General features: G+C 42.1%; 1 long non-coding RNA gene and 1 pseudogene across 2 annotated transcripts; both read right to left on the bottom strand.

Moving 5' to 3' along the window:
• Positions 1–592: 592 nt before the first annotated feature.
• Positions 593–89,325, bottom strand: LOC135568765 (uncharacterized). 2 transcript variants are annotated; one of them, XR_010462716.1, is made up of 3 exons: positions 89,051–89,325; positions 79,408–79,524; positions 593–786 (listed from the first exon to the last, which is right to left on the bottom strand). It is a non-coding gene; the product is annotated as an uncharacterized LOC135568765 (long non-coding RNA). The 2 variants fall into 2 exon arrangements; XR_010462717.1 differs by lacking the exon at positions 593–786 and adding an exon at positions 4,368–4,428.
• Positions 66,746–73,160, bottom strand: LOC135568766 (NLR family CARD domain-containing protein 3-like; annotated as a pseudogene).
• Positions 89,326–115,000: the final 25,675 nt, after the last annotated feature.

Genomic DNA, 115,000 nt, shown 5'->3' with positions numbered 1-115,000 from the left:
TTCACTATCTAATCATAGCATGGGGTTGTTCAATGACAGACAAGTATTTGATTAAAATATATCACTTCATGGTTTCATTTCAGAGAAACAATCACGTTTTTTTGCAAAATGCTATATATCTGCTTCACTCTCAGAGGAATCAGTAGTACTGCTGGTTTTATACAGTAATAATATATATCTGCCTCACTCTCAGAGAAATCAGTAGAACTGCTAGGTTTTACACAGTAATAATATATATCTGCATTACTCTCAGTGAAATCAGTAGTACTGCTAGGTTTTACACAGTAATAATATATATCTGCCTCACTCTCAGAGAAATCAGTAGTACTACTAGGTTTTACACAGTAATAATATATATCTGCCTCACTCTCAGAGAAATCAGTAGTACTACTAGGTTTTATACAGTAATAATATATATCTGCCTCACTCTCAGAGAAATCAGTAGTACTGCTAGGTTTTATACAGTAATAATATATATCTGTCTCACTCTCAGAGAAATCAGTAGTACTGCTAGGTTTTATACAGTAATAATATATATCTGCCTCACTCTCAGAGTGAGTAGCCTATTGATTATGAAAACAACAACAATAAATGGGAAAATGGGAGAGGAGAAATGACTAGAGACAGTGTTGTTTAACTCACTGACCAGGACCCATGAGTTCTTCTTACCTTTGTTCAGTAGAAAAGTCTCCCTCTCTAAAGTATAGAGGTTGACCCATAGACCCGTCACTCTTCATGGACACACAGCTGGGAACAGGGGAGGCTGGTCTCTCCTGCTTGATTGGTCTTCAACACAACAGAGACAAACATTACATCTCTCATCTACTCTGAGCTCAGATGGGGAAACATAAGAAGAGTTTCATTCCAAAACGCTATATATCACTTTTCAGAAACGTTCATAAATGATTGTTTAAAGAAATGATGAGAGTTTGGTGTTTTTTCACAAGCTAATCAGGCGATTGTTCAATGGCAGACATCTATTAGTTAAAAATCTATCAATTGATGTTTCATTTCAGAGAGACATATAATCATGTTTTTTTTGCTAAATATATATATAAATATACAAATATATATATATATATTTATTATTATTTATATATTTATTTATTTTTTCCACCTTTATTTAACCAGGTAGGCTAGTTGAGAACACCTTTATTTAACCAGGTAGGCCAGTTGAGAACACCTTTATTTAACCAGGTAGGCTAGTTGAGAACACCTTTATTTAACCAGGTAGGCTAGTTGGGAACAAGTTCTCATTTACAACTGCAACCTGGCCAAGATAAAGCAAAGCAGTGTGACACATACAACAACACAGAGTTACACATGGAATAAACAAGCGTACAGTAGAAAAAATAAAGTCTATTTACAGTAATGTATTGTATTGTAATGTATTGTATTGTATTGTATTGTAATGTATGTATTGTAATGCCAGAGTTGACGTGGACCATCGTTCAAACAAAGAGATGCCTCCCTGACCACCAGTGTGTTTGGATATAATGAATATCAATTCAGTGAAGAAGAACCTCTAGAGTTCTGACCAATATATATTCTATATATACTGTATACTCAGACACTTCCTAACCTCCTATAAAGGGTTCTATATATATTCTATATATACTGTATACTCAGACACTTCCTAACCTCGGCCCTGTTATGTTAGTGATAAGGTCCTTCCATGGAGGGCCTGTTATGTTAGTGATAAGGTCCTTCCATGGAGGGGCTCAGCCCTGTTATGTTAGTGATAAGGTCTTTCCATGGAGGGGCTCAGCCCTGTTATGTTAGTGATAAGGTCCTTCCATGGAGGGGCTCAGCCCTGTTATGTTAGTGATAGGGTCCTTCCATGGAGGGGCTCAGCCCTGTTATGTTAGTGATAAGGTCCTTCCATGGAGGGGCTCAGCCCTGTTATGTTAGTGATAAGGTCCTTCCATGGAGGGACTCAGCCCTGTTATGTTAGTGATAAGGTCCTTCCATGGAGGGGCTCAGCCCTGTTATGTTAGTGATAAGGTCCTTCCATGGAGGGGCTCAGCCCTGTTATGTTAGTGATAAGGTCCTTCCATGGAGGGGCTCAGCCCTGTTATGTGTGTGATAAGGTCCTTCCATGGAGGGGCTCAGCCCTGTTATGTGTGTGATAAGGTCCTTCCATGGAGGGGCTCAGCCCTGTTATGTTAGTGATAAGGTCCTTCCATGGAGGGGCTCAGCCCTGTTATGTTAGTGATAAGGTCCTTCCATGGAGGGGCTCAGCCCTGTTATGTTAGTGATAAGGTCCTTCCATGGAGGGGCTCAGCCCTGTTATGTTAGTGATAAGGTCCTTCCATGGAGGGGCTCAGCCCTGTTATGTTTGTGATAAGGTCATTCCATGGAGGGGCTCAGCCCTGTTATGTTAGTGATAAGGTCCTTCCATGGAGGGGCTCAGCCCTGTTATGTTAGTGATAAGGTCCTTCCATGGAGGGGCTCAGCCCTGTTATGTTAGTGATAAGGTTCTTCCATGGAGGGGCTCAGCCCTGTTATGTTAGTGATAAGGTCCTTCCATGGAGGGGCTCAGCCCTGTTATGTTAGTGATAAGGTCCTTCCATGGAAAGGCTCAGTTTTGCTACTTTGTATTAAATTGTATATTGAATTCACAAGTTATTTTAAGAGTGTTATATTTCTGAGTCGATTCTCCACGACAGTACACAGAAGATCTCAGATAAACATAGAATCACATGGTTTATCAGTCTCTCTGTGACCACAGATGAATTCAGAACAAAGTTGACAATGTCTTTGCAATTGACAGAAACAAGCAGCATAAAAGGATGCTTCACAACGGAAACTGCATTAAAATATAAACAGCTATAGTCCAATTTCAATCAAATTGAAAAACATTTTATGTTCAATATATTGACTTATATTTTGCTACTTGTAGACTACTGTCTATAATTTGTCTCAATATATTTCATGATGTGAAGCCTTCCATGAACACAATGATGTGCCAAATCTGGTGTGCATTTTTATTGGATAAACATTAGAATAGGCTGAGTAGATATTTGCAGCAATAGGTGATAGTGTTTCTCGAGGAGCTGATCCATCATCAGTATTGTGCAATAATGATAATGGTGAGGAAATATTTGAATTGAGAAACTGATCCGAGAGCAGTGTTCCCTTTCTTTCCATCATATCAGTATCGATACATGCTCAACCAGACGTGAAACCTTGTCGTGCTGCTGATCCCTTTCTACTGGTCTGCCTGAGGCAATGGAACCCTGACCTGTTCACCGGACATGCTATCTTGTCCCGAACATGCTGTTTTGTCTCTCTCTCTTTCTCTCTCTCTCTCTCTCACTCTCTCTTACACTCTCTCTCTCTCTCACTCTCTCTTACACTCTCTCTCTCTCTCTCTCTCTCTCTCACTCTCTCTCACTCACATTCACTCTCACTCTCTCTTACACTCTCTCTCTCTCTCTCACTCTCTCTTACACTCTCTCTCTCTCTCTCTCTCTCACTCACATTCACTCTCATTCTCTCTCACACTCTTGCACTCTCTCACTCTCTCTCTCACGCTCTCTCACTTTCTCTCTCTCACACTCTCTCACTCACACCTGCTGTCTCGACCTCTGAATTCTCGGCTATGAAAAGCAACCTGACATTTACTCCTGAGTTGCTGACCTGTTGACCCTCTATAACCACTGTGATTATAATTTGTCCCTGCTGGTCATCTATGAACATCTTGAAGAACGATCTGGCCTTAATGGCCATGTACTCTCATTATCTCCCCCCAGCACAGGCAGAAGAGGACTGGCCACCCCTCAGAGCCTGTTTCTTCTGGTCTACCCAGTACAGCCAGTAGAGGACTGGCCACCCCTCAGAGCCTGGTTCCTCTCTACTCAGTACAGCCAGAAGAGGACTGGCCACCCCTCAGAGCCTGGTTCCTCTCTACCCAGTACAGCTAGAAGAGGACTGGCCACCCCTCATAGCCTGGTTCCTCTCTACCCAGTACAGCCAGAAGAGGACTGGCCACCCCTCATAGCCTGGTTCCTCTCTACCCAGTACAGCCAGAAGAGGACTGGCCACCCCTAGCAGCCTGGTTCCTTTCAAGGTTTCTTCCTAGGTTCCTGCCTTTCTAGGGAGTTTTTCCTAGCCGTGCTTCAACATCTGAACACACAGTGAGGGAGGGAATGTTGTGTTTGTTTCATATTGTTTAAGGACTATGAAAATAGACAAAATGATTAGCCTATGGATTATGAAAACAACAACAATAAATGGGGAAAATGGGAGGAGAAATGACTAGAGACAGTGTTGTTTAACTCACTGACCAGGACCCATGAGTTCTTCTTACCTTTGTTCAGTAGAAAAGTCTCCCTTTCTAAAGTATAGAGGTTGACCCATAGACCCGTCACTCTTCATGGACACACAGCTGGGAACAGGGAGGCTGGTCTCTCCTGCTTGATTGGTCTTCAACACAACAGAGACAAACATTACATCTCTCATCTACTCTGAGCTCAGATGGGGAAACATAAGAAGAGTTTCATTCCAAAACGCTATATATCACTTTTCAGAAACGTTCATAAATGATTGTTTAAAGAAATGATGAGAGTTTGGTGTTTTTTCACAAGTTAATCAGGCGATTGTTCAATGGCAGACATCTATTAGTTAAAAATCTATCAATTGATGTTTCATTTCAGAGAGACATATAATCATGTTTTTTTTGCTAAATATATATATAAATATACAAATATATATATATATATTTATTATTATTTATATATTTATTTATTTTTTCCACCTTTATTTAACCAGGTAGGCTAGTTGAGAACACCTTTATTTAACCAGGTAGGCCAGTTGAGAACACCTTTATTTAACCAGGTAGGCTAGTTGAGAACACCTTTATTTAACCAGGTAGGCTAGTTGGGAACAAGTTCTCATTTACAACTGCAACCTGGCCAAGATAAAGCAAAGCAGTGTGACACATACAACAACACAGAGTTACACATGGAATAAACAAGCGTACAGTAGAAAAAATAAAGTCTATTTACAGTGCAAATGGCGTGAGGAGGCAATAAAGTAGCAAAGTAATTACAATTTAGCAGATAAACACTGGAGTGATAGATGATGATGAGCAGATGATGATGTGCAAGCAGAAATACTGATGTGCAAAAGAGCAGAAAAGTAAATAAAAACAATATGGGGATGAGGTAGGTAGATTGGGTGGGCTATTTACCGATGGACTATGTACAGTAAATACTACTTCAATAAGGAATTACACATTCACTACTGCAGTTGCTACATAATTCCAATAGATGGGAGCATAAGACCACAAATGACATTTCAGAAGATTGTGATGATATATGATGATATAATGATGATTCATGTTTATTATTACCTGGTTTTATGCTCATGTTTTGAAATGATACTTCATTTTACCTTTATTTAACTTGGCAAGTCAGTTAAGAACAAATTCTTATTTTCAATGACGGCCTAGGAATAGTGGGTTAACTGCCTGTTCAAGGAGAGAACCATAAATTGAAACAAGGATAGAGAGTGAAAAGGATCTGGCTACACTCATACTGTCCCTGACCGTAAAGAAAAAAGCAAATTGAACAGTAAACTTCGGTGTCTCAACACTGTAACAAACTCTGTCGTTATTCCCCAAGATCACCTCAGTCCACTCTGCGCGTAACCGGACAATATGCTTGAAAAACTCCTGTGTGCTTCTTCCTGTCCCTTTCCACACTGCTAACACAAGAGGAAGGACTGAAACAGCATTTAACAGATTACTGTGAAGTAATATAATGATGATTCATGTTTATTATAACCTGGTTTTATACTCATGTTTTGAAATTATATTTCACGAGGCAAGTCAGTTAAGAACAAATTCTTATTTTCAATGATGGCCTAGGAACAGTGGGTTAACTGCCTGTTCAGGAGCAGAATGGCAGATTTGTACCTTGTCAGCTCGGGGATTTGAACTTGCAACCTTCCAGTTACTAGTCCAACACTCTAACCACTAGGCTACCTGTCTCTAACCACTAGGCTATTAATAAGCCTGAACATTAATTCAGTCAATTCTGGTCCAGAAAAATGTATTTTCCCAGCACATTCATTGGTATTATGAAACTGGATGCAATGAACTTCGTCCAAAAAAAGCGTTGTTAAAAACGGAATGTTTACAGCCTCCTTGAGGGCCCCGAAAATAATATTCAAAAGTTCGGTCCTTGGACACAGAGGGTTTAAACACTAAAGTTACCGTCCATCTAGTGAAGAGAGGAGAACCGGACAGAGGTAGCCAGCATCCGTCAACTCCATCGGTCCACAGGAAATGCAGACAGGCGGTGATGATGTAGTGGTAGCTATGGTAACTAGGATGCTGCTGGTAGAGTAGCTAGCTAGCTTACCGAGCTGTACCGACTAGCTAGGATAACTAGGAGGCTGCTGGTAGAGTAGCTAGCTAGATTACCGAGCTGTACTGACTAGCTAGGATAACTAGGATGCTGCTGGTAGAGTAGCTAGCTAGCTTACCGAGCTGTACCGACTAGCTAGGATAACTAGGATGCTGCTGGTAGAGTAGCTAGCTAGCTTACCGAGCTGTACCGACTAGCTTGGCTAGCTAGCAGGTCGTTCGTCTGTCCCTCGTCTCGATGATGATGACGAATCCGGTGAAACACAAAATGAAACAAGGATAGAGAGTGAAAAGGATCTGGCTACACTCATCCTGTCCCTGACCGTAAAGAAAAAGCAAATTGAACAGTAAACTTCTGTGTTTCAACACTGTAACAAACTCCGTAGTTATGCTCCAAGATCACCTCAGTCCACTCTGCGCATAACCGGATAATCTCCTTGGCGCCACACCGAACGTGGACGAGGACAGTTCTGTACGGGGACGCGGACAGTTCTGTACGGGGACGCGGACGGTTCTGTACGGGGACGCGGACAGTCCTGTATGGGGACAGTCCTGTACTGGGACGTGGACAGTTCTGTACGGGGACGCGGACAGTTCTGTACGGGGACGTGGACAGTTCTGTACGGGGACGAGGACAGTTCTGTACGGGGACGTGGACAGTTCTGTATGGGGACAGTTCTGTACGGGGACGTGGACAGTTCTGTACGGGGACGCGGACAGTTCTGTATGGGGACAGTTCTGTCCTGGGACGCGGACAGTTCTGTACGGGGACGTGGACAGTTCTGTACGGGGACGTGGACAGTTCTGTACGGGGACGTGGACAGTTCTGTATGGGGACAGTTCTGTACTGGGACGTGGACAGTTCTGTATGGGGACAGTTCTGTACGGGGACGCGGACGGTTCTGTACGGGGTGAGGACAGTTCCAGAACGTGGACATGATCAGTGCAACACAATCAACTAAACCCAGTCTTTACAGTGGGTTACATTAGTAATATGAATTATTTATTATTATGTAAAACAAACATTCTATGTTTTTTTGTAACAATATGTTGAGATCTGGGACCATGTTCACACAGTGTCTCAGAGTAGAACATTAGTAGTATAAGTGCTGAGAATAAAGACATTTTACACTTATGGGTATAAGTGGGGGGGTAACTATGCATGAAGTCTCTAGTCCCACCTAGTCGGCAGATATTTAGGACACCTCGTGAGCTGTCTTAAGTAGTTAAGAGTTAACAGCAGGTGTCCTGAGTAGTTAAGAGTTAACAGCAGGTGTCCTAAGTAGTTAAGAGTTAACAGCAGGTGTCCTGAGTAGTTAAGAGTTAACAGCAGGTGTCCTGAGTAGTTAAGAGTTAACAGCAGGTGTCCTAAGTAGTTAAGAGTTAACAGCAGGTGTCCTGAGTAGTTAAGAGTTAACAGCAGGTGTCCTAAGTAGTTAAGAGTTAACAGCAGGTGTCCTGAGTAGTTAAGAGTTAACAGCAGGTGTCCTAAGTAGTTAAGAGTTAACAGCAGGTGTCCTAAGTAGTTAAGAGTTAACAGCAGATGTCCTAAGTAGTTAAGAGTTAACAGCAGGTGTCCTGAGTAGTTAAGAGTTAACAGCAGGTGTCCTGAGTAGTTAAGAGTTAACAGCAGGTGTCTTGATAATACTATAGAATAATGCAGTGAGTCAGTGGTTCCTGCTCCACATGTAATTGCATTGTAGTAGTTAAAAGAATGTTTTATATTTCTATATGATCAATCCATTAATAATATAGACCTACATGCAACAGTACGTCTTGTGCTTTTGGCAATGATTTATGCATAAAAATTATAATAAGTCATACCATTTATGTCTGCACAGCATTGTGTCTACATTTTGGCTTATTATCTCAGGTTTTCGCCCAGCGGCTAAGGAGTTGGTGCTTGTGGCCAAAAGGTGGCTGGTTCAAATCCCGGGCCGGGAAAAAACCCACCAGAAGTGATCTGATGACTGGAAGGCTGCTTGATTCACATCCTCTAAACATTAACCTTCCGTTGATCAGATCTCCAGAGGTTCTTCTTCACTGAACCAAACAATATAGATAATGTTTTAGTGGTTCCATATATTAAGGAAGTGATAGAAGCCTTTATGGTTCTATAAGGAACCTTCTGTTCTAAGAGTGTATAATAATAAACACGTTTTTCTTTTGATTATTTAATTATCTACATCATGTTATTTCAAGTTCTCCCTTTGGAGCACAACATCATGTTGTTATTTAATTATCTACATCATGTTATATCAAGTTCTCCCTTTGGAGCACAACATCATGTTGTTATTTAATTATCTACATCATGTTATTTCAAGTTCTCCCTTTGGAGCACAACATCATGTTGTTATTTAATTATCTACATCATGTTATTTCAAGTTCTCCCTTTGGAGCACAACATCATGTTGTTATTTAATTATCTACATCATGTTATATCAAGTTCTCCCTTTGGAGCACAACATCATGTTGTTATTTAATTATCTACATCATGTTATTTCAAGTTCTCCCTTTGGAGCACAACATCATGTTGTTAAATAATAATCCTAAACTGGACAGATGGATATAAATGGGGCAGTTGAAGGCATCTAGGGTGTAATATGTGTTTGATGAATATGAACATTGTATGCAACGTTGTAGGCAACATTATTGGCAAGGGACATGATACCTACTATGTCAAAGATATTTAGAGTTGTTAAACAGAAGTGTAGATATAACGGTTATATTGTCTAAAAGATGCATTCTATTATATTAGGCAATAATTCAGAATAGGCAAAGTGGTCGTGTCATGTGAAAATTCTATCAAATGTCTAACATTACAACGAGTACAGTCAGGGTGCCGCGAACCCCTGCAGTACCTCCACAAACCCCGGATTGAGAACCCCTGCAGTACCTCCCCAGACCCCGGATTGAGAACCCCTGCAGTACCTCCACAGACCCCGGATTGAGAACCCCTACAGAACCTCCACAGACCCCGGATTGAGAACCCCTGCAGTACCTCCACAGACCCCGGATTGAGAACCCCTGCAGTACCTCCACAGACCCCGGATTGAGAACCCCTGCAGTACCTCCACAGACCCCGAATTGAGAACCCTGCAGTACCTCCCCAGACCCCGGATTGAGAACCCCTGCAGTACCTCCACAGACCCCGGATTGAGAACCCTGCAGTACCTCCACAGACCCCGGATTGAGAACCCTGATTTAGCAGATGCTCTTATCCAGAGTAATTTACAGTAAGTGCATTCATCTTAATTAAGATAGCTACGTATATATATACATATATATATATATACCCATCTAAAATCTATTAGTAAAAAATCTGAGAACAGTAATATTGAAGGTACCCATAACAACCATTTCTGATTAAAACACAAATGTGAACATTTTGGGAAAAAAACTCATAATAATGATATCAAAAATTGTCATCTCACCTCTTAGCTTTGGTGTCATGTTCCCCAGAGAGACTCATTTTAGAGGCAGGGCCCCCCTCCTCTCTCTCCCCAGAGAGACTCATTTTAGAGGCAGGGCCCCCCTCCTTTCTCTCCCCAGAGAGACTCATTTTAGAGCACTGACCCCTAAACAGAGATCCAAAATGTTGGTTGTGGTTAACACAGTAATTATTTAATGTTAATTGTTATCATTTATTAATTTTCTCTTATAAAACATTTACTAACAGACACAGAAACAATTAGATGATGTAATGCATCACATGAAAACATAGTTGTGACATTTCATCTCCATGGTAACTGTCTGTAATAATAATAAGTCACTGTTTGTTAAGGTAGTTATAGACAGTACAGCAACAACAATAATAATAATAATAATAATAAGTCACTGTTTGTTAAGGTAGTTCTAGACAGTACAGCAACAACAATAATAATAATAATAAGTCACTGTTTGTTAAGGTAGTTATAGACAGTACAGCAACAATAATAATAATAATAAGTCACTGTTTGTTAAGGTAGTTATAGACAGTACAACAACAATAATAATAATAATAATAATAATAATAATAAGTCACTGTTTGTTAAGGTAGTTATAGACAGTACAGCAACAATAATAATAATAATAATAAGTCACTGTTTGTTCAGGTAGTTCTAGACAGTACAGCAACACAAGGCCATGTCTCACACTTATTTTTATTCATTAAAAGTGGCTTTTTATTGTCTTTCAATCTGTTATTTTCTAAACGTATCTGAGAATGTAGACAGAAGTACTAAAACGGGCATGATTGATCTGAGGGGGAAATTATTGATCCATTCAGAAAGTTTATTTGCAACAAGTTAGAGATTTTATATTATGTAAAGTAGACCTGGTTATAATGTATAGTAGTGGGTTGTTAGTGATATGTTATATTATGTAAAGTAGACTAGGTTATAATGTCTAGTAGTGGGTTGTTAGTGATATGTAGATGTTATATTATGTAAAGTAGACTAGGTTATAATGTATAGTAGTGGGTTGTTAGTGATATATAGATGTTATATTATGTAAAGTAGACTAGGTTATAATGTATAGTAGTGGGTTGTTATTGATATGTTATATTATGTAAAGTAGACTAGGTTATAATGTATAGTAGTGGGTTGTTAGTGATATGTTATATTATGTAAAGTAGACTAGGTTATAATGTATAGCAGTGGGTTGTTAGTGATATGTAGATGTTATATTATGTAAAGTAGACTAGGTTATAATGTATAGTAGCAGGTTGTTAGTGATATGCAGATCGAGGTCTATACCTCAGCTATAGCCTACATATCATAGATGACCAGTCTAAACCTGTTCCAATCAGTTCACATAATGTTATAGTCCTACCAGTAGCAGGACAGAGAATGTACTGTATATAACCTACATATCATAGATGACCAGTCTAAACCTGTTCAGATCAGTTCACATAATGTTATAGTCCTTCCAGTAGCAGGACAGAGAATGTACTGTATATAACCTACATATCATAGATGACCAGTCTAAACATGTTCAGATCAGTTTACATAATGTTATAGTCCTACCAGTAGCAGGACAGAGAATGTACTGTATATAACCTACATATCATAGATGACCAGCCTAAACCTGTTCAGATCAGTTCACATAATGTTATAGTCCTACCAGTAGCAGGACAGAGAATGTACTGTATATAACCTACATATCATAGATGACCAGTCTAAACCTGTTCAGATCAGTTCACAGAGACCATCAGGTTTGTCAGCATGATAAGTGATCATAGCTCCAACCTACTCTGAATATTGAATGTCTGACATCGACTAACCTTATAATAGTTTGTAGAAAGCCAAGACCAACGAGAGTTTGCCCATCTTTCCTACGTCTCAACACATTTATCCGACTTCTAATGTACTGAGAAATATGTGTCACAGTTTCAACAGCCATTTTTGTAACTGCGTAGGCTACAAACATACTTTTAATTTCATATGAGGAAATCACATAACTTACAGTCACTGGTGCAGACGCCTGTTTTCTTACAGATGAAGTAGCTTTCATAGACAACTCATTCAACCAGCCTAAACAACAGTAAATAAAAGATGTCAAATGGTCAAAGGAGAAGACATGAAAGAGGTAGAGATATATATATGGAGTCATACACATGAAAGACAGGTGTTTTGCTACAGATGTCGGATCTTAATTTGAGACAGTTTACTACAGCAGAAAAATTATGTGGATTATAATTAACATTTTAAAGCGGAAAGTGGAAATGACAAACTTCAGAAGCCTTTTAAAACATCAAATACACTGCAAGTTTTAGTTTTCCTGCAACAGGGTGATCAAATTCAGATCCTACATCTGTACAGAGATGATGTCTTTATCTGAAAAAGGAAGTTTGAGTTATTAGCAATGAAGTTGCAACTGTCAGCTGCTGTAAACCTCTGTGATTGGATGTTATAGACCCCAATCTGAACAGTTTCTTCCCCGTGGTTACAGCCTTTAGCTCTATGCTCACTCTACCTAGTTCAATGTATTGTTGTACGTGAACTTTGTGCAAACTCCACCGCCTGTATTCTGTCTCTTAATGTTTTCTTTCACTAGCAGCACCATGTCACCATGTTAAATAATGTGTTCAGATGTAGGATCTTTCCAACTCTGAGGACATGTCATTGTGATGTCATTTATTACATTTCAACCTGCTGATAAAGGCAACTAGAAGGCTGAACCCAGAAGACAACTCTAAATCAACACTTACTGATATTATCCTAACATCCTTTCACTCATATTATTGTGTCTCTTTGTTCAACGAATGTCGGGCAGCCTGTGATGTTAATATAGTTGAAAACAGCAGGCAGGGAGGTCAACACCCTACAGGCAGCCTGTGCTGTTAATATAGTTGAAAACAGCAGGCAGGGAGGTCAACACCCTACAGGCAGCCTGTGCTGTTAATATAGTTGAAAACAGCAGGCAGGGAGGTCAACACCCTACGGGCAGCATGTGCTGTTAATATAGTTGAAAACAGCAGGCAGGGAGGTCAACACCCTACAGGCAGCCTGTGCTGTTAATATAGTTGAAAACAGCAGGCAGGGAGGTCAACACCCTACGGGCAACATGTGCTGTTAATATAGTTGAAAACAGCAGGCAGGGAGGTCAACACCCTACAGGCAGCCTGTGCTGTTAATATAGTTGAAAACAGCAGGCAGGGAGGTCAACACCCTACAGGCAGCCTGTGCTGTTAATATAGTTGAAAACAGCAGGCAGGGAGGTCAACACCCTACAGGCAGCCTGTGCTGTTAATATAGTTGAAAACAGCAGGCAGGGAGGTCAACACCCTACAGGCAGCCTGTGCTGTTAATATAGTTGAAAACAGCTGGCAGGGAGGTCAACACCCTACGTATTGCACCAATAGGGTTAACCCACATGGTGGGAATTGTTACCTGGCTCACACAAAAGCATGTCTCAGACACCAATGTAGCAAACAGCAGGGCAGGGAAGCGAACCCAGGTTGCATGTGTGAAAGGTGAACAACCTACGCATCGCGCCATTGGCACCAATTGGGTAACTTGGTTGGAATTGTGACGTGGCTCACTACACTATAGAGGAACTATGATACAATTACATTATCATATGAAATGTAGAGGAACTATGATACAATTACATTATCATATGAAATGTAGAGGATTACTATACTATTGTGGAACTATGATACAATTACATTATCATATGAAATGTAGAGGAACTATGATAAAATTACATTATCATATGAAATGTTAAATGTAGAACTATAATATATGAATGTTGACATATTGAATTTGACTTGACCACGTCCAGTCAGCTCCATGTTGTATGATTAAACTGACACCAACCTGTCTCAGTAGAAGTAGACTGTTAGCAGTGTTTTACTGTCATTCACTATACTAACATTACACCATACATTTAATGTATCTACAGTTAGGAGTGTTTTACTTCACTATACTAACATTACACCATACATTTAATGTATCTACAGTTAGGAGTGTTTTACTGTCATTCACTATACTAACATTACACCAGACATTTAATTTATCTACTGTTAGGAGTGTTATACTTCACTATACTAACATTACACCATACATTTAATGTATCTACTGTTAGGAGTGTTTTACTGTCATTCACTATACTAACATTACACCAGACATTTAATTTATCTACTGTTAGGAGTGTTTTACTTCACTATACTAACATTACACCAGACATTTAATGTATCTACTGTTAGGAGTGTTTTACTTCACTATACTAACATTACACATTTACATTGTTAATGTTTTACTCTATACTAACATTACAATAATCCCTGGCAGGATTCTCACCTTGTAGCCTGAATTCACAACCAGAACATGTCAAGTCATTGAGATATTTTCTGTTGTGTTCTGTATATTCTGATGGATGAGGTCTGAGCTGGAATGTGAAGCTAACTGAACCTGGCTATTTTTAGAAAACCAGTATATCTGGCTAGTATCATAGTTTACCCCTCAGGCTATGTTCAGGTTTCAGCATCAGGCAGGTATCAACATGCCGAGTCGTAGGCTACAACCTGGGTTGTATTCATTAGTTTACTCCACAGCCAACGGTTTTAAAATGTTGCATAAACAGTTTACAGTTTCCAAACACTGTACAACGTGACAAAAAACGTTTTTCTACAGTTGGCACTATTGAATACACACAACCTGTTTTGATGAAGTGGAATTTGTTATTAGGCTTTCCACAATATGTATTTGTCTCTCTTTCACACAACTAAGTGAGAAGCATAAACATGAGATTGTTTGTTGCTTGTTGTGTTTTAAGCCTGTTTTGAGAAGACAAGTCTATAGACCTATGATACAGTAGGAGATCACCCTGGTCTATAGACCTATGATACAGTAGGAGATCACCCTGGTCTATAGACCTATGATACAGTAGGAGATCACCCTGGTCTATAGACCTATGATACAGTAGGAGATCACCCTGGTCTATAGACCTATGATACAATAGGAGATCACCCTGGTCTACAGACCTATGATACAGTAGGAGACCACCCTGGTCTATAGACCTATGATACAGTAGGAGATCACCCTGGTCTATAGACCTATGATATACAGTAGGAGATCACCCTGGTCTACAGACCTATGATACAGTAGGAGATCACCCTGGTCTATAGACCTATGATACAGTAGGGGAACACCCTGGTCTATAGACCTATGATACAGTAGGAGATCACCCTGGTCTATAGACCTATGATACAGTAGGAGATCACCCTGGTCTATAGACCTATTATACAGTAGGAGAGCACCCTAGTCTATAGAACTATGATACAGTAGGAGATCACCCTGGTCTATAGACCTATGATACAGTAGGAGACCACCCTGGTCTACAGACCTATGATACAGTAGGAGATCACCCTGGTCTACAGACCTAGGATACAGTAGGAGTATATATTTTACCTCTTGGGGATGTTATTCGAAAACATAATGTTAACTTTCACTGCTATGCGGATGACACACAGCTGTACATTTCAATGAAACATGGTGAAGCCCCAAAATTGCCCTCGCTAGAAGCATGTGTTTCAGACATAAGGAAGTGGATGGCTGCAAACTTTCTACTATTAAACTCGGACAAAACAGAGATGCTTGTTCTAGGTCCCAAGAAACAAAGAGATCTTCTGTTGAATCTGACAATTAATCTTAATGGTTGTACAGTCGTCTCAAATAAAACTGTGAAGGACCTCGGCGTTACTCTGGACCCTGATCTCTCTTTTGAAGAACATATCAAGACCATTTCGAGGACAGCTTTTTTCCATCTACGTAACATTGCAAAAATCAGAAACTTTCTGTCCAAAAATGATGCAGAAAAATTTATCCATGCTTTTGTCACTTCTAGGTTAGACTACTGCAATGCTCTACTTTCCGGCTACCCGGATAAAGCACTAAATAAACTTCAGTTAGTGCTAAATACGGCTGCTAGAATCCTGACTAGAACCAAAAATTTGATCATATTACTCCAGTGCTAGCCTCTCTACACTGGCTTCCTGTCAAAGCAAGGGCTGATTTCAAGGTTTTACTGCTAAGCTACAAAGCATTACATGGGCTTGCTCCTACCTATCTCTCTGATTTGGTCCTGCCGTACATACCTACACGTACGCTACGGTCACAAGACGCAGGCCTCCTAATTGTCCCTAGAATTTCTAAGCAAACAGCTGGAGGCAGGGCTTTCTCCTATAGAGCTCAATTTTTATGGAACGGTCTGCCTACCCATGTCAGAGACGCTAACTCTGTCTCAACCTTTAAGTCTTTACTGAAGACTCATCTCTTCAGTGGGTCATATGATTGAGTGTAGTCTGGCCCATGAGCGGGAAGGTGAACGGAAAGGCTCTGGAGCAACGAACCGCCCTTGCTGTCTCTGCCTGGCCGGTTCCCCTCTTTCCACTGGGACTCTCTGCCTCTAACCCTATTACAGGGGCTGGGTCACTGGCTTACTGGGGCTCTCTCATGCCGTCCCTGGAGGGGGTGCGTCACCTGAGTGGGTTGATTCACTGTTGTGGTCATCCTGTCTGGGTTGGCGCCCCCCTTGGGTTGTGCCGTGGCGGAGATCTTTGTGGGCTATACTCGGCCTTGTCTCAGGATGGTAAGTTGGTGGTTGAAGTTATCCCTCTAGTGGTGTGGGGGCTGAGCTTTGGCAAAGTGGGTGGGGTTATATCCTTCCTGTTTGGCCCTGTCCGGTGGTGTCCTCGGATGGGGCCACAGTGTCTCCTGACCCCTCCTGTCTCAGCCTCCAGTATTTATGCTGCAGTAGTTTATGTGTCGGGGGCTAGGGTCAGTTTGTTATATCTGGAGTACTTCTCCTGTCCTATTCGGTGTCCTGTGTGAATCTAAGTGTGCGTTCTCTAATTCTCTCCTTCTCTCTTTCTTTCTCTCTCTCGGAGGACCTGAGCCCTAGGACCATGCCCCAGGACTACCTGACATGATGACTCCTTGCTGTCCCCAGTCCACCTGGCCATGCTGCTGCTCCAGTTTCAACTGACCTGAGCCCTAGGACCATGTCCCAGGACTACCTGACATGATGACTCCTTGCTGTCCCCAGTCCACCAGGCAATGCTGCTGCTCCAGTTTCAACTGTTCTGCCATACTATTATTCGACCATGCTGGTCATTTATGAACATTTGAACATCTTGGCCATGTTCTGTTATAATCTCCACCCGGCACAGCCAGAAGAGGACTGGCCACCCCACATAGCCTGGTTCCTCTCTAGGTTTCTTCCTAGGTTTTGGCCTTTCTAGGGAGTTTTTCCTAGCCACCGTGCTTCTACAGCTGCATTTCTTGCTGTTTGGGGTTTTAGGCTGGGTTTCTGTACAGCACTTTGAGATATCAGCTGATGTACGAAGGGCTATATAAATACATTTGATTTGATTTGATTTGATTTAGGAGCTCACCCTGGTCTATAGACCTATGATACAGTAGGAGATCACCCTGGTCTATAGACCTATGATACAGTAGGAGATCACCCTGGTCTATAGACCTATGAAACAGTAGGAGATCACCCTGGTCTATAGACCTATGATACAGTAGGAGATCACCCTGGTCTATAGACCTATGATACAGTAGGAGATCACCCTGGTCTATAGACCTATGATACAGTAGGAGATCACCCTGGTCTATAGATCTATGATACAGTAGGAGATCACCCTGGTCTATAGACCTATGATACAGTAGGAGATCACCCTGGTCTATAGACCTATGATACAGTAGGAGATCACCCTGGTCTATAGACCTATGATACAGTAGGAGATCACCCTGGTCTATAGACCTATGATACAGTACACTCTTAGAATAAAGGGTTCTAAACGGATCCTCTGGCTGTTCCCACAGGAGAACGCTTTTGGGTTCGAGGTAGAATTCTCCTGGCTTCTATGTAGAACCCTCTGTGGAAAGGGTTCTTCATGGAACCCAAAAGGGTTCTACCTAGTACCAAAAAGGGTTCTACAAAGGGTTCTCCTATGAGGACAGCCAAAGAACCCTTTTAGATTCTAGATAGTGTAGGAGTGATCACCCTGGGGCACACAGATGGGCACAGAACCAATTCACCCCAAGCATCTAATTTATATCAAACATTTTAAGGAGAGTAGGACTATTATAACACTGTCCACCAGAAATATCATCAACTATATGAATACACATAACAATATCATCAACTATATGAATACACATAACAATATCATCAACTATATGAATACACATAACAATATCATCTACTATATGAATATAACAATATCATCAACTATATGAATACACATAACAATATCATCAACTATATGAATACACATAACAATATCATCAACTATATGAATACACACAACAATATCATCAACTATATGAATACACATAACAATATCATCAACTATATGAATACACATAACAATATCATCAACTATATGAATACACACAACAATATCATCAACTATATGAATACCCATAACAATATCATCAACTATATGAATACCCATAACAATATCATCAACTATATGAATACCCATAACAATATCATCAACTATATGAATACCCATAACAATATCATCAACTATATGAATACCCATAACAATATCATCAACTATATGAATACCCATAACAATATCATCAACTATATGAATACACATAACAATATCATCAACTATATGAATACACATAACAATCGTCGTCTTACCTTTTATCTCTCAATAGAAACAGAGTCTGAATGATCATCAGGTCGTCAAAAGTTACTTTCATTTGCTCTGCTCATTTACATATCAGGTTCTGCCTGTTCTCTCTCCCTCCCTCTCTCTTTATAGCTCTTACAATGTGTATTGGCATACATTCTACAACTGTCTGGAACTCTATTCTTCTGTCTCTCTCCATCACTTTCTCTGTGTCGTCTGTTGCTGTCTCCGTGTCTTGTCTGGTGTCTCTCTCCATCATATCATAGTCTGTTGCTGTCTCTGTGTCTTGTCTGGTGTCTCTCTCCATCACATCCTATTCCTCTGTTGCTGTCTCTGTGTCTTGTCTGGTGTCACTCTCCATCATATCATAGTCTGTTGCTGTCTCTGTGTCTTGTCTGGTGTCTCTCTCCATCATATCCTATTCCTCTGTTGCTGTCTCTGTGTCTTGTCTGGTGTCTCTCTCCATCACATCCTATTCCTCTGTTGCTGTCTCTGTGTCTTGTCTGGTGTCTCTCTCCATCATATCCTATTCTTCTGTTGCTGTCTCTGTGTCTTGTCTGGTGTCTCTCTCCATCACATCATATTCTTCTGTTGCTGTCTCTGTGTCTTGTCTGGTGTCTCTCTTCATCATATCCTATTCTTCTGTTGCTGTCTCTGTGTCTTGTCTGTGTCTCTCTCCATCACCAGAAATTGTTGTCATTTAGGCCTCCTACAATACAACATTCACAACATGACAACACAACTACATAACACCATTAAATACATTTGAGGGCTACTACAATACAACATGACAACACAACTACATAACACCATTAAATACAGTTGAGGGTTACTACAATACAACATGACAACACAACTACATAACACCATTAAATACAGTTGAGGGTTACTACAATACAACATGACAACACAACTACATAACACCATTAAATACAGTTGAGGGTTACTACAATACAACATGACAACACAACTACATAACACCATTAAATACAGTTGAGGGTTACTACAATACAACATGACAACACAACTACATAACACCATTAAATACAGTTGAGGGTTACTACAATACAACATGACAACACAACTACATAACACCATTAAATACAGTTGAGGGTTACTACAATACAACATGACAACACAACTACATAACACCATTAAATACAGTTGAGGGTTACTACAATACAACATGACAACATGACAACACAACTACATAACACCATTAAATACAGTTGAGGGTTACTACAATACAACATGACAACATGACAACACAACTACATAACACCATTAAATACAGTTGAGGGTTACTACAATACAACATGACAACACAACTACATAACACCATTAAATACAGTTGAGGGTTACTACAATACAACATGACAAAACAACTACATAACACCATTAAATACAGTTGAGGGTTACTACAATACAACATGACAACACAACTACATAACACCATTAAATACAGTTAAATACATGACAACACAACTACATAACACCATTAAATAGAGTTGAGGGTTACTACAATACAACATGACAACACAACTACATAACACCATTAAATACAGTTGAGGGTTACTACAATACAACATGACAACACAACTACATAACACCATTAAATACAGTTGAGGGTTACTACAATACAACATGACAACACAACTACATAACACCATTAAATACAGTTGAGGGTTACTACAATACAACATGACAACACAACTACATAACACCATTAAATACAGTTGAGGGTTACTACAATACAACATGACAACACAACTACATAACACCATTAAATACAGTTGAGGGTTACTACAATACAACATGACAACACAACTACATAACACCATTAAATACAGTTGAGGGTTACTACAATACAACATGACAACATGACAACACAACTACATAACACCATTAAATACAGTTGGAATGTAGTTAGATCTCAAACTGTTTCCATCAAACAGAAAAACAACAATAAATCTGGATCAACACATTTAGATTTCTAGATGCTGTACTTTGCTGTTTCATTACCCAGACAGCTGTTTAAGGTCAGACCAAGGCAGAGTGTAGTATCAGTACTTAGGGGTCATAGTTCAGATCAGTGGTCATGGTTAATATGCATGGACTAGAAAACAAACTTTAAAGCCATTTTTTCTCAGATTCCCTGTTTGTGTAGATGCTGTTTGTCTTTGTAGGACAGTAGTTCAGTTGGCTGTTTGTCTTTGTAGGACAGTAGTTCAGGTGGCTGTTTGTGTAGATGCTGTTTGTCTTTTTAGGACAGTAGTTCAAGTGGCTGTTTGTGTAGATGCTGTTTGTCTTTGTAGGACAGTAGTTCAGGTGGCTGTTTGTGTAGATGCTGTTTGTCTCTGTAGGACAGTAGTTCAGGTGGCTGTTTGTGTAGATGCTGTTTGTCTTTTTAGGACAGTAGTTCAAGTGGCTGTTTGTGTAGATGCTGTTTGTCTTTTTAGGACAGTAGTTCAGGTGGCTGTTTGTGTAGATGCTGTTTGTCTTTTAGGACAGTAGTTCAGGTGGCTGTTTGTGTAGATGCTGTTTGTCTCTGTAGGACAGTAGTTCAGGTGGCTGTTTGTGTAGATGCTGTTTGTCTTTGTAGGACATTAGTTCAGGTGGCTGTTTGTGTAGATGCTGTTTGTCTTTGTAGGACAGTAGTTCAGGTGGCTGTTTGTCTCTGTAGGACAGTAGTTCAGGTGGCTGTTTGTCTCTGTAGGACAGGTGTTCAGGTGGCTGTTTGTGTAGATGCTGTTTGTCTCTGTAGGACAGTAGTTCAGGTGGCTGTTTGTGTAGATGCTGTTTGTCTCTGTAGGACAGTAGTTCAGGTGGCTGTTTGTCTCTGTAGGACAGTAGTTCAGGTGGCTGTTTGTGTAGATGCTGTTTGTCTCTGTAGGACAGTAGTTCAGGTGGCTGTTTGTCTCTGTAGGACAATAGTTCAGGTGGCTGTTTGTGGAGATGCTGTTTGTCTTTGTAGGACAGTAGTTCAGGTGGCTGTTTGTCTCTGTAGGACAGTAGTTCAGGTGGCTGTTTGTGTAGATGCTGTTTGTCTTTGTAGGACAGTAGTTCAGGTGGCTGTTTGTGTAGATGCTGTTTGTCTTTGTAGGACAGTAGTTCCGGTGGCTGTTTGTGTAGATGCTGTTTGCCTCTGTAGGACAGTAGTTCAGGTGGCTGTTTGTGGAGATGCTGTTTGTCTTTGTAGGACAGTAGTTCAGGTGGCTGTTTGTCTTTGTAGGACAGTAGTTCAGGTAGCTGTTTGTGTAGATGCTGTTTGCCTCTGTAGGACAGTAGTTTAGGTGGCTGTTTGTGGAGATGCTGTTTGTCTTTGTAGGACAGTAGATCAGGTAGCTGTTTGTCTCTGTAGGACAGTAGTTCAGGTGGCTGTTTGTCTCTGTAGGACAGTAGTTCAGGTGGCTGTTTGAGTAGATGCTGTTTGTCTTTGTAGCACAGTAGTTCAGGTGGCTGTTTGTGTAGATGCTGTTTGTCTTTGTAGGACAGTAGTTCAGGTGTCTGTTTGTGTAGATGCTGTTTGTCTCTGTAGGACAGTAGTTCAGGTGGCTGTTTGTCTTTGTAGGACAGTAGTTCGGGTGGCTGTTTGTCTTTGTAGGACAGTAGCTCAGGTGGCTGTTTGTCTTTGTAGGACAGTAGTTCAGGTGGCTGTTTGTCTTTGTAGGACAGTAGTTCAGGTGGCTGTTTGTCTTTGTAGGACAGTAGTTCAGGTGGCTGTTTGTGTAGATTCTGTTTGTCTTTGTAGGACAGTAGTTCAGGTGGCTGTTTGTGTAGATGCTGTTTGTCTCTGTAGGACAGTAGTTCAGGTGGCTGTTTGTGTAGATGCTGTTTGTTTCTGTAGGACAGTAGTTCAGGTGGCTGTTTGTGTAGATGCTGTTTGTCTTTGTAGGACAGTAGTTCAGTTGGCTGTTTGTCTTTGTAGGACAGTAGTTCAGGTGGCTGTTTGTGTAGATGCTGTTTGTCTTTTTAGGACAGTAGTTCAAGTGGCTGTTTGTGTAGATGCTGTTTGTCTTTGTAGGACAGTAGTTCAGGTGGCTGTTTGTGTAGATGCTGTTTGTCTCTGTAGGACAGTAGTTCAGGTGGCTGTTTGTGTAGATGCTGTTTGTCTTTTTAGGACAGTAGTTCAAGTGGCTGTTTGTGTAGATGCTGTTTGTCTTTTTAGGACAGTAGTTCAGGTGGCTGTTTGTGTAGATGCTGTTTGTCTTTTTAGGACAGTAGTTCAGGTGGCTGTTTGTGTAGATGCTGTTTGTCTCTGTAGGACAGTAGTTCAGGTGGCTGTTTGTGTAGATGCTGTTTGTCTTTGTAGGACATTAGTTCAGGTGGCTGTTTGTGTAGATGCTGTTTGTCTTTGTAGGACAGTAGTTCAGGTGGCTGTTTGTCTCTGTAGGACAGTAGTTCAGGTGGCTGTTTGTGTAGATGCTGTTTGTCTCTGTAGGACAGTAGTTCAGGTGGCTGTTTGTCTCTGTAGGACAGTAGTTCAGGTGGCTGTTTGTGTAGATGCTGTTTGTCTCTGTAGGACAGTAGTTCAGGTGGCTGTTTGTCTCTGTAGGACAGTAGTTCAGGTGGCTGTTTGTGGAGATGCTGTTTGTCTTTGTAGGACAGTAGTTCAGGTGGCTGTTTGTCTCTGTAGGACAGTAGTTCAGGTGGCTGTTTGTGTAGATGCTGTTTGTCTTTGTAGGACAGTAGTTCAGGTGGCTGTTTGTGTAGATGCTGTTTGTCTTTGTAGGACAGTAGTTCCGGTGGCTGTTTGTGTAGATGCTGTTTGCCTCTGTAGGACAGTAGTTCAGGTGGCTGTTTGTGGAGATGCTGTTTGTCTTTGTAGGACAGTAGTTCAGGTGGCTGTTTGTCTTTGTAGGACAGTAGTTCAGGTAGCTGTTTGTGTAGATGCTGTTTGCCTCTGTAGGACAGTAGTTTAGGTGGCTGTTTGTGGAGATGCTGTTTGTCTCTGTAGGACAGTAGTTCAGGTGGCTGTTTGTGTAGATGCTGTTTGTCTCTGTAGGACAGTAGTTCAGGTGGCTGTTTGTCTCTGTAGGACAGTAGTTCAGGTGGCTGTTTGTGTAGATGCTGTTTGTCTCTGTAGGACAGTAGTTCAGGTGGCTGTTTGTCTCTGTAGGACAGTAGTTCAGGTGGCTGTTTGTGGAGATGCTGTTTGTCTTTGTAGGACAGTAGTTCAGGTGGCTGTTTGTCTCTGTAGGACAGTAGTTCAGGTGGCTGTTTGTGTAGATGCTGTTTGTCTTTGTAGGACAGTAGTTCAGGTGGCTGTTTGTGTAGATGCTGTTTGTCTTTGTAGGACAGTAGTTCCGGTGGCTGTTTGTGTAGATGCTGTTTGCCTCTGTAGGACAGTAGTTCAGGTGGCTGTTTGTGGAGATGCTGTTTGTCTTTGTAGGACAGTAGTTCAGGTGGCTGTTTGTCTTTGTAGGACAGTAGTTCAGGTAGCTGTTTGTGTAGATGCTGTTTGCCTCTGTAGGACAGTAGTTTAGGTGGCTGTTTGTGGAGATGCTGTTTGTCTTTGTAGGACAGTAGTTCAGGTAGCTGTTTGTCTCTGTAGGACAGTAGTTCAGGTGGCTGTTTGTCTCTGTAGGACAGTAGTTCAGGTGGCTGTTTGAGTAGATGCTGTTTGTCTTTGTAGCACAGTAGTTCAGGTGGCTGTTTGTGTAGATGCTGTTTGTCTTTGTAGGACAGTAGTTCAGGTGTCTGTTTGTGTAGATGCTGTTTGTCTCTGTAGGACAGTAGTTCAGGTGGCTGTTTGTCTTTGTAGGACAGTAGTTCGGGTGGCTGTTTGTCTTTGTAGGACAGTAGCTCAGGTGGCTGTTTGTCTTTGTAGGACAGTAGTTCAGGTGGCTGTTTGTCTTTGTAGGACAGTAGTTCAGGTGGCTGTTTGTCTTTGTAGGACAGTAGTTCAGGTGGCTGTTTGTGTAGATTCTGTTTGTCTTTGTAGGACAGTAGTTCAGGTGGCTGTTTGTGTAGATGCTGTTTGTCTCTGTAGGACAGTAGTTCAGGTGGCTGTTTGTGTAGATGCTGTTTGTTTCTGTAGGACAGTAGTTCAGGTGGCTGTTTGTGTAGATGATGTTTGTCTTTGTAGGACAGTAGTTCAGTTGGCTGTTTGTCTTTGTAGGACAGTAGTTCAGGTGGCTGTTTGTGTAGATGCTGTTTGTCTTTGTAGGACAGTAGTTCAGGTGGCTGTTTGTCTTTGTAGGACAGTAGATCAGGTGGCTGTTTGTGTAGATGCTGTTTGTCTTTGTAGGACATTAGTTCAGGTGGCTGTTTGTGTAGATGCTGTTTGTCTTTGTAGGACAGTAGTTCAGGTGGCTGTTTGTCTCTGTAGGACAGTAGTTCAGGTGGCTGTTTGTCTCTGTAGGACAGTAGTTCAGGTGGCTGTTTGTGTAGATGCTGTTTGTCTCTGTAGGACAGTAGTTTAGGTGGCTGTTTGTGTAGATGCTGTTTGTCTCTGTAGGACAGTAGTTCAGGTGGCTGTTTGTCTCTGTAGGACAGTTGTTCAGGTGGCTGTTTGTGGAGATGCTGTTTGTCTTTGTAGGACAGTAGTTCAGGTGGCTGTTTGTCTCTGTAGGACAGTAGTTCAGGTGTCTGTTTGTGTAGATGCTGTTTGTCTTTGTAGGACAGTAGTTCAGGTGGCTGTTTGTGTAGATGCTGTTTGTCTTTGTAGGACAGTAGTTCAGGTGGCTGTTTGTGTAGATGCTGTTTGTCTTTGTAGGACAGTAGTTCCGGTGGCTGTTTGTGTAGATGCTGTTTGCCTCTGTAGGACAGTAGTTCAGGTGGCTGTTTGTGGAGATGCTGTTTGTCTTTGTAGGACAGTAGTTCAGGTGGCTTTTTGTCTTTGTAGGACAGTAGTTCAGGTAGCTGTTTGTGTAGATGCTGTTTGCCTCTGTAGGACAGTAGTTTAGGTGGCTGTTTGTGGAGATGCTGTTTGTCTTTGTAGGACAGTAGTTCAGGTAGCTGTTTGTCTCTGTAGGACAGTAGTTCAGGTGGCTGTTTGTCTCTGTAGGACAGTAGTTCAGGTGGCTGTTTGTGGAGATGCTGTTTGTCTTTGTAGGACAGTAGTTCAGGTGGCTGTTTGTCTCTGTAGGACAGTAGTTCAGGTGGCTGTTTGTGTAGATGCTGTTTGTCTTTGTAGGACAGTAGTTCAGGTGGCTGTTTGTGTAGATGCTGTTTGTCTTTGTAGGACAGTAGTTCCGGTGGCTGTTTGTGTAGATGCTGTTTGCCTCTGTAGGACAGTAGTTCAGGTGGCTGTTTGTGGAGATGCTGTTTGTCTTTGTAGGACAGTAGTTCAGGTGGCTGTTTGTCTTTGTAGGACAGTAGTTCAGGTAGCTGTTTGTGTAGATGCTGTTTGCCTCTGTAGGACAGTAGTTTAGGTGGCTGTTTGTGGAGATGCTGTTTGTCTTTGTAGGACAGTAGTTCAGGTAGCTGTTTGTCTCTGTAGGACAGTAGTTCAGGTGGCTGTTTGTCTCTGTAGGACAGTAGTTCAGGTGGCTGTTTGAGTAGATGCTGTTTGTCTTTGTAGCACAGTAGTTCAGGTGGCTGTTTGTGTAGATGCTGTTTGTCTTTGTAGGACAGTAGTTCAGGTGTCTGTTTGTGTAGATGCTGTTTGTCTCTGTAGGACAGTAGTTCAGGTGGCTGTTTGTCTTTGTAGGACAGTAGTTCGGGTGGCTGTTTGTCTTTGTAGGACAGTAGCTCAGGTGGCTGTTTGTCTTTGTAGGACAGTAGTTCAGGTGGCTGTTTGTCTTTGTAGGACAGTAGTTCAGGTGGCTGTTTGTCTTTGTAGGACAGTAGTTCAGGTGGCTGTTTGTGTAGATTCTGTTTGTCTTTGTAGGACAGTAGTTCAGGTGGCTGTTTGTGTAGATGCTGTTTGTCTCTGTAGGACAGTAGTTCAGGTGGCTGATTGTGTAGATGCTGTTTGTCTCTGTAGGACAGTAGTTCAGGTGGCTGTTTGTGTAGATGCTGTTTGTCTCTGTAGGACAGTAGTTCAGGTGGCTGTTTGTGTAGATGCTGTTTGTCTCTGTAGGACAGTAGTTCAGGTGGCTGTTTGTGTAGATGCTGTTTGTCTTTGTAGGACAGTAGTTCAGTTGGCTGTTTGTCTTTGTAGGACAGTAGTTCAGGTGGCTGTTTGTGTAGATGCTGTTTGTCTTTGTAGGACAGTAGTTCAGGTGGCTGTTTGTCTTTGTAGGACAGTAGATCAGGTGGCTGTTTGTGTAGATGCTGTTTGTCTTTGTAGGACATTAGTTCAGGTGGCTGTTTGTGTAGATGCTGTTTGTCTTTGTAGGACAGTAGTTCAGGTGGCTGTTTGTCTCTGTAGGACAGTAGTTCAGGTGGCTGTTTGTCTCTGTAGGACAGTAGTTCAGGTGGCTGTTTGTGTAGATGCTGTTTGTCTCTGTAGGACAGTAGTTTAGGTGGCTGTTTGTGTAGATGCTGTTTGTCTCTGTAGGACAGTAGTTCAGGTGGCTGTTTGTCTCTGTAGGACAGTTGTTCAGGTGGCTGTTTGTGGAGATGCTGTTTGTCTTTGTAGGACAGTAGTTCAGGTGGCTGTTTGTCTCTGTAGGACAGTAGTTCAGGTGGCTGTTTGTGTAGATGCTGTTTGTCTTTGTAGGACAGTAGTTCAGGTGGCTGTTTGTGTAGATGCTGTTTGTCTTTGTAGGACAGTAGTTCCGGTGGCTGTTTGTGTAGATGCTGTTTGCCTCTGTAGGACAGTAGTTCAGGTGGCTGTTTGTGGAGATGCTGTTTGTCTTTGTAGGACAGTAGTTCAGGTGGCTTTTTGTCTTTGTAGGACAGTAGTTCAGGTAGCTGTTTGTGTAGATGCTGTTTGCCTCTGTAGGACAGTAGTTTAGGTGGCTGTTTGTGGAGATGCTGTTTGTCTTTGTAGGACAGTAGTTCAGGTAGCTGTTTGTCTCTGTAGGACAGTAGTTCAGGTGGCTGTTTGTCTCTGTAGGACAGTAGTTCAGGTGGCTGTTTGTGTAGATGCTGTTTGTCTTTGTAGCACAGTAGTTCAGGTGGCTGTTTGTGTAGATGCTGTTTGTCTTTGTAGGACAGTAGTTCAGGTGTCTGTTTGTGTAGATGCTGTTTGTCTCTGTAGGACAGTAGTTCAGGTGGCTGTTTGTCTTTGTAGGACAGTAGTTCGGGTGGCTGTTTGTCTTTGTAGGACAGTAGCTCAGGTGGCTGTTTGTCTTTGTAGGACAGTAGTTCAGGTGGCTGTTTGTCTTTGTAGGACAGTAGTTCAGGTGGCTGTTTGTCTTTGTAGGACAGTAGTTCAGGTGGCTGTTTGTGTAGATGCTGTTTGTCTTTGTAGGACAGTAGTTCAGGTGGCTGTTTGTGTAGATGCTGTTTGTCTCTGTAGGACAGTAGTTCAGGTGGCTGTTTGTGTAGATGCTGTTTGTCTCTGTAGGACAGTAGTTCAGGTGGCTGTTTGTGTAGATGCTGTTTGTCTCTGTAGGACAGTAGTTCAGGTGGCTGCCCTTGCACTTAGTCTGCCTCCTGTCCCTCCCATCATCATGGTTACACCTTCCTGAAAACAATGACTCCATACTTTGCTGAAACCTGTTCTTCCAGTTCATGTCCTTCAAGACTAGAATGTTCCAATGTGGTTCCCCAAAGAGATGACAAGATAGTTCACACATTCCTCCTCCAGGGTTACTGTCAAACAGATATGTGACATTTCTGGTTGGTCCATAACATGAGCATGTTTTTCTGCAGTGAGAATGTAATGCAAGTCAAGGTGTCATTGGATGAATGTCAACAAGGTTTATAACCAACATTGTTAAACTAAATGTTGTAATTGAGAAAGAATTGTAATTTGTTATTGTCACATGCAGTGAAAAGTGTTGTTTTACAGGGTCAACCATAGTAGTACGGTTCCACTAGAGCAAAATAGGGTTAAGTGCCTTGCTTAACGGCACATAGACAGATTTTCACCTTGACGGCTAGGGTATTCGAACCAGTGACCTTTCGGTTACTGGCCCAACCCTCTAATCGCAAGCAATCTGACCATACTATACCAGTTCATATTTGTCCCCAACAGTTTGATTATTAGAATGTGATAAAAAAGGAAGCAAATGGTGTGTTTTAGGACCATGTGGACACCTCCTAGTGGTGGGGTTGTTAGGAGTGTTTATCAGACCATGTGGACACCTCCTAGTGGTGGGGTTGTTAGGAGTGTTAATCAGACCATGTGGACACCTCCTAGTGGTCTGGTTGTTAGGAGTGTTTATCAGACCATGTGGATACCTCCTAGTGGTGGGGTTGTTAGGAGTGTTTATCAGACCATGTGGACATCTCCTAGTGGTCTGGTTGTTAGGAGTGTTTATCAGACCATGTGGACACCTCCTAGTGGTCTGGTTGTTAGGAGTGTTTTGTCGTGGAAATTTCCTCTATTTACCAAATCATGAGAGCAAACCACACACAGTCAGAGTTAGTTATCAAAGTCCATCTTTAATTATATGATCTCTATCACCACCCTGTGACTCTCAGATCAATTCAGTGTCTATCAATGAATTCTCTGAGAGCCCCTTCTGCATTGCAACTGAGATCCTTTAATAGCAAAGAACACACATAGTCAGACAGCATAGACATAATAAATCGTTCAGCTTTGTCTCCTTACTCAAACCCCAGAACCATAAACCAACCCTCCATATCAACAGGCATATATCAAATGATCATTTAGATACAACCAACTCTAAATACAACCAATCCTATCTTGACAAGATCAGAGACACTCTGACTGGCACACAGACATCGTGGAGCCAAGAGATATGTTTACACATGATGATACTTTGACCTCTCCCCTCTCTGCGGTCCAAGCAACTTAGTCTTGACATAGAACAGATACTGCAACCTCGCCACAGTATTATACAAAAATAACATTCTGATGTGATGAGAAGTCATTTACAGACATTTGTTGAATATAAAACATCTTACATATGTTACCAACAAATTCTGATTCTTCCACGACAACCTCTTCAATCAACCTGATACCACAAAAGTATAAACAATTTAATGGCACAGTTGACCAACCCCCACTCTCAGGCACTGCATCTTCTGGCGTCTCTTTCGTTTTTCTTCAGATAGCTTTACAGTTCAAAGTGGACGGCCCATGATAATGTCCCAATTTCAATGTCTCATCTTTACCACTCATGTCTTGTCCATTCGTCAACCAATATACCAGCATCATAAGAAAATGTTAGAACAGATCTTTCTCCATGATCAATCTAAGTGGACTCATCACAGTATGAGAGAACCATGAAAGAAAAGCAGTTGATAGCTTAGATCTGAAACTGTACACCAATTTCTGGCTTGGTTCTTTTCTCTCGGTAGAAGTGGTTAGGAAAGCCTCCTTCAATGCCTTTGTCTCTCTTCTTCAGCCAGTTAGAGGGGGTATTGAGGTACACACACCATTCAGTCCAATTATCTCTTCCATGCATTAAGATACCGTCTGATGTCACTTTTCATGATAACCTCGAAAGAACAGATCAGAACAATAGTTTAGTTCAGTTCATTAACTACATGATCAATTATTACTTTTACCAATTATTCTTAATACACATATCTAAACATATTTCACAGAGAATATCAAAACATTCTATTGAAACTATTCTTTCAAATTGGTTTATACTCCCCATCTCACTGTCAACTCCATCATAGAGCCAAGGATCAAAAAGTTAGACCTATACCCCTCGGGAATAGAACAAAACAAACACAACAATACAATACACTCAACAATACAATAAACTCATTCACATATCACTTAAGGTGTATAACTTCAATTCAAACCCTCAAAAAACTGAATCCTCCCCCATGTTTTACACACATCTCTCCGTATGAGAGTAATGTAAAACAAAACTGGAAAAAAATATGAAACAAAATTTCAACTAATCTAATCAAATTAAAATCACTAAACTGAAAAAAAACTCCACAAAGAAAAATGATTGAACCCCTATGGTCATAGGAAAATAGACTTAAAGTAGCATACCCTTAGTTAAAAGCAATGCCATCTCCTTCTTCACAGTGGTCCAAATTACAAATATGGCTAAGAACTATAAACTCAAACATATTTACCAATTACACAAATGATCATGAAAGCAGTATTACAAATTACCATAATTTCATTATCCAAATGGCTTTCCAATGCGGGTGATCAAGCCACGGAAAGTCATCAGAAGGTCATAGGTCATACAAAACCCTTCAAAGCAGTGTTTTTCACTATATGAAACAATTTGCAAACAATAATCAACTAGTTCCAAACATGTTCATATTTCCATGTTCCCAGAACATTCCTTTATCAAAAGAATTTGCGTGTGTAATGAAAAGTCAGAAAATAAAATAAAAGTGCCCCTATAATACCTTTGCACTACAACAAAAAGCTTCCTGGCCCCCTCCAATGTGGTAGTTTATGGCCTCCCTTCACTCACTCTCCCCAAGAGTAGCATCCCTGGACACATTCCAGAGAGAGACAGTGAAATACCCTCAAAGAAGTGTTTTTCACGATATTAGACAAATTGCAAACGATAGTCAAATAGATCCTACATGTTGTATCCCAGGTTCCCAGAACATTCCTTTATCAAAAGAATTAGTGTGTGTAATTAAAACTCAGAAAATTAAAATCCCATGTGTTGAGGGCCCCTTTAAGGTACCTTTGCACTAAAACAAAAACTTCCAGGCCCTTATCAATGTGGTAGTTTATGGCCTCAATCTCACTCACTCTCCCCAAGAGTATAGTCCCTAGAAACATTCCAAAGAGAGACAGTGAAATACCCATTTTCCAGATAAAACACAAAACACTTAGTTAGTATTCATTACACTACATCGATTCAGAAACTCAAACGTGAAACTATAAACCAAACCTAATGATAATTCCACTGTACCTCAAATCATTAATCAGAAGTTTTAATCAACATCAATGTGTATGTATGCTTAATTGAATATGTTACCCTTAGATACAATTATCCTTACTATCTAAATACTTTTTCCTCTGTCGCAAACGTAGTACATTTCTCAGCGTAAGAAATCAGTCATTTAATTCCAGGCATTAAATAAACGTGTAGACGTGTTCTCCCTTGTCTCCTTCAACTTACATATGTAGATCATTTCCATCCGTCCCGGAAGAAAGAATCCTACTCAAACACATCAGAATACAATGTTTAATTAAGTTAAATCAACTCCTAAAACAAACAATAAACAAAGAAACAAACCTCTTTAATCAGAAATCTAATAATTTCAACCTATTGATATAAAATTAGTAAAAACTATCCTGATTTTTAACAAATCTAAAATCTTTCAAAAGTTGTCGCTGTCTCATCAGCATAAAAATCAAAACAAACTTTTTTCCACTCATATCCACAAAGCTTTCATTCCCCAAAGGTCAATACTGTTCAGCACATCCATTAATGATCTTCCTTTAGTCTGTACAGGGTCTGAAGTTCCAATGTATGCAGATGATACAGTGATAAATTCATGCAAATAACAAACTACACAAGAACTCACTACTATAATGATTCAGATGACAAAATTGCTCAGAGACTCATGTTTACATCTCAATAAAATAAAACACAGTCTGCATGTTCCTCAAAAACCAACTACTACTAAAAAGCTCCTGGTGGTATCTGATTTTAAGTGCCAAGGCATCATACTTGATTCCAACCTCTCTTTTAAAAAGCAAATTATAAAGGGACTCAAATACAAAATTCAACCTAGCTAATTACCCAAACCATATGAAATTGTTTTGACTATTGCGGTAACAACACTATAATTCAAATATATGATACTCCCCCACGTTAACATACTAGTTTACTAGTTTGGCCCAAGTTTGCTTTTCAACATTCATACCCATTTAGTCTTCTGTCAACAGGTTGGCGTACTATTCAATCCAGCAATCATCTTTAATGACCTGACATTGTTCCACATAATGGAAACATGCTATAACGTTAGACTACATGAACTTTCCTGCTCAAATTAACTGGTGTTACTTAAACAATCAAACCAAGAATCAATAACCATCAGAATCTATCCTTACGATGTTTTATGATTCAGACATCCAGTCTCCCAATTCTCAGAACAATACAGTAAATATAAACGCCACAAATCTCTGATGCCCACCTAGCGAATCAGCTGCTAGAAATACAGAAAAAAAATGACCTGAACAACGGTCAAAACAATTAGAGTAAGGTTATTGTATATTCAAACTAATAACGCAAATTTACGTTATTCTACAACAATCTACCTGCCTCCAGCAACTTTCCCTGACAATTAGTAGCCAACATAGCAACTAACTCTCTTCCTCTTTTTCCCCCAGTTGGGTAAAAATATAACCCCTCTCATTTCAACGTTTTTCCTTACCTCTATCGTAAGATTAAAAACCCCAACTTTATAACTTCCTCTTCTCTTTGCTCTTCACACTTATGAGAATGTATCCTATTTCTTTAAAAATAACACGCAGCGCCAAAATTATAACATGCGTCAGTCAATCTATAAGAATGAAAAACACTTCGGGTAACCACTTTCCATTGCCATTCTCTCCCCGCTATTATTCAGAATTTCTTTAACTTAGGTAACTGTCTTCTCTATTGATACAGTAATTTAAATACGACCCAATTCTCAATACATTATTCCAGCAGATCATTTAGTGAACAGACATCGTCTCGCATCAGAATTCACTTCGTTATTATTTTAAGTTGAATTAGTCTATCAATTTAACCTAAACAATCTATTGAAAACATTAAATTTATCTCTTATACAAACACTACCGACCATAACTTTCCAGGCAAAACATACAAATAGATTATTTACAATCAAAAACTCTGAATTCAGCCAGCGCCATGACTGGGAATGGAACTCGGGCATCCCGCGTGGCAGGCGAGAATCCTACCACTGAACCACCAAAGCATGTAAATGACTAACATTCTCCAGAAATAAACACACTTTACAAGTAAAATCAAGACACGTCACTATCAGCAATTCCCAGAAAAATAATAGCCCAAATTGAATAGTACAAACGTTACTCCAGCTATGATTCTCAAATGCCAAATGAATAGATTAGCAATCAAAGAATAAAATCGACACTAATGACTAGGAAGCAGATATTGCGCCTTTTAATAAAAGTAGATTATGTTTACTTATGCAACGTATTTCAATTACTTTACTACATCACATTAATCACTCAATGATAATTAGTTTGATGGAAAACTTTAGGCTTTGTACAACATTATAAATTACATCGAGCATCCCTCGAATTCTCTTTAACTTTATGGAAAACAGGTTATTCAATAAATCCCGCAACTTCTCTCATACTGGGAAGAAAAATTATAACATGTTCAGACCTTATGGGCAGTTTAATTTAACATGTTTCACCCAGACGGAGATAATCCAATATGCGTTTTATAGTTACATCGTTAGGGTAAGATAACCAAAAGTGGACACACTCTAATCAGTTTCTAGAGCTCAATTTCCCAGATTTTGTAGATTATTTTAATAGTGCTTAAAAACTTCATCAATTATCCATTTAAGATATCAACTCAAAACCTACGTACGTCTACGAATGGGTGGTTTAAATTGTATCTAATCGTTCTCAGCATTACTTTCTCAACTCTCTAGTAATTGATTATACACACATACAATTTATCATCATTTTTAATAATTCACAGAATCCATATAAATCTTAAGAAATCTTAGGTACTCACACAGAACTTTAAGGATCATCCACACAGGATTGGTCAGATGTTCGCACAGAACTTTAAGGATCATCCACACAGGATTGGTCAGATGTTCGCACAGAACTTTAAGGATCATCCACACAGGATTGGTCAGATGTTCGCACAGAACTTTAAGGATCACCCACACAGGATTGGTCAGATGTTCGCACAGAACTTTAAGGATCATCCACACAGGATTGGTCAGATGTTCGCACAGAACTTTAAGGATCATCCACACAGGATTGGTCAGATGTTCACACAGAACTTTAAGGATCATCCACACAGGATTGGTCAGATGTTCACACAGAACTTTAAGGATCACCCACACAGGATTGGTCAGATGATCACACAGAACTTTAAGGATCACCCACACAGGATTGGTCAGATGATCACACAGAACTTTAAGGATCATCCACACAGGATTGGTCAGATGTTCACACAGAACTTTAAGGATCATCCACACAGGATTGGTCAGATGTTCACACAGAACTTTCAGGATCACCCACACAGGATTGGTCAGATGATCACATAGAACTGGTCAGACGTCCACACAGAACATCAGAAAAAAGGTTTGTAATCACTGCCAAAGGTGCTTCAAAGTACTGAAAAGTGCTAGAAAATGTGCTAGAAATGTTTATTCATGCACACAACAGTTTTATGTGGAGGCAAAAATAAACAACCTCTTTTCACTTGGTTTATCTGTGATTTCAGATCAAAAGTAGGTTTTGTGCATTGAGTCAACCCTACCCCGCTCACACAGAACGGTCCGACAACTATTACCTAGTGATCCCATAACAAAATACTCACACAGAGTAACCCAGGGCATACCTGGCTAGCACATTTAAAATAATTGGAATTCACCACATCTGAGGGTCACTTAGACAAATCACACAGACGCACAGAATGAGGTCCTTCTTCCAATAGGGCTTCACCAAATTTCGTGTTTCACCAAGAACACATAGTCCCCTTTGGCTCCTCACCCCAACAGACGACCTCACCAAATCCCCACTGTGATCAATTCAGTGTCAGGAGGGCTCTTGGTCACTGGCAACCGGACAGTGCAGAGTATCTTTGAGTCCACAAAACCCCCAGATTACTCTCCTCTGACTCGGCCCTGCTTACGCCACCAAGGTGCCTTCCTTACAAAGGAATTCACGCTCAGTGTATACGTAACAGGCATAATTAAAAACTCGACTTCAAATCTGTGTGTGGTTCGCTCACCTTTTTCTTTAAAAAAACTCAGTTCGAGATGTGGTATCCACTCGGCTCGCTTCCTCTTAGATCAAAGGTTGGTCCATCTGCTTCGTTCCCGAAGTGTGGTTCTCCCTGAGATCCCAAGTTTAGGGGATCCCTCGTGCACAATTTATTTACCTAGATCGTAGGAACGGTCACCGAGTGAAGATTCACATCCCCTCCTCGTCGCCAAATGTCGTAGGAAATGTCCTCTATTTACCAAATCATGAGCGCAAGCCACACACAAGTCAGAGTTAGTTATCAAAGTCCATCTTTAATTATATGAGCTCCATCACAACCCTGTGACTCTCAGGCAATTCAGTTTCTATCAATGAATTCTCTGAGAGCCCCCTTACACATTGCAACTGAGATCCTTTAATAGCAAAGAACACACATAGTCAGACAGCATAGACATAATAAATCGTTCAGCTTTGTCTCCTTACTCAAACCCAGAACCATAAACCAATCCTCCATATCAACAGGCATATATCAAATTATCATTTAGATACAACCAATTCTAAATACAACCAATCCTGGACAAGCTCACGGGGAGCATAGAATGATTCCAGACACTGCCATTCTCCTTTCCCTGATGGGAAAAGTAGGGAGTGACTGGCACACACACACAGTGGAGCAAAAGATATGTTTACACATGATGATCCCTTGACCTCTCCCCTCTCTGCGGTCCAAGCAACTTAGTCTTGACATAGAACAGATAACTGCAACCCCGCCACAGTATTATACAAAAATACCATTCTGATGAGAAGTAACTTACAAACATATGATGAATATAAAACATCTTACCTATGTTACCAACCAATTCTGATTATTCCCCAACAAATGATAATGAGGCAATCAGTAGAGTAAAAACCCACAACAGTAGTTATGATGAGACAATCAGTAGGTTAAACCCACAACAGTAGTTATGATGAGACAATCAGTAGGTTAAACCCACAACAGTAGTTATGATGAACAGACAATCAGTAGAGTAAAAACCCACAACAGTAGTTATGATGAACAGACAATCAGTAGGTTAAACCCACAACAGTAGTTATGATGAACAGGTTAAACCCACAACAGTAGTTATGATGAACAGACAATCAGTAGGTTAAACCCACAACAGTAGTTATGATGAACAGACAATCAGTAGGTTAAACCCACAACAGTAGTTATGATGAGACAATCAGTAGGTAAAACCCACAACAGTAGTTAAGAGCGTCTGCTAAATGACTTAAATGTAAATGTAAATGATGAGACAATCAGTAGGTTAAACCCACGACAGTAGTTATGATGAACAGACAATCAGTAGGTTAAACCCACAACAGTAGTTATGATGAACAGACAATCAGTAGGTTAAACCCACACCAGTAGTTATGATGAGACAATCAGTAGGTTAAACCCACAACAGTAGTTATGATGAACAGACAATCAGTAGGTTAAACCCACAACAGTAGTTATGATGAACAGACAATCAGTAGGTTAAACCCACAACAGTAGTTATGATGAACAGACAATCAGTAGGTTAAACCCACAACAGTAGTTATGATGAGACAATCAGTAGGTTAAACCCACAACAGTAGTTATGATGAGACAATCAGTAGGGTTAAACCCACAACAGTAGTTATGATGAGACAATCAGTAGGTTAAACCCACAACAGTAGTTATGATGAGACAATCAGTAGGTTAAACCCACAACAGTAGTTATGATGAGACAATCAGTAGGTTAAACCCACAACAGTAGTTATGATGAGACAATCAGTAGGTTAAACCCACAACAGTAGTTATGATGAGACAATCAGTAGGTTAAACCCACAACAGTAGTTATGATGAACAGACAATCAGTAGGTTAAACCCACAACAGTAGTTATGATGAACAGACAATCAGTAGGTTAAACCCACAACAGTAGTTATGATGAACAGACAATCAGTAGGTTAAACCCACAACAGTAGTTATGATGAACAGACAATCAGTAGGTTAAACCCACAACAGTAGTTATGATGAGACAATCAGTAGGTAAAACCCACAACAGTAATTATTTTATGGTTTCAGTTGCAGATAACCAGCTGTCAATTGTTGTTGTGCTGCAAATCAAATCCAATGTTATTTGTCGCCGAATACAACAGGTACCATGAAATACCTTACAGTGAAATGCTGACTACAACAGGTACCATGAAATACCTTACAGTGAAATGCTGAATACAACAGGTACCATGAAATACCTTACAGTGAAATGCTGAATACAACAGGTACCATGAAATACCTTACAGTGAAATGCTGACTACAACAGGTACCATGAAATACCTTACAGTGAAATGCTGAATACAACAGGTACCATGAAATACCTTACAGTGAAATGCTGAATACAACAGGTACCATGAAAAACCTTACAGTGAAATGCTGAATACAACAGGTACCATGAAATACCTTACAGTGAAATGCTGAATACAACAGGTACCATGAAATACCTTACAGTGAAATGCTGACTACAACAGGTACCATGAAATACCTTACAGTGAAATGCTGAATACAACAGGTACCAAATAATTAAATAATTATAATTAATAATCAAATAATTAAAGAGCAAATAATAAAATGTGATTAGAATAGAATAAAAGTAACAAATAATTAAAGAGCAAAGTAGAAAAACCTGCATATGCAGAAAGGAGCCCAAGGCACCTTGATTACATAGATCACACAGAGGAGAGGTTATGGTTTTCATTAAATGATGTTTTCTAGGTGGAAGGTGAACCGCGTTTATGAGATTATAATGTATCAGCTGGTGATTAGGATTGTTAGATGAACCCACTAAGTTCCTGATGAATTCCTCTTCAGCAGCTACTTCCATGGACACAGTGATTTCAATGTCCTTCACCAAGGTCAGATGACCCTCAGTCAACAGTCTCTTTGGTGCATCTTCACTCCGTAGTCACATTCTAGTCTGTCTCTTATGATGTCATTTAGAACACCATTCAACTCAGTGTTCTGATAGGTTCTTTACTGCAGCAGCAAACATTGGTCCTGATTCTCCCTCTTCCTGATGTGTCCTGTGGAACCTGAACCTTTCAGTATTAACTAGTGGTTCTGGTGAAACATGTCCTTTCAGTATTAACTAGTGGTTCTGGTGAAACAGGTCCTTTCAGTATTAACTAGTGGTTCTGGTGAAACAGGTCCTTTCATTATTAACTAGTGGTTCTGGTGAAACAGGTCATTTCAGCATTAACTAGTGGTTCTGGTGAAACAGGTCCTTTCAGTATTAACTAGTGGTTCTGGTGAAACAGGTCCTTTCAGTATTAACTAGTGGTTCTGGTGAAACAGGTCCTTTCAGCGTTAACTAGTGGTTCTGGTGAAACAGGTCCTTTCAGTATTAACTAGTGGTTCTGGTGAAACATGTCCTTTAAGTATTAACTAGTGGTTCTGGTGAAACATGTCCTTTCAGTATTAACTAGTGGTTCTGGTGAAACAGGTCCTTTCAGTATTAACTAGTGGTTCTGGTGAAACAGGTCCTTTCAGTATTAACTAGTGGTTCTGGTGAAACATGTCCTTTAAGTATTAACTAGTGGTTCTGGTGAAACATGTCCTTTCAGTATTAACTAGTGGTTCTGGTAAAACATGTCCTTTCAGTATTAACTAGTGGTTCTGGTGAAACAGGTCCTTTCAGTATTAACTAGTGGTTCTGGTGAAACAGGTCATTTCAGTATTAACTAGTGGTTCTGGTGAAACATGTCCTTTCAGTATTAACTAGTGGTTCTGGTGAAACAGGTCCTTTCAGTATTAACTAGTGGTTCTGGTGAAACAGGTCCTTTCAGTATTAACTAGTGGTTCTGGTGAAACATGTCCTTTCAGTATTAACTAGTGGTTCTGGTAAAACATGTCCTTTCAGTATTAACTAGTGGTTCTGGTGAAACAGGTCCTTTCAGCGTTAACTAGTGGTTCTGGTGAAACAGGTCCTTTCAGTATTAACTATTGGTTCTGGTGAAACATGTCCTTTCAGTATTAACTAGTGGTTCTGGTGAAACAGGTCCTTTCAGTATTAACTAGTGGTTCTGGTGAAACAGGTCATTTCAGTATTAACTAGTGGTTCTGGTGAAACATGTCCTTTCAGTATTAACTAGTGGTTCTGGTGAAACAGGTCCTTTCAGTATTAACTAGTGGTTCTGGTGAAACAGGTCCTTTCAGTATTAACTAGTGGTTCTGGTGAAACAGGTCCTTTCAGTATTAACTAGTGGTTCTGGTGAAACATGTCCTTTCAGTATTAACTAGTGGTTCTGGTGAAACAGGTCCTTTCAGTATTAACTAGTGGTTCTGGTGAAACAGGTCCTTTCAGTATTAACTAGTGGTTCTGGTGAAACAGGTCCTTTCAGTATTAACTAGTGGTTCTGGTGAAACAGGTCCTTTCAGTATTAACTAGTGGTTCTGGTGAAACAGGTCCTTTCAGTATTAACTAGTGGTTCTGGTGAAACATGTCCTTTCAGTATTAACTAGTGGTTCTGGTGAAACAGGTCCTTTCAGTATTAACTAGTGGTTCTGGTGAAACAGGTCCTTTCAGTATTAACTATTGGTTCTGGTGAAACATGTCCTTTCAGTATTAACTAGTGGTTCTGGTGAAACAGGTCCTTTCAGTATTAACTAGTGGTTCTGGTGAAACAGGTCCTTTCAGTATTAACTAGTGGTTCTGGTGAAACAGGTCCTTTCAGTATTAACTAGTGGTTCTGGTGAAACAGGTCCTTTCAGTATTAACTAGTGGTTCTGGTGAAACATGTCCTTTCAGTATTAACTAGTGGTTCTGGTGAAACATGTCCTTTCAGTATTAACTAGTGGTTCTGGTGAAACAGGTCCTTTCAGTATTAACTAGTGGTTCTGGTGAAACAGGTCCTTTCAGTATTAACTAGTGGTTCTGGTGAAACATGTCCTTTCAGTATTAACTAGTGGTTCTGGTGAAACATGTCCTTTCAGTATTAACTAGTGGTTCTGGTGAAACAGGTCCTTTCAGTATTAACTAGTGGTTCTGGTGAAACAGGTCCTTTCAGTATTAACTAGTGGTTCTGGTGAAACAGGTCCTTTCAGTATTAACTAGTGGTTCTGGTGAAACAGGTCCTTTCAGTATCTTCACAACATCCCCATACGTCTTATTACCTGTTCTGTCTGGATGTAACAGGCTGACTAGTAAATTACATGTCTTTGGCCCCATTACACTAAAAACTATAAGCACAATGATGTCCTCATCAATGTAATTTGCAAGAACAGAATATTCAAACCTTTCTGTATATGAGCTCGACTGTCCAATGGTACCAACAATTCCAGACATTTTTCATTATTCAATAGGCTCCTGATTGTCACTCACTTCAGTATTGTCCTCAACCACAGCAATAATTTCCTCAGTCACGTGATCTTTATTCACTTCGCTCATTTAGCAGTTTTAAATTCCAAAGTTATTTGGTTTAAGTGTAATTAATGTCCTTTCTTTTAATCACTGTATATTCCTCCCTTTTTAATCAAATTGTTTTCCCGCTCCGACATCCGTCTCGGGTCCTTTTCTGCCCTTCATGATGGGTGATTCCTTCCGGAGACACCTGAAACCCCACCTCTTTCAGGAATACCTAGGATAGGATAAAGTAATCCTTCTCACCCCCCCCCTTAAAAGATTTAGATGCACTATTGTAAAGTGGCTGTTCCACTGGATGTCTTAAGGTGAACGCACCAATTTGTAAGTCGCTCTGGATAACAGCGTCTGCTAAATGACTTAAATGTAAATGTAAAATGATAACTCTCTCTGTTAGCTCCACTTCCCTCCATGATGATGTTAACTCTCTCTGTTAGCTCCACTTCCCTCCATGATGATGTTAACTCTCTCTGTTAGCTCCACTTCCCTCCATGATGATGTTAACTCTCTCTGTTAGCTCCACTTCCCTCCATGATGATGTTAACTCTCTCTGTTAGCTCCACTTCCCTCCATGATGATGTTAACTCTCTCTGTTAGCTCCACTTCCCTCCATGATGATGTTAACTCTCTCTGTTAGCTCCACTTCCCTCCATGATGATGTTAACTCTCTCTGTTAGCTCCACTTCCCTTCATGATGATGTTAACTCTCTCTGTTTGCTCCACTTCCCTCCATGATGATGTTAACTCTCTCTGTTAGCTCCACTCCACTTCCCTCCATGATGATGTTAACTCTCTCTGTTAGCTCCACTTCCCTCCATGACGATGTTAACTCTCTCTGTTAGCTCCACTTCCCTCCATGATGATGTTAACTCTCTCTGTTAGCTCCACTTCCTTTCATGATGATGTTAACTCTCTCTGTTTGCTCCACTTCCCTCCATGATGATGTTAACTCTCTCTGTTAGCTCCACTTCCCTCCATGATGATGTTAACTCTCTCTGTTAGCTCCACTTCTTCCCTCCATGATGATGTTAACTCTCTCTGTTAGCTCCACTTCCTTTCATGATGATGTTAACTCTCTCTGTTAGCTCCACTTCCCTCCATGATGATGTTAACTCTCTCTGTTTGCTCCACTTCCCTTCATGATGATGTTAACTCTCTCTGTTAGCTCCACTTCCCTTCATGATGATGTTAACTCTCTCTGTTAGCTCCACTTCCCTCCATGACGATGTTAACTCTCTCTGTTAGCTCCACTTCCCTCCATGATGATGTTAACTCTCTCTGTTAGCTCCACTTCCTTTCATGATGATGTTAACTCTCTCTGTTTGCTCCACTTCCCTCCATGATGATGTTAACTCTCTCTGTTAGCTCCACTTCCCTCCATGATGATGTTAACTCTCTCTGTTAGCTCCACTCCACTTCCCTCCATGATGATGTTAACTCTCTCTGTTTGCTCCACTTCCCTTCATGATGATGTTAACTCTCTCTGTTAGCTCCACTTCCTTTCATGATGATGTTAACTCTCTCTGTTAGCTCCACTTCCCTTCATGATGATGTTAACTCTCTCTGTTAGCTCCACTTCCCTCCATGATGATGTTAAATCTCTCTGTTAGCTCCACTCCACTTCCCTCCATGATGATGTTAATTCTCTCTGTTAGCTCCACTTCCCTCCATGATGATGTTAACTCTCTCTGTTAGCTCCACTATGCACTTCCCTCCATGATGATGTTAACTCTCTCTGTTAGCTCCACTTCCCTCCATGATGATGTTACCTCTCTGTTAGCTCCACTTCCCTCCATGATGATGTTAACTCTCTCTGTTAGCTCCACTTCCCTTCATGATGATGTTAACTCTCTCTGTTAGCTCCACTTCCCTCCATGATGATTTTAACTCTCTCTGTTAGCTCCACTTCCCTCCATGATGATGTTAACTCTCTCTGTTAGCTCCACTTCCCTCCATGATGATGTTAACTCTCTCTGTTAGCTCCACTTCCCTCCATGACGATGTTAACTCTCTCTGTTAGCTCCACTTCCCTCCATGATGATGTTAACTCTCTCTGTTAGCTCCACTTCCCTCCATGATGATTTTAACTCTCTCTGTTAGCTCCACTTCCCTCCATGATGATGTTAACTCTCTCTGTTAGCTCCACTCCACTTCCCTCCATGATGATGTTAACTCTCTCTGTTAGCTCCACTTCCCTCCATGATGATGTTAACTCTCTGTTAGCTCCACTTCCTCCATGATGATGTTAACTCTCTCTGTTAGCTCCACTTCCCTTCATGATGATGTTAACTCTCTCTGTTAGCTCCACTTCCCTTCATGATGATGTTAACTCTCTCTGTTTGCTCCACTTCCCTCCATGATGATGTTAACTCTCTGTTAGCTCCACTATGCACTTCCCTCCATGATGATGTTAACTCTCTCTGTTAGCTCCACTTCCCTCCATGATGATGTTAACTCTCTGTTCGCTCCACTTCCCTCCATGATGATGTTAACTCTCTCTGTTAGCTCCACTTCCCTTCATGATGATGTTAACTCTCTCTGTTAGCTCCACTTCCCTCCATGATGATTTTAACTCTCTCTGTTAGCTCCACTTCCCTCCATGATGATGTTAACTCTCTCTGTTAGCTCCACTTCCCTCCATGATGATGTTAACTCTCTCTGTTAGCTCCACTTCCCTCCATGACGATGTTAACTCTCTCTGTTAGCTCCACTTCCCTCCATGATGATGTTAACTCTCTGTTAGCTCCACTTCCCTCCATGATGATTTTAACTCTCTCTGTTAGCTCCACTTCCCTCCATGATGATGTTAACTCTCTCTGTTAGCTCCACTCCACTTCCCTCCATGATGATGTTAACTCTCTCTGTTAGCTCCACTTCCCTTCATGATGATGTTAACTCTCTCTGTTAGCTCCACTTCCCTCCATGATGATGTTAAATCTCTCTGTTAGCTCCACTCCACTTCCCTCCATGATGATGTTAATTCTCTCTGTTAGCTCCACTTCCCTCCATGATGATGTTAACTCTCTCTGTTAGCTCCACTATGCACTTCCCTCCATGATGATGTTAACTCTCTCTGTTAGCTCCACTTCCTCCATGATGATGTTACCTCTCTGTTAGCTCCACTTCCTCCATGATGATGTTAACTCTCTCTGTTAGCTCCACTTCCCTTCATGATGATGTTAACTCTCTCTGTTAGCTCCACTTCCCTCCATGATGATTTTAACTCTCTCTGTTAGCTCCACTTCCCTCCATGATGATGTTAACTCTCTCTGTTAGCTCCACTTCCCTCCATGATGATGTTAACTCTCTGTTAGCTCCACTTCCTCCATGACGATGTTAACTCTCTCTGTTAGCTCCACTTCCCTCCATGATGATGTTAACTCTCTCTGTTAGCTCCACTTCCCTCCATGATGATTTTAACTCTCTCTGTTAGCTCCACTTCCCTCCATGATGATGTTAACTCTCTCTGTTAGCTCCACTCCACTTCCCTCCATGATGATGTTAACTCTCTCTGTTAGCTCCACTTCCCTCCATGATGATGTTAACTCTCTGTTAGCTCCACTTCCCTCCATGATGATGTTAACTCTCTCTGTTAGCTCCACTTCCCTTCATGATGATGTTAACTCTCTCTGTTAGCTCCACTTCCCTTCATGATGATGTTAACTCTCTCTGTTTGCTCCACTTCCCTCCATGATGATGTTAACTCTCTCTGTTAGCTCCACTATGCACTTCCCTCCATGATGATGTTAACTCTCTCTGTTAGCTCCACTTCCCTCCATGATGATGTTAACTCTCTGTTCGCTCCACTTCCCTCCATGATGATGTTAACTCTCTCTGTTAGCTCCACTTCCCTTCATGATGATGTTAACTCTCTCTGTTAGCTCCACTTCCCTCCATGATGATTTTAACTCTCTCTGTTAGCTCCACTTCCCTCCATGATGATGTTAACTCTCTCTGTTAGCTCCACTTCCCTCCATGATGATGTTAACTCTCTCTGTTAGCTCCACTTCCCTCCATGACGATGTTAACTCTCTCTGTTAGCTCCACTTCCCTCCATGATGATGTTAACTCTCTCTGTTAGCTCCACTTCCCTCCATGATGATTTTAACTCTCTGTTAGCTCCACTTCCCTCCATGATGATGTTAACTCTCTCTGTTAGCTCCACTCCACTTCCCTCCATGATGATGTTAACTCTCTCTGTTAGCTCCACTTCCCTCCATGACGATGTTAACTCTCTCTGTTAGCTCCACTTCCCTCCATGATGATGTTAACTCTCTCTGTTAGCTCCACTTCCTTTCATGATGATGTTAACTCTCTGTTTGCTCCACTTCCCTCCATGATGATGTTAACTCTCTGTTAGCTCCACTTCCCTCCATGATGATGTTAACTCTCTCTGTTAGCTCCACTCCACTTCCCTCCATGATGATGTTAACTCTCTCTGTTAGCTCCACTTCCTTTCATGATGATGTTAACTCTCTCTGTTAGCTCCACTTCCCTCCATGATGATGTTAACTCTCTCTGTTTGCTCCACTTCCCTTCATGATGATGTTAACTCTCTCTGTTAGCTCCACTTCCCTTCATGATGATGTTAACTCTCTCTGTTAGCTCCACTTCCCTCCATGATGATGTTAACTCTCTCTGTTAGCTCCACTTCCCTTCATGATGATGTTAACTCTCTCTGTTAGCTCCACTTCCCTCCATGATGATGTTAACTCTCTCTGTTAGCTCCACTATGCACTTCCCTCCATGATGATGTTAACTCTCTCTGTTAGCTCCACTTCCCTCCATGATGATGTTAACTCTCTCTGTTAGCTCCACTTCCCTCCATGATGATGTTAAATCTCTCTGTTAGCTCCACTCCACTTCCCTCCATGATGATGTTAATTCTCTCTGTTAGCTCCACTTCCCTTCATGATGATGTTAACTCTCTCTGTTAGCTCCACTTCCCTTCATGATGATGTTAACTCTCTCTGTTAGCTCCACTTCCCTCCATGATGATGTTAACTCTCTGTTAGCTCCACTTCCCTTCATGATGATGTTAACTCTCTCTGTTAGCTCCACTTCCTTTCATGATGATGTTAACTCTCTGTTTGCTCCACTTCCCTCCATGATGATGTTAACTCTCTCTGTTAGCTCCACTTCCCTCCATGATGATGTTAACTCTCTCTGTTAGCTCCACTCCACTTCCCTCCATGATGATGTTAACTCTCTCTGTTTGCTCCACTTCCCTTCATGATGATGTTAACTCTCTCTGTTAGCTCCACTTCCTTTCATGATGATGTTAACTCTCTCTGTTAGCTCCACTTCCCTTCATGATGATGTTAACTCTCTCTGTTAGCTCCACTTCCTCCATGATGATGTTAACTCTCTCTGTTAGCTCCACTATGCACTTCCCTCCATGATGATGTTAACTCTCTCTGTTAGCTCCACTTCCCTCCATGATGATGTTAACTCTCTCTGTTAGCTCCACTTCCCTCCATGATGATTTTAACTCTCTGTTTAGCTCCACTTCCCTCCATGATGATGTTAAATCTCTCTGTTAGCTCCACTCCACTTCCTCCATGATGATGTTAATTCTCTCTGTTAGCTCCACTTCCCTCCATGATGATGTTAACTCTCTCTGTTAGCTCCACTATGCACTTCCCTCCATGATGATGTTAACTCTCTCTGTTAGCTCCACTTCCCTCCATGATGATGTTACCTCTCTGTTAGCTCCACTTCCTCCATGATGATGTTAACTCTCTCTGTTAGCTCCACTTCCCTTCATGATGATGTTAACTCTCTCTGTTAGCTCCACTTCCCTCCATGATGATTTTAACTCTCTCTGTTAGCTCCACTTCCCTCCATGATGATGTTAACTCTCTCTGTTAGCTCCACTTCCCTCCATGATGATGTTAACTCTCTCTGTTAGCTCCACTTCCCTCCATGACGATGTTAACTCTCTCTGTTAGCTCCACTTCCCTCCATGATGATGTTAACTCTCTCTGTTAGCTCCACTTCCCTCCATGATGATTTTAACTCTCTCTGTTAGCTCCACTTCCCTCCATGATGATGTTAACTCTCTCTGTTAGCTCCACTCCACTTCCCTCCATGATGATGTTAACTCTCTCTGTTAGCTCCACTTCCCTCCATGATGATGTTAACTCTCTGTTAGCTCCACTTCCCTCCATGATGATGTTAACTCTCTCTGTTAGCTCCACTTCCCTTCATGATGATGTTAACTCTCTCTGTTAGCTCCACTTCCCTTCATGATGATGTTAACTCTCTCTGTTTGCTCCACTTCCCTCCATGATGATGTTAACTCTCTCTGTTAGCTCCACTATGCACTTCCCTCCATGATGATGTTAACTCTCTCTGTTAGCTCCACTTCCCTCCATGATGATGTTAACTCTCTCTGTTAGCTCCACTTCCTTTCATGATGATGTTAACTCTCTCTGTTTGCTCCACTTCCCTCCATGATGATGTTAACTCTCTCTGTTAGCTCCACTTCCCTCCATGATGATGTTAACTCTCTCTGTTAGCTCCACTCCACTTCCCTCCATGATGATGTTAACTCTCTCTGTTAGCTCCACTTCCTTTCATGATGATGTTAACTCTCTCTGTTAGCTCCACTTCCCTCCATGATGATGTTAACTCTCTCTGTTTGCTCCACTTCCCTTCATGATGATGTTAACTCTCTCTGTTAGCTCCACTTCCCTTCATGATGATGTTAACTCTCTCTGTTAGCTCCACTTCCCTCCATGATGATGTTAACTCTCTCTGTTAGCTCCACTTCCCTTCATGATGATGTTAACTCTCTCTGTTAGCTCCACTTCCCTCCATGATGATGTTAACTCTCTCTGTTAGCTCCACTATGCACTTCCCTCCATGATGATGTTAACTCTCTCTGTTAGCTCCACTTCCCTCCATGATGATGTTAACTCTCTCTGTTAGCTCCACTTCCCTCCATGATGATGTTAAATCTCTCTGTTAGCTCCACTCCACTTCCCTCCATGATGATGTTAATTCTCTCTGTTAGCTCCACTTCCCTTCATGATGATGTTAACTCTCTCTGTTAGCTCCACTTCCCTTCATGATGATGTTAACTCTCTCTGTTAGCTCCACTTCCCTCCATGATGATGTTAACTCTCTCTGTTAGCTCCACTTCCCTTCATGATGATGTTAACTCTCTCTGTTAGCTCCACTTCCTTTCATGATGATGTTAACTCTCTCTGTTTGCTCCACTTCCCTCCATGATGATGTTAACTCTCTCTGTTAGCTCCACTTCCCTCCATGATGATGTTAACTCTCTCTGTTAGCTCCACTCCACTTCCCTCCATGATGATGTTAACTCTCTCTGTTTGCTCCACTTCCCTTCATGATGATGTTAACTCTCTCTGTTAGCTCCACTTCCTTTCATGATGATGTTAACTCTCTCTGTTAGCTCCACTTCCCTTCATGATGATGTTAACTCTCTCTGTTAGCTCCACTTCCCTCCATGATGATGTTAACTCTCTCTGTTAGCTCCACTATGCACTTCCCTCCATGATGATGTTAACTCTCTCTGTTAGCTCCACTTCCCTCCATGATGATGTTAACTCTCTCTGTTAGCTCCACTTCCCTCCATGATGATTTTAACTCTCTCTGTTAGCTCCACTTCCCTCCATGATGATGTTAAATCTCTCTGTTAGCTCCACTCCACTTCCCTCCATGATGATGTTAATTCTCTCTGTTAGCTCCACTTCCTCCATGATGATGTTAACTCTCTGTTAGCTCCACTATGCACTTCCCTCCATGATGATGTTAACTCTCTGTTAGCTCCACTTCCCTCCATGATGATGTTACCTCTCTGTTAGCTCCACTTCCCTCCATGATGATGTTAACTCTCTGTTAGCTCCACTTCCCTTCATGATGATGTTAACTCTCTCTGTTAGCTCCACTTCCCTCCATGATGATTTTAACTCTCTCTGTTAGCTCCACTTCCCTCCATGATGATGTTAACTCTCTCTGTTAGCTCCACTTCCCTCCATGATGATGTTAACTCTCTCTGTTAGCTCCACTTCCCTCCATGACGATGTTAACTCTCTCTGTTAGCTCCACTTCCCTCCATGATGATGTTAACTCTCTCTGTTAGCTCCACTTCCCTCCATGATGATTTTAACTCTCTCTGTTAGCTCCACTTCCCTCCATGATGATGTTAACTCTCTCTGTTAGCTCCACTCCACTTCCCTCCATGATGATGTTAACTCTCTCTGTTAGCTCCACTTCCCTCCATGATGATGTTAACTCTCTGTTAGCTCCACTTCCTCCATGATGATGTTAACTCTCTCTGTTAGCTCCACTTCCTTCATGATGATGTTAACTCTCTCTGTTAGCTCCACTTCCCTTCATGATGATGTTAACTCTCTCTGTTTGCTCCACTTCCCTCCATGATGATGTTAACTCTCTCTGTTAGCTCCACTATGCACTTCCCTCCATGATGATGTTAACTCTCTCTGTTAGCTCCACTTCCCTCCATGATGATGTTAACTCTCTGTTAGCTCCACTTCCCTCCATGATGATGTTAACTCTCTCTGTTAGCTCCACTTCCCTTCATGATGATGTTAACTCTCTCTGTTAGCTCCACTTCCCTCCATGATGATGTTAACTCTCTCTGTTAGCTCCACTTCCCTCCATGACGATGTTAACTCTCTCTGTTAGCTCCACTTCCCTCCATGATGATGTTAACTCTCTCTGTTAGCTCCACTTCCCTCCATGATGATTTTAACTCTCTCTGTTAGCTCCACTTCCCTCCATGATGATGTTAACTCTCTCTGTTAGCTCCACTTCCCTCCATGATGATGTTAACTCTCTCTGTTAGCTCCACTTCCCTCCATGACGATGTTAACTCTCTCTGTTAGCTCCACTTCCCTCCATGATGATGTTAACTCTCTCTGTTAGCTCCACTTCCCTCCATGACGATGTTAACTCTCTCTGTTAGCTCCACTTCCTCCATGATGATGTTAACTCTCTCTGTTAGCTCCACTTCCTTTCATGATGATGTTAACTCTCTCTGTTTGCTCCACTTCCCTCCATGATGATGTTAACTCTCTCTGTTAGCTCCACTTCCCTCCATGATGATGTTAACTCTCTCTGTTAGCTCCACTCCACTTCCCTCCATGATGATGTTAACTCTCTCTGTTAGCTCCACTTCTTTTCATGATGATGTTAACTCTCTCTGTTAGCTCCACTTCCCTCCATGATGATGTTAACTCTCTCTGTTTGCTCCACTTCCCTTCATGATGATGTTAACTCTCTCTGTTAGCTCCACTTCCCTTCATGATGATGTTAACTCTCTCTGTTAGCTCCACTTCCCTCCATGATGATGTTAACTCTCTCTGTTAGCTCCACTTCCCTTCATGATGATGTTAACTCTCTCTGTTAGCTCCACTTCCCTCCATGATGATGTTAACTCTCTCTGTTAGCTCCACTATGCACTTCCCTCCATGATGATGTTAACTCTCTCTGTTAGCTCCACTTCCCTCCATGATGATGTTAACTCTCTCTGTTAGCTCCACTTCCTCCATGATGATGTTAAATCTCTGTTAGCTCCACTCCACTTCCCTCCATGATGATGTTAATTCTCTCTGTTAGCTCCACTTCCCTTCATGATGATGTTAACTCTCTCTGTTAGCTCCACTTCCCTTCATGATGATGTTAACTCTCTCTGTTTGCTCCACTTCCCTCCATGATGATGTTAACTCTCTCTGTTAGCTCCACTATGCACTTCCCTCCATGATGATGTTAACTCTCTCTGTTAGCTCCACTTCCTCCATGATGATGTTACCTCTCTGTTAGCTCCACTTCCTCCATGATGATGTTAACTCTCTCTGTTAGCTCCACTTCCCTTCATGATGATGTTAACTCTCTCTGTTAGCTCCACTTCCTCCATGATGATTTTAACTCTCTGTTAGCTCCACTTCCTCCATGATGATGTTAACTCTCTCTGTTAGCTCCACTCCACTTCCTCCATGATGATGTTAACTCTCTCTGTTAGCTCCACTTCCCTCCATGATGATGTTAACTCTCTGTTAGCTCCACTTCCCTCCATGATGATGTTAACTCTCTCTGTTAGCTCCACTTCCCTTCATGATGATGTTAACTCTCTGTTAGCTCCACTTCCCTTCATGATGATGTTAACTCTCTCTGTTTGCTCCACTTCCCTCCATGATGATGTTAACTCTCTCTGTTAGCTCCACTATGCACTTCCCTCCATGATGATGTTAACTCTCTCTGTTAGCTCCACTTCCCTCCATGATGATGTTAACTCTCTGTTAGCTCCACTTCCCTCCATGATGATGTTAACTCTCTCTGTTAGCTCCACTTCCCTTCATGATGATGTTAACTCTCTCTGTTAGCTCCACTTCCCTCCATGATGATGTTAACTCTCTCTGTTAGCTCCACTTCCCTCCATGACGATGTTAACTCTCTCTGTTAGCTCCACTTCCTCCATGATGATGTTAACTCTCTCTGTTAGCTCCACTTCCCTCCATGATGATTTTAACTCTCTCTGTTAGCTCCACTTCCCTCCATGATGATGTTAACTCTCTCTGTTAGCTCCACTTCCCTCCATGATGATGTTAACTCTCTCTGTTAGCTCCACTTCCCTCCATGACGATGTTAACTCTCTCTGTTAGCTCCACTTCCCTCCATGATGATGTTAACTCTCTGTTAGCTCCACTTCCCTCCATGACGATGTTAACTCTCTCTGTTAGCTCCACTTCCCTCCATGATGATGTTAACTCTCTCTGTTAGCTCCACTTCCTTTCATGATGATGTTAACTCTCTCTGTTTGCTCCACTTCCCTCCATGATGATGTTAACTCTCTCTGTTAGCTCCACTTCCCTCCATGATGATGTTAACTCTCTCTGTTAGCTCCACTCCACTTCCCTCCATGATGATGTTAACTCTCTCTGTTAGCTCCACTTCCTTTCATGATGATGTTAACTCTCTCTGTTAGCTCCACTTCCCTCCATGATGATGTTAACTCTCTCTGTTTGCTCCACTTCCTTCATGATGATGTTAACTCTCTCTGTTAGCTCCACTTCCCTTCATGATGATGTTAACTCTCTCTGTTAGCTCCACTTCCCTCCATGATGATGTTAACTCTCTCTGTTAGCTCCACTTCCCTTCATGATGATGTTAACTCTCTCTGTTAGCTCCACTTCCCTCCATGATGATGTTAACTCTCTCTGTTAGCTCCACTATGCACTTCCTCCATGATGATGTTAACTCTCTCTGTTAGCTCCACTTCCCTCCATGATGATGTTAACTCTCTCTGTTAGCTCCACTTCCCTCCATGATGATGTTAAATCTCTCTGTTAGCTCCACTCCACTTCCCTCCATGATGATGTTAATTCTCTCTGTTAGCTCCACTTCCCTTTATGATGATGTTAACTCTCTCTGTTAGCTCCACTTCCCTTCATGATGATGTTAACTCTCTCTGTTTGCTCCACTTCCCTCCATGATGATGTTAACTCTCTCTGTTAGCTCCACTATGCACTTCCCTCCATGATGATGTTAACTCTCTCTGTTAGCTCCACTTCCCTCCATGATGATGTTACCTCTCTGTTAGCTCCACTTCCCTCCATGATGATGTTAACTCTCTCTGTTAGCTCCACTTCCCTTCATGATGATGTTAACTCTCTCTGTTAGCTCCACTTCCCTCCATGATGATTTTAACTCTCTGTTAGCTCCACTTCCCTCCATGATGATGTTAACTCTCTCTGTTAGCTCCACTTCCCTCCATGATGATGTTAACTCTCTCTGTTAGCTCCACTTCCCTCCATGATGATGTTAACTCTCTCTGTTAGCTCCACTTCCTCCATGATGATGTTAACTCTCTCTGTTAGCTCCACTTCCCTCCATGATGATTTTAACTCTCTCTGTTAGCTCCACTTCCCTCCATGATGATGTTAACTCTCTCTGTTAGCTCCACTCCACTTCCCTCCATGATGATGTTAACTCTCTCTGTTAGCTCCACTTCCCTCCATGATGATGTTAACTCTCTCTGTTAGCTCCACTTCCTTTCATGATGATGTTAACTCTCTCTGTTAGCTCCACTTCCCTTCATGATGATGTTAACTCTCTCTGTTTGCTCCACTTCCCTCCATGATGATGTTAACTCTCTCTGTTAGCTCCACTATGCACTTCCCTCCATGATGATGTTAACTCTCTCTGTTAGCTCCACTTCCCTCCATGATGATGTTAACTCTCTGTTAGCTCCACTTCCCTCCATGATGATGTTAACTCTCTCTGTTAGCTCCACTTCCTTCATGATGATGTTAACTCTCTCTGTTAGCTCCACTTCCCTCCATGATGATGTTAACTCTCTCTGTTAGCTCCACTTCCCTCCATGACGATGTTAACTCTCTCTGTTAGCTCCACTTCCCTCCATGATGATGTTAACTCTCTCTGTTAGCTCCACTTCCCTCCATGATGATTTTAACTCTCTCTGTTAGCTCCACTTCCCTCCATGATGATGTTAACTCTCTCTGTTAGCTCCACTTCCCTCCATGATGATGTTAACTCTCTCTGTTAGCTCCACTTCCCTCCATGACGATGTTAACTCTCTCTGTTAGCTCCACTTCCCTCCATGATGATGTTAACTCTCTCTGTTAGCTCCACTTCCCTCCATGACGATGTTAACTCTCTCTGTTAGCTCCACTTCCCTCCATGATGATGTTAACTCTCTCTGTTAGCTCCACTTCCTTTCATGATGATGTTAACTCTCTCTGTTTGCTCCACTTCCCTCCATGATGATGTTAACTCTCTCTGTTAGCTCCACTTCCCTCCATGATGATGTTAACTCTCTCTGTTAGCTCCACTCCACTTCCCTCCATGATGATGTTAACTCTCTCTGTTAGCTCCACTTCCTTTCATGATGATGTTAACTCTCTCTGTTAGCTCCACTTCCCTCCATGATGATGTTAACTCTCTCTGTTTGCTCCACTTCCCTTCATGATGATGTTAACTCTCTCTGTTAGCTCCACTTCCCTTCATGATGATGTTAACTCTCTCTGTTAGCTCCACTTCCCTCCATGATGATGTTAACTCTCTCTGTTAGCTCCACTTCCCTTCATGATGATGTTAACTCTCTCTGTTAGCTCCACTTCCCTCCATGATGATGTTAACTCTCTCTGTTAGCTCCACTATGCACTTCCCTCCATGATGATGTTAACTCTCTCTGTTAGCTCCACTTCCCTCCATGATGATGTTAACTCTCTCTGTTAGCTCCACTTCCCTCCATGATGATGTTAAATCTCTCTGTTAGCTCCACTCCACTTCCCTCCATGATGATGTTAATTCTCTCTGTTAGCTCCACTTCCCTTTATGATGATGTTAACTCTCTCTGTTAGCTCCACTTCCCTTCATGATGATGTTAACTCTCTCTGTTTGCTCCACTTCCCTCCATGATGATGTTAACTCTCTCTGTTAGCTCCACTATGCACTTCCCTTCATGATGATGTTAACTCTCTCTGTTAGCTCCACTTCCCTCCATGATGATGTTAATTCTCTCTGTTAGCTCCACTTCCCTTCATGATGATGTTAACTCTCTCTGTTAGCTCCACTTCCCTTCATGATGATGTTAACTCTCTCTGTTTGCTCCACTTCCCTCCATGATGATGTTAACTCTCTCTGTTAGCTCCACTATGCACTTCCCTCCATGATGATGTTAACTCTCTCTGTTAGCTCCACTTCCCTCCATGATGATGTTACCTCTCTGTTAGCTCCACTTCCCTCCATGATGATGTTAACTCTCTCTGTTAGCTCCACTTCCCTTCATGATGATGTTAACTCTCTCTGTTAGCTCCACTTCCCTCCATGATGATTTTAACTCTCTCTGTTAGCTCCACTTCCCTCCATGATGATGTTAACTCTCTCTGTTAGCTCCACTCCACTTCCCTCCATGATGATGTTAACTCTCTCTGTTAGCTCCACTTCCCTCCATGATGATGTTAACTCTCTGTTAGCTCCACTTCCTCCATGATGATGTTAACTCTCTCTGTTAGCTCCACTTCCTTCATGATGATGTTAACTCTCTGTTAGCTCCACTTCCCTTCATGATGATGTTAACTCTCTCTGTTTGCTCCACTTCCCTCCATGATGATGTTAACTCTCTCTGTTAGCTCCACTATGCACTTCCCTCCATGATGATGTTAACTCTCTCTGTTAGCTCCACTTCCCTCCATGATGATGTTAACTCTCTGTTAGCTCCACTTCCCTCCATGATGATGTTAACTCTCTCTGTTAGCTCCACTTCCCTTCATGATGATGTTAACTCTCTCTGTTAGCTCCACTTCCCTCCATGATGATGTTAACTCTCTCTGTTAGCTCCACTTCCCTCCATGACGATGTTAACTCTCTCTGTTAGCTCCACTTCCCTCCATGATGATGTTAACTCTCTCTGTTAGCTCCATTCCCTCCATGATGATTTTAACTCTCTCTGTTAGCTCCACTTCCCTCCATGATGATGTTAACTCTCTGTTAGCTCCACTTCCCTCCATGATGATGTTAACTCTCTCTGTTAGCTCCACTTCCCTCCATGACGATGTTAACTCTCTCTGTTAGCTCCACTTCCCTCCATGATGATGTTAACTCTCTCTGTTAGCTCCACTTCCCTCCATGACGATGTTAACTCTCTCTGTTAGCTCCACTTCCTCCATGATGATGTTAACTCTCTCTGTTAGCTCCACTTCCTTTCATGATGATGTTAACTCTCTCTGTTTGCTCCACTTCCCTCCATGATGATGTTAACTCTCTCTGTTAGCTCCACTTCCCTCCATGATGATGTTAACTCTCTCTGTTAGCTCCACTCCACTTCCCTCCATGATGATGTTAACTCTCTCTGTTAGCTCCACTTCCTTTCATGATGATGTTAACTCTCTCTGTTAGCTCCACTTCCCTCCATGATGATGTTAACTCTCTCTGTTTGCTCCACTTCCTTCATGATGATGTTAACTCTCTCTGTTAGCTCCACTTCCCTCCATGATGATGTTAACTCTCTCTGTTAGCTCCACTATGCACTTCCTCCATGATGATGTTAACTCTCTCTGTTAGCTCCACTTCCCTCCATGATGATGTTAACTCTCTCTGTTAGCTCCACTTCCCTCCATGATGATGTTAAATCTCTCTGTTAGCTCCACTCACTTCCCTCCATGATGATGTTAATTCTCTCTGTTAGCTCCACTTCCCTTTATGATGATGTTAACTCTCTCTGTTAGCTCCACTTCCCTTCATGATGATGTTAACTCTCTCTGTTTGCTCCACTTCCCTCCATGATGATGTTAACTCTCTCTGTTAGCTCCACTATGCACTTCCCTCCATGATGATGTTAACTCTCTCTGTTAGCTCCACTTCCCTCCATGATGATGTTACCTCTCTGTTAGCTCCACTTCCTCCATGATGATGTTAACTCTCTCTGTTAGCTCCACTTCCCTTCATGATGATGTTAACTCTCTCTGTTAGCTCCACTTCCCTCCATGATGATTTTAACTCTCTCTGTTAGCTCCACTTCCCTCCATGATGATGTTAACTCTCTCTGTTAGCTCCACTTCCCTCCATGATGATGTTAACTCTCTCTGTTAGCTCCACTTCCCTCCATGACGATGTTAACTCTCTCTGTTAGCTCCACTTCCCTCCATGATGATGTTAACTCTCTCTGTTAGCTCCACTTCCCTCCATGATGATTTTAACTCTCTGTTAGCTCCACTTCCCTCCATGATGATGTTAACTCTCTCTGTTAGCTCCACTCCACTTCCCTCCATGATGATGTTAACTCTCTCTGTTAGCTCCACTTCCTCCATGATGATGTTAACTCTCTCTGTTAGCTCCACTTCCTTTCATGATGATGTTAACTCTCTCTGTTTGCTCCACTTCCCTCCATGATGATGTTAACTCTCTCTGTTAGCTCCACTTCCTCCATGATGATGTTAACTCTCTCTGTTAGCTCCACTCCACTTCCCTCCATGATGATGTTAACTCTCTCTGTTAGCTCCACTTCCTTTCATGATGATGTTAACTCTCTCTGTTAGCTCCACTTCCTCCATGATGATGTTAACTCTCTCTGTTTGCTCCACTTCCCTTCATGATGATGTTAACTCTCTCTGTTAGCTCCACTTCCCTTCATGATGATGTTAACTCTCTCTGTTAGCTCCACTTCCTCCATGATGATGTTAACTCTCTCTGTTAGCTCCACTTCCCTTCATGATGATGTTAACTCTCTCTGTTAGCTCCACTTCCCTCCATGATGATGTTAACTCTCTCTGTTAGCTCCACTATGCACTTCCCTCCATGATGATGTTAACTCTCTCTGTTAGCTCCACTTCCCTCCATGATGATGTTAACTCTCTCTGTTAGCTCCACTTCCCTCCATGATGATGTTAAATCTCTCTGTTAGCTCCACTCCACTTCCCTCCATGATGATGTTAATTCTCTCTGTTAGCTCCACTTCCCTTCATGATGATGTTAACTCTCTCTGTTAGCTCCACTATGCACTTCCATGATGATGTTAACTCTCTCTGTTAGCTCCACTTCCCTCCATGATGATGTTACTCTCTCTGTTAGCTCCACTTCCCTCCATGATGATGTTAACTCTCTCTGTTAGCTCCACTTCCCTTCATGATGATGTTAACTCTCTGTTAGCTCCACTTCCCTCCATGATGATTTTAACTCTCTCTGTTAGCTCCACTTCCCTCCATGATGATGTTAACTCTCTCTGTTAGCTCCACTTCCCTCCATGATGATGTTAACTCTCTCTGTTAGCTCCACTTCCCTCCATGACGATGTTAACTCTCTCTGTTAGCTCCACTTCCCTCCATGATGATGTTAACTCTCTCTGTTAGCTCCACTTCCCTCCATGATGATTTTAACTCTCTCTGTTAGCTCCACTTCCCTCCATGATGATGTTAACTCTCTCTGTTAGCTCCACTCCACTTCCTCCATGATGATGTTAACTCTCTCTGTTAGCTCCACTTCCCTCCATGACGATGTTAACTCTCTCTGTTAGCTCCACTTCCCTCCATGATGATGTTAACTCTCTCTGTTAGCTCCACTTCCCTTCATGATGATGTTAACTCTCTCTGTTTGCTCCACTTCCTCCATGATGATGTTAACTCTCTCTGTTAGCTCCACTTCCCTCCATGATGATGTTAACTCTCTCTGTTAGCTCCACTTCCCTCCATGATGATGTTAACTCTCTCTGTTAGCTCCACTTCCCTCCATGATGATGTTAACTCTCTCTGTTAGCTCCACTTCCCTCCATGATGATGTTAACTCTCTCTGTTAGCTCCACTTCCTTTCATGATGATGTTAACTCTCTCTGTTAGCTCCACTTCCCTCCATGATGATGTTAACTCTCTCTGTTTGCTCCACTTCCCTTCATGATGATGTTAACTCTCTGTTAGCTCCACTTCCTTCATGATGATGTTAACTCTCTCTGTTAGCTCCACTTCCCTCCATGATGATGTTAACTCTCTCTGTTAGCTCCACTTCCCTTCATGATGATGTTAACTCTCTCTGTTAGCTCCACTTCCCTCCATGATGATGTTAACTCTCTCTGTTAGCTCCACTATGCACTTCCCTCCATGATGATGTTAACTCTCTCTGTTAGCTCCACTTCCCTCCATGATGATGTTAACTCTCTCTGTTAGCTCCACTCCACTTCCCTCCATGATGATGTTAATTCTCTCTGTTAGCTCCACTTCCCTTCATGATGATGTTAACTCTCTCTGTTAGCTCCACTATGCACTTCCCTCCATGATGATGTTAACTCTCTCTGTTAGCTCCACTTCCCTCCATGATGATGTTACCTCTCTGTTAGCTCCACTTCCCTCCATGATGATGTTAACTCTCTCTGTTAGCTCCACTTCCCTTCATGATGATGTTAACTCTCTCTGTTAGCTCCACTTCCCTCCATGATGATTTTAACTCTCTCTGTTAGCTCCACTTCCTCCATGATGATGTTAACTCTCTCTGTTAGCTCCACTTCCCTCCATGATGATGTTAACTCTCTCTGTTAGCTCCACTTCCCTCCATGACGATGTTAACTCTCTCTGTTAGCTCCACTTCCCTCCATGATGATGTTAACTCTCTCTGTTAGCTCCACTTCCCTCCATGATGATTTTAACTCTCTCTGTTAGCTCCACTTCCCTCCATGATGATGTTAACTCTCTCTGTTAGCTCCACTCCACTTCCCTCCATGATGATGTTAACTCTCTCTGTTAGCTCCACTTCCCTCCATGACGATGTTAACTCTCTCTGTTAGCTCCACTTCCCTCCATGATGATGTTAACTCTCTCTGTTAGCTCCACTTCCTTTCATGATGATGTTAACTCTCTCTGTTTGCTCCACTTCCCTCCATGATGATGTTAACTCTCTCTGTTAGCTCCACTTCCCTCCATGATGATGTTAACTCTCTCTGTTAGCTCCACTTCCCTCCATGATGATGTTAACTCTCTCTGTTAGCTCCACTTCCCTCCATGATGATGTTAACTCTCTCTGTTTGCTCCACTTCCCTCCATGATGATGTTAACTCTCTCTGTTAGCTCCACTTCCTTTCATGATGATGTTAACTCTCTCTGTTAGCTCCACTTCCCTCCATGATGATGTTAACTCTCTCTGTTTGCTCCACTTCCCTTCATGATGATGTTAACTCTCTCTGTTAGCTCCACTTCCCTTCATGATGATGTTAACTCTCTCTGTTAGCTCCACTTCCCTCCATGATGATGTTAACTCTCTCTGTTAGCTCCACTTCCCTTCATGATGATGTTAACTCTCTCTGTTAGCTCCACTTCCCTCCATGATGATGTTAACTCTCTCTGTTAGCTCCACTATGCACTTCCCTCCATGATGATGTTAACTCTCTCTGTTAGCTCCACTTCCCTCCATGATGATGTTAACTCTCTCTGTTAGCTCCACTTCCCTCCATGATGATGTTAAATGTCTCTGTTAGCTCCACTCCACTTCCCTCCATGATGATGTTAATTCTCTCTGTTAGCTCCACTTCCCTCCATGACGATGTTAACTCTCTCTGTTAGCTCCACTTCCCTCCATGATGATGTTAACTCTCTCTGTTAGCTCCACTTCCTTTCATGATGATGTTAACTCTCTCTGTTTGCTCCACTTCCCTCCATGATGATGTTAACTCTCTCTGTTAGCTCCACTTCCTCCATGATGATGTTAACTCTCTCTGTTAGCTCCACTTCCTCCATGATGATGTTAACTCTCTGTTAGCTCCACTTCCCTCCATGATGATGTTAACTCTCTCTGTTTGCTCCACTTCCCTCCATGATGATGTTAACTCTCTCTGTTAGCTCCACTTCCTTTCATGATGATGTTAACTCTCTCTGTTAGCTCCACTTCCCTCCATGATGATGTTAACTCTCTCTGTTTGCTCCACTTCCCTTCATGATGATGTTAACTCTCTCTGTTAGCTCCACTTCCCTTCATGATGATGTTAACTCTCTCTGTTAGCTCCACTTCCCTCCATGATGATGTTAACTCTCTCTGTTAGCTCCACTTCCCTCCATGATGATGTTAACTCTCTCTGTTTGCTCCACTTCCCTCCATGATGATGTTAACTCTCTCTGTTAGCTCCACTTCCCTCCATGATGATGTTAACTCTCTGTTAGCTCCACTTCCCTCCATGATGATGTTAACTCTCTCTGTTAGCTCCACTTCCCTTCATGATGATGTTAACTCTCTCTGTTAGCTCCACTTCCCTCCATGATGATGTTAACTCTCTCTGTTAGCTCCACTTCACTTCATGATGATGTTAACTCTCTCTGTTAGCTCCACTTCCCTCCATGATGATGTTAACTCTCTCTGTTAGCTCCACTATGCACTTCCCTCCATGATGATGTTAACTCTCTCTGTTAGCTCCACTTCCCTCCATGATGATGTTAACTCTCTCTGTTAGCTCCACTTCCCTCCATGATGATGTTAACTCTCTCTGTTAGCTCCACTTCCCTTCATGATGATGTTAACTCTCTCTGTTAGCTCCACTTCCCTCCCTGATGATGTTAACTCTCTCTGTTAGCTCCACTTCCCTCCATGATGATGTTAACTCTCTCTGTTAGCTCCACTTCACTTCATGATGATGTTAACTCTCTCTGTTAGCTCCACTTCCTTTCATGATGATGTTAACTCTCTCTGTTAGCTCCACTTCCCTCCATGATGATGTTAACTCTCTCTGTTTCCTCCACTTCCCTCCATGATGATGTTAACTCTCTCTGTTAGCTCCACTATGCACTTCCCTCCATGATGATGTTAACTCTCTCTGTTAGCTCCACTTCCCTCCATGATGATGTTACCTCTCTCTGTTAGCTCCACTTCCCTTCATGATGATGTTAACTCTCTCTGTTAGCTCCACTTCCCTTCATGATGATGTTAACTCTCTCTGTTTGCTCCACTTCCCTCCATGATGATGTTAACTCTCTCTGTTAGCTCCACTATGCACTTCCCTCCATGATGATGTTAACTCTCTCTGTTAGCTCCACTTCCCTCCATGATGATGTTAACTCTCTCTGTTAGCTCCACTTCCCTCCATGATGAACTCTCTCTTTAGCTCCACTTCCTCCATGATGATGTTAACTCTCTCTGTTAGCTCCACTTCCCTCCATGACGATGTTAACTCTCTCTGTTAGCTCCACTTCCCTCCATGATGATGTTAACTCTCTCTGTTTGCTCCACTTCCCTTCATGATGATGTTAACTCTCTCTGTTAGCTCCACTTCCCTTCATGATGATGTTAACTCTCTCTGTTAGCTCCACTTCCCTCCATGACGATGTTAACTCTCTCTGTTAGCTCCACTTCCCTTCATGATGATGTTAACTCTCTCTGTTAGCTCCACTATGCGCTTGTCTCTGCTAGTAATACACTGTGCCTCTTAGAGATACCCCTCTATACTGCCCCCGTTGGAGAAAGTGCGTACCCATAGTAAACTGAAAATATTTTTTCCCAAAATTGCTAATATATGCATATACAAATTATTATTGAATAGAAAACACTCTAAAGTTTCTAAAACCGTTTAAATTATGTCTGTATGTAAAGCAGAACTCTCAGGGCAGCCTTTCTCCCAAACTCTCTCTTGTGAAGAGAAATGTTGGGTCAACTTTGACGTCATGGCCCCCACCCTTCCCAGGCAGCTACCGATCCAGGAATAGTTTCTATGTCTTCAGCGCGATGTCAGCTTTCAAATGGCACGTTCATTGTGAGAATCCCACGAGCCCTGCACGTTTGGCGGGCGAAATTGCTCGTGTCCCTCTGAAAAATCATGCACTCTATTGCGCGCGGCCGATTTGGAGTACGTCTTTTTCCATGATGCAGCATTTGAAGCCGGATTGTCTGTTAGCGTTGCTCTTTGTTCTACATGCTAAAAACATCATAAAGCTTGATTTTGCACATCGTTTGACCAGTTTAATCGACATATAATATGTAAATTGGAAGTTTTGATGCGCAAGAGTGATGGACCAGAAGTAATTTTTGACGCATTTCAACTGAAGCTGTTAGCATATGCTAATACAGGGACACACAACGTGAAACCAAACGATCTATTGGGTAAGTATGACTCCTTCTACGTCTTCTGATGGAAGAACATCAAAGGTAAGAGAATATTTATGTGGTTATTTGGGGTTTCTGTGGACTCCAAACGTAGAGGAGACATACTGCTAATATCTGAGCGCTGACTCATAGTATAGCCCAGTGAACGATGTCTGTAACGTTAAAAATAAATGTAATACAGCGGTTGCATTAACCTCTTAAGTCGACCCTCTACTTTTTTGAACATTCTGTTAAAAATCGCGCAACATTTCAGCACCCTGCTACTCATGCCAGGAATATAGTATATGCATTTGCTTAGTCTGTGTGGATAGAAAACACTCAGACGTTTATAAAACTGGTTAAATCACTGCTGTGGCTTTACCAGAACGGCATTTACATCGAAAAGCACAGGAAAAACTGATCACTGAAAATGGGAAAATATATCCATGCGCTACTTGAACCCATTGATAAAGGTGAACCACAATTAATTGACTGAGGTTGCAGTACCTACAGCTTCCACACGGTGTCTAGAGTCTTGTCATTTCCCTTCGAGTTTTTTCTTGGTCAAACACATGCAGGGCACCGTATCTCCTCAGGTCTAGGACCGGATATTTTCGTTGAGTTTCTAGCCGGACATTTTTCCAGACGGACAGCTAATGATCTTTACATCGCCTCCTGATGAATTTGATCGCTTATTAACGTTTACTAATACCTAAAGTTGCATTACAAACGTATTTCGAAGTGTTTTTTGTGAAAGTTTATCGTCGACTTTTGAATTTTAAAAATGACGTTACGTTTTGAAACAATGTTTTTTTCGTTTATCACACAGTCTACATATAACGATATCTAGGCTTTATATGGACCGATTTAATCGAAATAAAGACCCAAATAGTGTTTATGGGACATCTAGGAGTGCCAACAAAGAAGATGGTGAAAGGTAATGAATGTTTTCTATTTTATTGTGCGGTTTGTGTAACGCCGAAATGCTAATTATTTTGTTTACGTCCCCTGTGGGTCTTTTGGGGTGTTACATGCTATCAGATAATAGCTTCTCATGCTTTCGCCGAAAAGCATTTTAAAAATCTGACTTGTTGCCTGGATTCACAACGAGTGTAGCTTTAATTCGATACCCTGCATGTGTATTTTAATGAACTTTTGAGTTTTAACTAATACTATTAGCATTTAGCGTAGCGCATTTGCATTTCCAGAGCTCTAGTTGGGACGCAAGCGTCCCGAGTAGAAGCAAGAGGTTAAGAAGAAGTGTATCTTTGTAAATATATGTAGAACATGTATATTTAGTCATGTTTATTGTTTGTTTTCTGACGTTATCTGTCGGAGCTATCATCATTTCTCCGGACATTTGAGTAGCATTTTTTGAAATGTCGTCATTGTAAACAGAGATTTATGGATATAAATGGCATATTATTGAAAAAAACATAAATGTACTGTGTAACATGTCCTATTACTGTCATCTGATGAAGATTTTCAAAAGGTTAGTGAATTATTTATTTTTTAATCCTACTTTTAAATTTTATTTTTTCTGGGACAAAATGGCCGCCGCTTGCCTTTTGTTTCGGTGGTGATCTAATATAAATATGTGCTATGTTTTCGCCGTAAAACATTTAAGAAATCTGACTTGCTGGGTAGATAAACAAGGTGTTTATCTTTCATTTGAGCCATTGGACTTGTTAATGTGTGGAGGTTAAATATTTTTAGGAATATTTTTGCGTTCCATGCGCCACCTTCCAGCTGACCGTGGGGGGAGTTCCCAGATTGGAACCCTAGTCCCCTTCTGGTTAACATTAGACTAGACTGAACCACAGAAAATAACCGTTTTAAACAATTTTAAAAACCGTCTAGTTCCTGTAGATTCAGACTCATCACCAATCTGTTGTTATGTTTTGTGGGTTTCATAACCAGATCTGTATAACAACTCAATAATGATGAGACGGGAGACAGGAATCAGTTCAACCATTTATCTGGAACGTGATCATCTCAACACATACAAACCCCCATGATGCTCTGCGGCACAACCCCAATACACAGCAAATACATCAATAAGTAAGTGGAAACAAAACAAAACTTGTAGAGGAATTTAAATGTTCAGTTCTAGAAAGTAGGACCATGGGACAGGGTCAGAAAGGTCAGTATGTTTGGTACCTGGTTACAGAGGTGACATAACAAGCATAAGGTCCATTATAACACAGTGAAGTAGGGCCATGGGACAGGGTCAGAAAGGTCAGTATGTTTGGTACCTGGTTACAGAGGTGACATAACAAGCATAAGGTCCATTATAACACAGTGAAGTAGGACCATGGGACAGGGTCAGAAAGGTCAGTATGTTTGGTACCTGGTTACAGAGGTGACATAACAAGCATAAGGTCCATTATAACACAGTGAAGTAGGGCCATGGGACAGGGTCAGAAAGGTCAGTATGTTTGGTACCTGGTTACAGAGGTGACATAACAAGCATAAGGTCCATTATAACACAGTGAAGTAGGGCCATGGGACAGGGTCAGAAAGGTCAGTATGTTTGGTACCTGGTTACAGAGGTGACATAACAAGCATAAGGTCCATTATAACACAGTGAAGTAGGACCATGGGACAGGGTCAGAAAGGTCAGTATGTTTGGTACCTGGTTACAGAGGTGACATAACAAGCATAAGGTCCATTATAACACAGTGAAGTAGGGCCATGGGACAGGGTCAGAAAGGTCAGTATGTTTGGTACCTGGTTACAGAGGTGACATAACAAGCATAAGGTCCATTATAACACAGTGAAGTAGGGCCATGGGACAGGGTCAGAAAGGTCAGTATGTTTGATACCTGGTTACAGAGGTGACATAACAAGCATAAGGTCCATTATAACACAGTGAAGTAGGGCCATGGGACAGGGTCAGAAAGGTCAGTATGTTTGATACCTGGTTACAGAGGTGACATAACAAGCATAAGGTCCATTATAACACAGTGAAGTAGGACCATGGGACAGGGTCAGAAAGGTCAGTATGTTTGGTACCTGGTTACAGAGGTGACATAACAAGCATAAGGTCCATTATAACACAGTGAAGTAGGACCATGGGACAGGGTCAGAAAGGTCAGTATGTTTGGTACCTGGTTACAGAGGTGACATAACAAGCATAAGGTCCATTATAACACAGTGAAGTAGGGCCATGGGACAGGGTCAGAAAGGTCAGTATGTTTGATACCTGGTTACAGAGGTGACATAACAAGCATAAGGTCCATTATAACACAGTGAAGTAGGGCCATGGGACAGGGTCAGAAAGGTCAGTATGTTTGATACCTGGTTACAGAGGTGACATAACAAGCATAAGGTCCATTATAACACAGTGAAGTAGGACCATGGGACAGGGTCAGAAAGGTCAGTATGTTTGATACCTGGTTACAGAGGTGACATAACAAGCATAAGGTCCATTATAACACAGTGAAGTAGAGGTGGGAGCTAAAAGCAGACATGGACAGTGAGACGATGTGAGGAGGTCAGGGGTCAAACACTAGATCAGGACAGGTAGAAATGGCAGGGCTGGAAATAGACAGACACATTCTGATCATGGCTCAGACCTGAACTGAGACACCCAATCAGAAGATGTCATAACAAAGTCCTGATCTGAGACACACAATCAGAAGATGTCATAACAAAGTCCTGGCCAGTAGGCTTTATCGGATTTCCTTTCATCAAAATTCAGAACATTTAAATGAGGCATCTGTCAATAAAAAGTTACTTTAGAGCTTTAGTGAAAGGATGGAATGACTTAGTGTTACTACCATTTAGTGAAAGGATGGAATGACTTAGTGTTACTACCATTTAGTGAAAGGATGGAATGACTTAGTGTTACTACCATTTAGTGAAAGGATGGAACGACTTAGTGTTACTACCATTTAGTGAAAGGATGGAATGACTTAGTGTTACTACCATTTAGTGAAAGGATGGAACGACTTAGTGTTACTACCATTTAGTGAAAGGATGGAATGAAACATTTACAACTGCTCTTTTTAGTGAACAAAACAATAAACAAAACATGTAACAATTTCAAAGATTTTACTGAGTTACAGTTCATATAAGGCCACCAGTCAATTGAAATACTAAATTCATTAGGCCCTAATCTATGGATTACACATGACTGGGAACACAAATATATTTGTCAGATAACTTAATAAAACAGTAGGAGTGTGGATCAGAAAACCAGTCAGTAACTGGCGTGACCATTTGCCTCATGCAGCGCAACACATCTCCTTCACATAGAGTTGATCAGGCTGTTGATTGTGGCCTGTGGAATGTTGTCCCCTTCAATTCCTGTGTGAAGTTGCTGGATCTTGGCGGGAATTGGAACACGCTTTCGATCTGTGTCCTGTGTGTGTGTGTGTGTGTGTGTGTCCTGTGTGTGTGTGTGTGTGTGTCCAGCGTGTGTGCCAGGTTATTATTTGTGTTACCACGGTTATAATTTCAGGGACACTGAGGACTCTTCATGATAAACCCTAAACCCTGGATAGAGGGGCTCAGTGAATGTGGAGGTGAATGTGATCAGGTGGGTCAGTGTGTCAGAGGAGGCTCTATAGAAGGACAGAGTGCCGGCTGGCCAGTCCAGATACACTCCTACTCTGTGGGAGCTGGAGGAGGGGACGTCTATGGTAGACATTGTTATTGTGATAGGCAGTGTAACTGATGTCAGAGCAGAACAGACTCCAGGACTTGTCATTGAATCCAAAACAGCAGTCATCACCCCTTCCTCTCCTGCTGATTCCTTTATATGTCACTCCTATATCAGCCCTCCCTCTCCCACTCCACTCTACCTCCCAGTAACAGCGCCCAGAAAGAGCCTCTCTACACAGCACCTGTTCCCAGTCCTCAAATCTCTCTGGGTGATCAGGATATGGCTGCTCCTCTCTCCTCCATGTCACCTTTCTGTTCTCCTCAGACAGAGAGAGGTGTCTGTTTACTGTGTTTGGGTCCAGTGTGAGATCACAGACATCTGATGGATGAAACCAGACACAATATTAGAAATCATCATCATTCACATTAGAATGTTAACTCACTTTTCACTAATTCATTTAATGTAGATGTTTCTAGGTATCAAAAGGAGAAGTTAAGGTAAGTTAAGGACTTGAGACTTGTTGAATGATCATATGTTATACTGTCTGGTAATATAAAACACACTTTTCCATTAATTACACACACACAACACACACACACACACACACACACACACACACACACACACACACACACACACACACACTTTAACGTAACACAAACGCACCACACATACACACACATGCATGAACAAACACACATTTCAAAAACTGACACACACACGGACACACACATTGTCAAATCAACTCTTTGTAAACTTTGGTGTCCCTGATTTCTGCTTCTGTAGAACTACAGCTGATATTTAATATGACCAAGTCAGTAATGATGGTGGTCTTTGACTTTGACTTAACTTGAATTAAGACTTATTCTTAGTCATATTCTTCACAGCAGTCAACACTTACATTTTCTAAGCCCAGGTTTCATTCTGTTCTCTCCACCATGTTCCACACTGTAGCGGTAAGCAGAAGAACAGACAGTCATTGAGGGATACACAACAAACACACACACACACACACACACACACACAAGCACACACACAAGAATGTTTGTGTGTGTGTGACCATTGTGTGTGTGTGTGTGTGTGAGTCCAGTATGTGTGTGTGAGTCAATGTGTGTGAGTCTAGTGTGTGTCCAGTGTGTGTGTGTCCAGTGTGTGTGTGTCCAGTGTGTGTGAGTCCAGTGTGTGTGAGTCCAGTGTGTGTGTGTGTGTGTGTGTGTCCAGTGTGTGATTCCAGTGTGTGTGTGTCCAGTGTGTGAGTCATGTGTTGTCAGTGTGTGTGTGTGTGAAGTCTGTGTTGTCTGTGTGTCTGTGTCTGTGTGTGTGTGTGTGTGTGTGTGTGTTTGAGTCTGGGAATAATTGCCTGATAAGTAGAAATCATCATCATTCACATTAGAATGTTCAAACTCACTTTTCACTAATTAATTTAATGTAGATGTTTCCAAAAGTTAAGGTAACGTGTTGACTCTGTATGGTAATATAAAACACACTTAGTCTCATTAATTACACACACACACACACACACACACAGTCAGCAAATAACTTTGACCAGGTGGTGTTCAGAATGTTTGTCTTAACTAGCCTGACTAAGACAAACATGTCTGCAAAGAGAACATTGACATAAACCACTCAGCTACATACTTTTTCTCCAGTCTGCAGTGTGGATCCTCCAGTCCAGCAGACAGCAGTCTGACTCCTGACTCTCCTGGGTGATTGTAGCTCAAGTCCAGCTTATCAATGTGAGGGGTTTGACCTCAAGCTGAGACCAGAGAAGCACAGCCATTACCAACTAACAGACAGCCTGCAAAGAGTCAAATCATATTAAAATCACACATATTCTTTGGTAAAAAGTGCTACAATAAAACATGCTAACCTCTCAACATTTCAGATAACAGAGTCCTGAAACAAAATCTATTCATAAATGAATGAATCATTACCAATAACAGAGAAATTATCAAAACATGCTAGATTTAGAGATATATAATAACAGAGTATAGTCAAAAAGACAGTGACCTATCACCATTACCAATAACAGACACCATATCTAAACAGTGAGGTATCAGATTTAGATGGTATTGAGTATACAGTCCACACCATATCTATTTAACAGAGGCTATCAGAAAACATGCTAACAGTCCACACCATATACCATTTAGACAGTGAGGAAAACAAAGATTGTATTGCTAACAGTCCACACCATTACCAGACAGAGGTACAATGTAAAACATTGCTAACCTCTCACCATTACCTATTTAGACAGAGGCTATCAATTCAAAACATGCTAACCTCCACACCATTACTATTTAACAGAGGCTAAAACAAAACATGCTAACCTCTCACCATTACTAATAACAGAGAGGTACAACAAAACATGCTAACAGTCCACACCATTACTATTTAACAGTGAGGCTATCAATTTAAACATGCTAACCTCCACACCATTACCATTTACAGAGGCTAAAACAAAACATGCTAACCTATCACCATTACCAATAACAGAGGCTATACAACAAAACATACTAACCTCTCACCATTACCAATAACAGAGGCTACAACAAAACATGCTAACCTCTCACCATTACCAATAACAGAGGCTACAACAAAACATGCTAACCTCTCACCATTACCAATAACAGAGGCTACAACAAAACATGCTAACCTCTCACCATTACCAATAACAGAGTGGGTCTGATCTCTGTAACTTTCTCATTCATCATTATTCTCGATTCATTCCTGATTATTCATAATTCAAATGGGAGAACTACATACATAAAGTGCTTTCATATCTGGTAATACTGACCTCAGAGTCTCCAGTTTACAGTGGGGATTCTCCAGTCCAGCAGAGAGCAGCTTCACTCCTGAATCCTTCAGGTCATTGTTACTCAGGTCCAGCTCTCTCAGGTGTGAGGGGTTTGACTCCAGAGCTGAGACCAGAGAAGCACAGCCTTCCTCTGTGACTCCACAGCCTGACAGCCTGACAAAGAGATCATCATGACTTCACAAACACACTGTTCATTTAACACCAGTAGTGTAGAAGGACAATGGCAGATGCATTTGGTTTATTCTCTCAAACAACATATAGATTCATCTTCCGTTTCCTAGAATTGTATGGTCATAATGTTATAATCATGTGAAAATCAATGAATTTATTCAATATGTTTTACAATATAATATTATATACATATTATAATACATATTTTTCTCTGAACTGAATATTTCTTCCTGATGATTAGTTCTTAAATGTCATTTTATTTACTCACAGAACAGCTCTGGAGGCTTTGACCACTGGCAGCAGCCTCAGAAGACCTTCCTCTGATCTGGAGTATTTCTTCAGGTCAAACACATCCAGCTCCTTTTCTGAAGTCAGCAACACAAAGACCACAGCTGACCACTGTGCAGGTGACAGGTTGGGTTCTGAGAGACTTCCTGATCTCAGGTATCTTTGGATCTCCTCCACTAGAGAATGGTCATTCAGTTCATTCAGACAGTGGAACAGATTGATGCTCCTCTCTGGAGAGGGATTCTCCCTGATCTTCTCCTTGATGTACTTGACTGTTTTTTCATGGCTCTGTGAGCTGCTTCTTGTCTTTGTCAGTAGACCTTGTAAGTGCTTCTGATTGGACTCCAGTGAGAGGCCCAGAAGGAAGCGGAGGAAAAGGTCCAGGTTTCCTGTCTCACTTTGTAAGGCTTTATCCACAGCACTCTTGTAGAAAGTAACTTTAGCCTTTGTTTGATCCTCACAGAAAAGTTCCTGGAGGTTGTTTGCAGTTTGTCCATTAGATTCTCATTGTTGTTGATGAATGAGAGGAACACATATACAGCAGCCAGAAACTCCTGAATGCTCAGATGAACAAAGCAGTACACCTTGTCCTGGTACAGCCCACATTCCTCTTTAAAGAGCTGTGTGCACAATCCTGAGTACACTGAGGCTTCATTGACATCAATGCCAGCATCTTTCAGGTCTTCTTCATAGAAAATCAGATTGCCCTTCACAAGCTGTTGAAAAGCCAGTTTTCCCAGTGACAGAATGCTCTCTTTATTCCAGTGTGGACCTGTCTCTTCTTTCCCAAGATACTTTTCATTCTTCTGTTTGGTATGAAACACCACAAGGTGTGTGTACATCTCAGTCAGAGTCTTGGGCATCTCTTCTCTCTTATGTTTCAGCATGTGTTCAAGGACTGTTGCAGAAATCCAACAGAAGACTGGAATGTGGCACATGATGTGGAGGCTCCTTGATGTCTTTATGTGTGAGATGATTCTGCTGGCCAGGTCCTCATCACTGAATCTCTTCCTGAAGTACTCCTCCTTCTGTGGGTCATTGAACCCTCGTACCTCTGTCACCTGGTCAACACACCCTGAAGGGATCTTATTGGCTGCTGCAGGTCGGGTAGTTATCCAGAGGAGAGCAGAGGGAAGCAGATTTCCCTTGATGAGATTTGTCAGCAGAACATCCACTGAGGTTGACTCTGTGACGTCCCAACAGATCTTGTTCTTCTGGAAGTCTAGGGGCAGTCGACACTCATCCAGACCATCAAAGATGAACAGAACTTTGTACTTGTTGTAGATGGAGATTCCTGATTGTTTGGTTTCCATTGAGAAGTGACTAAGAAGTTCAATTAAAGTGTGTTTGTCCCCTTTCATCATATTCAGCTCCCTAAAAGGGAATGAAAATACGAATTGGACATCCTGATTTGCTTTTCCTTCAGCCCAGTCCAGAATGAACTTCTGCACAGAGACTGTTTTTCCAATGCCAGCGACTCCCTTTGTCAGCACAGTTCTGATAAGTTTGTCTTGTCCAGTTAAGGGTTTGAAGATGTCGTTACATTTGATTGCAGTCTCTGGTCTTGCTTGTTTCCTGGTTGTTGTCTCAATCTGTCTCAGCTCATGTTCATTATTGACCTCTCCTGTTCCACCCTCTGTGATGTAGAGCTCTGTGTAGATCTTATTGAGAAGTGTTGGGTTTCCTTGTTTAGCGATCCCCTCAAATACACATTGAAACTTCTTCTTTAGATTAGATTTGAGTTCACGTTGGCAAATCACAGCGAGCTCATCTGAATCTAGAAATAACACAGAGGATATGAATATTACGTCTGTTTTAATGTCTACAGTATTGTAGGACTGTTATAAAGTTATACATTATAATAATTTATTCTCTTAACTGACGGTATAAATGTGTAAATGTTTTCATAATGCATTACAGACTGGTGTGACTGATTATATTATTATTGGTATTATTGATGGTATTATTAATGTTCTCTCTCTCTAAATGAATCACCACAACACATCCCTGCTGCTACTTGATGAGGTCACTAGGTGTTGTGTTAAGGCTGCTACAATATCATTGAGTTACACAGCTACTTTAGCTGTACTTTAGCTACAGCTTTTAAATGTTAAAAAACATCATTCAACATGAGGCAGACAGATCTTACATTTCTCCAGTGTGTCAGCAAGCTCCTTCTGGTTCATTTTCCTCAGGATGTGCAGTGTGATCTTCAGAGCCCCCTCTCTGGCACTGCTCTCCTGCTTCTCATCTTCAGCATCCACCACTTCCTTATCCTGCTTCTGACTCTCAAAGCCTTCTGGGAGTTCTGGACTAAGAATCCTCTTGAACATCTTCAGCTCGTTCTTCACAAATGTCATAATTTTCTCTTCAAGCATCTGAAATTAATAAATTAAATAAGTTAAGCAAGAGAATAAATGCTTTCTCATTAACACATTAATGAATGATTGACAGATCAACTTTACTTGAGGTAAACAAAAACAAATGTACATAACAGGACCACATACACTGAATATGGAGGCCAGGTCTGTTTGATGACTCTGGGAAGACTGACCACTGAGAATCTCTGACTCTGATCTCCCCTGTTGGTTTCTGTGGACACAACATGCGATTACATCTCCTCATCCAGGGAGTACACGTACACACACACACACACACACACACACACACACACACACACAGGGAATGTTGTGTTTGTTTAACCTTTTTTAACTAGGACAAGTCAGAGAAATCAGAGTAAAAGGTTTTTACACAGTAATAATATATATCTGCCTCAATAAATGGGAAAATCAACAATAAATGGGAGAGAGAGAAATGACTAGAGACAGTGTTGTTTAACTCACTGACCAGGAAATCAGTAGTTCTTTTTACCTTTGTTCAGTAGAAAAGTCTCCCTCTCTTAAAAATCTAGTAACTAGGTTTTATACAGTAGACCAGTCACTCTTCATGGACACACAGCTGGGAACAGGGAGGCTGGTCTTCCTGCTTGATTGGTCTTCAACACAACAGAGACAAACATTTGACATCTCTCATCTACAAATGAGCTCAGATGGGAAACATAAATATTTCAAAACAAAAGCTAATATAATAATAGAAATGTTCGTAAATTAACTTTTATTGTTTAAAACTCTCTTTGTAACACCTGCCTCAGACCACTAGAACAGTTTTCAATTTCCACCTGAAGACCACTAAACAGCTGAGTAATCTACCACCTGCCTCAGACCACTAGAACAGTTGAGTAATCTAACACCTGCCTCAGACCACTAGAACAGTTGAGTAATCTAACACCTGCCTCAGACCACTAGAACAGCTGAGTAAATCTAACACCTTTAGACCACTAGAACAGCTGATAATCTAACACCTGTCTCAGAATTAGAACAGCTGAGTAATTTTACACCTGCCTCAGTAATAATATATATCTGCCTCACCTCTCAGACCACTGAAATCTGAGTAACCTAACACCTGTCTCAGACCACTAGAACAGTAATAATATATATCTGCCTCAGACCACTAGAACAGATGAGTAATCAGTAGTACCTGCTAGGCCACTAGAACAGTAATAATATAACATCTGCCTCACCACTCAGCTGAAATCAGTAACACCTGCTAGACCACTAGAACAGTAATAATATAACACCTGCCTCAGACCACTAGAACAGCTGAGTAATCTACCACCTGCTCAGACCACTAGAACAGTTGAGTAATATAACACCTGCCTCAGACCACTAGAACAGTTGAGTAATCTAACACCTGCCTCAGACCAGAGAACAGTTGAGTAATACTGCTAGGTTTTAGAACAGTAAGTAATCTATATCTGCCTCAGACCAGTGAAAGTTGAGTAATACTGCCTCAGACCACTAGAACAGTAAGTAATATATACCTGCCTCAGACCACTAGAACAGCTGAGTAATCTAACACCTTTTAGACCACTAGAACAGCTGAGTAATCTAACACCTGCCTCAGACCACTAGAACAGCTGAGTAATCTAACACCTGCCTCAGACCACTAGAACAGCTGAGTAATCTAACACCTGCCTCAGACCACTAGAACAGTTGAGTAATCTAACACCTGTCTCAGACCACTAGAACAGCTGAGTAATCTACCACCTGCCTCAGACCACTAGAACAGCTGAGTAATCTAACACCTGCCTCAGACCACTAGAACAGCTGAGTAATCTAACACCTGTCTCAGACCACTAGAACAGCTGAGTAATCTAACACCTGCCTCAGACCACTAGAACAGCTGAGTAATCTAACACCTGCCTCAGACCACTAGAACAGCTGAGTAATCTACCACCTGCCTCAGACCACTAGAACAGCTGAGTAATCTAACACCTGTCTCAGACCACTAGAACAGCTGAGTAATCTAACACCTGCCTCAGACCACTAGAACAGCTGAGTAATATAACACCTGCCTCAGACCACTAGAACAGCTGTGTGTCGTTAGATCTTTTTTTGACCTTCCTGTCTTTATACAGAAGATCTCTGCTAAACATAGAATCACATGGTTTATCAGTCTCTGTGACTGCAGATGACTTCAGAACAAAGTTGACAATGTCTTTGCACCTGATTCAAACAGACCACAAATTTGCTTCAAATGAAAACAGCTGACTGCATTAAACTACCAACTGGCTTTAGGCTATTTCAATCACATTGTTCAGTATATTGAGTTCTATTTTGCTACTTGTAGGCTACTCTGTAATTTGTCTCAGATATTTAATGATGTGTAACAGAACACAATGTCAAATCTGGGATTTACTGCATTTTAATTGGGTAAGCATTAGAATAAGTCTCAATCTTTGAAACTATAGGTGATAATAGAAGCTGATCTGTGGTCAGTATTGTGACATAATTATAATGTTAAGGAAATATTTGAATGGAGAAAGCTGATCTGAGAGCAGTGCTGCCTTTCTTTCCATCCTAACAGCTGAGTAATCTCCGGACACCTTGTTGTGCTGCTGACCAGTTTCTACTGGAACTGAGCTGAGTAACTCTGCCTGTTCACTAGAACAGTGCTGAGTAATCTTAAACCTGGAAATAGTAACACAAAATAAAAAATGAGAACAGCTGAGTAGACTATAAGGAGAACCAGTACTGAGTCAATGTGCAGGGTACCAGGTAGTTGAGGTAATAATGAGACTATAAGGAGTACCAGTACTGAGTCAATGTGCAGGGTACCAGGTAGTTGAGGTAATAATGAGACTATAAGGAGAGACCACTACTGAGTAATAACCTGCCAATCAGACCAGTTGAGAATAATGAGACTATAAGGAGTACCAGTACTGAGTCAATGTGCAGACCAGGTAGAGGTAATAATGAGACTATAAGGAGTACCAGTACTGAGTCAATGTGCAGGGTACCAGGTAGTTGAGGTAATAATGAGACTATAAGGAGAACCAGTACTGAGTCAATGTGCAGGGTACCAGGTAGTTGAGGTAATAATGAGACTATAAGGAGAACCAGTACTGAGTCAATGTGCAGGGTACCAGGTAGTTGAGGTAATAATGAGACTATAAGGAGTACCAGTACTGAGTCAATGTGCAGGGTACCAGGTAGTTGAGGTAATAATGAGACTATAAGGAGAACCAGTACTGAGTCAATGTGCAGGGTACCAGGTAGTTGAGGTAATAATGAGACTATAAGGAGTACCAGTACTGAGTCAATGTGCAGGGTACCAGGTAGTTGAGGTAATAATGAGACTATAACTGAATCACATGGTTTATCAGTCTATAAGGAGTACCAGTACTGAGTCAATGCAGGGAGGTAGTTGAGGTAATAATGAGACTATAAGGACAATGTCTGAGTCAATTGATGCAGGGACTACAAATTTGAGGTAATAATGAGAATAAGGAGATGTACTGAGTCAATTAAGGGTACCAGGTAGTTGAAATAATGGACTATAAGGAGAACCAGTATTGAGTCAATGTGCAGGGTACCAGGTGTTGAGTAATAATGAGACTATAAGGAGTACCAGTACTGAGTCAATTGCAGGGTACCAGGTAGTTGAGGTAATAATGAGACTATAAGGAGAACCAGTACTGAGTCAATGTGTACCAGGTAGTTGAGGTAATAATGAGACTATAAGGAGTACCAGTACTGAGTCAATGTGCAGGGTACCAGGTAGTTGAGGTAATAATGAGACTATAAGGAGTACCAGTACTGAGTCAATGTGCAGGGTACCAGGTAGTTGAGGTAATAATGAGACTATAAGGAGAACCAGTACTGAGTCAATGTGCATACCAGGTAGTTGAGGTAATAATGAGACTATAAGTACCAGTACTGAGTCAATGTTGGTACCAGGTAGTTGAGGTAATAATGAGACTATAAGGAGTACCAGTACTGAGTCAATGTGCAGGGTACCAGGTAGTTGAGGTAATAATGAGACTATAAGGAGAACCAGTACTGAGTCAATGTGCAGGGTACCAGGTAGTTGAGGTAATAATGAGACTATAAGGAGAACCAGTACTGAGTCAATATGCAGGGTACCAGGTAGTTGAGGTAATAATGAGACTATAAGGATACCAGTACTGAGTCAATTGCAGGGTACCAGGTAGTTGAGGTAATAATGAGACTATAAGGAGAACCAGTACTGAGTCAATGTGCTGGGTACCAGGTAGTTGAGGTAATAATGAGACTATAAGGAGTACCAGTACTGAGTAATATGCAGGGTACCAGGTAGTTGAGGTAATAATGAGACTATAAGGAGAACCAGTACTGAGTCAATATGCAGGGTACCAGGTAGTTGAGGTAATAATGAGACTATAAGGAGTACCAGTACTGAGTCAATGTGCAGGGTACCAGGTAGTTGAGGTAATAATGAGACTATAAGGAGAACCAGTACTGAGTCAATGTGCAGGGTACCAGGTAGTTGAGGTAATAATGAGACTATAAGGAGAACCAGTACTGAGTCAATGTGCAGGGTACCAGGTAGTTGAGGTAATAATGAGACTATAAGGAGAACCAGTACTGAGTCAATGTGCAGGGTACCAGGTAGTTGAGGTAATAATGAGACTATAAGGAGAACCAGTACTGAGTCAATGTGCAGGGTACCAGGTAGTTGAGGTAATAATGAGACTATAAGGAGAACCAGTACTGAGTCAATGTGCAGGGTACCAGGTAGTTGAGGTAATAATGAGACTATAAGGAGAACCAGTACTGAGTCAATGTGCAGGGTACCAGGTAGTTGAGGTAATAATGAGACTATAAGGAGAACCAGTACTGAGTCAATGTGCAGGGTACCAGGTAGTTGAGGTAATAATGAGACTATAAGGAGTACCAGTACTGAGTCAATGTGCAGGGTACCAGGTAGTTGAGGTAATAATGAGACTATAAGGAGAACCAGTACTGAGTCAATGTGCAGGGTACCAGGTAGTTGAGGTAATAATGAGACTATAAGGAGTACCAGTACTGAGTCAATGTGCAGGGTACCAGGTAGTTGAGGTAATAATGAGACTATAAGGAGAACCAGTACTGAGTCAATGTGCAGGGTACCAGGTAGTTGAGGTAATAATGAGACTATAAGGAGTACCAGTACTGAGTCAATGTGCAGGGTACCAGGTAGTTGAGGTAATAATGAGACTATAAGGAGAACCAGTACTGAGTCAATGTGCAGGGTACCAGGTAGTTGAGGTAATAATGAGACTATAAGGAGAACCAGTACTGAGTCAATGTGCAGGGTACCAGGTAGTTGAGGTAATAATGAGACTATAAGGAGAACCAGTACTGAGTCAATGTGCAGGGTACCAGGTAGTTGAGGTAATAATGAGACTATAAGGAGAACCAGTACTGAGTCAATGTGCAGGGTACCAGGTAGTTGAGGTAATAATGAGACTATAAGGAGTACCAGTACTGAGTCAATGTGCAGGGTACCAGGTAGTTGAGGTAATAATGAGACTATAAGGAGTACCAGTACTGAGTCAATGTGCAGGGTACCAGGTAGTTGAGGTAATAATGAGACTATAAGGAGTACCAGTACTGAGTCAATGTGCAGGGTACCAGGTAGTTGAGGTAATAATGAGACTATAAGGAGTACCAGTACTGAGTCAATGTGCAGGGTACCAGGTAGTTGAGGTAATAATGAGACTATAAGGAGTACCAGTACTGAGTCAATGTGCAGGGTACCAGGTAGTTGAGGTAATAATGAGGCTATAAGGAGTACCAGTACTGAGTCAATGTGCAGGGTACCAGGTAGTTGAGGTAATAATGAGACTATAAGGAGTACCAGTACTGAGTCAATGTGCAGGGTACCAGGTAGTTGAGGTAATAATGATTATATGAGGAGTACCAGTACTGAGTCAATGTGCAGGGGTACCAGGTAGTTGAGGTAATAATGAGACTATAAGGAGTACCAGTACTGAGTCAATGTGCAGGGTACCAGGTAGTTGAGGTAATAATGAGGCTATAAGGAGTACCAGTACTGAGTCAATTTGCAGGGTACCAGGTAGTTGAGGTAATAATGAGGCTATAAGGAGTACCAGTACTGAGTCAATGTGCAGGGTACCAGGTAGTTGAGGTAATAATGAGACTATAAGGAGTACCAGTACTGAGTCAATGTGCAGGGTACCAGGTAGTTGAGGTTATAATGAGGCTATAAGGAGTACCAGTACTGAGTCAATGTGCAGGGTACCAGGTAGTTGAGGTAATAATGAGACTATAAGGAGTACCAGTACTGAGTCAATGTGCAGGGTACCAGGTAGTTGAGGTAATAATGAGGCTATAAGGAGTACCAGTACTGAGTCAATGTGCAGGGTACCAGGTAGTTGAGGTAATAATGAGGCTATAAGGAGTACCAGTACTGAGTCAATGTGCAGGGTACCAGGTAGTTGAGGTAATTGAGGTAATATCCACATGTAGGTCGGGGTATAAGTGACTTGGCAATCAGGATAGAGATTACATCTCCTCATCCAGGGAGTTCAGACACACACACACACACACACACACACACACACACACACACACACACACACACACACACACACACAGGGAATGTTGTGTTTAATATTGTTTTAGCACTATGAAAATGGACAAAATGATTAGCCTATGGATTATGAAAACAACAACAATAAATGGGAAAATGGGAGAGGAGAAATGACTAGAGACAGTGTTGTTTAACTCATTGACCAGGACCCATGAGTTCTTCTTACCTTTGTTCAGTAGAAAAGTCTCCCTCTCTAAACTCTATAGGAGGATTCATAGACCGGTCACTCTTCATGGACACACAGCTGGGAACAGGGGAGGCTGGTCTCTCCTGCCTGATTGGACTTTAACACAACAGAGACAAACATTACATCTCATCTACTCTGAGCTCAGATGGGGAAACATAAGAAAAGTTTCATTCCAAAACGCTATATATCACTTTTCAGAAACGTTCATAAATTAGTGTATAAAGAAATGATGAGAGTTTGGTGTTTTTTCACAAGCTAATCAGGCGATTGTTCAATGGCAGACATCTATTAGTTAAAAATCTATCAATTGATGTTTCATTTCAGAGAGACATATAATCATGTTCTTTTGCTAAATATATATATATATATCTATTATTATTATTATTTATATATATATATAGATATATATATATTTTTTTTCACCTTTATTTAACCAGGTAGGCTAGTTGGGAACAAGTTCTCATTTACAACTGCGACCTGGCCAAGATAAAGCAAAGCAGTGTGACACGAACAACACAGAGTTACACATGGAGTAAACAAACGTACAGTAGAAAAAATAAAGTCTATATACAGTGCAAATGGCGTGAGGAGGTAAGGCAATAAATAGGCCATAGTAGCAAAGTAATTACAATTTAGCAGATAAACACTGGAGTGATAGATGATGATGAGCAGATGATGATGTGCAAGCAGAAATACTGATGTGCAAAAGAGCAGAAAAGTAAATAAAAACAATATGGGGATGAAGTAGGTAGATTGGGTGGGCTATTTACCGATGGACTATGTACAGTAAATACGACTTTAATAAGGAATTACACATTCACTACTGCAGTTGCTACATAATTCCAATAGATGGCAGCATAAGACCACAAATGACATTTCAGTAGATTAGTTTAGTTCTCCCTGGATACACCACCACTCCTCCTCACAGGAAAACTCCTGTGTGCTTCTTTCTGTCCCTTTCCACACTGCTAACACAAGAGGAAGGACTGAAAAAGCATTTAACAGATTACTGTGAAGTAATATAATTTATATTTACTATTACCTGGTTTTATGCTCATGTTTTGAAATTATATTTCATTTTACCTTTATGTAACTTGGCAAGTCAGTTAAGAACAAATTCTTACTTCAATGACGGCCTAGGAACAGTGTGTTAACTGCCTGTTCAGGGGCAGAACAACAGATTTGTACCTTGTCAGCTCAGAGATTTGAACTTACAATCTTCCAGTTACTAGTCCAACACTCTAACCACTAGACTATTAATAAGCCTGAACATTAATGCAGTCACTTCTGGTCGAGAAGAACGTATTTTCCCAGTCCTTGGTAAGGTAATATTATGAAACTGGGCTCCACAGCAGATGCAATGAACTAGTTTTCGTCCTAAAAAAAGCGTTGTTAAAAACGGAATGTGTCCAGCCTCCTTGAGGCGCCCCGAAAATAATATTCCAAAGTTCGGTCCTTGGACACAGAGGGTTTAAACACTAAACACTAAGTTACCGTCCATCTAGTAAAGAGAGGAGAACCGGACAGAGGTAGCCAGCATCCGTCAACGAGAGAGGGAGAAGCCTCACCGGGATTTAACAGGTGGAAGAAACAACCGGGGAGCTCCATCGGTCCACAAGAAATGCAGACAGCCGGTGATGATGTAGTGGTAGCTATGGTAACTAGGATGCTGCTGGTAGAGTAGCTAGCTACCTTACCGAGCTGTAACGACTAGCTAGGATAACTAGGATGCTGCTGGTAGAGTAGCTAGCTAGCTTACCGAGCTGTACCGACTAGCTAGGATAACTAGGATGCTGCTGGTAGAGTAGCTAGCTAACTTACCGAGCTGTACCGACTAGCTAGGATAACTAGGATGCTGCTGGTAGAGTAGCTAGCTAGATTACCGAGCTGTACCGACTAGCTAGAATAACTAGGATGCTGCTGGTAGAGTAGCTAGCTAGCTTACCGAGCTGTACCGACTAGCTAGGATAACTAGGATGCTGCTGGTAGAGTAGCTAGCTAGCTTACCGAGCTGTACCGACTAGCTAGAATAACTAGGATGCTGCTGGTAGAGTAGCTAGCTAGATTACCGAGCTGTACCGACTAGCTAGCAGGTCGTTCGTCTGTCCCTCGTCTCGATGATGAATCCGGTGAAACACAAATTGAAACAAGTATAGAGAGTGAAAATGATCTGACTACACTCATACTGTCTCTGACCGTAAAGAAAAAGCAAATTGAACAATAAACTTCGGCGTCTCAACACTGTAACAAACTCCTTCGTTATTCCCCAAGATCACCTCAGTCCACTCTGCGCGTAACCGGCTTGGCGCCACACCGAACGTGGACGTGGACAGTTCTGTACGGGGACGCGGACAGTTCTGTAGGGGGACGCGGACAGTTCTGTACGGGGACGCGGACAGTTCTGTACGGGGACGCGGACAGTTCCAGAACGCGGACATGAGCAGTGCAACACAATCAACTGAACCCAGTCTTTACAGTGGGTTACATTAGTAATATGAATTATTTATTATTATGTAAAACAAACATTCTATGTTTTTTTAACAATATTTTGAGATCTGGGTCCATATCCACAAAGTGTCTCAGAGGAGAAAATTGGTCGTATAAGTGCTGAGAATAAAGACATTTTACACTTATGGGTATAAATTAAAGCTATTTATGAAGTCTCTAGTCCCACCTAGTTGGCAATGTATGAAATGTATGACACAGGTGTCCTAAGTAGTTAAGAGTTAACAGCAGGTGTCCTAAGTAGTTAAGAGTTAACAGCAGCTGTCCTAAGTAGTTAAGAGTTAACAGCAGGTGTCCTAAGTAGTTAAGAGTTAACAGCAGGTGTCCTAAGTAGTTAAGAGTTAACAGCAGGTGTCCTAAGTAGTTATGAAGTTTAACAGCAGGTGTCCTAAGTAGTTAAGAGTTAACAGCAGGTGTCCTAAGTAGTTAAGAGTTAACAGCAGGTGTCCTAAGTAGTTAAGAGTTAAGTAGTTAAGAGTTAACAGCAGGTGTCCTAAGTAGTTAAGAGTTAACAGCAGGTGTCCTAAGTAGTTATGAGTTAACAGCAGCTGTCCTAAGTAGTTAAGAGTTAACAGCAGGTGTCCTAAGTAGTTAAGAGTTAACAGTGTCCTAAGTAGTTAAGAGTTAACAGCAGGTGTCCTAAGTAGTTAAGAGTTAACAGCAGGTGTCCTAAGTAGTTAAGAGTTAACAGCAGGTGTCCTAAGTAGTTAAGAGTTAACAGCAGGTGTCCTAAGTAGTTAAGAGTTAACAGCAGGTGTCCTAAGTAGTGTCCTAAGTAGTTAAGAGTTAACAGCAGGTGTCCTAAGTAGTTAAGAGTTAACAGAGGTGTCCTAAGTAGTTAGGCAGGTGTCCTAAGTAGTTAAGAGTTAACAGCAGGTGTCCTAAGTAGTTAAGAGTTAACAGCAGGTGTCCTAAGTAGTTATGAGTTAACAGCAGCTGTCCTAAGTAGTTAAGAGTTAACAGCAGGTATCCTGAGTAGTTAAGAGTTAACAGCAGGTGTCCTAAGTAGTTAAGAGTTAACAGCAGGTGTCCTAAGTAGTTAAGAGTTAACAGCAGGTGTCCTAAGTAGTTCAGAGTTAACAGCAGGTGTCCTAAGTAGTTAAGAGTTAACAGCAGGTGTCCTAAGTAGTTAAGAGTTAACAGCAGGTGTCCTAAGTAGTTCAGAGTTAACTAGTTGCTCCTACCCTCTACTTTTTTGAACATTTTGTTAAAAATCGCGCAACATTTCAGCGCCCTGCTACTCATGCCAGGAATATAGTAGGTTCATATGGTTAGAATGTGTGTATAGGAAACCCTCGGACGTTTTTAAAACTGGTTAAATCACGACTGTGGCTATTACATAACGTGCGTTACATCGGAAAGCGCAGGAAAACCTGATCACAGAAAATGGAAATAAATATCCTTGCGCCACTTCCAGCAATTGTTAACAGTGAGCCGAATTAGATAAGACCGAGCATTCAACTCCCACAGCATCCCCATGCAGTCGAGTATCTTGTGAATTTAATCCTCTTTGATTCTTGGTTGAACCGAAAGAGGGGCACGACGTACCTCCGGTCTCCGCCCAGATCATTCCGTCTCTCCTGAAATTTTTTCCAAGACGCAGCTAATGATATGTACATCGCCTACGGATGATTTTTATCGCTTATTAACGTTTACTAATACCTAAAGTAGCATTACAAACGTATTTCGAAGTGTTTTGTGAAAGTTTATCGTCTACTTTTTTAATTTAAAAAAATGACGTTACGTTGTGAAATCGCTGTTTTTTTTTTTATCACACAGTCTACATATAACGATATCTTGGCTTTATATGGCCCGATTTAATCGAAATAAAGACCCAATAGTGTTTATGGGACATCTAGGAGTGCCAACAAAGAAGATGGTGAAAGGTAATGACTGTTTTCTATTTTATTGTGCGGTTTGTGTAACGCCGAAATGCTAATTATTTTGTTTACGTCCCCTGCTGTGCTTTTCTGTTGTAGTGTATTGGTGCATGCTATCAGATAATAGCTTCTCATGCTGTCGCCGAAAAGCATTTTAAAAATCTGACTTGTTGCCTGGATTCACAACGAGTGTAGCTTTAATTTGATACCCTGCATGTGTATTTTAATGAACTTTTGAGTTTTAACTAATACTATTAGCATTTAGCGTAGCGCATTTGCATTTCCAGAACTCTAGTTGGGACGCAAGCGTCCCAGGTAGAGGTAAGAGGTTAACAGCAGGTGTCCTAAGTAGTTAACTCTTAACAGCAGGTGTCCTAAGTAGTTAAGAGTTAACAGCAGGTGTCCTAAGTAGTTCAGAGTTAACAGCAGGTGCCCTAAGTAGTTAAGAGTTAACAGCAGGTGTCTTGATAATTGTCACGGTTTTCTAATGGTGAATGAGAGTCGGACCAAACTGCAGCGTGTCGATTTCGATCCATGTTTATTAAACAAACGTAAAACACGACTAAACACGAACACTACAAAACAATAAACGAAACGAAAACCGAAAACAGACAATACATGTGTCAACTAACATCTAACAAGGACATCAAGACACTCAGGACAATCACCCACAATACAACCAAAGAATATGGCTGCCTAAACATGGTTCCCAATCAGAGACAACGATAAACACCTGCCTCTGATTGAGAACCACTTCAGACAGCCATAGACTCTCCTAGAACAAACAAACACAGAGACAGGAACAATCACCCACGAAACACTCAAAGAATATGGCGGCCTAAACATGGTTCCCAATCAGAGACAACGATAAACACCTGCCTCTGATTGAGAACCACTTCAGACAGCCATAGACTCTCCTAGAACACCCCACTAAGCTACACACCACATACAAAACCCCATGTCACACCCTGGCCTGACCAAAACATGAAGAAAAACACAAAATACTTCGACCAGGGCGTGACAGAACCCCCCCCCTAAGGTGCGGACTCCCGAACGCACCTCAAATCAATAGGGAGGGTCCGGGTGGGCGTCTGTCCATGGTGGCGGCTCCGGCGCGGGACGTGGACCCCACTCAGTTAATGTCTTAGTCCCCTCTCCTTGCGTCCCTGGATAGTCCAACCTCGCCGCCAACCATGGCCTAGTAGTCCTCACCCAGAACCCCACTAGACTGAGGAGCAGATCGGGACTGAGGTGAAGCTCGGGACTGAGGTGAAGCTCGGGACTGAGGGGAAGCTCGGGACTGAAAGGAAGCTCAGGAGTGAAAGGAAGCTCAGGAGTGAAAGGAAGCTCAGGAGTGAAAGGAAGCTCAGGCAGGTTGATGGATCTACCAGATCCTGGCTGACTGGCAGATCCTGGCTGACTGGCGGATCCTGGCTGACTGGCAGTTCTGGTAGATCCCGGCTGACTGGCAGATCTGGAAGAGCCTGGCTGACTGGCAGTTCTGGCAGATCCTGGCTGACTGCCAGATCTGGAAGAGCCTGGCTGACTGGCAGATCTGGAAGAATCTGGCTGACTGGCAGATCTGGAAGATTCTGGCTGACTGGCAGATCTGGAAGAATCTGACTGACCCATGCTGACTGGCGGCTCTGGCTGCTCCATGTAGGCTGACAGCTCTGGCGGCTTCTTACAGACTAGCAGCTCTGGCGGCTCCGTGCAGACTGGCGGCTCCGTGCAGACTGGCAGCTCCTTGCAGACTGGCAGCTCCTTGCAGACTGGCAGCTCCTTGAAGACTGACAGCTCTGGCTGCTTCATGCAGACTGACAGCTCTGGCTGCTCCATGCAGACTGACTGTTCTGACTGCTCCATGCAGACTGACATCTCTGACTGCTCCATGCAGGCTGACAGCTCTGACTGCTCCATGCAGGCTGACAGCTCTGACTGCTCCATGCAGGCTGACAGCTCTGACTGCTCCATGCAGGCTGACAGCTTTGACTGCTCCATGCAGGCTGACAGCTCTAACTGCTCCATGCAGGCTGGCAGCTCTGACTGCTCCATGCAGGCTGGCAGCTCTGACTGCTCCATGCAGGCTGGCAGCTCTGACTGCTCCATGCAGGCTAACAGCTCTGACTGCTCCATGCAGGCTGACAGCTCTGACTGCTTCATGCAGGCTGACAGCTCTGACTGCTCCATGCAGGCTGACAGCTCTGACTGCTCCATGCAGGCTGGCAGCTTTGACTGCTCCATGCAGGCTGGCAGCTCTGGCTGCACTGAACAGACAGGAGACTCCGGTAGCGCAGGAGAGGCGGGAGACTCCGACAGCGCAGGAGAGGCGGTAGACTCCGACAGCGCAGGAGAGGCGAGGCGCACTGTAGGCCTGATGCGTGGTGCTGGCACTGGTGGTACTGGGCCGAGGACACGCACAGGAAGCCTGGTGCGGGGAGCTGCTACCGGAGGGCTGGGGTGTGAAGGTGGTACTGGATAGACCGGACCGTGCAGGCGCACTGGAGCTCTTGAGCACCGAGCCTGCCCAACCTTACCTGGTTGAATACTCTCGGTCGCCCTGCCAGTGTGGCGAGGTGGAATAGCCCGCACTGGACTATGTAGGCGAACCGGAGACACTGAGCACAAGGCTGGTGCCATGTAAGCCGGCCCAAGGAGACGCACTGGGGACCAGATGCGTAGAGCCGGCTTCATGGCATTTGGCTCGATGCTCAATCTAGCCCGGCTGATACACGGAGCTGGAATATACCGCACCGGGCTATGCACCCGCACTGGGGACACCGTGCGCACCACTGCATAACACGGTGCCTGCCCGGTCTCTCTAGCCCCCCGGTAAGCACAGGGAGTTTGCGCAGGTCTCCTACCTGGCTTAGCCATACTCCCTGTAAGCCTCCCCCCAATACATTTTTGGGGCTGATTCCCGGGCTTCCGTCCGCGCCGCCGAGTTGGCTTCGCCAACTCCATTCTCCGATAACTTTCCGCGCACTGCTCCATCGAATCCCAGGCGGGCTCCCGCACATTCCCTGGGTCGACCACCCACCGGTCTATCTCCTCCCAAGAAGTATATTCCATACTGTCCTCCTTTTTGGGCTGCTCCTGTTGCCTCTTCTCCTGCTGCTCCTGTTGCCTCTTCTCCTGCTGCACCTTTGGGCGGCTACACTCCCCTGGTTTAGCCCAGGGTCATCTCCCGTCGAGGATTTCCTCCCATGTCCAGAAATCCTTTTTCTGTATCTCCTCTTTGGGCTGCTCCTGCCTGTTGACACGCTGCTTGGTCCGTTTGTGGTGGGTGATTCTGTCACGGTTTTCTAATGGTGAAGGAGAGTCGGACCAAACTGCAGCGTGTCGATTTCGATCCATGTTTATTAAACAAACATAAAACACAACTAAACACGAACACTACAAAACAATAAACGAAATGAAAACCAAAAACAGCCTATACATGTGTCAACTAACATCTAACAAGGACATCAAGACACTCAGGACAATCACCCACAATACAACCAAAGATTATGGCTGCCTAAATATGGTTCCCAATCAGAGACAACGATAAACACCTGCCTCTGATTGAGAACCACTTCAGACAGCCATCGACTCTCCTAGAACACCCCACTAAGCTACAATCCCACTAACATACACACCACATACAAAACCCCATGTCACACCCTGGCCTGACCAAAACATGAAGAAAAACACAAAATACTTCGACCAGGGCGTGACAATAATACTATAGAATAATGCAGTGAGTCAGTGGTTCCTGTTCCACATGTAATTGCTTTGTAGTAGTTAAAAATAATGTTTTACATTTCTATATGATCAATCCATTAATAATATAGACCTACATGCAACAGTATGTCTTGTGCTTTTGGCAATGATTTATGTATAATAATTATAATAAGTCATACCATTTATGTCTGCACAGTATTTTGTCTTCATTTTGGCAGATTAACTCAGGTTTTCGCCCAGCGGCTAAGGAGTTGGTGCTGTGGCCAAAAGGTGGCTGGTTCAAATCCCGGGCCGGGAAAAATACACCAGAAGTGATCTGATGACTGGAAGGCTGCTTCATTCACATCCTCTAAACATTAACCTTCCGTTGATCAGAACTCTAGAGGTTCTTCTTCACTGAACCCAAATATATATATAATGTTTTAGTGGTTCCATATATTAAGGAAGTGATAGAAGCCTTTTTGGTTCTAGAAGGAACCTTCTGTTCTAAGAGTGTATAATAATAAACACGTTTTTCTTCTGATTATTTAATTATCTACATCATGTTATTTCAAGTTCTCCCTTTGGAGCACAACATCATGTTGTTAAATAATAATCCTAAATTGGGCAGATGGATATAAATGGATATAAATGGATATAAATGGATATAAATGGGGCAGTTGAAGGCATCTAGGGCGTAATATGTGTTTGATGAAAATGAACATTGTATGCAACGTTGTGGGCAACATTATTGGCAAGGGACATGATACCTACTATGCCAAAGATATTTAGAGTTGTTAAACGTAAGTGAAGAGTGTTGATCAACGGAAGTGTTGATATAACGGTTATATTGTCTAAAAGATGCATTCCATTATATTAGTCAATAATTAAGAGAAGGCAAAGTGGTCGTGTGAAAATTCTATCAAATGTCTAACATTGCAACGAGTACAGTCAGGGTGCCGCGAACCCCTGCAGTACCTCCCCAGACCCCGGATTGAGAACCCCTGCAGTACCTCCACAGACCCCGGATTGAGAACCCCTGCAGTACCTCCACAGACCCCGGTTTGAGAACCCCTGCAGTACCTCCACAGACCCCGGATTGAGAACCCCTGCAGTACCTCCACAGACCCCGGATTGAGAACTCCTGCAGTACCTCCCCAGACCCCGGATTGAGAACCCCTGCAGTACCTCCACAGACCCCGGATTGAGAACCCCTGCAGTACCTCCACAGACCCCGGATTGAGAACCCCTGCAGTACCTCCACAGACCCCGGATTGAGAACCCCTGCAGTACCTCCACAGACCCCGGATTGAGAACCCTGATTTAGCAGATGCTCTTATCCAGAGTGATTTACAGTAAGTGCTTTCATCTTAATTAAGATAGCTACGTGAGTATATATATATATATACCCATCTAAAATCTATTAGTTAAAAATCTGAGAACAGTAATATTGAAGCAACCATTTCTGATTAAAAAACAAATGTGAACATTTTGGAAATAAACTCATAATAATGTATCAAAAATTGTCATCTCACCTCTTAGCTTTGGTGTCATGTTCCCCAGAGAGACTCATTTTAGAGGCAGGGCCCCCCTCCTCTCTCTCCCCAGAGAGACTCATTTTAGATGCAGGGCCCCCCTCCTTTCTCTCCCAAGAGAGACTCATTTTATAGGCAGGGCCCCCCTCCTCTCTCTCCCCAGAGAGACTCATTTTATAGGCAGGGCCCCCCTCCTCTCTCTCCCCAGAGAGACTCATTTTAGAGCACTGACCCCTAAACAGAGATCCAACATGTTGGTTGTGGTTAAACACAGTGACAACTAAACAGAGATCCAACATGTTGGTTGTGGTTAACACAGTGACAACTAAACAGAGATCCAACATGTTGGTTGTGGTTAACACAGTGACAACTAAACAGAGATCCAACATGTTGACAAGTGACAACTAAACAGAGATCCAACATGTTGGTTGTGGTTAACACAGTGACAACTAAACAGAGATCCAACATGTTGGTTGTGTAACACAGTGACAACTAAACAGAGATCAACATGTTGGTTGTGGTTAAACAGTGACAACTAAACAGAGATCCAACATGTTGGTTGTGGTTAACACAGTGACAACTAAACAGAGATCCAGCATGTTGGTTGTGGTTAACACAGTGACAACTAAACAGAGATCCAACATGTTGGTTGTGGTTATTAACACAGTGACAACTAAACAGAGATCCAACATGTTGGTTGTTGGTTGTGGTTAACACAGTGACAACTAAACAGAGATCCAACATGTTGGTTGTGGTTAACACAGTGACAACTAAACAGAGATCCAGCATGTTGGTTGTGGTTATTAACACAGTGACAACTAAACAGAGATCCAACATGTTGGTTGTGGTTAAACATGTTGGTTGTGGTTAACACAGTGACAACTAAACAGAGATCCAACATGTTGGTTGTGGTTAACACAGTGACAACTAAACAGAGATCCAACATGTTGGTTGTGGTTAACACAGTGACAACTAAACAGAGATCCAACATGTTGGTTGTGGTTAACACAGTGACAACTAAACAGAGATCCAACATGTTGGTTGTGGTTAACACAGTGACAACTAAACAGAGATCCAACATGTTGGTTGTGGTTAACACAGTGACAACTGACCAACATGTTGGTTGTGGTTAACAAACAACAGAGATCCAACATGTTGGTTGTGGTTAACACAGTGACAACTAAACAGAGATCCAACATGTTGGTTGTGGTTAACACAGTGACAACTAAACAGAGATCCAACATGTTGGTTGTGGTTACAGTGACAACTAAACAGAGATCCAACATGTTGGTTGTGGTTAAACACAGTGACAACTAAACAGAGATCCAACATGTTGGTTGTGGTTAACACAGTGACAACTAAACAGAGAACCAGAGATCCAACATGTTGGTTGTGGTTAACACAGTGACAACTAAACAGAGATCCAACATGTTGGTTGTGGTCAAAAACAGTGACAACTAAACAGAGATCCAACATGTTGGTTGTGGTTAACACAGTGACAACTAAACAGAGATCCAACATGTTGGTTGTGGTTAACACAGTGACAACTAAACAGAGATCCAACATGTTGGTTGTGGTTAACACAGTGACAACTAAACAGAGATCCAACATGTTGGTTGTGGTTAACACAGTGACAACTAAACAGAGATCCAACATGTTGGTTGTGGTTAACACAGTGAGATCAACATGTTGGTTGTGGTTAACAACAACTAAACAGATCCAACATGTTGGTTGTGGTTAACACAGTGACAACTAAACAGAGATCCAACATGTTGGTTGTGGTTAACACAGTGACAACTAAACAGAGATCCAACATGTGGTTGTGGTTAACACAGTGACAACTAAACAGAGATCCAACATGTTGGTTGTGGTTAACACAGTGACAACTAAACAGAGATCCAACATGTTGGTTGTGGTTAACACAGTGACAACTAAACAGAGATCCAACATGTTGGTTGTGGTTAACACAGTGACAACTAAACAGAGATCCAACATGTTGGTTGTGGTTAACACAGTGACAACCAACATGTTGGTTGTGGTTAAACAGAGATCCAACATGATGGTTGTGGTTAACACAGTGACAACTAAACAGAGATCCAACATGTTGGTTGTGGTTAACACAGTGACAACTAAACAGAGATCCAACATGTTGGTTGTGGTTAACACAGTATTTCTTGAAGGTCATATGTTCTCTTTTATTCATTATCTCTTAGAAAACAAACATTTACTAACAGACACATCCAAACAGTCAGGTGATTTAATGCATCACATGAATATGTAGTCGTGATTTATATTTTTCACCTTTTGTCCATAATAATAATAATAATAATATAATAATAATAATAATAATAATAATAATAATAATAATAATGTCTCACTTTCTCTTTTAATAATTTCTGTCATTCTAGTGTGTTGTTTTGTTCAACAGGTATGATATTATTATGCTGTTACTGAATTCAGTTCATAATATTAATGTTAAGAAAAGTCTGTTCAGTGGTTTCATACCAAATTACACAGGAAGCAGGAGCTCATTGGAATTTAGAAAACAAATGTTCTGACGACTTACAATTTATACATAAAACATACACAAATTGTAAAATAATCACAATATACGAATATATGAACATGTTATTGAATGTGACTTGACTACACCCAGTTAGCTATATGAACAACATGTTATTGAATGTGACTTGACTACACCCAGTTAGCTATATGAACAACATGTTATTGAATGTGACTTGACTACACCCAGTTAGCTATATGAACAACATGTTATAGAATGTGACTTGACTAAACCCAGTTAGCTATATGAACAACATGTTATTGAATGTGACTTGACTAAACCCAGTTAGCACCATTTTGTATGATTGAACTGTCACGTAGCTGTCCCAGGTGAAATGGACTGTTAGATCTGAGTGTTTTACTCTCATTCACTATACTAAAATAACACCAGACATTTAATGTCTCTACACACTTTACAATAATCACTGGGAAGATTCTTACCTTGTAGCCTGAATTCACAACCAGAACATGTCAAGTCATTGAGAGTTTCCTTTGTGCTGAGAAAGAAACCTTGGGAACAGTTTATTCACCTCCCCAATGTCAAGAACCTGTGTGTCATTTTAGTTACTGATTAACTTTGTATTCAAGCCATGGATTTACACAATCGCTGTGTAGCTACTGCTTTCCTGCAGTCAGATTACCTAGTGACCTCGAAGATGGAATGTTATTCATATTTTTTTAATGATTTCATAATTAATAAACATTAATTGTTTTTTAAGGACGAAAATCCGGTTTTCTCTGCCAAATGGTTGTTATATTTCAGTCTTCTGTGATGTATATAAAGTGAATATATTGGGATGCAACTCAACATGTAATATATTTCAACTCCATGTCTGACATGGTACAGGTGTCTTCTTTCTTTAAGCCCATAAACATGTGTTTGAGGTGATACCTTTGTTTCAGAGTAGATTTGTTTAAAACTTCCAACAAACACTGTGTGACCCTGATTCAGACCACTGCATTTCAAGGTTAATCATTAAAAACAACACCGTATGAACAACTAGCAGTCTCCAGGACCAGTGATTCAAGTCTGAGTTTCTGTCCCAAAGTGGCACCCTATTCCCAACATAGTACACTACCCTGACCAGAGTTCTATAACACCCTATTCCCTACATATAGAAATCTGGTCAAAGTAGTGCACTAACACCCTATTCCCTACATAGTGCACTACTTTGACCAGAGTTCTATAACACCCTATTCCCTACATAGTGCACTACTTTGACCAGAGCTCTATAACACCCTATTCCCTACATACTGTCACGGCCGATGCTGGTAGAAGACTAAGGTGCAGCGTCTTCAGCGTACATTTGTCGTACAAATGTCACCAACAAAAGGCAAACAACCGTGAAGCTTACAGCACAAAGAGCCACTAACAAAGTTAACTTCCCACACTGAAAGGAGGGAAAAGGGCTACCTAAGTATGGTTCCCAATCAGAGACAACGATAGACAGCTGTCCCTGATTGAGAACCATACCCGGCCAAAACATAGAAATAAAGAAACACAGAAAACAAAACATAGAATGCCCCCCCCCACATCACACCCTGACCAAACCAATCAGAGACAATGATAGACAGCTGTCCCTGAACCATACCCGGCCAAAACATAGAAATAAAGGAACATAGAAAACAAAACATAGAATGCCCACCCCACATCACACCCTGACCTAACCAATTAGAGACATAAAAAAGGACATAAAAGACATAAAAAGGATGACTGAGTGTTATCCAGTCTTCTCTCTCTCTCTCTCTCTCTCTCTCTCTCTCTCTCTCTCTCCTCTGCCACAATGATGGGATTGTTGTGTGACCATTAATGTAAGAATGACAAACTAACAAAACGGTTTACTTGTCTTCCTCTAGTGGTAGGTTGTGATAATGTCTGTAGTGTCTCCCTGTCTCTCTTCGCTCATCCATCTCCACATTCCCCTATCTCTCACAAACATAGACTCTGACCTGTCCGATGAGCCAAACTGGTTAAAGAATCTCTCTCTGTCTCTCTCTTTCTCTGTCTCTCTCTCTCTCGCTCTCTCTCTCTCTCTCTCTCTCTCTCTCTCTCTCCCCCCCTCTCTCGGTCTCTCTCGGCCTGCCAGGCTGTTAGGTTAATGGACCATGGAAACCTACTGAGAATCTGTCATACAGAGAGAGATACAAATGAACATGATTAAAACTAAAAATACATTAAAACGTGTTGAACTCATTTCCATGTATGTTGTTCTGTTTCTGTTTACAGGACTAGAAATGGGATTCAACTGGGTCAATACAGTCAGAGAATTAACTATATATCCTAAACCTTATTCTCAAGTCAATACAGTCAGAGAATTAACTATATATCCTCAACCTTATTCTATAGTCAATACAGTCAGAGAATTAACTATATATCCTCAACCTTATTCTATAGTCAATACAGTCAGAGAATTAACTATATATCCTCAACCTTATTCTATAGTCAATACAGTCAGAGAATTAACTATATATCCTAAACCTTATTCTATAGTCAATACAGTCAGAGAATTAACTATATATCCTAAACCTTATTCTATAGTCAATACAGTCAGAGAATTAACTATATATCCTAAACCTTATTCTCAAGTCAATACAGTCAGAGAATTAACTATATATCCTCAACCTTATTCTATAGTCAATACAGTCAGAGAATTAACTATATATCCTAAACCTTATTCTATAGTCAATACAGTCAGAGAATTAACTATATATCCTCAACCTTATTCTCAAGTCAATACAGTCAGAGAATTAACTATATATCCTAAACCTTATTCTCAAGTCAATACAGTCAGAGAATTAACTATATATCGTCAACCTTATTCTATAGTCAATACAGTCAGAGAATTAACTATATATCCTAAACCTTATTCTATAGTCAATACAGTCAGAGAATTAACTATATATCCTCCAACCTTATTCTCAAGTCCATCCACATGCTAGCTTCAACCCAACCCAACACTAACCTAACCCTAACCCTAAACCATCCCTAACCCGAACCCAACACTAACCTAACCCTAACCCTAAACCATCCCTAACCCGAACCCAACACTAACCTAACCCTAACCCTAAACCATCCCTAACCCGAAACCAACACTAACCTAACCCTAACCCTAAACCAATCCTAACCCAACACTAACCTAACCCTAACCCAACTATATCCTTAACCCTAACCCAACCCAACCCTAACCCAACCCAACACTAACCTAAACCTAACCCAACCCTAACCCAAACCCAACTCTATCTTTAACCCTAACCCAATCCTAACCCAACCCAACACTAACCTAACCCAATCCTAAACCAACCCAACCCTAACCCAACCCCAAACCCAACTCTATCCTTAACCCTATCCCAACCCTAACCCAACCATAACCCAACCCCAACTCTAACCCTAACCCTAACCCAACCCTAACCTTAACACCAACCCAACCCAACCCTAACCCAACCCCCTACCCTAACCCAACCCAACACTAACCTAAACCTAACCCAACCCTAACCCAGACCCAACTCTATCCTTAACCCTAACCCAATCCTAACCCAACCCAACACTAACCTAACTGTTACGGATACAGTTATCCTGTGTGTGTGTGTATCCTGTGTGTTTCTTTTCTCTCCTTCTCCCCTCACAGGTGAAAACCATCACTCCCCAATCAGTCAACAATCAATCATCAATCAGAAGACACACCTCCTCCTATTTCCTACCCTATCACAGTTCCTTCCCCATGGTTTAAAAACCCCATCATTTGTTTGCTCTGGAGCAATCTCTAGCTCAATCTCTCTGTAAATGCCATGTCTGTAGGTCTCTGTGTTTCACTCTCGCTTTGTGTCTTAACCTCTCTTTTGTTTAAGCACCTCCATAGCACTTTGTCATCACCTGTGAGTATTGTTTTTGGTTATGGTGTTTGTTTGTTGCTGGTGGGAAAAGGGGGAAACCAAGACAAGTCGCCCATGGGCATACACTACCCGTAGGTGAACTTTGTTAAATACACTAGTTAGAACTGGGCGGACCACCCACTGTATTTTTGGTTAGTTGGTTAGCTGTTGTTAAAGTAGGCTAGTCTAGCTTAGGGGTGTTTTTGAATACTTATTGTTTCTTTCCTTGGGTCCAGCTCAGCCCCTTTTCCTGCTCCCCCCATTACCGTGTGTTTATAAATAAACCTAGAGTTTGACGGTAGATTTCTGTTGTCGTGGTTATTTCGTGCACACTTTTTGTCACAATAATAATTTGCATGAGTTATGTTACAGGTCTCATTACCATCCCCCCTAGACTGTCGGGCCAAAAGGGATTCGTAACACTAACCCTAAACCAACCCTAACCCAAACCAACCCTAACCTAACACAACTCAATCCTTAACCCTAACCCAACCCTAACCCAACCCTAACCCAACCCTAACTCGACCCCAACTCTAACCCTAACCCCTACCCTAACCCTAACCCTAACCCCAACCCTAACCCAACTGTATCCTTAACCCTAACCCTAGCTTCAACCCAACCCTATTCAAAACCCTAGCCCTATCCTTAACCCTAACGCAACCCTAACACCAACCCAAACCCTAACCCAACTCTATCCTCAATCCTAACCTAACCCTAACAGGAGCTTTCAGTGGTTCTATGGTTGGTTCAGATAGATATGTGTTCTGTACCTCATTATAGACCCATGTGTGGTTGGTTCAGCTAGATATGTGTTCTGTACCTCATTATAGACTCATGTGTGGTTGGTTCAGATAGATATGTGTTCAGTACCTCATTATAGACCCATGTGTGGTTGGTTCAGATATGTGTTTTGTACCTCATTATAGACCCATGTGTGGTTGGTTCAGTTACATATGTATTCTGTACCTCTTTATATACACATATGTCAGCATTGTAAACAATGTCAAGTCTAGTGTGTAACACATACACACAAATGTGTAGGAATGTCACACTCACACACAGTTTGGGATACAACAACTGTCTCACAACAGTTCCTCTGTATTACAGCCCCACTCTGTGGTTAAGATCAGTATTGCAGCTCTGTCAATCAGGCCAGTTTGGAGAGGATTAATTAAATATTCTTTCAAAGTTTTTATTGATAAGAATGTAGACAAAAAAGCTGCAAATTGTCTTTGAACAGAAAGGGCACACATACAAGACCCAAGTCACTAGCGTTGTTAAAATAATATTACAACACTAACAACCAGGCTATACAGTAGAAGAATGACTGATACAAGCACCATTTAATAACAACAACAACCAGGCTATACAGTAAATGACTGATACAAAGCACCATTTAATATCAACAACCAGGCTATACAGTAGTAGAATGACTGATACAAAGCACCATTTAATATCAACAACCAGGCTATACAGTAGTAGAATGACTGATACAAAGCACCATTTAATAACAACAACCAGGCTATACAGTAGTAGAATGACTGATACAAAGCACCATTTAATAACAACAACCAGGCTATACAGTAGTAGAATGACTGATACAAAGCACCATTTAATAACAACAACCAGGCTATACAGTAGTAGAATGACTGATACAAAGCACCATTTAATAACAACAACCAGGCTATACAGTAGTAGAATGACTGATACAAAGCAATTTAATAACAACAACCAGGCTATACATTTAATAATACAAAGCACCATTTAATAACAACAACCAGGCTATACAGTAGTAGAATGACTGATACAAAGCACCATTTAATAACAACAACCAGGCTATACAGTAGTAGAATGACTGATACAAAGCACCATTTAATAACAACAACCAGGCTATACAGTAGTAGAATGACTGATACAAAGCACCATTTAATAACAACAACCAGGCTATACAGTTAATAACAACAACCAGGCTATACAGTAGTAGAATGACTGATACAAAGCACCATTTAATAACAACAACCAGGCTATTTAAATAACAAAGCACCATTTAATAACAACAACCAGGCTATACAGTAGTAGAATGACTGATACAAAGCACCATTTAATAACAACAACCAGGCTATACAGTAGTAGAATGACTGATACAAAGCACCATTTAATAACAACAACCAGGCTATACAGTAGTAGAATGACTGATACAAAGCACCATTTAATAACAACAACCAGGCTATACAGTAGTAGAATGACTGATACAAAGCACCATTTAATAACAACAACCAGGCTATACAGTAGTAGAATGACTGATACAAAGCACCATTTAATAACAACAACCAGGCTATACAACAACCAGGCTATACAGTAGTAGAATGACTGATACAAAGCACCATTTAATAACAACAACCAGGCTATACAGTAGTAGAATGACTGATACAAAGCACCATTTAATAACAACAACCAGGCTATACAGTAGTAGAATGACTGATACAAAGCACCATTTAATAACAACAACCAGGCTATACAGTAGTAGAATGACTGATACAAAGCACCATTTAATAACAACAACCAGGCTATACAGTAGTAGAATGACTGATACAAAGCCCCATTTAATAACAACAAACAACCAGGCTATACAGTAGTAGAATGACTGATACAAAGCCCCATTTAATAACAACACTAACAACCAGGCTATACAGTAGTAGAATGACTGATACAAAGCACCATTTAATAACTACAACCAGGCTATACAGTAGTAGAATGACTGATACAAAGCACCATTTAATAACAACAACCAGGCTATACAGTAGTAGAATGATGTTGAAGGAATTAAATTGCTATTTGTTTTAATACCCAATTAAAATTAAACACTCTGTCAATTCATAAGGATTTGTAAGACCCTTATTCTATAATAATGGACAGAGCCCAGTCTTAAAGTCCAACAGCAGAGTTTATTCACGAGAGTACTGAACACGATACAGGTTACCACAGGTTATAAACTGAAAATGACGTCATTAGTTCCAGTACCAACCCGTGCCATCTCCGTTCCAGTACAAAGGATGTATCTCAAGCCTTCCCACATCCGTCTCCCTACCAATTTAATATAATTTATGGCTGAGCCAAGGTTTTCCGGTGTAGATAAGCATTCTAGCCAGTCTGAAGATATCGTTCATTCATTCCTACCCAGGAACAGACCGTCATTGTTCTACCTCTTGATGACATTCACACACATTATATTCAGTACTAGATCAAGAAAGAAAACTCATACATATACAGTAACATAATAGTATTCTGATTAGTACATATACAGTAACATAATAGTATTCTGATTAGTACATATACAGTAACATAATAGTATTCTGATTAGTACATATACAGTAACATAATAGTATTCTGATTAGTACATATACAGTAACATAATAGTATTCTGATTAGTACATATACACTAACATAATAGTATTCTGATTAGTACATATACACTAACATAATAGTATTCTGATTAGTACATATACACTAACATAATAGTATTCTGATTAGTACATAATAACATAATAGTATTCTGATTAGTACATATACAGTAACATAATAGTATTCTGATTAGTACATATACACTAACATAATAGTATTCTGATTAGTACATATTCAGTAACATAATAGTATTCTGATTAGTCAGTCCTGATTGAAATGTATACAGAATTAGTCATCATTGATAAAAATTCCCTTAACATATCCACCCTTTGATTAAATATTATACATCCAATCACACATGCAGTTATATTGTAATATTAAAAAGCCTATTTCTATTTTTATTAGAGATATTTCTTGTCATCAAAACATCACCTAAACATAACCCACTACTTGCATTCGCCATGACTGTTTCTCAGGCCTACATCAGAATCATAACTCTTCTTATCAGGATTTTTGTTACAATCTTCATTAAAAAAAACAGTCTAATATTGAAACAAGATACAACCTAACCTCCCTAAACATCAAAAAAGGTCTCATCAAATATACATTCCCCGCAAATGAAGTATCCAGATTTGTCCACTTGTTCTGTAGACATGCATTCAGCACTTCACAGGTCAGAACCTGGAATCCGCTGGTACCTCACCATCTATTGTCATCGATTTCTCCAGAGTCCTGGAAATAAGGCCTCATATACAGGGAATTAGACAACAGCCCCATAAAACTAAACAGTCACACAGGTGAATGTAGCCCATAATACAGTGATCATAATATATTTTCTTTCCAAACATACTATCGAACCAATTAGTCAGAGAAGTATCCACCCCAGAGTTTTCTGCCAAACCGTGAGCCAGGGTGGTCAAACCAGCTGAGGCTTCGGGCACTGATTCGTCCGGAGCTGTGGTATTTGGGATGTAAGCACAAACATGGTCCCGATAATCACGCATACTTCTCCCTTTTCAGCCAATAACATATCTAATGCAATTATATTCTGCGAAGCCATCAGGCTGGTTGATTCAGTCTGTTCTGCAAAACCTTTAATAGCATCTCTGGTATACTTGTTAAAGCTCTGTTGATTATCATAAATATAATAAATCCAGTCCACGTTCTTATTGAGAGTAGACTACCCGGAAATACTTAACTCTAATCCTGCTAGGATCTGATTTCCTGCTTTGAACTCATCTAGCACCCCCCTGGAACCCCAATGTTATCAATGTATACTTTGTCATCAAGAAACCCAGATGGAGTAGCTCTTTTTCCCATTTGGCTAAACTTCATGTCTTGGTGTTGAATGAGTGTGAAAGGCATTCCCAAATGTACAAGGGAGCATAATCCTGTCCAATCTGTCGGTAAAACCTCGCCCTGACATCATTTCCCAAGAGTACTGTACCGGGCCAAACGGTAATAATCTCCTCCGGTCACTGTAAAGGGAGGAAGTCTTGATTTAAGGGGAACCTGGGGATATAAATAGTGCAATCAATACAACTGTCATTATCTGGCATTCCTGCTTTTGTGAACAGCAAGAGCCAGACACATCTTCACTTCTATGAACAAAAACAGGGGTGATAGGACAGGTAGGATTACTTCATTCGAGAGATGGCCTCCGGAATTCTGTTAATTCCAGTTCTCCTCTCGAACACTGTTTATTGTTCGACAGTGGCATTGTGTCTTACCCTCCCGCCATGCGATATGAATCCGGGTAGCTCTTTCAGCTAGCTGTCACCAGGAGTCCTTGGTATGGTCCCCCCAACAAGCCTCTGGGACTGGATTGAGTGACTTCACCTGTAGTTCACCTGTAATGCATAAAATCCTGGACATACAGGCTTGGTTAACAAATAGTTTCTCATATGTTTTATCTGATTATATCTTTAACTTATATGCCTATTTGTTAGCTAAAAACCTTTATTTTTAATTATTAGTTTCTCATCCAATAGGCCACTAACTTACCCACCCCCCTTTTTGATACCTGGCTCTGCCCAGGTAACAACCTTATACACCATAAATAATGACTTAGGTAGGATTAGTAAATTATCCTTATTTTCTGACATTATCATGTATGTCCAATTCTCCCTTGGGCATCCATTCATCCCAATCCTGTATCAATTCTCTGTCCAGTGTCTTATCTAGTTTAATTAAGAAGTATGTGTGCTATTTATATATGTTCTTAAATATATATATTTACCGATTTCAACAGTAATTCCTTTCTCTCCTATCTCTCAAAATGCCACTAAGCGTCTCACTGTTTGACTCATTGATGTTTTAGAAAAAACATGTCTATGAGTGGCCATCTCTAAAGTCCTTACATTTCCTTAATCAATCTATCTTAATCCTTACAATAATCCTAAATCACTACAGATGTCCTATATTCCTGTCAAATGTAATAATATTTAAAATACCTCCTAATTGTTAACCAGGACCTGGACAAATGCTAACCATATCGAAATCCTTCCTACACTTTACAAGCTCTTTCCTTCAGGGATCCTCAGTATTCTATCGGACAATAACATGAATGTAATATATGTTGCATAGTGTGGAATACCTTATCTACAGTAATTTATCACCCCTCTTATTCTCAATGATAAATATAACTATTTTCTGTTGTAATATCAAATCCATAATAGCCAATTCAAAAACTTCACAGCTAATATTGTAAATCAGCTTCAGTGATTCAAACAATAATTCTAAACCCCAAACTAAAACTCCATTATAACTGATTTACCTTAAAATTAGTAACCCAACTGACCACAATTCATTATACAAATGGCTCTCCCCCCGGGGCTGATCAGACCCCAAAAGATAGCCACGATAAGGTCAAAAGGTCATATCACCCTTTTATAGTCATGTTTCATACTACATTAGACATATTAAAGAATCCTTTATCCTTAAAATAAAAATAATCACCTGTGTAATTAAAACTCATAAAATAAAAACTCATAAGGTTCCATATTTGAGCGTGCCTCTTTAAAATACCTTTGCACTAAAATAAATAGTACTAACAAATGTTTTATGTGTATATATTTGCAAACCTTAATGGATAATCAAGACTTCCAGATCTTTTTCAATTTGGTTGTTTATGGCCGCTATCTCCCCCATTCTCCCCAAGATTATAATCCCAGGAAACTTCTGAAAGTGAGACACAACACGCCTAACTAGCATTCACTATGCTACTAGAAACTCAATAAGTGAACTATAACTAAACCTAATGATAATTCCCCTTTGCCTCAAATTAACATCACATTAATCATCAGTTTAGATACAATTAACCTGATAATATTATTATCAAATGTATTACTTTTTCCCTCTGCCGCAAATGTTGTACATTTCTCAGTGTAAGAAATCCGTAATTTAATCCCAGATATTTAATAAAAATGCAGTCGCATTCTCCCATGGCTCGTTTAATTTACTTAATTTAGATAACTTCCCATCCGTCCCGGAATAAAGAATCCTACTTAAACACGCCAGAATACAATGTTTAACTAAATTAAATATATGTTTCCGTTATGTTTTTCTATAGAGGTTGCTTTTCAACTTTAAATACCCTAACATGGTTCCACACAATGGAAACAGTGCTCAAATTCCCTGGTGTTACATAAACAATCAAACCTGGAATCGACAACCATCGGAATCCATTATCACAATGTTTTATGATTCAGACATCCAGTCTCCCTTTCCCATAGCCTAATACAGTCCAAATAAACGCCACAAATCTTCCTCACCATTTTAGATAAGCATGCTCCGTTCAAAAAATGCAGAACCAAGAACAGATACAGCCCTTGGTTCACTCCAGACCTGACTGCCTTCGACCAGCACAAAAACATCCTGTGGCGGACTGCAATAGCATCGAATAGCCCCCGTGATATGCAACTGTTCAGGGAAGTCAGGAACCAATACACGCAGTCAGTCAGGAAAGCAAAGGCCAGCTTCTTCGGGCAGAAGTTTGCATCCTGTAGCTCCAACTCCAAAAAGTTCTGGGACACTGTGAAGTCCATGGAGAACAAGAGCACCTCCTCCCAGCTGCCCACTGCACTGAGGCTAGGTAACACGGTCTCCACCGATAAATCCATGATTATCGAAAACTTCAATAAGCACTTCTCAACGGCTGGCCATGCCTTCTGCCTGGCTACTCCAACTTCGGCCAACAGCTCCGCCCCCCCCGCAGCTCCTCGCCCAAGCCTCTCCAGGTTCTCCTTTACCCAAATCCAGATAGCAGATGTTCTGAAAGAGCTGCAAAACCTGGGCCCGTACAAATCAGCTGGGCTTGACAATCTGGACCCTCTATTTCTGAAACTATCTGCCGCCATTGTCGCAACCCCTATTACCAGCCTGTTCAACCTCTCTTTCATATCGTCTGTGATCCCCAAGGATTGGAAAGCTGCCGCAGTCATCCCCCTCTTCAAAGGGGGAGACACCCTGGACCCAAACTGTTATAGACCTATATCCATCCTGCCCTGCCTATCTAAGGTCTTTGAAAGCCAAGTCAACAAACAGGTCACTGACCATCTCGAATCCCACCGTACCTTCTCCGCTGTGCAATCTGGTTTCCGAGCCGGTCACGGGTGCACCTCAGCCACACTCAAGGTACTAAACGATATCATAACCGCCATCGATAAAAGACAGTACTGTGCAGCCGTCTTCATCGACCTCGCTGAGGCTTTCGACTCTGTCAATCATCATATTCTTATCGGCAGACTCAATAGCCGCGGTTTTTCGGATGACTGCCTTGCCTGGTTCACCAATTACTTTGCAGACAGAGTTCAGTGTGTCAAATCGGAGGGCATGCTGTCCGGTCCTCTGGCAGTCTCTATGGGGGTGCCACAGGGTTCAATTCTCGGGCCGACTCTTTTCTCTGTATATATCAATGATGTTGCTCTTGCTGCGGGCGATTCCCTGATCCACCTCTACGCAGACGACACCATTCTATATACTTTCGGCCCGTCATTGGACACTGTGCTATCTAACCTCCAAACGAGCTTCAATGCCATACAGCACTCCTTCCGTGGCCTCCAACTGCTCTTAAACGTGAGTAAAACCAAATGCATGCTTTTCAACCGATCGCTGCCTGCACCCGCATGCCCGACTAGCATCACCACCCTGGATGGTTCCGACCTTGAATATGTGGACATCTATAAGTACCTAGGTGTCTGGCTAGACTGCAAACTCTCCTTCCAGACTCACATCAAACATCTCCAATCGAAAATCAAATCAAGAGTCGGCTTTCTATTCCGCAACAAAGCCTCCTTCACTCACGCCGCCAAGCTTACCCTAGTAAAACTGACTATCCTACCGATCCTCGACTTCGGCGATGTCATCTACAAAATGGCTTCCAACACTCTACTCAGCAAACTGGATGCAGTCTATCACAGTAACATCCGTTTTGTCACCAAAGCACCTTATACCACCCACCACTGCGACTTGTATGCTCTAGTCGGCTGGCCCTCGTTACATATTCGTCGCCAGACCCACTGGCTCCAGGTCATCTACAAGTCCATGCTAGGTAAAGCTCCGCCTTATCTCAGTTCACTGGTCACGATGGCAACACCCATCCGTAGCACGCGCTCCAGCAGGTGTATCTCACTGATCATCCCTAAAGCCAACACCTCATTTGGCCGCCTTTCGTTCCAGTACTCTGCTGCCTGTGACTGGAACGAACTGCAAAAATCGCTGAAGTTGGAGACTTTTATCTCCCTCACCAACTTCAAACATCAGCTATCCGAGCAGCTAACCGATCGCTGCAGCTGTACATAGTCTATTGGTAAATAGCCCACCCATTTTCACTTACCTCATCCCCATACTGTTTTTATTTATTTACTCTTCTGCTCTTTTGTACACCAATATCTCTACCTGTACATGACAATCTGATCATTTATCACTCCAGTGTTAATCTGCAAAATTGTAATTATTCGCCTACCTCCTCATGCCTTTTGCACACATTGTATATAGACTCCCCCCTTTTTTTTCTTTTTTTTTTCTACTGTGTTATTGACTTGTTAATTGTTCACTCCATGTGTAACTCTGTGTTGTCTGTTCACACTGCTATGCTTTATCTTGGCCAGGTCGCAGTTGCAAATGAGAACTTGTTCTCAACTAGCCAATCTGGTTAAATAAAGGTGAAATAAAAAAATAAAAATTTTAAAAAATTCTAGCCAGTCTGAAGATATCATTCATTCATTCCTACCCAGGAACATACCGTCATTGTTCTAATCTATGATTCACACACATTATATTCAGTACTGGGATCAAGACTTAAAATTCATACATATACAACAACATAATAGTATTCGGATTAGTACATATACAGTAACATAATAGTATTCTGATTAGCACATATACAGTAACATAATAGTATTCTGATTAGTCAGTCCTGATTGTAATGTATACATAATTAGTCATCATTGATAAAAATTCCCTTAACAGGTTGGAAGCAGGGATTGATCTCTGTTCTCAGGTGGAAAGTTGTATGAGACGTACCAGGAAGTGTCTCCACTACACCAAGGCTCTGCACAGGAAATCAGACACGTACCAGGAAGTGTCTCCACGACACCAAGGCTCTGCACAGGAAATCATCATATTAATGGTTGATGGCAGTGGGGAACCAAACCGTAGAGTTCAGTCTGATTGTCCACAGACTGCTTTCAGGTACGGACACAAACATTTCATATTTGGTCATTTGGGCGAAGTATCTGTTTAAAATAGGGCTGGAAGAAAATCCTGCGTCTCCATGAGGGTTGGCCTCCCCAACCTGTTTCCCAGGTGTTTGAGGGTTGGCCTCCCCAACCTGTTTCCCAGGTGTTTGAACATTATAAATATTAATTTCAAAAAATCATCCAACCTTCAAGAAAAATCGAATTACGGAGGGAGGTGCAGGAATCAGGAACACCTTACCACTGCTACACCTGGTTATCAGCAGAGTCCCAACACCTTACCACTGCTACACCTGGTTATCAGCAGAGTCCCAACACCTTACCACTGCTACACCTGGTTATCAGCAGAGTGCTACACCTGGTTATCAGCAGAGTCCCAACACCTTACCACTGCTACACCTGGTTATCAGCAGAGTCCCAACACCTTACCACTGCTACACCTGGTTATCAGCAGAGTCCCAACACCTTACCACTGCTACACCTGGTTATCAGCAGAGTCCCAACACCTTACCACTGCTACACCTGGTTATCAGCAGAGTCCCAACACCTTACCACTGCTACACCTGGTTATCAGCAGAGTCCCAACACCTTACCACTGCTACACCTGGTTATCAGCAGAGTCCCAACACCTTACCACTGCTACACCTGGTTATCAGCAGGTCCCAACACCTTATCAGCAGGTTATCAGTCCCAACACCTTACCACTGCTGGTTATCACACCTGGTTATCAGCAGAGTCCCAACACCTTACCACTGCTACACCTGGTTATCAGCAGAGTCCCAACACCTTACCACTGCTACACCTGGTTATCAGCAGAGTCCCAACACCTTACCACTGCTACACCTGGTTATCAGCAGAGTCCCAACACCTTACCACTGCTACACCTGGTTATCAGCAGAGTCCCAACACCTTACCACTGCTACACCTGGTTATCAGCAGAGTCCCAACACTTACCACTGCTACACCTGGTTATCAGCAGAGTCCCAACACCTTACCACTGCTACACCTGGTTATCAGCAGAGTCCCAACACCTTACCACTGCTACACCTGGTTATCAGCAGAGTCCCAACACCTTACCACTGCTACACCTGGTTATCAGCAGAGTCCCAACACCTTACCACTGCTACACCTGGTTATCAGCAGAGTCCCAACACCTTACCACTGCTACACCTGGTTATCAGCAGAGTCCCAACACCTTACCACTGCTACACCTGGTTATCAGCAGAGTCCCAACACCTTACCACTGCTACACCTGGTTATCAGCAGAGTCCCAACACCTTACCACTGCTACACCTGGTTATCAGCAGAGTCCCAACACCTTACCACTGCTACACCTGGTTATCAGCAGAGTCCCAACACCTTACCACTGCTACACCTGGTTATCAGCAGAGTCCCAACACCTTACACTGCAGGTTATCAGTCCCAACACCTTACCACTGCTACACCTGGTTATCAGCAGAGTCCCAACACCTTACCACTGCTACACCTGGTTATCAGCAGAGTCCCAACACCTTACCACTGCTACACCTGGTTATCAGCAGAGTCCCAACACCTTACCACTGCTACACCTGGTTATCAGCAGAGTCCCAACACCTTACCACTGCTACACCTGGTTATCAGCAGAGTCCCAACACCTTACCACTGCTACACCTGGTTATCAGCAGAGTCCCAACACCTTACCACTGCTACACCTGGTTATCAGCAGAGTCCCAACACCTTACCACTGCTACACCTGGTTATCAGCAGAGTCCCAACACCTTACCACTGCTACACCTGGTTATCAGCAGAGTCCCAACACCTTACCACTGCTACACCTGGTTATCAGCAGAGTCCCAACACCTTACCACTGCTACACCTGGTTATCAGCAGAGTCCCAACACCTTACCACTGCTACACCTGGTTATCAGCAGAGTCCCAACACCTTACCACTGCTACACCTGGTTATCAGCAGAGTCCCAACACCTTACCACTGCTACACCTGGTTATCAGCAGAGTCCCAACACCTTACCACTGCTACACCTGGTTATCAGCAGAGTCCCAACACCTTACCACTGCTACACCTGGCTATCAGCAGAGTCCCAACACCTTACCACTGCTACACCTGGTTATCAGCAGAGTCCCAACACCTTACCACTGCTACACCTGGTTATCAGCAGAGTCCCAACACCTTACCACTGCTACACCTGGTTATCAGCAGAGTCCCAACACCTTACCACTGCTACACCTGGTTATCAGCAGAGTCCCAACACCTTACCACTGCTACACCTGGTTATCAGCAGAGTCCCAACACCTTACCACTGCTACCACTGCTACTGGTTATCAGCAGAGTCCCAACACCTTACCACTGCTACCCTGGTTACAGCAGAGTCCCAACACCTTACCACTGCCTGGTTATCAGCAGAGTCCCAACACCTTACCACTGCTACACCTGGTTATCAGCAGAGTCCCAACACCTTACCACTGCTACACCTGGATATCAGCAGAGTCCCAACACCTTACCACTGCTACACCTGGTTATCAGCAGAGTCCCAACACCTTACCACTGCTACACCTGGAGTCCCAACACCTTACCACTGCTACACCTGGTTATCAGCAGAGTCCCAACACCTTACCACTGCTACACCTGGTTATCAGCAGAGTCCCAACACCTTACCACTGCTACACCTGGTTATCAGCAGAGTCCCAACACCTTACCACTGCTACACCTGGTTATCCCAACACCTTACCACTGCAGGTTATCAGCAGAGTCCCAACACCTTACCACTGCTACACCTGGTTATCAGCAGAGTCCCAACACCTTACCACTGCTACACCTGGTTATCAGCAGAGTCCCAACACCTTACCACTGCTACACCTGGATATCAGCAGAGTCCCAACACCTTACCACTGCTACACCTGGTTATCCAACACCTTACCACTGCTACACCTGGTTATCAGCAGAGTCCCAACACCTTACCACTGCTACACCTGGTTATCAGCAGAGTCCCAACACCTTACCACTGCTACACCTGGTTATCAGCAGAGTCCCAACACCTTACCACTGCTACACCTGGTTATCAGCAGAGTCCCAACACCTTACCACTGCTACACCTGGCTATCAGCAGAGTCCCAACACCTTACCACTGCTACACCTGGTTATCAGCAGAGTCCCAACACCTTACCACTGCTACACCTGGATATCAGCAGAGTCCCAACATCTTACCACTGCTACACCTGGTTATCAGCAGAGTCCCAACACCTTACCACTGCTACACCTGGTTATCAGCAGAGTCCCAACACCTTACCACTGCTACACCTGGTTATCAGCAGAGTCCCAACACCTTACCACTGCTACACCTGGTTATCAGCAGAGTCCCAACACCTTACCACTGCTACACCTGGTTATCAGCAGAGTCCCAACACCTTACCACTGCTACACCTGGTTATCAGCAGAGTCCCAACACCTTACCACTGCTACACCTGGTTATCAGCAGAGTCCCAACACCTTACCACTGCTAGGTTATCAGCAGAGTCCCAACACCTTACCACTGCTACACCTGGTTATCAGCAGAGTCCCAACACCTTACCACTGCTACACCTGGTTATCAGCAGAGTCCCAACACCTTACCACTGCTACACCTGGTTATCAGCAGAGTCCCAACACCTTACCACTGCTACACCTGGTTATCAGCAGAGTCCCAACACCTTACCACTGCTACACCTGGTTATCAGCAGAGTCCCAACACCTTACCACTGCTACACCTGGTTATCAGCAGAGTCCCAACACCTTACCACTGCTACACCTGGTTATCAGCAGAGTCCCAACACCTTACCACTGCTACACCTGGTTATCAGCAGAGTCCCAACATCTTACCACTGCTACACCTGGATATCAGCAGAGTCCCAACACCTTACCACTGCTACACCTGGTTATCAGCAGAGTCCCAACACCTTACCACTGCTACACCTGGTTATCAGCAGAGTCCCAACACCTTACCACTGCTACACCTGGCTATCAGCAGAGTCCCAACACCTTACCACTGCTACACCTGGTTATCAGCAGAGTCCCAACACCTTACCACTGCTACACCTGGCTATCAGCAGAGTCCCAACACCTTACCACTGCTACACCTGGATATCAGCAGAGTCCCAACACCTTACCACTGCTACACCTGGATATCAGCAGAGCAGAGTCCCAACACCTTACCACTGCTACACCTGGTTATCAGCAGAGTCCCAACACCTTACCACTGCTACACCTGGTTATCAGCAGAGTCCCAACACCTTACCACTGCTACACCTGGATATCAGCAGAGTCCCAACATCTTACCACTGCTACACCTGGTTATCAGCAGAGTCCCAACACCTTACCACTGCTACACCTGGCTATCAGCAGAGTCCCAACACCTTACCACTGCTACACCTGGTTATCAGCAGAGTCCCAACATCTTACCACTGCTACACCTGGATATCAGCAGAGTCCCAACACCTTACCACTGCTACACCTGGTTACCAGAGTCCCAACATCTTACCACTGCTACACCTGGTTATCAGCAGAGTCCCAACACCTTACCACTGCTACACCTGGCTATCAGCAGAGTCCCAACACCTTACCACTGCTACACCTGGTTATCAGCAGAGTCCCAACACCTTACCACTGCTACACCTGGATATCAGCAGAGTCCCAACACCTTACCACTGCTACACCTGGTTATCAGCAGAGTCCCAACACCTTAAACACCTTACCACTGCTACACCTGGATATCAGCAGAGTCCCAACACCTTACCACTGCTACACCTGGTTATCAGCAGAGTCCCAACACCTTACCACTGCTACACCTGGCTATCAGCAGAGTCCCAACATCTTACCACTGCTACACCTGGTTATCAGCAGAGTCCCAACACCTTACCACTGCTACACCTGGATATCAGCAGAGTCCCAACACCTTACCACTGTTACACCTGGATATCAGCAGAGTCCCAACATCTTACCACTGCTACACCTGGATATCAGCAAAGTCCCAACACCTTACCACTGCTACACCTGGCTATCAGCAGAGTCCCAACACCTTACCACTGCTACACCTGGATATCAGCAGAGCCCGAACAGCTGTCCCAATACCTTACCACTGCTACACCTGGTTATCAGCAGAGACCCAACACCTTACCACTGCTACACCTGGATATCAGCAGAGTCCCAACACCTTACCACTGCTACACCTGGATCAAATCAAATCAAATCATCAAATCAAATTTTATTTGTCACATACACATGGTTAGCAAATGTTAATGCGAGTGTAGCGAAATGCTTGTGCTTCTAGTTCCGACAATGCAGTGATAACCAACAAGTAATCTAACTAACAATTCCAAAACTACTGTCTTATACACAGTGTAAGGGGATAAAGAATATGTACATAAGGATATATGAATGAGTGATGGTACAGAGCAGCATACAGTAGATGGTATCGTACAGTATATACATATGAGATGAGAATGTAGACAAAGTAAACAAAGTGGCATAGTTAAAGTGGCTAGTGATACATGTATTACATAAGGATGCAGTCGATGATGTAGAGTACAGTATATAGGTATGCATATGAGATGAATAATGTAGGGTAAGTAACATTATATAAGGTAGCATTGTTTAAAGTGGCTAGTGATATATTTACAACATTTCCCATCAATTCCCATTATTAAAGTGGCTGGAGTTGGGTCAGTGTCAATGACAGTGTGTTGGCAGCAGCCACTCAATGTTAGTGGTGGCTGTTTAACAGTCTGATGGCCTTGAGATAGAAGCTGTTTTTCAGTCTCTCGGTCCCAGCTTTGATGCACCTGTACTGACCTCGCCTTCTGGATGATAGCGGGGTGAACAGGCAGTGGTTCGGGTGGTTGATGTCCTTGATGATCTTTATGGCCTTCCTGTAACATCAGGTGGTGTAGGTGTCCTGGAGGGCAGGTAGTTTGCCCCCGGTGATGCGTTGTGCAGACCTCACTACCCTCTGGAGAGCCTTACGGTTGAGGGCGGAGCAGTTGCCGTACCAGGCAGTGATACAGCCCGCCAGGATGCTCTCGATTGTGCATCTGTAGAAGTTTGTGAGTGCTTTTGGTGACAAGCCGAATTTCTTCAGCCTCCTGAGGTTGAAGAGGCGCTGCTGCGCCTTCTTCACGACGCTGTCAGTGTGAGTGGACCAATTCAGTTTGTCTGTGATGTGTATGCCGAGGAACTTAAAACTTGCTACCCTCTCCACTACTGTTCCATCGATGTGGATAGGGGGGTGTTCCCTCTGCTGTTTCCTGAAGTCCACAATCATCTCCTTAGTTTTGTTGACGTTGAGTGTGAGGTTCTTTTCCTGACACCACACTCCGAGAGCCCTCACCTCCTCCCTGTAGGCCGTCTCGTCGTTGTTGGTAATCAAGCCTACCACTGTTGTGTCGTCCGCAAACTTGATGATTGAGTTGGAGGCGTGCGTGGCCACGGAGTCGTGGGTGAACAGGGAGTACAGGAGAGGGCTCAGAACGCACCCTTGTGGGGCCCCCGTGTTGAGGATCAGCGGGGAGGAGATGTTGTTGCCTACCCTCACCACCTGGGGGCGGTCCGACAGGAAGTCCAGTACCCAGTTGCACAGGGCGGGGTCGAGACCCAGGGTCTCGAGCTTGATGACGAGCTTGGAGGGTACTATGGATATCAGCAGAGTCCCAACACCTTACCACTGCTACACCTGGATATCAGCAGAGTCCCAACACCTTACCACTGCTACACCTGGCTATCAGCAGAGTCCCAACACTTTACCACTGCTACACCTGGATATCAGCAGAGCCCGAGCAGCTGTCCCAACACCTTACCACTGCTACACCTGGTTATCAGCAGAGTCCCAACACCTTACCACTGCTACACCTGGCTATCAGCAGAGTCCCAACACCTTACCACTGCTACACCTGGATATCAGCAGTCCCAAAATCTTACCACTGCTACACCTGGTTATCAGCAGAGTCCCAACACCTTACCACTGCTACACCTGACTATCAGCAGAGTCCCAACACCTTACCACTGCTACACCTGACTATCAGCAGAGTCCCAACACCTTACCACTGCTACACCTGACTATCAGCAGAGTCCCAACACCTTACCACTGCTACACCTGACTATCAGCAGAGTCCCAACACCTTACTACTGCTACACCTGACTATCAGCGGAGCCTTGTCTGGCAGCGAAACAGGTCATTCAGCCTCATTTACTGCCTTTAAAAAAAAACATATCCGATTCGGCTTAAAAAAATGTGGTTTCTAATGACAATTGAGATGTACAATCTATGGCATAATGGGACCACAAGCGGATAAGAGGCCATCTGTAATTTCGCTTAAGACATTAATGAGCGAGCTAGGACGGACGTAGTCACTATAACTATTTGTTTAGCATTTTTTAAATGTACAGCGACACAATTCATAATGTGGGCCGTTCTTACAGTGTTCTCCCTGCACACCAAGTCAGGACAGTAGGATAAATGACGGGGGCATATAAGCAGACAATGAAAGCTCTTCCAATATTCAATGATTACATTTCTCTAAAACAGGTTATATGCTACATGTGCACCACCAAGTCTGAACAGTAGGTGAAATTAAGATGGGTAAAAAGACTGAATTATTAGGGTGAGGCACATGGGCTACTAACATCTTACTACAGAACATACACTTAGTATTACTTTCTTAGCTACGGTATACATATCTCCCTGGCATATTACAATATTTATGCAGCAGCATAGAAAACAGTTTTGGACTCACCTTGTTGTGCTGTGCTCACTTGAACAGGAAGTTGGCACGGCGGTCCTTCGTGGGAAAATTGTGTCATCAAAGCCTGGAATTTTCTGGATTTATGGTGCTTTCAAAACAACTGGAACTCAGACAAAACAAGGTCAAATCATGATGAGGTCATTGAGCTTCAGGTCGTTTCTCTAGAAAGAGGATTTACAATTCAGAGTTGGATGACCGTTCAACACGTGTTGTTAAATTAAATTTCCAACTTGTTGTGTTTATGTCCATGAGCACCGATATGTTTTGTCTATTATTTCTCATCATATGATTTGCCAGTAGATTTCCACTTGATTCATGATGATGACTGTCTAGCTTGCTATAGCTAAGATTTTGAAGGTATGATGTAGACATGATCAGTCCAATCAAAGCTACTGTACATATGTGATTTGACGTCATTTTATCTGTGGCCAATGACTTTGAGCCTTCTTGGATGGGCATTTCTAATGTAACTCTATGGCAACACACAAGGGGCTAGAATTCTCGAGGTCTCCCCTTAGACTTGGAGGTGACGTAGTGTCCCCATGGGTGACAGAACACTGAGTCAATCAAGGCGCAACGCTTGTATTTTCTGCTGGCTTGCCCCACCACCACTAAAAAGCACTGAGCTGGGCTGAAACACCTGCTTTTTTTTAGTTGCCTTACTCAAGAAATCAAAAAAGCAACCATGTTTCTATAGAGCTTTATTAATTCAATGATATATATATTATACAATTTTTTAGTTTGTCTGTGTCTATTTGATGTTGCATGTTTGCACTCAGTGTTTGATAGCGGTCACGTTCGTCTTATTATTTTGTATAGTTTGTTTAGTGTACTTCGTGTTTTTTCGTCATTCATTAAAATAATGTATTCACACCACACTGCGCTTTGGTCTCCTCACTACGATGTGCGTGACAGAATGACCCACCAACAAAGGACCAAGCAGCATGGTAAAAGGCAGCAGCAGCGATCGCAGGACTCATGGACTTGTGAGGAAATTCTGGACGGCAAAGGACCCTGGGCACAGCCAGGGGTATATCACCGCCCCAAAGCAGAGCTGGAGGCAGCGAAAGCAGGGAGGCGCTGGTATGAGGAGTCAGCACGGCAGCGCAGCTGGAAAAGTCAGCACGGCAGGCAGCACCAAAAATGTCTTGGGGCAGTCGGCGAAGTTGAGGGGTGAGTCTGAGATTGTGAAGGAGTTATTGGACAGATTGGAGGAGAGTGAACGGAGGGGAGACTATGAGACATTCGAGGAGTTGACGAAATTGGAGGAGAGTGAAGAGAGAGAGCTGTTGGTTTGGCGTAGTATGCACGGCATTCGCCCTGAGGAGCGTGTTAGCTGTCCGATGCCACCTGTGTCAGTTCCTCGTACTCAGCCTGAAACTTGTGTTAAAGTTCCGGAAGATTTGATGCCGGCTATACACACCAGGTCTCCAGTACACCTTCACAACCAGGTGTGTCCTGTTCCTGCTCCTCGCACTCGCCCTGAGGTGCGTGTCCCCAGCCCGGTACCACCAGTGCTGGCACCTCGCACCAGGCCTACAGGGCGCCTCGCCAGTTCAGAGCGTCCAGCGACAGTACCCAGTCCAGAGGGTCCGGCAACAGTACCCAGCCCAGAGCGTCCAGCTACAGTACCCAGCCCAGAGTGTCCAGC

Source organism: Oncorhynchus nerka, unplaced genomic scaffold, assembly GCF_034236695.1.
Source record: "Oncorhynchus nerka isolate Pitt River unplaced genomic scaffold, Oner_Uvic_2.0 unplaced_scaffold_1407, whole genome shotgun sequence".
NCBI classification, from domain to species: domain Eukaryota; kingdom Metazoa; phylum Chordata; class Actinopteri; order Salmoniformes; family Salmonidae; genus Oncorhynchus; species Oncorhynchus nerka.
Note: the sequence above shows the minus strand (reverse complement) of the source record. Positions and strands in the feature narration are given on the sequence as shown.